Here is a 131,799-nt window from a genome sequence, read left to right on the forward strand (position 1 = left end):
TTGAGTAGATCACAACACTAGTCCAAAATGGTTATGATCCAAAAATACTAAAGATGCAACTCCATTGTACAAGTAGTAATTTACGTTAACTGCTATATTAACAGTGACGTCGCACCGTTGCTTAGTCAACTGTGTCTAGTTGATCAGCTCCTGATTCTCCTTCAGGTCCTGTAACAAGATCTACCATTCGGGAGGAATGGTAGTTGGGACTACCAAAGTAAGATTTGATTACAAATCTCACTAAGTTAATGATGCATGCATGACAGTAAAAGCATAAATGCATAATCAAATTCATAAGTAATTAAAGCATAACTTGACGTACAACATAGCATAATTGACATAACTTAAATTGAAACATGAACTGAACTTGACTTAACATGAACTTGATCTGAAACTTGACTTAACATGAAAAATACATACTCCACAGTTGTTGTGGCCCCATGTATTCTACGTGTAAATACATACTCTACAGTTGTTGTGGTCCCATGTATTCTACACAAACTTGACTTAACATGAAAAATACATACTCCACAGTTGTTGTGGCCCCATGTATTCTACGTGTAAATACATACTCCACAGTTGTTGTGGCCCCATGTATTCTACACAAACTTGACTTAACATGAAAAATACATACTCCACAGTTGTTGTGGCCCCATGTATTCTACGTGACACAATTGTTGTGTCTCACGTAGTGTATGCATCACAATTGCTGTGACCCCATACATAAGTAATCAAGATGAAACGTGACTGGAATACGAAATGACTGAAGCCCTGACGTAACATAACGTGACTTGAATATAACTTGAAATACATGACCAACTTAAAATAGAAACATTTTGTAACATGACATAACATATAATAGACAACATATTTAACATGACATACTTGTAATGTACAGTAATACATGACAGAATATATTATGTAACAGATAAAAATTGATGACAGAATAAATTCTGTATAATAGACAATTACGTGATAACTTGGCATAGCATGACATATATGATAACATACATACATACACTGTAGTTCCTTTACTTAGCACACATACACAGTAAACTGCTAGTAAGTTAAAAGCTCACTTACCTCGATCTCCGCGTTTCTTACAAAACTTCAAGTGCGATCACGAGGAACTGTAATTAGTGATTCTAAAAGTTAGAACTAAATCACTAAATATTTGAAATATAGAAAATCACTAAATATTTCATTTTACTCTCTACATGTGGGAAAATGACCGTTTTACCCATAACTTAAGGATTTTGCATACTAACTCCAAAAGTTTCTAAAATTTACATTCCTCATGTAAATTTTGTCCTAAACTTAAATATCAACTCAGAAAAATTTAAAACAAAACACAACTATGAAGAACACATTATGGCCAAAACATCCATAAGCCATTTCTCTTGATTTTTGTTGCAATTCCTTCCAACTTCAAAACTCATGCTTAAACCAAAATTTTGCAACAAACATCTTCCAATCCTAAGTTCAAAACCATACTTAAAACATCCATTTAGAAAAAACTAATAATCAACACCAAACTTTTTTGTAAAAAGATCCAAGCACTTGAATAACAAGTTTTGACCTTAAATCAAAACATTTCCAAGAATTTCAAAAATCAAATCTTACTTCTAACATATTCATAATATCATCCTAACATCAACCATGCTTTAAATCATCAAACTAAAGTCACCAAAATCACAAAATAACATTTGGAGTTTTTGGTTTTACACTTAGTCCAAAAACAGAAACTTTTTCCTCAACTAGTTTTGATAAATCTCTTGATCTATGACTTAAAAATATTTGATCTTCAAACCAAACCATTACATGGTTTAAAAAGATGTCCTAAAACATATATAAGCTTCTAATTCAAGATCACATGGTTAGAAATTAACCAAAACATAAATTTAGCCAAGAATATCCACACTTTGGCTTATCTGAATATCTCTTTGCATAAAATTTCATATCTTTGAAACTAACATCAATTATCTTCAAAATAATAATATAACATGTATATAAGATGTTTAGGATCCTCCAATAAAATTATCAAAGTCATTAGAATAGGTTTAGACCACCAAAGAATTAAACTTTCCCAAAACAGAAACTGTTTTTCCTCTTCCAGTTTCTAAGTTTCTAAATCTAAGAAACTTTTTCATCAAAACCTTTAATCATGCAAAAATCCTCAACCAATAGTCATATATACATATTAAAAATACTCCATAAAAATTTCGGACCAATATCTATCCATTAGCTTGGTCAAAAACTCCAAACTATAACATATTCTTCAGTTTATCTCCCAGAATGACCTTTCTATAGTTTACACAATATTTGACTGACCAAATGATCTTCAAATGGGGCAAATAAGATATCCATGTAAACTAGACTCAAAAAGGAATAACTTATGAAGGAGACTTTATGATAAAACACTTACAACAGCTTCGAAATGGGCGTGCAAAAGACCTTTTAAAAGCTGTCCGAGAGAGAGTGTTTGATATTCTTTCAATGAAAAGTGTAAATGAAGATAATTTCGTGGGGAGAGGTGGCTGGAGATACTTATGGATGAGATATAGAAGAGATGAGGCTGGAGTTGAGAGTTGAGTGTAGTTTTCTCCTACCCAAAATATGTATAAAAGATTATCTCATAATATTCTATCCAATAGTATCTACAAAAAATCAACTTAAGATATTTTTATCTAATAATATCTATAAAAATCAACTCAAAATATTTTTACCCAATAATATTCATGAAAATTACCTCAAGATATTTCTTTTTATCCAATAATATCTACAGTTTTGAACAGACGTTTTGTCCGAAAATATGATAAAATGTTATTGCGCCATAAGACTTTAAATAACTCTCCGAGTCTAATGGCACAAACCATAATACATTTTGATACTTCTAACTATCTCCAATAATCAAAAACACACTTCTGATACCATAGTAAATAATAACACTAACTATGTAGTTAGACAAAAACCTATACGATTAATGGATTCGTGAAAACTTATGGGGTTTTCACGAGGTTCATAAAGTTAATAGAAATTTCACAATTGAATTTCTAGCGGGCTGTTACAACTTCCAACAGTTGCAATAGCAATAGGTAAACGTCCACATTCATCTTCAACCATTTTGGTTTTTTTTTTTGTAGACTAGGGGTGACAGTACATGAATTACCTGCTATCTCTCTAAAAAACTTCCATGCTTCTTCTTTAGATAAGACTTCGATTGAAAAAATCTTCTAAGTCTCCATTTAACTGCAAGTTAGTTCATTTCTTGAGGTAAGCAAGATTTTCCAATTATTATCTTTATCTCTATGGCGAATTCCAATAGTCTCGAGATCAAGTGGTTCCCAAACATCATCCAATATTATAAGGACCTTCCTACTCTTCACCAGTCTTGAATGTAGTTGAGCTGCTCTTCCCGATTAAGACTCTTCATTAAGTTTCGGGCCTAGGCGCTCTGCAATTTCGGCTTGAATCTCCTTCAAGTTTGGATTTTGAGACACCACTGCAATTGCAACTTTATCAAATAAATTATCACCTTTCACTCTTTTGGCTATCTCTTTGGCCATTTCTGTCTTCCCGATACCTCCCATACCACATATCGCAATCATGTCCATCTTGTCATCCTTTAGAGCCTCCAAAACTTGGTTAATCTTTGTCTTTCTTGAGTCGAAATTCTTAAAGTGTCCATTGGATGTTGATCCTATTTCCAACGGAGGAGCACGAATGAACACACGATCATATTTTTCACCTTCTTGTAGTAGCACAATTATGGCTCGAGTATTCTTTTGAGCTTTCTTACCTAAGGAGTAACGAAACTTTAGGTTTGGAAACCACCCGTTCAAGCACATCGTATTAGCTTTAACATCTTCTTCAAGGAATTTTCCAAGCTCTTCAATTCTTATGTCCACATTTGTTTTCCAGTCCGAACTTCACGTGTGATTACTTCTTGATTCCATTCAGCTGTTTAAACAGATTGTTGCACAGCCTCCTTCTTTAAAAGTAGCTTTTGATAATGCTCTTTTACTGTCGTGATGTTACTCTTGTAGGAAATCAGATAGCCAACATGTTCTCCGAAAGGAGGAACCAAGTATTCTCCAATTTTTCCGACAATTGACACCACAATCTCCATTTATTTTTCTTCTTTCTTTTGTTCGTTCTCTACTTTTGCAATTTTTTATTTTCCTTTTTCACTCTTGATTTTTTGGTAAATACATGAAATGAGAAATGAGATGGAGAACGATAAGTTCACAACTAAATTGAAAAATAAGAATAAAAATATTTCGAAACCAATATCAATGAAAAACACTAACTAGACACAATATAGTAAAAATTAATTTGCCTCCTATTGCCCATTTATAGATCAAAGAAACATAAAATAGAAAGGAAAACAAAAACAAAAAGCTTGATATATAGTAAAATATTGTGACAAAAAGATATGAAGAAATACCAAAATGATCAAGGAAATATATCACTAAGTAGACATAAATGAAAGAAATACAATTCTTTACTTTGCATGTATACAAGGAATTCCTTCTATGCAAAGCAAAGAATTTTGGTGAAAACTTGCTTTAAACCAATAATGATTTGAACATAAATGCCTTGTGGCTAACTATGTGAACAAAAATGATCATATGTATCAGGTAAAATGGGTGCAATCTCTAATGTTGGTGTTAGGTCCTTACTACCATACTAGAGGGTAGAAATTTAGAAATTCAATACATTTTTGGACACTCAAAACAGTATCAAATAAAATGGTGTATTAATAATACTCAAATTTCTATATCACTTAACTTGGTCATAGTTCATTTATCTAGTTGTATACAGTGATTATATAAATATAGACTCAACAAAAATAGACTAAAATGATCTATGTTGCATTAACTTTAATATCATTGTTTGCCTTTTGGACAAACATTTATGTCTAATTTATTGTTGAGAAACTTTTCGAATCCAAAGATCATAATGATAAAACTGGAAATCAAGGTAGCAAAATAGATAAGAGGATAAAACCAAAGTACTAGTTAAGAACTTAACCCAAAATGAAATAATATAAGGAAATGCTACAACTCCAATATATCTAAGTAGTAAGGAGATGGGCCCTTGGAACCTAGCCTACTTGCCCATTCCGCTAGAGGATTATGACCCATGGTCGCAGTTGTGAATCTGTAAGTTTTACATGGTTGTGGGTCACGGCAATGCCCCAATGAAATGCCAAAACCACATATTCTATACTCCAAAATGACTAGTAAATAATAGAATTACAACCTCATTGGAGCAAGACTTCTCATTTTCAAGTAATGTAGGAGCCTATACATCACTTAGCTTTATCACTTATCAGGATGTTGTATCACAATATCTCCCTTATATTCCTTATGACCTTGTCAGGCTAGTTTGTTGTAGGTGGCACGACACAAATTCCACATTTCTGGTTGGGTTAGGATAGAGAAGTTTTAATTGGATACTTTACAAGATCTTAGCCACACTTATTAAATATTTTTGGACACTTGGCACCAAGAGGAATCATGAAAGAAAAATAGTAAAGGAAATCAAGCTTTGTAACTATGCCACATAAGCAAAATACTATTTCATTCAGCCATCTAATCTGTGCCAAACGAAATAGGGTTTCAACCGTAGTGAAACTCCAAATACATGAAATCTAATTGAAACCCCAAAATTTTGGTTGAAACCGAAACCATAAACGGTTTTCCCAAACCCCAAAGTTTGCCTCCCAACCAAAGTTTTGAATACCATTTCAATGACCATTTCGGTTAAGGCACTGGAATGAAATATTTCGGTATTGGTATGTTTCGAAGTACCATTTTGGAATTAATTATATATTATATATAAATATTTATATGTATATATAAACTAACAATTATTAAAATAAATACATACATATATATATATATATATGTAAGTGTGTATCATGTATGTGTATATATATAGAAGAATTAAAAATTTATAAAATAAACATATGTTGGAAAAAATCACAAACTTGAGTTAAAACACACACACACACAAAAAAAAAAAAAAAGATAAATTGTTAAATAATGATATTTAACAAAATGGAGAATGAGGGGACATATTTAAAGTTATAAAAAAAATTAAATTTATATAAATATATTTTATATTTTAGAATTAATTAAATAGCATTTGGATTTAAAATTTATAAAAATGCTATCTAAGTATAAAAAAATTACAAAAATAGCCCGAAACGGAATGGGAACCGAAACACTCAATTCCAACCAAAATGGTCAGAATTTTACTAGAATGGCCGAAATGGGACCGGAATGACCGGAATTGAAACGAAATGGAATAGGGCGGTCGAGTGTACCGAATACTATACCGGAACGTCAAATTCCTGTCATTCTGACCAGAATGAAACGGAATTCAAAACCATGCTCCAAACCCTAAACCTGGTTTTTACTTAGTATTTAATCACTTGATTAAATCACTTTCACATGCTATTAACCACTCAAATTCATTTTATGATATCATTATTTATTCTTTTAAAGTTTGAAAATTTATTGGGCCAAAAAAATTAGATTTTGGTTTGATAGCAACTCAAACCCCAAAAAAACCCTATTGAAACCCTAAATAGAAGCCCATTTAGTTGATGCTCATAAATTAAGCCACCTTGGCAATCAAACCCCAGCAAAACCCTATTGAAACCCTAAATAGAAGCCCATTCAGTTGATGCTCATAAATTAAGCCACCTTGACAAGGCTTGCAGAGGAAGTTTTCCCCCTGCCGTAGCTAACCAAAAACTTTCCAAAACAACCACAAATAGTACACGTTGTGAAGGCAAAAGGCCACCTCACTCTTCCCTCTCACAAGGTAGTCCAAGGCAAAAAACCATGTGCTAGTTTTGCCCCTTGTTTCGGCTGACAAAACCATCATACCAAGTGACATTCATAGCCTACCATCACCCTTCACAAGTTTACAAGGTGTCCAAGTTCCTTCCCACCTTATTTCATCATTATTAAACTCTTTTCTCAAAGAGCAAACCAGGAAGACTCTCGGGCTGAGTTTCTAGCTCAATTTGTGCAACATTTTTGAAGTAAGTGTAAGTATTTTATCACAAAGTCTCCTTCACAAGAGTTTTTTCTATTTGAGTCTAGTTTCTGGGAATATATTTTATGTTAATTTTAGTGGTCATGTGATTGGTCAAAATTTGGTTTAAGCATGAAAATGTCAGTATGCTCGATAAACTAGACAGCATATGATATTTTGATAACTTTGACCAAGTTATTGGCAAGATCTTAGCCTGATCCTATTATGGAGTACTATAGTTAACATGCTTATATGAAATTGTGATGAGTATTAGTTGCATGTTATAAGCTTTTGAGAAACTTGTTACTTAAATCTAAGAAGTTGAAAACTGGAATGAGTAAAACAGTTTCTGTTTTATGTAAGCTTGAATCTTTTGATACAAAAACATAATCCAATAGCTTTGATATTTTTATATGATGATCCTAAGACATTTTTTTTTTTTTACATGTTAGGATGTAATTTTAAGGGTCTTTTGTGTTGGTTTTGAAGATATGATTTTTTATACATGAAAATGTTTGACTAAGTTAGAAATTTGAAGTTTCTAGATAGATCTATGTTTTGGTTTAATTTCGGCCATGTAATCTTGAGATTGATATTTGGATCTACTCTAGGACATGACTTTTAACAATATAATGTCGTAGGTGTATGATTATTTTCATGAAATGTTTTAGATCAAGTAGTTTGATCAAAACCAAACATCAAGGAAATCGGTTTTGGTGAAAGTATTGAGGTTGAGTACTTCAAAATGGATTTTTGTAATTTTTGTGGTCTTTGCTTGATGATTCAAAGCATGATATTTCTTATGAGTATGTTATAAGTATATTGGAAGTAAGTTTTTGAACTTTTGGAATTCTTGGAAATGTTTTAAAAATGGACAAAACCTTGAGAATCAAGGGTTGTGTTTTTTGTTAAAAAGCTTGAAGCTTTTTATTAAAACAATTTGTGATTTTGTGAAGGGGATTTTTGTTGGTTGTTTTAGTATGCAATTTCGGCATAGGATACGATTTTCTAGGTTGAAATATTTTGGTTTAAGCATGAGAAATGTGGTTTTATAGCATTGCATCAAAAATAAGAAAAATGGCCTATGTGTGGTTCGACTTTGATGAGTTTGTTATAGTTGTGATGAGTTTTAAATTTTTCTAATTAGATATTTATACTTGGGACAAATGTTATATGAGAAATGTAAATTTTGGTGAGTTTTGAAATTAAGATGTAAAATCCTTAAGTTATGAATAAAATAGACATTTGCTCATATGTAGAAGGATAAAATTGTAGTTTTACTCTGAGATAGTATTTTTCTTGTTTCTAAACTATTAGTGATGAAGTTCCTAATGTTTAGAAATTCCTACTTACAATTTTATTCTGTGACGCGACAGTCAATATAAGTTAGCTTCTAACTTACTATCAGATTACTATGTATATATGTTGGTATGGAAACTATTGTTTTTGTACTTATGTTATCATACAATCCACGCTATGCCATGTCACTTTATATATGTCTGTTATATAATATTATGTCATAAAATATTTATTTGTTATATGATATATTCTATCACATAATATTTATTTATTACACATTATACTCTATCACATAATGTTTATCAGTTACATGTTATGTCATGTCTAGAAATGATTGTGTATTTTATGTTACTTCATGCCATTCGTCTTACGTACATGTCACATTACGTTGCCTCGGGTCATTTGTCCTTTCATTTCATTTCGTTTCATGTCACGTTATGTCTCACATATAGTTTGTGTATTTCAAAACCAGTATTTCTACATCAAGTCAAATCTATTTATGTTTATCATGACTCTAAGTGTTATGATGGAGTAATATCCTAATGAAACTCATTTGTTCACACTAGAGTATCTAAACTAGTGTGAAATTTCCCAGGTTTACAAGGTAAAGATCAACAAATTTCAAACGGGTCCTAAATAACTTGTTACTAGAATGAAGTCAGGAAATTTTTCAAGAAATAAAATTATCCAAACAAATATTGTATATTGCTATATGTATGCTAGGTGTATAGTGATTTTAATTGTCATGAAAGGGGGCAAGTAATATTGTGTTGCATGTCCCAACCCTTTAGATGTTCGTTCGATCCCAAGTAGAATGTAAAGGCATCACAGGAAGGCCTAAACCACATAACCTATAGGCTTCCAAAATGATCAATCAATAAGACAATTGGAACTTCATTAGAATAATAAAAAAAAGCAAGAACTTCTCATTCCCAAGTAATATGAAATCCCATAGATTATCTACCTTTATCTCTTATCATAATAGGGTATCACAGTCACGGCCATGAAGATTTGTGTTTCTATAAACAAATATGGGGTTTTCTTTTGGTTTTTTGTGATTTTTTTGATGTATTTGTGATGTTGTGCTATTTTTTGTGAACAATACATTGTTGGAAAGGGTGGTCGGATGATGATGGTGCCAATCCACCTGCTGCCAAGCAGATGTGGATGAGGACAAGCTGTGGGGGTGATGTTTAGCCATCAGTCCAAGTGAGACTGGCTGCAGGAGGGGTAGCCACCTGCCTGAATAGGACGGGTAGCACCCATACTAAGTACAAACAATTTAATATCATCTTGTTTTAATTTTTTTTAAACCTTTCAATTATTTAATTGGTGTTATAGAAGGAAATAGATTTAGGTTAATTTTGAAATCAAGCCTAATTGTGATAGGGCAAAAAAATATGTGTGTAAACATAGAGTAAACAAAGAATATTAGAAATATATACCTTATGATTTATAAATTTATATTAAGATATGATAAGATATTGATGAAATATTTATTTTATATTTAGTTTACAAAAGAAAATGAAAACCGGGGTGGCCCCCTTACTCCATCTTGACTAACATAATAGTTTTCCTCTTTCTTGTTTTTATTCATTTTCTGAACCCGTTTCTATTTTTTTTAATTTTTGGTTCTTCTATTTTTTATTCTTGTTTTATTTCTCTCTCTCTCTCTCTCTCTCTCTCTCTCTCTCTCTCTCTCTCTCTCTCTCTCTCTCTCTCTCTCTCCAACTAGGTTATGGTAATTGACCTCTTGTTCCTAATTTTGTTCGTTGATTTGAGAATATAGTTACAATTGGAGATGTAGAAAAACAACCCTGCAACCAATGACTAGGACAAGAGAATAATAGGTTTATGAAACCAATATGCCAAGTAAAAACACAAGTTTATGAGACATTACGTCTCATGCATATATTTTCAAATCAAAGAATTATTCAATAAAAAAAAAAATTAATAGCAAATTGAGACAAAGAATCATCATGTTGCAGAAACATCTAAAGGAAGAAACAAAGTATTTGAAGTTTGTGTGACTTACCTCGAATTCCTTCTCTAGAAAGCAGATTAGAATTAATAACAAAGAAATTAAGCAATGGATTGGAACAAAGTGATGTTGACAAACAATATCGGAGCACCAGAGCGATATTGAGCAAATGTAGTTGAGATAGTCAACAAGTATGTACTTATATGAGTCTAAACTCCTTGGGCAAGAAAATGTAGATGCCAAGATGATCTAATTCTTTCTTGGCCATTTTGTCAATGATGTTCTTTTCTTTATAGGCACTCCTACCTTTCTTTCTTGGAAACCAATCTCAAGAATATGTTAAGAAAGGCATATTTGCTCTCTAGGATATGTAAGTTATGTTTTAAGAAATAAAAAAATAAGAGTAAACAAAAGACAAAGTAACTAAAGAGGAATAAAAGGAAAATGGAGAAAAGAATGTGATTGTTAATAGGCCATAGCTAGCCAAGAATGTTCTCTCTCTTGATCAACATTTGGATCTTCCTTTAAAACCAACTCAAGGATATAGAAGAAATGTCCAATTTAGGTTCTAGAATGAGAATTGAACCTCATTCAAGAAATTGAATAGCCGTCGAAAAACGTTATTCTTAAGTAGTTCTTCAATGACTTTTATTTGTAGATAATAGATAGTATTGATGCCAAGACACCTGGTATGGGAACATCCAATTACCACCACAATTAGCTAGCGTTGAGGCTTGCTTAAATTGGCCACACGAATGATGATTTCGACTTATGTCCCAAAGAAAAGGATCGTCGTAGTGAGTCTTCAACACTAACACTAGGGGTTCGATTTGGCACTATAAAATTTTCATCTCAAACTCAAGATTCTCATCTCATTATTACAATTTTTCCAAGTTTCCATATAAAATATAATAAATAATTCAATTTTTTCTTAACTTTTTCATTCTAAAATAATATTATTATTAAAATATAATATTTTAATATTTCATCTTAAAACTCAAAATTCTCATCTCACTTACCAAACCGAACCTAGATCTCTCTCTTTTTTCCACCATCTTCTCAACCTAACAATGCTTACAGTTTCTTTGCTACCTTGGAAGTTGTTGGCACTGTTGATCTCAACCAACTCTCAGATCCCGTGTGGTGTTCCCTCCTTTCGTTAAGCCTTTGCCACATGACCTCTCGTTATTCGGAGTAAAGCTCTGCTGCTCTCATTAGTTGGAATTCTTTCCAAATTTTTATCTTTCAAAAACGAACATACAGACTTGATATTATTGCCAAGAATTCTATGTCTGCTTGCCTATAGAAGAATTGTTCCATTTATCCCATTGTCGTGTAGCTCCATCTAGGGCTGTAAATCGATCTTGTCTAGTGATGGACCATCATTTTCTTTAGACCAAACCGGGCTGAACATTTATAGGGATTGGACTGGACCAGTAACTATCGGTCTGGTTGGTCCTAATTATTTTATTATTTTTTCATTTTTTAAATAAATTAATAAAAAATTATTTAAATTACTAAATTAAAATTACGTGAATTATTAATGTGAATTATGTAACTACCTCATTAAAAAAATATTTTACTATAATCATATTTATGATATTAATAGTTACTGCTTACTAACTACGATTTTATTCTTTAGTATATATAATTGTTAATAATTCATACATTTTATATATGGTTAATGAATATCAAATAATTTCATTGTACATAGATTATTTATGTTTGCTTGCAACTTAGGTATTTAAAAGAAATTATCCAATTATTTTAATTAAGTGTAAAGTAGAGTATGTATGAATGTATGATGTATTAACTACTTACATATAATAACATAAATTATCACATGATTTTATTATTAATTGATAGCATATATTATTTTATATTTTATATGGTCAATGATAATAAATTAGATAAAAATTACATCAATAACTTATATAATTACTATATAAAAATAGTATATTAAATTTTTAAAAATATTTTTAAAATATATATATAGTGGTTCAGTCTGATCCGGTCCAAAATTTGTAAACCTCGGGACTGGACCGAATTTCATCGGTCCACATATTTTGGAACTAAGACCGACCGGTCCAAAATTTGGTCCGATCCAGCCCTTCCGGACTAAATTCTTTACAGCCCTAACCTCCTTTCGTAAAGCTTTTTTAAAGAGTTATTTTATTAACTACTTTATGACCCTTTCTTTCTCTCCACTGAATGTTTGTTGTAAAGTAGATGCTTTAATTCTAAGTAAAACCATAATTTATTTCAATCATGTCCAAGATGGAGTATATTCTCTCTGTGTTAGTCTCATGCATACAACGCATACGTGTCTTTACATACATGCTTATTCAAAGTTCTATGCTGAGCAAACAAATTTGCTAAATAATATTGGGTAGTCATTTGCTAGTCCTTTTTCAAATACATTCAATTCTAATTAGTAGAATCATACTAATTTTTTTTAGAGGCAAAATCAACCTCCCTTGAAATTAGGTTGACCACAGATGCAAGAACAAATTCAATTTTGTCCACCTAACCCAATCTATCCTCATGTTCCTCAATCTACTCCTTCATTTGGGACACCACCACTATAGCAATCATCCTTAAAGGAGTCTCTTAAGGCATCAATGCAATAACCAGGCCATTCAAGGCCCTCGAGCCAGACCCAGAAAGGGGAAGACAATGAAGACCCAATGGGAATAGTTTAGTTCCAACAAGATAGACGTGTCAGAGATCCAATTTAGCTCTAAGTAGAACCATGAATTTTTTTCAATTAAGTCCAAGATGGAGCATGCTCTCTTTATGCTTGTCTCATGCATACAACGCGTACGTGTCCTTCTACACAGGATTATTCAAAGTGCTATATCGAGCAAGCAAATGCACCAAATAATCATGGAAAGCTGTTTGCTAGTCCTTTTTTAGATACATTCAATTCTAATTGGCGGAATCATACTAATTTTTTATAGAGGCAGAATCAACCTCTCATGAATTTAGGTGGACCAAAGATACAGTAACAAATTCAGTTCTATCCACCTAACCCAATCTACTCCTCCATTTAGGACACCACATCAACAATAATCATCGGGAGAAGAGTTTCTTAAGACATCCATGCGATAACTAGGCCATTCAAGGCCCTCGAGCCCAACCCAGAAAGGGGAAGACAATTAAGACCCAGTAGGAATAGTTTAGTTCCAACAAGATAGGAGCATTAGAGATGCAGTTCAACATAGGAATTTGCGGCAGCACACCAACGGACATGTCCTTGCCAAGGAAGCCTGCAAGGAGCCCTGTTGCATTAAATGGCCAGATCCAAGGTCAATGCAATGCAAAATCATGGCAGGTGTGTCCCTGATTGGAGCGACTGCGAAGAACCCCAACCACATTAAATAACCCGATATCGGGAATCAAGGACAGGATAACCCGGCAAAAGGACCTATCACGGCGAAAGGACCTATCCCTAACAGGATGTCAACAGAGGAGCCAGACCTGACAAAGGCCCCAAGGGGAAAGATCGAGGAGATGAGCAGAAGCTGCCAAATTAAATACGACAGCATGGCACCGTATACAGAGGTTAGACACCCCAGACACTTGGAAGAAGCGACAACTCAATCTCAAAAGGAAGATATATAAGACACGATAGGTGTAAGAAACAAGGGAATGGGAAAAAAATTTAAATTCCTCTAAAAACGAACTGACTTAAACATCAGATGCTCCAATTAGCCAAACAAGTGGCCAATTGCTTCCTAACCTCTTTCTTGACAGGTACCATCCGAGGAACGAGGAAGCCGAGTCCAGGCTTATGAGACACGTCCGCAACACTCCCTTTTACCTCTCAACTTGAAGGTATAAAAAGAAGATTTGAAGTGTTTCCGATTGTGTTTTTTCTCCTGCTGCAAATCTACTACATAATTTTTCGCCATCTCCAAGTAGCACATTTTACATCACGTGATTTCTAGACCGCCGGTCTACAAAGTCAAAGAAGTCATGACTTATTCCGATTGGCACGCGTCTCATGAGTCATGTGGCACTCAAGAGTAGCATGTGAACCCCAGATACTGCCTATTTCTAGTATTTTCAGTGCCATACTCACCACTTCATCAACTCCCTTTGCTTAGATTTTCAAGATCCAACTGCCCTCTACTTCTAGGATGTAAATCCCAGGTGTCGATATAGTTTTCCGTACTTTTAAACACCAGCAAAACTAGGATCGGTCCAATCTTCCATATGTTTGCTTATGTTATTAGTTACCCTAAATTCAAGTCATGTTAGACACATTATTATTTTTTTTTTTTTATAAAAGTTAAAAGTTTGACTTAGTAACGCTCCCAAATCACTGCCACCCCGTGACCATTTTTTTATAATTTATCCCGCACGCGTATTATTAGACTGTTGAAGTTTTGTAACATAGCATTGCGCGATGAATCAATGCCCTCCAACTAGTTATCCCCTACAAGATTCATGTACGTACAACATCTGTTAATCTTGCATCTACCACACCTATCACTTATAATTATAGCAGAAACCCTCGCAAAACTGCCAACTCAAACCACCCTTTGGGTTATCTCTTTCTTGGTTTATGTAGTAATCTATTGGCCAAGACACGGAACATGGGATTGATTACTAGCTTAGTTCCAACCTCCCCTTTCTGTTCTTTTCCTTTTACATTTATTGTTAAGCACGTTATTGCGAGGTCTAGTTTGAATACTATAAATATTTCTGAATATATTAGGAAATAGTTTTAGTTAAAAGATGCTTTATTGAATTTTAAGAAATGAGAAAAAAAAAATTGAATAAAAATATTATAAAATTAAAATATTGTTTAATTATAATTTTATTAAAATTATTTTTATTCAGAAATTTTGAAAAGTTATATACAATTTTCTGGTTCGATTGGAGGTTTGGTAAAATTGTAATGATTAAACGAAAAAGTTAAAAATTAAAAATTAAAAAATATTTAACTTGTATTTGAGTGGTGTTTAGAAAAGAAATATTAAAAAATACATGAGAACAATCGTGTTCCCAAACAGGCCCTAAATGTTTCAAAGGTGCTTATATATCTTAATTTGATAGTCCCATATCTATTTTTTGGGTCTCTATTTTTCTTATTATATATATATATATATATTATATCTAGTGTTTGTTGCATGGACACACTAATTGAGGGGATATATATATACATATATTTTTTTAATGAAAAAAGCTGGATGCAATCGATGGGGGTAAGCGTCGCGTAAGCGGCTCGCTGATGTGGATCAATTCCTAACGCACCGTTTCGTTTGCCGTCTTTCCGGTTTTGCTTTCCTATCTTCTCAGATCCTTCCTCTTTATGCTTCTCTCTCGATTCCACGCCATTCTCCTCAAAAGAGTCAGAACTAGTTCTTCCATTTCCCTACTCTCTCTGCTTCTCTCGAGTCCACGCCCACCATTCTCCTCAAATCCTATTTCCTCCATTTCACTAGATAATTCTACAGTGGGTTCAACGGGAAAACAGAGGAAGGCATACGATCAACAAAAAAAATACGTGCACAAAGAAAGCTTTGAGTTGCCAGAGAACGGAAAATAAAAAATTCAATATTTAAATGTTGATTGAATTAATCATTTGTAAGAACATATTTTCCATTCAAGCGATCGCAAAATAGCTGTCCAACTTAGTTGAGCTGAGCCCTATATCTTTCAAAACAAAAACTTTGAGTTAATTTTCTTTTCTTTCCTCGGTTTCCACAACAACCAAAGAGAAATTATAACTCTGTTTAGTTGCAGAGAAAGAAGTAAAATCAACAATACAATAGAAAAAGAGAAAATCAGGTCCGTGTACCTTTTGGGTGGCCCAGGATGGTCCACTTCCATGATTATAAAAAAGAGAAAATTATTTTAAATAAATAAATAAAATCACATGAACTTTCTCCCCAGGAATTTGAGTTAATTTTAGCGTTAATTTTAGCCGGGGGAAGATTAAAAAGAGTCGCGTTGAGATTTTGATCTCTCGCACCCTCAGAAGTGGGAAACCATAGAAATGGGTTTCAGTCTGCGTTTCTTCCCCTTCTCGCGTTCGTCTTCGTCATGTTATTTTTTTTATTTTTTTAATATCAACTGGTGCAGGCCACGTCAGCCGACTGCACGGCGTCTACATTGTGAAAAAAAAAAGCTGTTTTTTAATATAGGGGGGTGAGGGTTTTCGAATTCAAACTTTCTATTTAGAGAACCAGGTTATATGTTATCAGGTCATTAGGCTCTTAGCAAGGATAATCTTTATATCAATAGAAAATAGAGAAAAAAAAAATTGAAAATAGTGTGTATTGAAGTAAGTTCCCTATGAAACCCATAAGCATGGTTCAGATCTAGACACTGTGAACATGGCGCACTTGCCAAGTTTATGCCTCGCATGGTGCAGAGCATGCCATAAAATTAAGCCTCTACTAGCTTTATTAATTAATAATTACTTCATTTTGCCATGTGATTTAGGATCGATAAACAAATCTAAATCACCCAAAACAAAACTAAATGCCTTACTGACAGCTACAATAATTGCACTCCCCTCATTAACATTATATAATAGTACTAATTAAGCAGTAGATCACTGCATTCATTATCCTTCTATCCACACAACTCATGACTACTCTTCCCATACATTTTTAATGATCCTATCCATGACATTAAACAATGATAATATGCCAGCAGTCTCACTGAATTCAGGCCCTCGGTATCTTTAAAAAAGAAAGGAAGTTGCTTCGCTCTGGGTGCAACTGACAGCTATGAAATGTGGAGGATAAGGCAGACGTTAACATTAGGGATAAGCATCTGATGGTCATTTCAATTACCAATAAGAAACTGCCACTTGGGGCCAAAACATTGAGAAGCTTCAAAGTTGAAAGAAAGTTCCCAACTTTTTAGTTCAAGGGAGTCCCATTTTCCCATTGGTATATATATATATATATATATATCTATGATCCCCATTTCTTCATCCCTTCATCTATGCATCTTAATCTTTTGGCCCACAATTTAGCACATCATGCTTTATGAGATGATAGGGAAACCCCATAATGCTCTACTCTCATCCAACTCCACTATTCCTTTTTTGAACAAGACTTTTTTTTCTTTTTCAATTTGCTAATTTCTAGAAACTTTTGATCTTTGTTTGGATCAAAATAATTTACAAGACATTAGAGAACAATGTCACTATACAAATCAGCTGGAAGTTGGAAACTGATTTTGCGTGGACGATAAGTCATAAGAAAAGAAAAGCAAGCATGAATTTTTTTATAGAAATAAAAACTTTATGTGCAGTCACTTTTGTGTACTTCTTATACATTCCGCTAATATGATTGGTTATATCACTTTTTTTAATATAAAATAACTATTTTAGACAATCACATTAATGAAATATATAAATAATACATAAAAGTAATTGTATATAATAAAAACTATATTAAATGTTTATAAATAATGATTATAACATGTCTATCTTTTTTCAAAATTGAATTCATTACGATTTATCAGTTGAAAAAAATCTAGTTATAAGCATAATTATGTATTAATATATATATCAATTTAATATAATTGATTAAAAAATATATTTTATTAAAAATAATGTTAATTTAAATTTTAAATATAAAAAAATTAATATTAATATATAAATTAATACGCAATTTTATTTATAAAAAATAAAATTCTTATTAGCCTACCTGTCGACTATTATCTCCCCAAAAGACAGATACTTTTTGCTTTGGAAATTTTTCCACTAAAATCTTTTATTATTTTTCCCCTTTCCGAATGCGAATTTGCTTTATGGAGATATACCGAATTTTCTATGGGCAGTAAGCAATTCCCACTGGCCAAAAGCTGCATTATTGCTGGCATTGAGACCTAATAAATGAGCAGTACACATTTTGAATTGTGAAAGATTCCCGTAATTAAAAAAATACAAACCCAAAATTATACGTTAGTCCTAATAAGGATAGGTCGAATCTAGGCATCCTTTAATCCCACAACCAAACTTGATTAGACATTTACGCGGAAAAGCGACTAAGATAAGCCCCTAATACTTTATACATATAGTAAATTACTAATTTGTACACCTTTTCTTTTAATCAACCACCAACTCTTATTTAATATTCTATTTTTGATATCTATAATTGGGTTGCTTTTCTAGAAATTAAATTTGCAATCTTAACGTGTGTAAATTTTATATATTATTTTTCAAATAATAAATAAATTTAGAATTCAGATAAAAATATTATTTTTTAATAATAAATTTTATTTTTAAAAATATGATTTTTTTAAGATAAATTTTATTTTTTTAAATAATTAGATAACATTTATACACTCTAAAACTGTATCTAATATTATTCATAATTATAAAAAATATATGTCCAAAAATAACTTCAATTTTAGACTTATTTCACGTATTTATTTATTTTATTCTAAGCCTTAAAGTTTTATCAGAATTTTTTTAAAAAAAATAAATAAATCCCACTTGCTAAAAAAAAAAAAAAAAGGGTGAAAATGGAGTTTACCTTTTTTCCGGCAAAAGGTCCCTACAAGCGATCACATGCAAGAACATGGTGTAATAAGTTGTTGCTAAGAAACCTTAAAACATTGTTGTTAGTAAAGAACCATAGAGCGAGGATAGCTGATTATAATTAAGCCATGCACACGTCATCAAGTTCCTTCTATTTTAAAATTTAAATCTCCTTAATTCAATATATTATTTCCAGCATAACATGATTTGATTTAGAAGTCAGTAACATAATTATTAGATCGTCTCAAAGTATAAATACATAATTTTTTGATATCATTATATTAAAATTTAGGATAGTGTTATTATTCCCTCTCAATTTGTTCACTTGGTATGCCTCAGTGCAAATTGTTCTTTCCTCTTTTTTTTCTTTTTTCCTTTTTTTTGCTTTCTATTTCAAACATTTTTTAAATATGTTTAAACATTTTTAAAAATATAAAAAAATATTAATACACTAATAGTCACTTTTTTAGTCAGCAGATAAAAAAAAATTATAAAAAAAATTAAATACATGAACAGTTAAAATGAGAAAGCATAGTAGCATTATTCTAGAAGACGATTTTAATGATATGAAATCTTGTACGTGCTCGATCAAGTGCGAGCGAGTAGTATTCTATATATTTATATTCTAAAATTACTTGTTCTTTTTTTATATAGGGCATGAAGGTTTCGAATTCAAATTTTTCATCTGAAGAACCAGGATATACGTTATGAGGCCATTAGGCTTTTGGCTTATTCTCAAATTACATAATACAATACATTTTTGTATGCCATATTAATATTCTTTATTCTTCGCACACTTTGATCCAATTTGGATGAGAGAATTGGAGATTTCTTTTTTTTCTTTTTTTTTTTGAAAAAATAAAAACACTTATTTCATTTGAAGAAGGAAGAATATTAAGAGGAATATTATCAAGAAAGAAGGTGGAAAATGTGGTAGTAGAATTTAAATCAATTGGACCGCATTAGGCACCAACTATATAAATATACATATATTCTTTACGCAAGACAGCAATAAGTCATTATCTTTCGAATTTGATCAAAATCATCGACTCATTTTCTGGAATCAAGATCTTCATGAGTTCACCTTTTCTTTTTCTAATCATTCACTACTTTTATCAACTTTATCACTGGCACTGAAAATTAAGATTTGACCATATTTTAGTAATTATTAAAATCATCATCATGTTTATATAGAGTGCATCGACTTTACTAAAGTAAAAAGTTGAAATAATAAAGAAAAAGCTAGGGAAATAAAAACATAGAGTGGACTCAACAAAATCACTGGTTTTTCTCTTTTTGTTTTTTGTTTTTTTTTTTTTTTTTTCCCTTTAAAAAACAAACAATATAATTGCTTTCCTATGCAAAAGGATCATGAAAGAGAGATATATATTTAAATTTTTTAAAAAAAACTATTTATACTCACTTCTAGATATTACTTACGCACTCTACTAATGTGATTGATTACGTCATTTTTTTAATATAAAATAACTGTTTTAGCCAATCATATCAATAGAATATTACGCAACGAGTGTATAAAAATAACTGTATATTTCAAAACTCATATTTTTTATTATCAAATTATCAAGTTATTATTATCAAGTTTTGGCTAATCATATCAATAAAGTATATAAAGAGTACAAAAAAATAACTGTAAATAGCAGAATTCTTATTTTTTATTCTCAAATTATCAAGTTTTTATTTTCAAGTTAAAACTAGTCAAACTAACATGTATTGTTATATATTGTCTATCAAAGTGTTATGTAATTTGCACATTGCATTAAATTTTGATTATCAAGATTACTTCACATCACAGATTCTCATCAACTTTCTCGATTGGATTTAGACACTGCAATTTGAGCCACTATGCCATGATGAGATAGAAGTCAAGCTAATGAATGGTCTTGTTTGGATTTAGAGAGTAAATGATTTTATATAAAAGATAAAAATTAAATAAAATATTATTATTATTATTTTAAGATTTAAAAAAATTGAATTAAGATTTCAAAATTTTGAATTGTTTATTATATTTTGTATAAAATTTTGATAAAATTATAATGATAAGATAATATGAAATGAGTTGAAATAAGCTGGGATCACTTCCAATACTGAATTCTAAGTTATGGCTCAAGTGTATCTCGAGGGAACATCTACAATTCACACGTTAGATTCATTTATGCTTAGTCTTCTCTTAAAACCCCCTAACACTACACTAATAATTAAATAGAAATATAGTAATATACCCCTTAAATTTATTATTTAAAAAAATATAAATTAATTTATTAAAAAATTAATATTAAATATAATCATAAATTGCATAAGCGGCTATATTTTAAAAAAATAAAATAAAATTTATTATTAAAAAATTAAAATTTTTATGTAAGTTATATATTTATAATTTATGCAATATTTTCAAATTATATCATTATAAATATTATTTAAAAAAATAAAAATAGAAATTTTAATTCGAGAGGTTAATTTTGGAACCAGCTAAAACGCTTTTTGGGTGAGATTTATCTCGAGTGTTAAGTATGAGAGGACAAGAACAGCTGGCTGGGTGAAGCGCTCGATCCGAGTAGCGCTAGGGCCTACTTCACGTGCTGCCATGGGTCATGGCCCACCTAGGCTACGTTAAACATTGAGAGGCCACGTGGAGCACTTACTTTTCATAGTTACACGTGTCGAAATCCTCGAACGTCTAAACAGGGGACCACTTTGTCCTCATTTCTAGGAACAGGTCAGGTTAACCCCCCTCTCCCTCTCCCTCATGTCCCGACAAAACTCCCCTCAACCGGTAGCGGTAAGAGACAAATACCCTCCTCCCCAAAATGCCCCCTTTTTGTCGGCTAGCAAAACCTCTACGTTACTCTACATACCACACGTGGCCTTCATCTGTAGCTGTGAGGGAAAACACGCGTCCTCATCGACACCATTGGAAAATGTCGGAGAATATTATACCTTTTCAGTTATTATGGATAAAGTAGCTGTCTGGTAATTTTATAGGAAAAATTTATTTTAATTTTTTTAATTTTTTTATAATAAATATGTAGTGTGTGGATGATAAATAAAATAATTTAATTAGTTTAATAAGAATAAAATAAAATAAAAAAAATAAAAAATAATATTTTAATATATAAAATATATGATGTAGGATGATGTGTAGCATTTTCCAATTTTATAGTCTACGCTGCTGTGTGATTCTGCTTTCCCGGTTAGGTACACTCCTTTTTTTTCTTTTTCTTTTTCTTTTTTTTTTAATTCTGATTTATTTATTCTTTTTTTTTTAATCTGTTTTATTTATTCTGTCATAAAAAACGTGTTTTCTCCATTTAACGGGTGTTTAGAATTAGGCCCAAAATAATATTTAGTTAACTTCTTTTTAATTATTGTGTTTTCATAATGAGTTTAATTAGGTATTCTTTATTTATTTTATTAATGTGATTAATCAAAATAGTTATTTTATATTTAAAAAGTTATACAGACAATCACAATAGTAAAATATATAAAGAATACATAAAATAACTATATATAAAATTTTTATTTCATTATTTATGATGTAATACTAACTAATTGATATATACATAAAAAAAAATTAAATTTTAGTCACATCAAGAATGAAAATTAAAATTAAATGAATAATATTTTATTTAGACCCAAACATTCCCATATGGATAGTTTTTATGGCATAAAGTATAATCTAAATAAGATAAATTCCAAAGCAAAAATAGGGGCCCTTACAGGTTTAAAAAGAAAATGGGAATTTTGAGTGGATATATTAGAAAACTGAGATGGGATTGCCACAAAAAGCGGAGGGCGTGCTAGTAATTTCAGTAGAATGAAGTTGCGAGAGAGGGCCTTATCCATTAAGCCACTCGTCCGAAGTTCCGAACCTTTATAAAAGCAGATCAAAACCCACATTTCCAACACCCAAAGCCAACTCAGGGACAGGGACAGAGACACAGAGAGAACGTCGAAACTCCCTGCCTCGTGTATACAATCTTCAAATACGCATCCATGGCGGCCAGTAAAAGTTACTACGCTCGACCGAGCTACCGCTTCCTTCCCAATGAACGAGACCACCACTCTCCCAATATCGCTCACGAGTCTGCATTCGAACTCGATGAGTCAGACATCTACAACTCCGTACGCTCCAACTCTCCCGAACAGTTCCGCAAGCCTGTTTCGGGCTCCCGCCTTTCAAAGAAGTCCTCCGCCAAGCCTTCGCTTACAGACTCGTCCGACCACCTGGCCGGAGCGAATCCGTCCTCGCTGCCTGTGAGCATTCCGGACTGGTCGAAGATCCTGAGGAACGAGTACCGGGAGAATCGCCATGGGGATGGCGTTAACGACGTCGACTTGAACGGCGACGACGAGTGTGAGAACGGGGTGAGGGTCCCGCCGCACGAGTTTTTGGCTAGGCAGATGGCGAGGACGAGGATTGCCTCCTTCTCGGTGCACGAAGGCGCAGGGAGAACCCTGAAAGGTAGGGATCTCAGTCGGGTCCGAAACGCAATTTGGGAAAAAACCGGCTTCCAAGATTAGTAAATTTGAAGAACAGAAACGAAAAAAAGAACGAAAAAAATCACAGAACATCAGCGACAAATTACGGAATATTCAGTAGAATATCTTTTTTTGTTTTTCCGACGTAGTCCGATAGACATGTTCGTCTTCTTTTTGTTTTGTCATTAATTTTTTTTTTTTTTTTTCCTAGTTTTGGGTTTTAATTTTACGTCGTACGATGACTTAACTCTAAGAAGAGGAACATCTTGGACGATTGGCGAATGTAATTCTGACTCTCCAGACTGTTTTGGAATTTTGCAGATCGGGGATTTCGATCTTCATAATTTCCTTGAATTCTTCTCGTATAATGTCGTACACGTACGTAGTTTTTTTCTTTTTTCCGGTGTGCTGAGGTGGTTTGGTCCTTTTTCTTAAAAAAAAAGAAAAAAAGAAATTAAAGCGGTAATAGAAGTGGTTGAAGAGGGAGGTGGATGTTGGGGGCAAGTTGTCAATATAAATGGGATGTAGGTCCGGTGGTTCAATGATTGGTAGGTTTTGTGTACCCATGATCTAAGCACTGTATGGTGGGGTTGGTACGAAAAAACAAAATTAGTGAGTTGTGTTTCAATTTTTCGTCCAGAAATGGATGAACTACGGAGATATTTTTTTAAAAGGTTTCGAAGAATATTACCCCTTGAGACAATGCATGGAATTAATGGCTCACAAGGATGTCCACATGAACGTCCTTGCATGTCCACCGTGTCTGCAATTTGTGGACTTCATCTTGGTATAGGCAGTATATAATACGTACGGCATGGCGGAGTCAATGGCGTGCATTTGTTAGCTTGATGAATTCGGGGTTTTGTTGTTTGGGGGGGGGGGGGGGGGGGGGGGAGATAAGGGTGATCTGGTGGCATAAGGAAGGGTTAGGCAGGACCACTTGTTAGTGTTCGGTGGTTAGTCGTAATTCATTTAAGACGGCCCACGTACTTAGGACTTTAAAACGTACATCGGATTATTAACTTTTTATAATCCATCCCGGTTTGTCCAAACTGTTAAACAAGCACGCAAGAAGGTATTTTTATGTATTTTTTATATATTTTATTGATGTGATTAATTAAAATAATTATTTTATATTAAAAATAATGTAATTAATTATATTAATAGAGCATATAAAAAATATATAAAAATGGCTATATATAGAGTTTTTGTTACAAATAATCTATGCAAGACTAATATATTTGGAACTTTAAAATAGTTATTTTATATTAAAAAATAATACAAACTAATTATATTAGAGGAATGTATAAGAAGTATGTAAAAGTTATTATACATAGAGTTTTTGTTACAAATAATCTATGCAAGATTAATATATTTGGAACTTGAATAATGTTAAATACAACATAAATTTTACATATTTTTTTTAAAACAAGTGGAGTTTATAATTATAAAAATAATTTTTTTATATAAATCTCAACTTTATCTATTATTTTAAAAGAAATATGAGTTATATATTTTAAAATTATAAATATTATTTCTCTTAAAATTTATAAATAACATTATTTGTATTAATAATTTTTAAATTTTATTTAATTGCATAGATGAGATAAAGATGTGATTTTTTGTTAAAAATTAAATAAAATAATACTATAATATAATTTTTTGATATTAATTTTATTTTGATATTTGATAAATTTAAATTATTTATTATATTTTATGTAGAGATTTAAAAAATATATAATTATAAAATGAAATAAAATAGTGTAAATTTAGATAAACAAACGAGGTGTTTATTATAAAATAGCATAAGAAAAAAATTGCATGAAGTTGAAATTGTTCTCAAAATGGGTAATTGGATCATAACGAAATTAAAACTTTTATACGAAAATGACATGCAAACATGAGCGGTTGTAAATAAAACCAAAAGAAACTGCTGAACGTCATTAATAGAATTTAATGCAAGATTAGGCGACCAGAGCCACAAGAAAGAAAGAAAGAAAACGCGGAGATTTGAATAGTTGTCGTGTTGTAAAGGACAGTAGTAAGTAACTAACGCCAGAGTGCCGGACTCGACAGATGTTTTAAAGAGCCGAAGAATGAGAATATTGTGGACCGTTAGATTTTGGGGGTGGTTCGGTGGGAGCCACAGATAGTTGACCATTATTATATTGACAAGATATGATCCATCTGTCATCACTATATTACCCAGGTCCACTTTAGCGTTTTGTTCAAGCCCGCCTGTCGTTTTCTGTCTTTATTGTAGACATGGGAATTATGGAACTGTTCGCGGGCGGTGACAGACATGGCGTCACCCTAGACAATGTAGACATCATGGAATTTTTGTGAAACCGGCTTAGGATGCATGCATGGAAATTGTGATTATTTTATTATTTATTCTTTCCTCTTTCACTCTTTTTCAACCTTCACGTTTCACGTGCTTTAAATAAATACAGAAACCGTGAGGCTTGCTTGGTTTGAGTCGAAGGAAATCCGAAACAAAAGCTCACGCTTGTCTAGTTTACTTTTCTAGGGGTAATAATTCCTTTAAAGTGAAACTCTCGTGACTCGTGAATTGCTTTTATGAGAACATATAAAAATAAAAAATAAAAAACGAAAATGACCGATTCTATTTTAATTTTAGATAAATTTACGAGGGGTAGCACTAGTAATATAGCAACAATTATTTTATAATAATGAAATATAATTTCATATAACTATCTTTTATTTTAAATAATATTGTCAAAGTGTTGCCGGTTAGAGCCGCTGATGAGGGCTAAGAAATCCTACTCCCCAACTGCGACGGGACTCCTCTCACAAGAATCAAAATCGGATGATTGTAAATATATGTAAAATTGTTTGTTTAGGTTTTTAGAATATTTTTTTTTTTTTTTAATTTGAAGAAAAAGAAGAAGAAATATTGTATATATCTGTAAAATTGTTTGTTTTTTAGATTTTTAATGTAGACGATGATAAGAAGAAAGAAGAAGGAAAGAAATACAAAGAAAGATTGTATATGTATTTTTTAGATTTTAGATCTATTGTTTAGTTTTTTATGATTTTTTTAGGTATCTTTTTTTTGGAATTTTTAGGTTTTTTAATCAGAGTTTTTAGACATATGTTGATATTTATTTTAGTACTTTCAGTGTACTATTTTTCTTTTCATTAAAATTTTAGTGCGTATGAAATATTGCAGAAATTTTTTAAAAAAAAATTAAAAAACTAAAATCGGATTCCCAATTACAACCTGTGTATAAACCAAATACCTTCCCAAGTTGTAACAAGTTTGAGCCAATGCATATCAGCTGATTTTAATAATTCTTATGCGAATTTGGAGATTGCCATGCATCCGGTTTCGTATCCAGATGCATAACCCTACCTAGTTCTCTTATATATAATTTTGAACTATAAGTTCTACGTATAGAAATTCGTATGTGCACATGTTTTTTAATTTTCAACAATTTTAAATGAAGTTATAAGGTGATAAATCAGGAAGGAATGACCACCTCGATGTTGCAACAATGACATGATGCTTTGGATGATAAAGGTGTAGCTATGAATTTGATGAAAGTGTGGTGCATTAATTATAGGTAGATGATTTATTGAATTATCTTGGTTGTCTATGCAATTTGAATTGCCTTTTTGTATATCGCAAAATCTGAGGATGTGACTTTCTTTTCTTTATTTAATCTATGAAGATCTTGACAAGAAAATCTTTGAAGAAGAACAAGTATTGTATGTGCAAAAGGTTATAAAGTCAATAGGAAGAAGAAGAAGAAAAAGAAGAAGAGGAGGAGGAGGAGGAGAATGATTGTATATGTCTGTAAAATTGTTTGCTTTTCAATTTTTTAATCTAGAAGAAGAAGAAAAATAAGAAGATAAGAAAATTAGAGAATGATTGTATTTGTCTGCAAAATTGTTTGTTTTTTAGGTTTTTAATCTTTACTTACACTTTTACTTTTTTAAAATTTTTTCAGATCTGAAGAAAAAGAAGAAGAAGAGGAGGAGGATGAAAATAATTGTATGCATCCGTAAAATTATTTATTTATTTTTTTTAGATTTTTAGTCTAGAATAAGAATAATAAAAAGAAGAAGAAAAGAAAAACAAAGAATGATTGCATTCGTCTGTAAAAAATTTTGTTTTTTAGGTTTTTAATATTTACACTTTTACTTTTTTAGATTTTAGAACTATTTTTAAGTTTTATTTTAGATTTTTTTGGTATTTCTTTTTTTCTTGATTGTTTTGTTAGATTATTTAGGTATATGTTCATACTTATTTTAGTACTTTTAAAGTACTATTTTCTTCTTATTAAAATTTTGTTGCATATGAAATATTGCAGATTTTTTTAAAAAAATAAAAATAAAAAACTAAATGGGATACTTGGTTACAACCCGTGTATAAACCAAATAGCTGCCCAGGTTGTAGCTGGTTCTAGCCAGCAGGTATCTACCGACTTTTAAAATTCAGATGCGATTCCAGAGATTTTCGAGTATTGGGATTCGTATCCGTATCTACAACCCTAATTAGTTTTGTTTTACTATACTGCGAAATTGTACTTTCGAGTTAAAGAAAAAAAACATTTCTCATTCTTTTCTTTGTTTTCTCTAAAATGTCATAAACATTTTAGAGCAAAACAATTTGGCAATTAAAGGAAAAGATTGTTGCTACCCTCATTCATATATGCCCTTTATTTTCATGTTGCGTTGAACATATTCCTTCACATATATATGCAGATGTAAGCATGGGGTACTTCCATGTGGTGAACATTGACTACACTTATTGGGTATGCAATTGGAGGGAGTGCACACCCTTTTATATGTAGCCAAGGGAACAGATTTGTTGCACAAGATGATAAATTCAGCAAAGAGGAAAATTTCAAACCCCTCTTTCATAATAGGAAGGGTATCTCTGATACGTTTTCCTCTATTTTAACATAAATGTGATGTGTCTCTTTTTATGCATTGTGAATTTTTAAGTACAACTCAATTTATCCTCCTCTTGTGTTAGTCATATGAATAATAATTAGTATCAGAGCAATTACTCTTTTATGAGATTTATTATTTTTTGAGTTAAGATCTTATGACTAACATTGTAGCTACATTTAGTGAACGTCAATCTAGCAGTTGGCCTCCACTATTTTGCGAAGATAATTACACACTCTGAAAAGTTAGAATGAGAATTTTTCTTCAGACTCAAGGTCGAAAAATTTAGAGATGTATTGTAAAAAGACCTTATATCTCAACAAAAGTTATTGACGGAGTAAAGGTAAGAAGAAAACCAGTGACCTTTTCCCTAACCCTTTGCTAGCAGAAACATATGCAGCACTTGAAGCCTCCCTTTTCTATAAATCACTAGGCTAGCCTGATCTAGTACTGGAGGGAGACTCCCTACAAGTTGTTAACTACTTAAAAGCTAGCTCAGCTATTGATTCCTATGTGGGGACACTGATTAGGGACATAAAGACAATCTTAGATTCCTTTACCTCTTGGTCTGTAAGGCACCTTGTGAGAGCTAGTAACAATGTAGCTCATGCCTTAAGTAAAGATGCACTAGGCATCATTAGAAGTATCTCTTCTCTGGACACCATCCCCTTTTGTATTAGAACCTTGTTATAATTCAAATCCTTTTAAGGTTTTATTCTAAAATAAAAAATAAATAAATAAAAAAAGCAAGAAGAAAAGTTGGATCGTGAAGATGAGAGAATTCTGACGTTGAATTTAGCAGCTATGAATCTACTATATAATGTTCTCAACGAGAATGAGTTCAATAGAATAATGATTTGCAAAATAGCGAAGAAAGTTTGAAATAATTTGGAAGTTATTTATAAAGGAACTTTGCAAGTTAGAGAATTAAAAATTTATATTTTTACTCATAAATATAAAATATTTAAGATAAATTATGATGAATCTATTTTTAATATGTACACTCGTTTTACTAGCATCATAAATGTAACAGCCCGCTAGAAATTCAATTTAAGGAATTTCTATTGACTTTAGGAACCTCGTGAAAACTCTGTAAGTTTACACGAATCGACTAATCGCATAAATTTTAGCCTGTCAACATAGTTAGTGTTATCACTCACTATGGTGCCAGAAATGCGATTTTAATTATTTGAGATAGTTAAAAGTGTTAGAATACATTATAGTCTACACCACTAGGCTTAATTGAATATTTAGAATTTTTCAGTACTAAGTTTATTACGTTTATTTTTGGAGTGAATAGTAACCTCGGTAAATGTATTGAGCGCAGTGTTTTCAAAATCATAGTGTGAAATGTCCAAATTAGGATAGCGATATTTTATTTGGACACTTGGCAAGATCTTAACCACACATAATGAATAGTATTAGATACTTGGCACAAAGAGAAACCATTAGATGGAATTGTGAAGGAAATCAAGGTGTGAGATCATGACACCTAAGCAAAATACACATTTGAAAAATATCTTAAGAATAGAGATTTAAAATACACATAGAAAGATTTTAGCCACCTTACTCTTCCAAGTCTACTCCACATTTGGAAAATATATTGAGCTGATTTTTATAGATATTATTGGATAGAATATTTTGAGATAATATTTTAGAGATATTTTGGGTAGGAGAAAACCACACTCAACTCTCAACTCCAGCCTTATCATCTCCCTTATCTCTTCCATAAGCATCTCCAGCCATCACCCACAAACTTATCTTCATTTACACATTTCTTTAAAAGAATATCAAACATTCTCTCTCGGACAGCTTTTAGGAGTTCTTTTGCATGCCCATTTCGAAGCTGTTGTAAGTGTTTTATCATAAAATCTCCTTCATATAAGTTGTTCCTTTTTGAGTCTAGTTTACATGGATATCTTATTTGCCCCATTTGAAGATCATTTGGTCAGTCAAATATTGTGTAAACTATAGAAAGGTCATTCTGGGAGATAAACTGGAGAATATGTTATAGTTTGGAGTTTTTGACCAAGCTAATGGATAGATATTGGTCCGAAATTTTTATGGAGTATTGTTAACATGTATATATGACTATTGGTTGAGGATTTTTGCATGATTGAAGGTTTTGATGAAATATTTGCTTAGATTTAGAAACTTAGAAACTGGAAGAAGAAAAACAGTTTCTATTTTGAGAAAGTTTAACTCTTTGGTGGTCTAAACCTATTCTAATGACTTTGATAATTTTATTGGAGGATCCTAAGCATCTTATATACATGTTATAGTATTATTTTGAAGATATTTGATATTAGTTTCAAAGATATGAAATTTTATGCAAAGAGATATTCAGATAAGCCAAAGTGTGGATGTTTTTGGCTAAATTTATGTTTTGGTTAATTTTTAACCATGTGATCTTGAATTAGAAGCTTATATATGTTTTAGGACATCTTTTTAAACCATGTGATGGTTTGGTTTGAAGATCACATATTTATAAGTCATAGATCAAAAGGTTGATCAAAACAAGTTGGAAACAAAAATCAATAGAAATAGCATATGAGAATTTCGGCCCTATGGAGTTTTAATAGTTGTGATTAGTTTTAAATTTTTCTAAATTGATATTTGAGTTGAGGATAAAATTTACATGAGGCATGTAAATTTTGGTGACTTTTGGAGTTAGTATGCAAAATCCTTAAGTTATGGGTAAAACGGTCATTTTCCTACATGTAGAAAGTAAAATGGAAATTTTACTCTTTAAGTTAGTATTTTTCCATATTTCAAATTATTAGTGATTTAGTACTAACTTTTAGAATCACTAGTTACAGTTCCTCGTGATCGCGCTTGAGGTTTTATAAGAAACGCGGAGATCGAGATAAGTTAGCTTTTAACTTACTAGCAGTCTACTGTGTATGTGTGCTAAGTAAAAGAACTACAGTGTATGTATGTGTGTTATCATATATGTCATGCCACGCCAAGTTATCACGTAATTGTTTATTATACAGAATTTATTCTGTCATCAATTTTTATCTGTTACATAATATATTCTGTTATGTATTACTGTACATTACAAGTACGTCATGCTAAGTATGCCATCTATTACATGTATGTCAAGTCATGTAATATTCACTGTTGCAAGTATGTCATGTTAAATATGTTGTCTATTATATGTTATGCCATGTTACGAAATGTTTCTATCTCAAGTTAGTCATGTATTTCAAGTTATGTTCAAGTCACGTTTCATCTTGAGTACATTATGTTTGTGTAGAATACATGGGGCCACAACAACTGTGGAGTATGTATTTTACTATAATTGTGATGCGTAGAATACATGTGGCCACAACAACTGTGGAGTATGTATTTACACGTAGAATACATGGGGCCACAACAACTGTGGAGTATATATTTTTCATGTTAAGTCAAGTTTGTGTAGAATACATGGAGCCACAACAACTGTGGAGTATGTATTTATACGTATAATACATGGGGCCACAACAACTGTGGAGTATGTATTTACACGTAAAATACATGGGGCCACAACAACTGTGGAGTATGTATTTTTCATGTTAATTCAAGTTTCAAAGCAAGTTCATGCTAAATCAAGTTTCAGATCAAGTTCATGTCAAGTCAAGTTCAGTTCATGTTTCAATTTAAGTTAGGTGAATTATGCTATGTTGTACTCCAAGTTATGCTTTAATTACTTATAAATTTGATTATGCATTTATGCTTTTACTGTCATCCATGCATCATTAGCTTGTGTGGAAGTTTTTTTGTTAACTTACTGAGATTTGTAATCAAATCTCACTTTGGTAGTCCCAACTACCATTCCCCCCGAATGGTAGATCTTGTTACAGGACCTGAAGGAGAATCAGGAGCTGATCAACTAGACACAGTTGACTAAGTGACGGTGCGACATAAATGTTGATATAGTAATTAACGTAAATTACTACTTATACGATTGAGTTGCATCTCTACTACTTTTTGGATCATAACCATTTTGGACTAGTGTTGTGATCTTAGTTGTTCAATGGATTTTTATGTATGAAGTATGTTTTAAGCATTTGGGATATTTTCAATTTGGTGCATAGTATTGCTAAAGAAAAAATTTATCCGCTGCGAATATTGCATATTGTTAGATGCATGTTAGGAATATTGCATCTTATATGTCATGAACGGGGGCAGGTAACCTTGTGTTGCATGTCTCGACGCTTCAAATGTCCGTCCGATCCCAAACGGAATTTGGGGGCGTCACAATAAACAACTTAACAACTCTCGGCAAAGTTTATTCAAACATGCAAATAGTAAGAAAAAATCTCAACTCTTTGCCAAAACGTTGAGAATCAAAAGTGACAGTGATTCTTGAAACTATAGACTTCAAGAAACTCTAAATAAATGAACTTATCGAATCACTTACCACCATAAGTACACATTAAAAGAGGAAAAGAAGAAAGAAAATCAAAGAAGAGATTGGCACTTAAAACTGTTTCTCATGAAAGCAAAAGTAATGAAGATGAGGAAAGTGATGACAAAATGGAGAAATTATGATGATAACAAGAAGAATTAAGAGATTCTTAAATAGAAATGAAACTTCTTCAAAGAAATCCTTCAAAAAAATTTTCAAAAAAAAAAATACAAGTAAAAATAACTCTTTAACTTATTATAAATGTAATAATTCTGGATATATTAAGGTAGATTGTCCTCTACTAAAAAAAAAATCAAAACAAGGGCAAGAAAGTAATTGAAGCTATATGGAATGATAACTCAAGTAGTTCAGATAGCGAAATAAACAATGTAGAATAAGCAAATCTTTATCTTATGGCTAAAGATGACCTTGAGGTAATAAATTTTGATAATATTGAAAATCTTTCATATGAGAAATTGTAAAATATTTTGGAAGAGTTATATAAGGAACTTGAAAATTTGGGTCTCGACTATACTATGTTAAAAAAAAAAATTCTTTAACAAACGAAATCGATATTTTAAGTAAAGAATACATTGTTTTGAAATATAAAAATCATAAGTTAAAGAAGAAAGTGACTGATGAAGGATTTTCAATATTATCAATATGTGTTACCTCAATGTCATCTTTAACCATAAGACAAAAATTTGCTGATTCTTTATTGTCTGCTTCGATATTTAAGCTACCTGAATCATCATCCCATGTAACTTTCATTACATTATAACCCTTGTTTCAATCTTTGTTTAGCAGAGGACAATCTGCATTGATATGTCTAGGCTTATTGCATGTATAACGAGTTTAAAAGTCATTTTTACTTTATTTTTCTTGAAAAACTTTTTAAAGGATTTCTTTGAATGAGTTTTATATTTTTTTTAAGAATCTCTTAATTCTCCTTATCATCGAAATTTTTTCATCTTTGTCATCACTTTTCTTATCTTCATCATTTTCGCTTTAATAAGGAATAGTTTTAAGTGTCAAGCTCTTTTTTGACTTTTCTTCGTTTTTTCTTCTTTTCAATGTGTACTCATGGGTAGTAAGTGACCCTATGAGTTCATTTATTTCGAGTTTCTTGAGGTTTATAACCTCAAGATTCGCCGTCACTTTTTATTTCCAGCATTTTGGCAGAAAGTTATGAATTTGTTTTACTATCTCCATGTTGGAATAGATTTTGCCTAAAGTTGTCAAGCTGTTTATAATATTAGTAAAATGAGTGTACATACTAGAAATAGATTCATCATCATTCATCTTAAATATTTTATATTTATGAGTAAAAATATAAATTTTTAATTTCTTGACTTGTGAAATTCTTTCATAAATAACTTCCAAGTTATTCCAAATTTCATTTGCCGTCTTGCAAGCCATTATTCTATTGAATTCATTTCTGTTGATAGTATTATATAGGAGACTCATAGCCGCTGAATTCAATGTTATAATTCTCTCATTTTCACGATCCAACTCTTCTTTTTCCTTTTTAAGTCTTTACTCCATCAACAACTTTTGTTGGGATATAAGGTTCGTTTACAACACATCTCCAAGTTTCTCGACCTTGAGTTTGAAGAAGAATTCACGTTCTAACTTTTCAGAATGTGTAATTATTTCTGCAAAATAGTAGAAACTGACTACTAGATTGATTTTTATCAAATATAACTAGAATATTAGTAATAAGATCTTAACTTAAAAGATAGCTAATATTACAAAAGAGCCCTTACTCTGATACCAATTATTGCCTAGATGACTAACACAAGAGGGATAGTGAATTGAGTTGAATTCAAAAATTAACAATTATAAATCAGATACACAATATAAAATATGAAAAAAAAAATATGAAGCAACAATAAATATAAATGGTAAGGGTAAGAGAGAAACAAACTCAGTATTTTAACAAGGTTCGGCCCCACTACCTACGTACTCGCCTCAAGCTACCCCTTGAAGATTTTCAAATTTACTATTCAACCTTTTTCATTTAGAGATAGAAACCTAGCTATTACATTTTTTAGCACACAACTACAAAGAATCCGCGTAGAATACCCTTTGCACTTAAAATCACATTACACGTGGTAATTCAACTATTACATGTATAGAATATCTTCTACACTCATAAGGGTTATACACATCCTTTTAATGATATAAGAGCGGATAATGGGTAGGTTATCAGAAAACACTTATCTATGAGTGAAATAAGAATAATACAACGTAAACTATATATCTCTCAAAATGAATAAGGGTTAAGGCTTAATGCTTAGAGAAAAGAGATTGAAAATTTTTAATGAATGTTATATACTCTTATTGTTATTAATTTGAATATCTCAATTGAGCTATTTATAGGCATATGAGATTTCATATTCAAATTTAAAAAGTTTCACATGTCAAAAATAACAAATCTCATTCACTTTCCAAAAAATTCAAATAAAAGTTTCTCCTTTTTGCAATTATCAAAGACAAGATCTTTCACTTTTCAAAATATTCAAATCTAATCTTTTTACTTTTCGCATATGACAAAATGAGCATTATTTACTTTTCAAAATTTTCAAATAAAATCATATGCCTTTTGTAGAAGTAAAAAAAAGTATCAATCACTTTTGAAAATATTCAAACAAAACATACACATATAAAAGATAAGAATCAATTATTTTTCAAATTTTTAAAATTCAAACTTTTAATCATGTTATGCACATGTAAAGGATGACAATTAATCATTTTTCAAAAATTCAAATTTAATTTTAAAAAATATCATGCACATGTGAAAAATATAATTTAATGCTTTATGAGAAAATATTAATTTTGAGATTTAATCCAAATTTTGAATTTTTCAAAAGATGTACAAAATCACTCTAAAAGATTTATTTGTGAGTTTATTTCTTTTCTTGCTCATACTTGGTTTATTGATATGCTTGACTCCACTGTGTAGACAACTTGAGTTTGAAACTCTTTTATGTTTGAATTCATTTGTTATTATCAAAATTCATATGTAAACATATAATTATATGAAATTTGATACATTGGGTTCATCATGCATGTAATCTCATTTTGCTTATATTTTGTTATTAAATATTACAGTTATGAATGTGATGGGATAAGTGAAAGATATCATTGCCTCTCATATTGATAGCTTAGGTGCTACCACTTCACTATCATAATTTTTGTTATTTGTTGAAGGAGGAGTATGATGATCTCGATTGTAACATGTTGTTTTCATATATTTGTGGATTTTGTCTTATTGACCCATATGAGAGCTTCAAACTTAATAAGTAGTTCTTAGATAATTGGTCCTAATCAACATGCTTTTTTCCTACTCGCAGTTCAATGCTTCTTGATCTGATATGGAAACTTGACTTATCTCCTTTCATGTCTAAAATTGAGGAAGCAGTCTTGGCTCTAATGTTCACAAGAGAAACTAAAAGATAATAATTTTCACGTTAGAAATTGAGTGAATTTCTTTTGGATAAGTTCCTATTGATTGGATTTGCTTTGTTTGAAGTATTTTGTATCTAAGTTAATTAATTCTGAACTGTAAGTTCTATAGTTAGAAATTCCTATATGCACATGTTTCTTAATTTCCAACAATTCCAAATGAAGTTACAAGTTGACAAAACTGGAAGGAGTGGTCACCTCGCTATTACAACAATGACATGATGCTTTGGATGATAAAGGTTGGAGCTATGAACTTGATGAAGGTGAGGGTGCAATTACAAGTAGATGATTTATTGGATTATTTTGGTTGTCTATGTAATTTGAATTGCCCTTTTGTATATTGCATAACCTGAGGATGTGACTGTCTTTTCTTTGTTTAATCTTTGAAGATCTTGACATGAAAATCTTTGTCATACATCATGAAGATCTTCTATCCTCTTAAAATGTAACATTATTAGGACATACCTTTTATATCTAGGGAGAAGAGGAGATCTACTCTTTATTTTTATAATTCAAATTGCATAAAATATGTCATATTTTAAATGATTTCATCTCTCAGCCACTTAAATAGATAACCAGTTGAAACATGACATATAGTAAGTGTGACTGGAAAATAATGAAAATCTCGATGAAGACTAATATTTCTTCTATAATCTTTGTAACAGAAAATTATGACTTTCACATTAGAGAAATATTTTGGTCACAAAGAAATTTTACAAAAGTTAACTTACAAACTTACGTAGTTTGACTTTGTGTGTCAGTTCGTAAAGTTGTTTTATTATAAAGTAGATCTAATATATTATATAAAATTATATCAATTTGTATAAGTTCATTTTTATAAAATCACTGTAGTGCTTCTCTTCATATTAAAGCCATATACTCTTATTACATATTTTTATCTCAATGGCCTTGGCGTCCACCAAGATTCGTTAATGGGCCTAACAAAATATCATTCCAGATAAATTGGGTTTGGAGTCCGGCCCTAATTGACATTGCCCAACCCAATCCCTTGGGCTTTGGGTGTGGTCAGAAACTGATGATATTAGCAGCTAGCTGCGGATTTAAGGATCCATTCGTCGTGTTTGGGATGTACAAGTTTGTCAATGTCATAGGAGCAACCTAATTATTAGAAAAGAATAGACAAACAAAGAGACAGAAGGAAAGCAAAAAGCCATTGTCTGTTTGTGCAATAGGCCCAAAAGTGACAGATAATATGCTGTTTCCTCCGGAAATTTCTGAGAAGATAAATGCTACTGCCAAGTTGAGTCGTTTACTATATCATAATAATTAGGCTTCGAACGGGCCCAAGCCAGTCAGTGTACTATGAGCATGAATGCCCTTTTTTTTTTTTTTTTTTTTTTTTTTTTTTTTTTTTTTTTTTTTTTAAATAATAATCGTTACATCTTTGTCTAGTGGGTTTTATTGATGGAAATATTATTTTAATTTTATTTTTTAGCTGAAATATAACATTTCGTAAAACTAAATCTATAAATTTATATAATTTTATATGATGTATTATTATATCTATTTTATAATAAAATTAATTTTACAATCTAATATATCACATCAACAAATCATATTAGTTTATAAATTTATTTTTATAATAAAAGTTTTTGTAGTTAAAATATTTTTTTGTACAGATTTCTTTTTTTTAATTTAATAATTATAATAATAATTTTTTAAAACAGATTGTTGAAATTTTATTAAATTTATTTCTAGTTTTTTAAGAAAAAATAAATATAATAGAAAATTTAATAAAAAATAAATTTGATCCAAAATGCAAATAAGAGAAGTGCTATAATGTACTATTCTTTTTAAAGTGATAATTTTTGCAAATTTTATGCAGTTCTTTTATTAAAAAAAGTGAATCCCATCTTAAAAAATATAAAAAAAAAAACCGATTTTTAACAAAGAATCTGTAAAGGATTTATACATGGCATTATTATTTTTTTTATTATCTTTATATTTTTTTAAATATGATATTCAGTTTATTAATTTAATTTTATAAAATTTCTATTAAACTGTTTTTCTTAAAAAAAAAAAAAAAAAGCCTTGTCAGAAGTGATGTACAGAGTCAGAATGTAGAGAATGTAAACAGACGGCATCAACCCGGCCCGTACTAGACTTCGAACGAGACGTGCATTCGGATCAGCTACACGTTTCCACCAACCGGTCAGGCTCTGCCTTCAAGTCGTAGCCTTAGCGCTGCGTTTCACGTACGGATTGCACCGGCCAACGACTGGTAGGTGACGCACCACAAATTCTCCCCCCGCACCCCTCTCTTCTCTCTCTCTCTCCAACCAACCAAAAGCTAAAGAAGAAACCCGAACTATAGTCTCTTGAGGATTCCACCGTAACGGGAAAACCTCTTAAGCCTTTCTCGCGTCAATGTCCTCCGATTCTAGCTCCTCACTCTCCGGCGAAGAATCCACCGGTCCGGACCCTAACCTTACCCCCAAACCGCTCGAAGATCAATTTGCATCGGTCGCTTTGACTGAGCCTGACAACGAAGCCCATGCGATTCAGGATGGGTCCCTAAACGGCGTCGCGAATGGGTCTCTGACGGAAAGCCATCACCGAACGGAAATCCAAAGAAGCTATGAAGGAGAAGGAAGCGTCAGTGGTGTTGAGGAACGAATTGAGAGCAGTTTTGAGGTCCAGGAGGTGAGGGAGAGTGTGGAGCGAAGCGTGGTGTGGAGGAGGACGAACTCAGAGCTGGAAGTGGATGGGCAGTCGAGCCCTAGTAGTAGTGGGTATGCCGGTGAAAGGGGTAGTACCAGTGCCAGCAGTGGTGGGTCGGGAATTGATGGGATAGGCGATGATGAGATACGAGAAGTGAGGAATGATGATTTGGTCGATGGGGTTTCGGATTTGCCAGCCTCATGGGTACCTGGCAAGCGGCACCTCGATGAGGTACTGCATTTGGGGATCCTTGTTGTTCAATTGTATATATTTTTATCAGGCTTCACGCATAAATACACATTGGACTGATTTTTTTTTTTTTTTACCAAGTAATTAAGGATTTTATTGATGAAGTCAGTAGGCATGGTTCATGTACACACGACACACCTACGTAGGATTGGCAACTGATAAAAAAAATCATGGACAGCTAGTCCATTAAAATCTATCGCAAGTGCCCAAAGGAACGAAGTCTTGAAGAAGAAAGCTTTTAGATCATCCATTGTGCACTCATGTTCAAAACTTCTTTCATTGATTTCTTTCTGAAGGCACTGTAACAGTCATATTGGAGCCATTTTCCATATTGTTGCAATTTGTAGATTGTCGTGTAACCCCTTCAAATTACTAGAAGGTCAACCAACCTTCCAGGCATAACCCATGCTAATCCACTGTCCAAGCATTCATTCCATTGGACCTGGTTACCTCGCAATGTAGTAGTAGATGGTTTGAAATTTTTTCCATTCTTTTTACATCTACAATGCTAGTCCACCACTACGATTCCATGTTTTCTTAGGTTATCAATGGTAAGAATTTTCTCTAAGGAAGTTGTCCCGACAAAAAGCTACTTTGAGAGGTGCCTTAGTATTCCAAATATTTCTCCAAGGAATGGGCTAGTATCTTGAGTAGTGAGGACCTGATAGAAAGAACTGACGGTGAACTTCCCTTTTTTAAAGTGGCACTAGAGGGCGTTTTCTACTTCTCCAAAACAAACTCATGTAGAGTACATTAGATTGAATAGTTATGTTAAAGCATCAACTTCATAATCTTGTGTTGCTTTGGAAAAACTGACATTCCATTGAGGAGAGCCACTGAAAAATTCCAAAAGATTAGATATTGAGGCTTCTTGCACCAGCTCAACCCCATACACTTCTGGAAATGCTTCATTGAGGATCCTATCACCACACCTTAGGTCATGCCAAAATTTAATCATGGATCCATCACCCACCTCAAGTCAAGTATGCATACAAAAAAGACTCATCCTCTTCTTATATGCTTCCATGGCCCCACCTCATGTAACTCATTTTAGCACTATCAACCCCAAGCTCTACCAAACTTTGAGTCTATTATAACCTTCCACAAAGCTTGTTTTTCTTGTTGATATTGCCGCAATCATTTCCCCATTAGGGCTCAATTGAAAACAAAGAACCTTTGTCTTGAATGAGGCACCCAACAAAAGGCCAACATATTTCATAGGTAGGAATGATTCCTTTTTCCCCAATGTGCTAGCCAGTTTCTCCACATTAGGAACTTTACCCATTGGAATCAATTATAACTTAGCTAGATTTACACTCAAACTAGTGACATCAAAACAAAAGAATAGTGCCTCAAAGATTTGATGTGGCCTTGGTTAGCCCCACAATATAAGGGTGTTGTATACAAATAAGAGATGAAAAATGTCAAGTGTGCCTAAGAGGGTGCCTAAAGTGGCGATCAACGGATCATCTTCTTTTCCACTGTGACATGGCAAAGGCTTTATGGGATGAGATCTTTATAAGGCTGGACATTGCTTGGGTGATGCCTAAGAGGGTGGTGCATCTTTTGGCTTGTTGGAATGGAATAAGAGGAAATCATCAAGAAGCGGTTGTTTGGACGATGGTGCCTTTATATCTTATGTGGTGCATATCGAATGAGAGGAATGGACAATTTTTTTTAGAAAACACTCATTTTTTGGGGGGGGGGGGGGGGGGGGATTAGAGACTTATTTCTCCAGTCTTTGTCACTTTGGGCTAAGGCCATTGTTTCTTTTTTTCTTTTCTTTTTTTTTTCTTTTTTTTTATTTTTTTATTTTTTATGTCGGGGAACCTTTCCAAGGCAGGGCCCTTCGGACCTACCCCTGCAAAGTAAACCCCGGTCTCGTGCAATGCACCTTCGGAAGTTTCCCTACACGGAATTGGTCAAATTGCCGGTTTTCACCAAACAAAAGGGTGTAGCCCCAAAGGATTGTTTGCACCCATGAGGTATTGAACTTTGGACCTTGAAGGGAGTGATACCCCAAGACCAAGGCTTTCACGACTTGGGCTAAGGCCATTGTTTTAGTGGGGATCAATTTTAATGACTTTTATGCCTCTTTTTCTAGCTTGTAGGCTGTAATTAGTTATTTCACTCTTGTATACTACCTGTGTACTTGGGCTTTGCCTAATTACGAGGATCAATAAATTTTCTTACTTATCAAACAAACAATGTCAAGTGTGCCAAGGTTACTATCCTCCACTGAGAATTTAGAGAGGAAGCAGTCGTCCACAATACCTGAAATCATCATATTGAGAGCTTCAATAGTTCCATGACAATAACGGAAATTACTCAAGATAATGATTCATCCCATCTCAAACCATGAGAGCTATTGAAGAAGCTCACCTGTGAACCATTAGCTAATATAGAGAAGTAGACTACACAAATAGAATGCACTATTGATGGACATCATTTTTTCCCAAAATGAATGCAAGCAAGTAAAGCAGGAATTTCCAATTAACATGATCATAGGTTTTTGCAATGTCTAATTTGAAAAGTATCCCTCCTGATGTAAATATACTATCTAAAAATTCATTTACCATAGGCACCAGGTCTAGGATTTGTCTGCCTCTTACAGACGCATTTTGGGGTTCCAATATAATCTTGTCCATGGGTGTACACTTGGACGGATTAATATCAAAATATTTGGGAAATTTTTAGTTTTAGTGCAATGTTGCTGGATATTAGAATTCATACTCTTGTTGAGTAGTTCTTAGTAGCAAGTTGTGGCTCCAGCTGCCTGTTATTCAACATAAGATTCAAATTTAACTTGCCAAAACAAGGGAAGGGCGTGTTTGATAACCAAAGAACTCTTTATTTATTATAGTTCTCATTTCTATTGAGTTATTAGTTTAATATATTAGATATCACCAAAAGTGAAGTAGCTCCACAAAAGCATCTGCCTTTTTTGGGAAGGGGAGGTTTGGAAGAGAAAAGCTGGTGTGAGCTCTGAGGTCAACAGTAATATGTCACCTTGTTTAAGGATTGTACTTTCAATTAGGAGTCTCCCCCAGTCGAGCCAGGCTACTAAACAACTAATATGGGATAAATGTAAGAACCAGTAATGAAGGATATAAATAAAGTATAAAATTCACATAGCAATGGCATTTATTTTTCAGACTAGATCAATTCTAAATATGAATGTTCATAGGGTGGGTTGTGTTTTGATGAGGTCCAAAGGCCTCATGGGGTGGGAATATAGAAGAACATAAGAAACGTTTGGAGGAATTTTCTAACCATATTAGATTTGAGGTGGAAGACAGGTCTTAGGTTAGCTTCTGTCATTATTTGTGGTGTGGAGATAGGGTTCTATAGGAAGCTTACTGGGTGTTTACAATACTGCTCATGCTAAAGGCAGTTATATGGCAGACCATTTTGAATGTAAGTTTTATTAGGGTGGCTCATCATTTCGAGGTAGATACTTTTTAATGCATTATTTAATTTTTGTATTCCACTAGTTTGAGACGAGGAGGTGAAGGCAAACTTCTTTGGGTTCCTTCGAAAAGGGATGCTCAATGTTCATTCATTCTGTGATATCACTGTTCCACATGATAAAAACTCCCTTCCTCAGAAGAGTGTTTGGCTGACTAAGGTCCCTTCAATAGCTGTGTGTTTTGCTTGACAATGTTTCCAGAAAAAATCTCATCATAGATAATCCAAGGAAAATGCACATCATTGTGATGGATTGGTGATTCGTGTGTGTGAGGATGGGAAGCCTAGTGTTAATTTTTATCTGTTGCAAGATTGCTAGTGCTTGTGTGGTGAATTTTTCAATTGAGTTGGTTTGGCTTCAATCATGCTCAGAAGAGTGGTTGACCTTTTTAACTCTTGGGGAGGATTAGGTGGTAGACCACAAATTGCAGCATAGTAGAAGATGGTTCCTATTTGCCTCAATGGTATATTCAGAGGGAAATGAATGATACAAATTATATGTATCATGAAATGGATACTGGATGAGATCAAAACTTTCTTTCCCAATACTTCCTTTGGCCAGTTTTTTAGACTTTAATGAGTTTAGTTTTCATGGTTTTCTTGTATCTTTTGCTCCTTTTACATAGGTATCTTTCCTTTATAGATCATGTACTTGGGTTGCGCCTTGTAATGAAGTTTTATTACTTATCAAAAAAATAATTAGTCTGATTCCAGAGCTCAGTGTTTTGTCTGATGAAATAGCCTCAAACTATATGGCCATTTTATGTTTTTTTTTTTTTTTTTTTTTTTTTTTAAATGGTGCTGTTATTTTTAGAAAAAAGTAGCAAATTCATGTATGCATATATTTTGGACTGCTTGATTAATACTGAAGTGCAGGATGATACTTCCATATCATGGAGAAAAAGGAAGAAGCACTTTTTTATTTTAAGTAACTCAGGCAAACCAATATTTTCCAGGTTTGTATTTGGCTCCTGCAATTTCTTTAGCAGAAACTGCACCGTTTTCATGCCAATGCAAAAAAACATAGTCCAAGCTTTTAAATTCTTATCTGGGCCTTTTGTTGTTTATATCTTGTCTTGAATATTAACTGCCAGATACGGAGATGAACACAAGCTAGCAGGATTTTCAGCAACATTGCAGGCCATTATATCCTTTGTGGAGAATGGGTACCTGGATCTTTCTTCCATAGTTGTTTATTTTATGAATTTCTGTGTACCATTGTGCCCCTTTTCCTAGCTTAATTGTTTATTTGAGGCCAAATATATAAAGGCTTTCAATGGTTTGTTTATTAATCACTTTTCAGGGGGGATCGTGTCAAACTGGTCAGGGCAGGAAAGCACCAGGTATTTTTTACATTTTTTTGAAATTTTCATTCCTGCAGTTATCTTCTTGCTAGCCATATTTATTTCTTGGAGACATAAGATGAAGTGTTCTCTCAATCTCCTGAGAACTTACTTGTTCATGAAACAAATCAGAAGTTATTTTCATCATTCTTTTCTGATTCTCCTGAATACCTAAAACGCGTCAATTAGAGGCTGATAGTTATTATATTGACCCAAAATACTTTTCTTGCCAGTTGTATTACTTGTGTTTGTCTTTATTCCTGGTTTTTAGTTCTTAGAGTTGGAAAAAGCAGAAAGGCGAAAAAATGTCCTATCTGAGATCATGACACATTGTGGCTCTCTCTCTCTCTCACTTCTTTGTTGAGATCGATGTTGAATTATCATCCACTAGACTTGATGTTTTTCCAGAGTTGGGTAGGTGTAATCCCCCAGATGTGTGATTGTGTTTGGGAGGGAGAAGTTCAAGCCCTTTATAATGTTTTCAAGGGGCTTCAATTGTAACCTTGACTAGTCTTTTTGGAGTATGAGCTTGATGTGGCTTGGGCCTGACTTGGGTCATTATAGTAGGAGAGAATACTAGAGGAAATAGGAATTTAAGTTTGGAATTCTCTCAGTAGTAAAAGGAAGGAGAGCCCAATTAGGATTCCAGCTGAGACAACTAGTAAAAGGAGGATCAGAGCAGTTTATGTAAGTTCCTTGCCTAAAAATAAGGCATACCTACTACAAGAACCAAATCTGTGAAATGGGTCTTTCTTATATACATTGCGTGTACCTGGATTGTGCCTTTTGCACTTTTTATTGAAATTCTTGTTTCATATCAAAGAGAAAAGACATGTCATTTGTTGCTTGAGGAATAGAATGCCTAGAAATTGAAGCTTGTATACAATTACTTTTACAATTTAGAGAGTCTTCAAAGTCCTTTCTCTTCTTTTGGCAATCAGCTAAATAAATTGATTTGGATGTACAGGTGGTTTTTCTTGTGAAGGGACCCATTTACTTGGTTTGCATTAGCTGCACAGAGGAGCCTTACGAGTCGTTGAGGGGGCAACTGGAGTTAATTTATGGTCAGGTATCATTACCTGCACAGTTTTGCCCTCTGAATATATTAGCTACTTTAGTTATCTTTTTCTTCATACCAATCAGTGGACTTCCTCACATGATTGATTATAATATGGATGCAGATGCTTCTTATTTTAACAAAGTCAGTTAATAGGTGCTTCGAGAAGAATCCAAAGTTTGATATGACACCTTTGCTTGGAGGAACTGATGTTGTCTTCTCATCTTTAATCCATTCATTCAGTTGGTTTGTTTCTCTGTTCCCTTCTGCATATTGGAATGCATTTGTTGCAAAACAGATATATTTGCATTTTTTTCGTAGGTAAAAAGGATTGATTGACAGTCAACAGAGATGTGTATGAATGTACATTCATATTTTTGTTTGGCAGCCCTGCAAAGAGGGGGAGATTCATGAGCTCCTTTCTCTGGGGAAGAGAAAAGATAAAATATTCTGTAGAAAGCCAGGATCTTATTGGTAGATTAGAACAACCTTGGAGCTCACATTTGTAGATGCTCTAGTATTGCTTAGTAAATGCATATGAAAAAATATTTTCTAGCTTAAACCATTCATGAAACTACCTTGGATAAACAACAGTTTTCTAATTTAAACCATTCACAAAACTTTGAATGGGTTGGGTCTCCAGTTGAAAGTTTGAGCGTTTGACTGATTGGATGGATCCACTTAAAATGTCATATAATGGTAAGGAATTTAATCTCTACTTTTTTCTTCTTTTGCTAAGTATAGAGTCGCATATAATTTTTTCAACTATATTTTAAATTATTAACTATAAAAATAAAAATAAAAAAACTATAGTTTAAATTATAATTTTTCAAAATCCACTCTGGTTACTGCTCTGCAATGTTTCTATTTATAACGTTTCATGAACTCTTTTGTAGTCAATGAAGTTGAAATGCAAGTTGAAATGTCTGTCTTATTTTTGGTTGTTTCTCATATGGTTCACTTTACACCTGTTATCTATAAGCTGCTAATCATAATGCCCCTGCCCCTCCCTTTCCTCACTCCCCTCCCCACAAAAAATTTGTCATGCTATTTGATATCAGGCTTATAAGTTTTTTTGTTCATTTTTTTTATTTTAGGAATCCAGCTACTTTTCTCCATGCGTACACTTGTCTTCCCCTTGCTTATGTGACGAGGCAAGCTGCAGGTGCTGTACTACAAGATGTTTCTGATTCAGGTGTTCTATTTGCAATATTAATGTGCAAGCATAAGGTAACATCCCTATCCCATTGTTTCATCTACTTTTTCTTTTCTGAATTTATGCATCCTTAGGGGTACATCTATTGAGTCAGATATTTTTCTCTCTTTGTTTTCCCAGTTTATAAATATTTACTGGTTAGAGCAATTCAGAGCTTTGAAGCTTGATTGCAGGTTGTCAGTCTTGTTGGTGCTCAAAAAGCTTCTCTTCATCCTGATGATATGCTATTACTTGCCAACTTTGTTATGTCATCAGAATCATTTAGGCAAGTTATTTTGGCTTTGAGAAGTCTTATGTTATTTCTTGATGATCCTTCTGTCATGGACAACTGTACTCTGTAGCGTGACTATGAAGTACATTGAACCATCTCTTGGTATTGATTTGTTGGAAAACAAGAGTGCTGGCTCTTCTAAATTGCTTAACTGGTTTCCACTCAATGGGCTCTTTAGCGAATTTATATGTTTTGGTAAATGAAGTCTGCATTCCTATCTTGTCTTGATTTATGCATTCCTAAAAAATATCCTTATTATAAGTTTTAATTCAAAATAGAACTCTTTATACTACCTGCACGTAACGTTTCAAGAATCTGCGTGATCTAAATTTCTAATCACGCTTTTTTTTGTGCGCCACGCTCTCAATGTCCACATTTTGGCAAAAACTTTTTAAACATATTTTACCATTGATGTCTCACAAAACATTCCTATTTTCGTTTGTTTTTTCTTTAGCTGTGAACATTTTGTTTTGGAGAGGCACATGCTGATAGAATAACAACCCAGAGGAATATTTTTTTTAAGTACAACCTTCCAGAAGATAAGTCTTATTATATCTATAAATATCAATAGGACATAAAATAACCCATAAATGTCAAAGCTATATTTATTGTTAATACATTTTTATTTCTGAAAATATTTGAGGCTGCAAATTTATATATGCTTTTTTGCTTCATGCAGGACTTCCGAATCTTTTTCACCAATTTGCCTGCCAAGATATAATCCCATGGCATTTTTGTATGCCTATGTTCATTATTTTGATGTGAGTCTTGGGTTCACAATTCACACAGTTTAGTTGCTTAGTTTATAAGATCCTGGCTGGTGGTGGAATGAAAAAGCTGGCCTCTATATATATTTATGCAAATTGTACAGTTTTTATGTGCAGTAGACATTTTCTTGTAAACAAGTGGGATCAATGATGGAAGAAATGACTTTGACATGTTCTACTCATTGCAGGTTGACACATACTTGATGTTGCTTACTACAAGTTCAGATGCCTTTTATCATCTCAAGGATTGCAGGTAAACTATGGTTTTAAAATAATCCAGATGCATTTCTTTTTCCAAAGAAATGACACACGTTTTGGCCTAATATGACCAATGTGACCTTTAAAGAAAAGAATGGAAAAAAGGAATTTTACTAAGGCCTCATTTGGATGTTGAGATGAGATGCAAAATCTGTGAGTTAAGATATTTTACTAAGGCCTCTTTTGTTTGAGTTAAGATATTTTAGGGGTTTCGAGAAAGGAGAGAGAGAAAAAGTTGAATAAAATATTAGAAAGTTAAAATATTATTAGAATATAAGCCTAAAATCCTCTCTTGGAATTTAAGGGGGAATTAATGATGTCAACAAGTGTCTCTGTATTAGATCCTTACTTCATGGCTAGAAAATTGATATTGTTTGTCTTCAAGAAACTAAGTTGAGTTTCATTGATAGAAACATTATTAGTAGTTTGTGGGGATGTTCTTTGGTGGGCTAGAGTTATCTAGCTTCATTGGGTGCTTCAGGAGGTGTGTCGTTGATGTGGGATAAGAGGGTGGTGCAGTTAGTAGAGGAATGTATTGGGAATTATTCTGTGGCTGGTACTTTTAAAAATATGAGGATGGGTGGAGGTAGGCTTTTGCAAGAGTGTATGGGCCTAATGTGGATAGGGATAGAAGTTTTTTGTGGGAGGAGCTGGCAGTTCTGTATTACCTGTGGGATTTTCCTTGGTGTTTGTGTGGGGATTTTAATATTGTTCAGTTCCCTAGTGAGAGGGCAGGTGCATCTACTTCGTCTATGGCTATGGAAGATTTTTCGGAGTTGATTTTTTATCTAAATCTTTTGGATCTTCCATTGGTAGGGGGAGCTTATACATGATCTAACAGTAGAGGGCGGTCAAGGTTGGATAGATTTCTAATCTCTTCTCCATGGGAGACTCATTACTTGGATTTATGTCAGAAGAGGTTGCCCCATGTCAGTTTTCATTTTCCCATTTTGCTTGACTGTGGTGGCATACATGGGGGTAGGAGTTTTTTAAAAGTTTGAGAATATGTGGCTTGAAGCTGATGGATTTTTGGAAAAGGTAAGGAATTGGTGGGCTTCTTAACTGAAGTCCTAGTTTTATATTGGCAAGTAAACTCAAAGCTCTAAAGACTGATTTATAGAAGTGGAATCATGAAGTCTTTAGGCATACTGAAGTGCAGAAATATCTGCTTTGGGATGAGTTGCATGCTTTGGAGGATGGGGAGGAAAATGAGGAGTCCTTATTAAGGAAGAATGAGGTGGTTACCGAAATTAAGAAGGTGTGTTGATGGAAGAAATATCTTGGAGGCAAAAATCAATGGTGCTTTGGTTGAAAGAGGGGGACAGATGCATTAAGTTTTTTCTCAAGATGGCTAATTCACGTAGGCGCAATAACGCCATTGAGGTACTTCATTCCGGTATCAATGTGTTTCAATCCCCTGATAAGGTTCAAGATCACATTGTGCAGTATTATGAAGATCTTCGAACCGAGACAGCGTAGTGGCGTCCCAAGCTTGATGGTCTGAATTTTGACCAGCGGGATTTCTGTGCAGCAAGCTGGTTGGAGAGGCCGTTTGAAGAAATTGAGGTGTATCAGGTGGTAAGTGGAATGTGTAAAGATAAGGCTCTGGGCCCGGATGGTTTCTCTATGGATTTTTTTTTCAAGAGTGTTTGGATATAGTGAAAGAAGAATTGATGCAGGTTTTCCAAGAATTTTATTCTCTTCATAAGTTTCAGAAGTCCTACATTTATTGCCCTCATTCCGAGGATCACTGGTGCCATGAGTTGAAGGATTTCCGTCCTATTAGTTTGGTAGGTGGGATTTATAAAATTATTTCGAAGGTGTTAGCTAGTCGCATGAGTATGGTGATGGATAAAATCATTTCTAAACCTCAAAATGCTTTCATTTGGGGACGTCAAATATTGGACTCGATTTTGATTGTGAATGAGTGTTTGGGCAGCTAGATGAGGGAAGGTATTCTGGGAGTTCTTTGCAAGCTTGACATGGAAAAGGCATATGACCATGTGTGCTGAGATTTTCTTTTTTATATGCTAAGAAAATGTGGCTTTGGGGATAGGTGGTGTGGATGGGTTAGATACTGTGTTTCAACCACTCGGTTTTCTGTATTAGTAAATTGAAATTTGCAAATGATACTCTTATTTTTTGTGATGCTGACAGTGGACAAATTCAAGCTGTAAGGGCTGTATTATTGTGCTTTGAAGCTGTCTCGAGCCTTTTGTTGGGCTGCAAAGTTGCTTCTCTTCCAATCTTGGACTTCCGTTGGGGCCACCTTTTAAAGCAAAGAATATTTGGGATGGTGTTGTAGAGAAGGTTAAAGATTGTCGGGTTGGAAGCTGCTATATCTATCAAAAGGGGGAAGATTAACCCTTATTAAAAGCACCCTTTCCAATCTTCCTACTTATTATCTTTCTTTATTCCCATTACCAGTAGGTGTGGCAAACTGGATTGAGAAGTTGTTTAGAGCATTTTTGTGGGGTGGCATGGGAGAGGAGAATAAATTTCATCTTGTGAGTTGGCATAGGGTGTGCTGTCCGATTGTGAATGGAGGTTATGGGGTGCGAAATTGAAGTAATTTTAATAAGGCATTGTTAGGGAAGTGGTTGTGGAGGTATCAAGTGGAAGGGGATTCGTTGTGGAGAGAGGTTATTGATCAGAAGTATGGATGTGATTGGGGGGAATGGTGTTCTAAGGAGGGTAGGGGGTCTTATGATGTGTGCCCATGGAAATTTATTAGAAAGGGGTGGGACAGTTTTGAAAAACATATTAAGTTTGAGGTTGTAGAGGGTGCAAGAATTTGTTTTTGGTTTGATGAATGGTGTGGTGAGAGAACTCTTTATTCTGTTTTTCCGGTTGTTTTCAGCTTGGTTGGAAATCAGTAGGCTGCTGTTTCAGAGGTGTTCGTGCTAATGGGACTGTGCATTGGAATGTTATTTTCGCTAGAAATGTACAGGATTGGGAACTTGATGAGATTGCAAATTTTTTCAGCTTCTTGTATTCTCTGAATATAGGAGGAAATGAGAGGGATCAAATGCTGTGGAAACACACGGGGAGCAAAAAGTTTTCAGTTAAATCGTATTATAAGGTGTTGACTGTTCAGCAGCATATCTCTTTTCCATGGAAGTGTATTTGGAGGGCTTTTGTGCCGTCTAAAGTTGTCTTTTTTACTTGAACAGCTGCACTTGGGAAGATTTTGATGGCTGACAATTGAGGAAACGTTTTATGATTGTTATGGAGTGGTGCTTCATGTGTAAGAAAAATGGTGAATCGATTGATCATTTACTCTTTACATTTTGAGGTGGCTAGGGCGCAATGGGTTGGTGTTCTCATTAGAGTTGGGTTATGCGGAAGAGAGTGGTGGATCTACTAGCATGTTGGAATAGGCATCATAGTAGCTATCAATTGGCAGCAGCATGGAGGATGATTCCTTTGTGCATAATGTGGTGTATATGGATGGAAAGGAACGAGAGGTGCTTCAACAAGGAGCAAGCTGTTGAGGATGTCTGGAAATTTTGTGTGTTTTCTCTGCTTCAGTGGTTTTCTGCTAATGTTCTTAAGGGAGGGAATGTTCATGAGTTTTTGTTTTTGATTTTTTTTTTTATCAGGTTTCTAGAATGTAATTAGGTGTTTCTTTTGTATATATCCTGTGTACATGGGCTTTGCGTAGTTTCATTCGATCAATAAAGTTTCTTACTTATCAAAAAAATATATATGTATAATTTTTTAATATTATTTTTGTTTTGAGATTTGAAAAAATTGAATTGTTTTTTGTGTTTTGTTTGGAAAAGTTATAATGATTTGGTAATGATTAGATTAAAACGTTGAAGATTTGAAATTGAAAAGTGTTTGTGTTTAAGTGATGTTTGGGAAGGAAATTAAATGAGATGAGATGGGTTGAGATAGCTATCCAAATGAGGCCCAAATGTTGCTGACCCTATGCACGCAAACCAAATAAACATAAGCTTACTGTGTAATTTATAGGGTGTTTTCTTTTGGTTAATTTTATATCGAGAACTTTTGCTGCAATTTCATAGGATTCGTATTGAAGGGGTCCTTTTGAAGTCAAATGTTCTCAGTGAAGTTCAGAGATCCATGCTAGATGGTGGGATGCATGTCGAGGATTTGCCTATTGAGCCCTTACCTCGTTCTGGATCTTTATCTCCACATTTAGGCCAACCTAAAGATTCTCCTGAGAGATTCAGAGAACCATATGTGGGCATTGGTGGTCCTGCTGGACTTTGGCATTTCATGTACCGTAGTATATTTCTAGATCAATATGTATCTTCGGAGTTCTCACCACCAATTAATAGCCCACAACAGCAGAAAAGGTAACACGTTGAATCTTGCTGCAACTTTGCTAGACAAGCTTTGAATGGGAGTGTATGGTTAGGTTTTTGCTTTGCTTTGTTGTTTTTGGTAAGGTAACTAATTTATTGTTTTGCAGATTATATAGAGCTTACCAGAAACTTTATGCGTCCATGCATGATGGAGGAACCGGTCCCCACAAAACTCAGTTTAGAAGAGATGAACATTATGGTATTTAATCTTAGTCCATTCTACAACTACTTTGGAAATGTTGAATAAACTCAACATGAGTTTGATTCACTTAACAAATGAACCAAGTTTGAGCAAAATTTAGGCTAGTTTATTAAATGATTCAAATTTATATTCTCAATGTATATAAACTGTTCTAAACTAACTTCGTATTTATTATTTTTTGTAGTATTATTTTTAATTTTATAATGAGAGCCTATTAAATATTTTAAAAGATAAAGAATTTATGTCTCAAGGCAGTATATATAATTTAAATTACTTATAAATACGAGTCTTGATATAGATACAAAAAAATGTGTATATAACCTGTATAAAGATATTCATACAAACTCAAAATTTGTTTGTTGAAATTTATGGATAAAGTCATAAGATATGGTATAAATCATTAATTTTGTGCTAGAAACTATATTCCATATATTACAAATACAAGATTTTTCAAGTTCATACATATAGTTCACTTCTTGAACACGATGATATGATCATTTTTTAATCAGTAATAAAAGTGTTGAACATGATGATATAATCTTAACATAATTAAATAACTAAATGTTTATACAATTTTATGAAAATGTATAAGATTGCAGTAACGGAACTTATTTCCTTTAAGAAACTAAGAAATTAATCAATTAACTGGTGAATAAGCTCAAATTCATTGGAAAAATAATTGAATTGTTCATGGACAGAAAATCTCATGATAAGCTTGAGCAAGACCTGTTTTCAAATAAAAAGAAATGTACGGAGCTTGAAAATTCAATACTTGGCTTGACTTAGTTTGATTACAACCTCTAACCACTGCCAAAACATGCAACTTGTGTTGATAGATTTGCTTGAAAATTTGTATTCGGCAGCTCTTTCTCTTTTGGCGTATGTGCTTTATTCTATCCTACTTCATTTCATAATCTGAATTTGGCTTCTTGTTGGTTGTACCCCTTTTCGTAACTGGAAATCATTTTCATTGACAAGCTTGTTTCAGTGGCATAAGATTAGATGTTCATATCCCTGTTTACTTGCTTCATTTGAAAGGCTTTCCTGGTGAAATTTCATGATCTTTTTAACATGGCAGTTCTACTCTGTTGGGTCACCCCGGATTTTGAACTATATGCGGCATTTGATCCACTGGCAGACAAGGTCTTATTTAAGCTTATGTATCTGAGATTCATTTTGTTTGTTTGCTTTGTGCTAATTATCATACTTGTCGACCTTTGTTATCTTCCAATTATACTTTACTGTTTAGTTAGGACAAAATGGAATGAAAATACGTTTGGAGAGACCGGGAAAATAGTTGACTTATTCCTGCCTAGGTATATGGGATATTTTAAGTGAACATCTTTCTTTGTAGCAGGGTTTGGAAAAAGAAAGAAAGGAAAAGGTGACTTTGCTATGGTTCAAACCAGCAGCAGGACCTGTCACTAGAAAATTTTTATAGTTACTGCAATAGTTTGAAATAATAGATTGTCTATCATTTCTTTAAAGTCAGTGATAAAAAGAATTGAAGTTTTTATTGTGCCCTTAAGTTATAGGACTTCTTGGATCTGAGCCTCAAGAATAGCAAGTTCTTCATTAGGTAGAATAGGTAACCACTTGGAATAATGGAACGGATTATATTTTTCCAGAGTTTCAAAATCGAATGGATACAATCCTCACTGTGTGTTTTTGACTAATTGGTTGATCATTTTTTGTTGATACCAGTACAAAGCTTTTATACATGTATTTTCGGGTATGCCTTTATCATTTCATTCAAGAGGAAGAGTTCCTCTTGTCGAATTTTACATATTCTATCTTTTCTTTTTGGTCAAATAGATAGATTGACCTTCTTACTACCTTTACTCATTACAGTCTAGGTGGGCTGTTGAGGCTTACAAGTCTAGTTGAGCTGTTGAAGTTTCGAGTGTCTTTCACTCAGTTTCATCATATGAATCTATTTTGCCAAATTTAATAAGCTTTTGTTTTGCATATATTATAATCCAGAAAGATAATACTGACCAGGTGAAATACACTTTGAAAGCATGCAGTCAATCGAGCTATTATCCATCATTTGCACCTATTGTATCTGCATATTTATGTTGGGTGCATTCTGAGTTTTGATTGCTATGGTCTTGTATTTGCAGGCATTGGCAATAAAGACTTGCAACCGGGTTTCCCAATGGGTGAAAGATGTGGAAAACGAGATTTTTTTGCTTGGCGCAAGCCCCTTTTCATGGTGATATATAAATTTTTCTGTAATGCAGAGTGTACTATAGTTTTGTTTTATCTCTAATGAAATCCCACAGTTTTTTTCTTTTCCACGCGCTTTCATTAAAATGGTGCTGATTGCTGACGGTAGTCTACCAATTTGTCAAGTTACCTGTTGGAGGATTTATTGCATCCTCAGTTTATTTATCAATTTGTAAGAGCAGTTTTATATGAAATACTAATAAATGGAAATATATAGATCAAAAGCATAATACCTGTTGCAACAGAAAATTTTCAGGATGGACTTTCGAATACCAGATATAACGGTTGGGGTTATTATGTTTAGAAAAATACTTTAGACACAAGGGGATTATATAAAAATAAACTTATAAATTGATGTAGCTTGATGTGATTTGTCAAATTATAAAATTAATTTTAGTGTAAAGTAGATTTAATGTATGTCATAAAATCATATCAGTTTTTGAATTTATTTTATGAGTTTTGTTACATACAAACAAAACTTGCGTATCAATATTGAGGGTTTCATATTCAAAATTTAAATTGGTACTGTTTTCAATAAAATTTATTTTCTGACCAATTACATTGAATGGGTATACGTATTGTAGAATCGCTTATAATTAGATTTTTTTCTTATTTTTGTGTAGTATCTTTTTAGGTTGCGGCTACTATGCCGTTTAGCTCTTACCGCCAGGCATGCTGTCCAGCTGGTTTTTTTTTTTTTTTTTTTTGTCTTTTCACATTTTTTTAATTATTTTCTTAATCACTAAGTAAAAAAAAAGTATACTAATAATACTTAAAATCACTTTCTTAATCACTAAAAGAAAAAGAAAAAAAGAAACAAAAACCAGTGGTAAAGTGGAGCGGTATGCTCCAAGAGGCATACTAGTGTTTCTCATCTCTTTATATGTAGCACTTCTGGTCAGGGAGGTATAAGATCTACAGCAAAGTAACTGAGCTGTGCTGTGTAGTTTTGAAGGCAAGTTTTTATTTTCATGAAGGATAGATTCGAAGGAACTGCTAAATTTGTTTATAATACTTTCTGCAAATGCTTATGCTCATCTTTAAAAACTGTAATATAGAAAGAGCATCTTTGGGTGAATGGAATGCGTAGCAGCAGCCAGCTTATAGAAGAAGAGAGAAAAGGGTGTGCTTTCATTAAAAAAAAAAAAAAAAAAACGGAGAGAGAGAAGGATGTGGAATGGTTTGGTCAAGACAAGCTCTCAAATCAATGGCCTTAGACTGATGAGAGTTGGGTGCTCTGTAATGATTATTGGGGGTCCCGTGAGAATGAGATCATTTGTCACCTTTCACTTCACTTTACTAGGTTTTCCTGCTTTTTCTGCACGTTGACTTCACTTCGGACCTTAAGCTGTTCGTTCACCCTAGTTATTAAGGGAGTGACCTTTGTCACTGCTGTTATAGGTTTTACACGTGTAATTGGTGGAGGAGACAGAACCAATTACTGCTCACTCATTCCATAATCGCCTTGTGCTCGGTGTAGAAGAATCAATATTTTAAAATTCGTTCTGTTCTGGTTGGAATTTTTTATGTCGGAACAGTGATTAGAATGGATAGGTATCTATTCCATTTTTTATTAAATTCTAGCCGTTCCGGTCAATTCCGACCGGAATAATAATTCTGGTCGAAAAAAAAAAAAAAAAAAAAAAAAACTCTTGTGAATAAGTTGAAAAATAATAAATAAATTTATACTTTTAGAATTTAAATACCCATTTCCATGTACTAAAAATATTGTTATTTTTAATAATCTGTCTATTTTTTAATTTTTTTTCCTTTATTTTTGTGTCTTAATTCAAGTTTATGATTTTTTCAATATATATTCATTTTATAAATCTTTTATTCTTCTATATATATACACATATACATATCACACACTTACATATATATGTATTTATTTTATTAATTGTTAGTTTATATATACATATAAATATTTATATATAATATATAATTAATCCCGAAACGGTACATCGAAACGTACCGGTATCGAAATATTCCGTTCCAGTGCCTCAATCGGAATGGTATCCGGAACGGATTTCAAAACTTTGTGTATAATCGCCCAACCAGAGGACCAACCCAACCTTTGTTTATTGAATAATGATATTTGCTACAGAATGTGGACTCATTTTTTAAAAAATAATGAGTAATTATAAAATTATTATAAAATTTATTTTTTTAATAATAGATGTTATTTTTTTTTTTAAAAAATGTGACATTTATACAACATATAATTTTATTATTGCTTTTGGTATCAAAGAATGGTCCCATACATTGAATTGGCTACCATCACTCATCTCGTGTCTCTCTTTCTTTTTTTCCGTGAATATAAACATAAGAAAATGAGATAAATGAGAATGAGATGGGTTTTCTAACAAACACCTCATTATAATAATCACACCGCAAAAATGAAAAAAAAAAATCAAGTTTTAGGATAAAAAACTTGGTCTTCACCCATACTGCAAAGATAACGTCATCTTAAATTATGATTTTTTATAATTCATACAGTTGTGTGAATTGTGTTGCCACCGTTGGAGGTAGTGGATATTGAAGGTGTTCTACAATTTGTTGTCTTAAGATATTTTTTAAAGATATTCGTATTCCATGCCTCAAGATCAACGGTTAGGGAATAGTAGAAACATAATAGAAAGATTGGCATCGACTAGCCTAGACTGCGGCTGACCAAGTTTTTCTTGTGGCATCACATGGAGACCATGTGCCGGTAATTGTACGATGGGGTGGGTCAAATCTAAAAGACCTTGAGGTGATGAAACTATTGATATAATGCATGCAGTCGTCCAACGTATTTTGGTGCGGCAGCACGTGGCAGCCATGTGTGCAACAAGTCGTATATGAGGATCACACGTCGAGATTTTCGCTGCGATTCTACTTCATCCCAGTAAATCGACAACTGGGGGTTGCATGGTGGGGCACATATAGGCAATTGGTCATCGAAATGTGATAGATCTGACCAAAACCAAACTAAAGGAAATGTATGATTAAAAACACTAACAAGAAAATATATGAGCAGACAAGTACTAAAAAAGAACAAAAAAGAGAATGAGGATCTTTTCTAGAGAGAAGCAATAGTTTCTATTTCTAGAAAGGAAAGCAATCCTTGTTATCCTATTTGATAACTTGTGTCTCTCTTTTATTAAGTCTTAAGATTCTTAATTTATGTGTCAACTTGATATTAAAGATAAGGATAAGAGTAATACTATACACCACATTACCATCTCATTTGCACTCCACTATAAATGATATGGCATATTTATCATCATTTGATGATAAAGAAGTATGTAATAAATGATCATTTAATAGTGATAAATGTGTCACATCTTACTTAGTTGGATGTAAGTAGAATGGAAATATAGTATACAGAATTTTTCCTCATCTAATTATTAAAATTTTTACATAAAATACAATAAACAATTCAATTTTTTCAAATTTTAAAACAATAATAATATTAAAAATTAATATTCTAACAATATTTTATTCAATTTCATCTCAACTCACCATCCAATCCTGCCATATTGTATGCGGAGTTATTTTAAAAGTTTTTAGTTAAAAGTCTATTTTTAACAGATTAGAATCTAGTGCCTCGAGCAATTCAACTTCATCAAATAATTACAAGAATCTCATTTCTCATAGGGTTAATTGTTAAATCAATACTTAAATTTTTACCTTTTTTTCAATTTAAATCCTTAGTGTTCAACTCTCCTAAAATTGATATCTGAACAGTAAGAAACTTACAATTGAAAACATCTCTAAATCTCTTATAAACTTAACAAGAGTATAGATGCCACATGTAAGCCTTTGCTTGGCTAGTTATAGATGCCATATGTCAAACAATTAAAGACTGACACGTGATCTCGTTAATTTTCTAACATGATATACTCATTAAAATTTGGATATTAATTTTGCGAAAATTGCAATTAACTATTCCCCTTATTTTAAGATCCCAACAGATATACTCATTAAAAGACAAGCCTCTTTTTTCAAATTTTGATAATGTTATGACTACCAATCATTTCCATATTTTAGGAAGGAAAGGAAAAAAAAAAAAAAAAAGATCTATATTACTTACCAATTTTAGGGTAAGACCACTTGTACTGCTTACATAATCGAGCCAATTACTGCTCTAAACGTAAATACTAAGCAAGCAAGCAAAACAAGAATGAGAAAGAAGATGTGGGGCATGCTTTTATGTTACTGTCCATCAATAATTCAGTCATGGTAACAATATTTTCACAATCTATTGAAATTTGATATGAAAAAGGATTTTATGTAGATAGCAATGGATCGATGTAATGGCAGAAGGAAATGAAGGAGATCTTGAGAAGTTCTTTCTAATAGCTTGGGGCATGTGGTATAGAAGAAATCAAAAGATTTTTAAAGACAACAATTTGCAACCTGACCAGTTATTGGACAAGCTTTGATCATTGCTCAAGAATTCAAAGAAGTCATAGATCATAGGCAACACAAAAAGATTCCTATCTGCAGTTGGCAGCCTCCACTACTCGGGGTATTCAAGTTAAATGTTGATTGAGCAATTTTTTAAGACCAGAATAGAGCATAGAGCAGGGGTGGGAATGCTGCTAAGAAATGAATTAGGTGGGAAACTTTATCTACAAGCAAGAAAGAAAATGGTGTAAATGATCCAATGGAGGTGGAGTTGCTTGCTATATTGAGAGTGCTACAAATCTGCATTCCAATAGCCATATCTGAACTTGTTATTGAGAGTAACTCATTGCTCATGGTTGAAGAATTACTTGCTATTGGTGAGTATATGTCTGTATGGGGCAATTTAGTGTATACGATGAAAAATATGATGAAAATTATTTCAAGATGTTCTATTCAACATAAAGGACACATGGCAAATGTAGCAACTCACACTTTGGCAAAATATGTCACGCATCTAAATGATCTGATAATTTGGTGAGATTCATTATCTGAATATATTTTACAAATTATTTAATCTAAGTCTTTGATGTAATTGTGGTTGTTCATGAATTCAAAATTTATCATTTCTTATAAAAAAAAATATAATAATAATTCCGTAAGAAAACAGAAGATTTTACTTAAGAAATCTTTATTTTCTTTATTTATTTCTTGCGTATGATTAAAAAAATGATATAGATGATGAGGTTGAGAAAGCTGCATGTGGGCTCTAAAATGATTTTTCAATACATTAAATGTCCACTACCAATAAATTTGTTTTGGTGAGGGGTGTACTCATTAATTACATTTATTGAATTGGGGAAGAAGACCTTTGACACTTTTCATTGAAGTTTGGCCATTTTCCATTTGTGGACGACTCCTACACGTATAGTGCTTCAATTTGTCAAAAAGATCATTCTTGTTTATGGGGTGTTTAATTCGGAAAAATCTATAAATTTTTCAAAATACTGACCCTAAAAAATATGATGACAAGTAATACTATGCATAGTCGTAAAGTATATAAGAGTCGTGTAATCATTTTAAAAAAAAAAAGAATTTATTATCAAAAAATTAATTTTTTTATATGAATTTTATATTTATTCAATTTTTTTAAAGTAATTACAGCGCTTATACACTTATTACTGTAACTATCATTTTTCATTCAAATAACTAGAGATCTTCTAGCTCACCAGAATCTTCAAACCTATCCCATTTGAAATATGTAAAGTATATTGCATCTTACTTATGCCATGTTTCTTCCTTGGTAAAAGTAGGAATTTTTATCGCTCTCAAAATATCTCAATGTTTTTTCTCTTAGAATATATTAAGAGCTCAGAAAATTATAATTAGTACTGGATCATCTGAAACTTACCGCTCAAATGACCCTCTTAACGTAACACCACCAAGTGATGCCACATGGCTTATTAAAAAATATATTCAAAACAAGAGGACGTCTGATAACTAAAAAAGATGAAAATTGATAAATTTCAGATGACCAAGTAGCATCATTCTTAAAATATATTCTTTATTAAAAAGTGGTGGGGAGAAATCTAGATTTCCACTAACAAGATTAAGAAAAATCTTTAAAAGATTGCCCCATCTTCAAACCAAGATTTTGATTTTCGTTCTGTTCTGGCCGGAATGGCCAAAATTTGTTGTTTCGGTGTAGTGTCCAGTACACTCTACCATCCCATTCCGTTTCGCTTCAAATTTCAGTCATTCTTGTCCCGTTTCAACCATTCCGATCAAATTTCAGTCATTTTAGCCTGAATTGAGTGTTTTGGTTTCATTCCGTTTTGTAATGTTTTTGTAATTTTTTTGTATTTAGATGATATTTTTGTAAATTTTAAATCCAGATTATATTTAATTAATTCTAAAATATAAAATATATTAATATAATTTTTAATTTTTTTATAATTTTAAATATGTCACCTCATTCTTTTTTTTTAAATATCATTATTTTTAATAATTGATCTATTCTTTTATTTTATTTTATTTTATTTTATTGTTTTTGTGTCTCAACTCAAGTTTGTGATTTTTTCAATATATATTCATTTTATAAATTTTCAATTCTTCCATATATATACACATATACATGATATATACACTTACATATATATGTATTTATTCTATTAGTTGTTAGTTTATATATATATAAATATTTATATGTAATATATAATTAATTCTGAAACGATACCAGTATAGAAATATTTCATTCCGGTGCCTAACAGAAACGGTTACCGGAACGGTATTTAAAACTTTGCCTAAAACATCACATTTCTTAACGTTTAATTTGGTTCGAGACTCACAAGAATAATAATTAATAATATGACTCATTTTATGTATATATTTTTTAATCTAAATGCTAAATTTTGGATACAAAATCTAGCTGAACTTAAGTTTTCTTTGATTATACAAATTATATGAGATGAAAAATCTATAAATAGTAATGAGATAATTTGTTAATAATAATAAAATTGTTTGAGTTAAGATTTTTATACGATTTTGAGAAAGTCGAGAATAAAAAGTTGAATAAAAAAATTAATTATAAAATTAATAATAAAAAGTTGAATAAAAAAATTATAAAATTAAAAGAGGATAAAAATATAATTTTTGTTTTGAAATTTGAAAAAGTTAAATATTTTTATATTTTGTTTAGAAATTTAAAAAATTGTAATGATTAGATAGTCATTAGATGAAAAAATTTAAATTAAAATTTAAAATTGAAATATATTTATATTTAAATAGTATTTAAATATTAAAATAAGATGAAAGTTTGAGAAATTTGTGAAACTAAATGGAGCTTAATCTGTCAAAAAGGGATTAGAACTCTTTAGTGGCCTTTTGGCGATTTCAAACAGTCAAACTTTCACCAATTTCGGAGATTAAAAAAGCTTGTTCCCCACTTACCTTCTCCATGATAATGAAGTTGGGCACTTTTAATAATGTTTAATTACCATAAAAGTCATCCCGATAATAAAGACATCGTCATCTACCTCAACGGTATAGGGGGGTAGTTTCGTAAACGGCAATCCTTAGTGATCGAGATTCATGATCCTCTGACTTGAGCACTTATATGAAAAATTCTTTTTATCATCCTCTATATATATATATATATATATATTATTATGGGTTCATCAAAAGGGCTTGAAGGCTACCACGTGTCTATACCCATTAATATGTTTTTGAGACAAAGAGTGTTGTCTCTTTCATGTTAGAATATTAGTAATAATAAAAATCAAATTAATTATAAAAAAAATAGTATATTAGTAGAGTTTTAAACGTATAATTTTGATTTATGATATCATATTTGTTATGGAGATATTTTAGAATGTAGATGTAAATTTTTCAGATTATTAAATGATAAAAATTTTCTTTAAAAAAATTAATATTATTATATATATATTGGGGCACGTGAGCATTACTATTAAGATCACGTGATGAGTTGGAAAATATGACATTGTTTAGGTCATCATGAGGCAATCATTTTTATTGGTATTGGTGGGACAATTGATGGCCACCTTCACAAAGATCATTAACCACTTACCTTCAAATCTTTTGTTTAGGGTATTTTTTTTCTTTTTTTCTAATTGAATTGGGGTCATCTTTTATCTTATCTATCTTTTAATTTTAAGTTATGAGAAAATGCCTCTATTGGAGGTTATTATTCTTTTTTTTTTTTACTTATTTTTTTATTTTTCAACAATTTTTTTTTATCATAAGACTCATATAATATGTTTGCTTTTCTCCCCTAAAAAAATTATATTTATTTTTCTAATTCATTTTTTACTTATTGCTTAATTCTTTTGCTGATTAGTCAGTTCTCTATACAAAAAGAGAAGTTAATCAAGCTGCTCATATTTTTTATCGGGAAGCATTATCTCTTCAAGAGAATTTCATAAATTTGAAAGAAATTTCAACATCTATTTCATCAATTATTTTACTTGAGATGTTGTAACATTTGTTGAGCAATAAAATCTCGTGTTTTATCAAAAAAATATCTAGTGATACTATATCATCCAATTCGAACACAAGAGAATCTCTATACTCTATAATGTAAAATGTTATCTATTATACCTTCTTTTCACCTCTACTTGAGTACTTGGTATGATGAGGTAGCATTAACCATCAATCCTTGAATTTTTGTTTTATCTGAATAATTGATGCATGATGTTACATCAATACAATATAATTAAAATAAGAAAAATTCTACGTATCCTCTCTACCCAACACACTATACATGATTTTTTTTTTCTTTATCAAATGTGTGGTATATGATAATGAGTAGAAAAATTCATTTACTTAACAAGAATAAAATAAAAAAATAAGTATGATATGTAGTATATAAATGATAAATAGAAGAGCTATTAAAATAAATTTTCAGTATAATATATAACATAACCTAGAAGGGCGGGCAGTGCTTTCACAAGGGCCTTGCCCATCTTCTGGTCAAGATAAATGGGTGGAACGTCATCATTCAAGCTAAATATAATTTGAAAAATTTTATTCATTATTCTTACATCACACATAATTTTTTTTTTATATTTTATATTTTTTTCTTACCAAATATGTGTGTATGCAAGATGAGGAGTAAAAGAAATCAATTAATTTAAGAAGAATAAAACTTTAAAAAATTTTAAAAATAAAAATAAATATGATATATATAATATGTGGTGTATGAGAATAATGATAAATAGCAAGAGTCATATATTTTTGCAAGATGGCACCTCCACACCTCACCATTCGAGCTCGGTCCAAAAACATAAAGTCCAGAAAATTTAAAAAAACTAAGGTAAGAATAGGCATTTGGTCCATGTTGTACGTTCATTTTTTTACACAAATACTAAAACCAAGATTCTCAATAATTATATGTCATAACATTTTATATATAGACAGAATAGAGACGGACACAACATGTAGATTCTACCACTTCTAATAATAGATAAATGTTATTCATTATCTTTATTTTTTACACCACATATTAATATATAATTTATTATTTTTAGTCTTTTATTTAAACACACATATTTACGTAAAATTTTAATTTGTAATATGAGAAATGACAAGTAGAATTTTTATTAATAATAACGTCTACTTTATCAATAAAAAGTTTCAAATATTACGAAGTCAGCATAGCGTAAATATTACATAGCTCGTGTGGTTGCATGAAAATGTGGTGTAAGGCAAAGGCTGCCCTTGGTCTAAGAAGGAAATTATTGTGTCATACACCTGTTTAAAGTGGAAGATTATATATTAGAGTAATGCTACATACAGTCGTGAAGTATGTAAAAACTATGTAATCGTTTTGAAAAATAGTAGAGTTTAATTTTTTTTTTACGTAGATTTTGCATTTATTCATTTTTTTAATGTGATTGCATAAGGCTTGCTCGCTCACGATTACAGCCATCATTTTTCTATATATATATATATATATATATATTAACTAACTTTTTACTCCTAACGTTAGCCTTTTGAGCTGATAACAAATCCAATATCATCCAAAAATTGGAAAAAAAAAATCAATAAAGTTTTTAATTGTAATCAGTTACAAACAATATCGATTTGGCATTTGGAAAAAGTAATGTTAACAATCTAAATAAATTATTAATTATAAGTGTATAATAATACTCTATTGAAAAATATATTGGTTTTCACAAGAAACTCTAATGTATTTACAAGATAAGTAAAGTATTGATCTTAACTTGACAGGAAAATGTTAATAAAATTTGTTTTATTTTCTAATAAAAAATACTTCTCGAATGTAAATTACACTAACATGTACTGGTAATTGGATAAAAGTTTTTTTTTTAAAAAATCTATATGCAATAATTTTTATATATTTTTTATTTATTTTACTAATGTGATTCATTACGTTATTTTTTAAATATAAAATAATTATTTTGTTTAATAATATTAATGAAATATTAAAAAATAAATGTATAAAGTAGAATTCAAAAAATATATATATATATATATATATTTAACAGAAGCAGCAGAAAATGAAGGGGTTAGAGATGGCATCCATGCAGCCTAACGTTGGGTTGACCCGTGGGCAATAAAAGCATTTTAGTGGTGTAATAATGTAAATTCGCCCTTTCTTTTTTTTTTTTTTTTAATAAAACTAAACTCCACTCCACACCCTCCAAATTATCAAACACTCCCCTCTCAAATTACTCTCTCTCTCTCTCTCTCAACTTCACGTCCAGTTTCCCTCGCTCCCTCTAGCCGGAGACAACACTCTCCGGCGCCACAGTCCCGACCCAAAGTCCGTACCCATTTGTTTCGATTAGACCCTGGAACCCTCCCTCGGATCCGATCTGGGCTCCGAGTTAAGTCCACCCTGGGAAATAGTAGCGAGTTTAATTAGCAGTAGAGATAGGGGGAGAGGGTAGCATAGAGAAGCGAGAGTGAGAGCGATAAGAGAGCGAGAGAGAGAGCTGAAGAAATGTACAAGAACCAGCTTCAAGAGCTGGCCCAGCGGAGCTGCTTCAACCTCCCTTCGTACACGTGCATTCGGGAAGGTCCGGACCACGCGCCCAGGTTCAAGGCCACCGTCAACTTTAACGGGGAGATCTTCGAGAGCCCCCAATACTGCTCCACCCTTCGCCAGGCCGAGCACTCCGCCGCCGAGGTCGCTTTGAACTCCCTCTCCAACCGCGGCCCCTCTCACTCCCTCGCCGCCAGGATCCTGGTGAGTCCCCCCTACCCCCCTTCTCTTCGACGGCCGTTAGGGTTCCGTCCCTTCCTTAATTTAAGCCTTCGATTTGGTTTCACTGCTACCGATCAATCAGTGTCACGAAACGAGTTTTCTTCCATATATTGTTTGCTAACGCGCGCCGTTCTCTCTGTTTTGCGCTTTACTTTATTACTTCGTGCTATCATGCGCCATCTGTACTGCGCACACAGCCTTTTCTGTTTGTTCTTAATTTCCCGGCTGAGTTGAAGAATGGGCTTGTTCTATGAAATGAAGGAAACGCCCTTGCTCCGCTTTTGGCACTTGCTTATTGGCGGTGGGATTTTCCGACCTTAGCTGACGAACAGTGAATTCTAAATAAAATCATGTACTTTCTGAGTTTCATTGTTTTTTATTCAATTTTGGGAAGCTTCTGGGAGTTAAGTGTCTGCGTGTATGTGAGAGAGAGAGAGAGAGAGAGAGAGCCATCTGGTTCTTGTTTTGTCTTTTATGCCAGGGAACGAACTGTACTTCCTGGATTTTCCGGTACAATGAATTGCTCATTCAGGGGCATTTCGGTCATAAAGGTTGTGTTTGCTGTTAGTAGTGAGAGCGGTTGATGACCGGAACTTTGCAGACCCATTTTCTTCCGCGTATTGACCCTCTCATTGTTTACCAAGAAAATAGACGAAAGATAATGCCAAATAAATATTTCAGATCAATTTTTTGTTGTCACAACTTCCAGAAGATTTGACAACAACAATATATTAACAAATCAACTCAGATAACTGAAGTGGTTGTTTGAGCATCAATCAGTGGAGGTTTTTGCGTTTCTGGGTCCCAAATGATAGACACTTCTGGTATTGGGTTCCAGTTAATAAATATGAAGAGACGTGTCCTTTTTTATTAAAAAAAAAAAAAACACTACGCTTTTCTAGGAGGTTTTCAAGTAGCTTGATACCTTGGACTGTCACATAAACAATAAGGAAGTTAAAAGATGAAGCATAAGATGTAACTGCAGACGATATTTTTTTATCTTTTCTGTACTTATTTTTTCTATAAAAAAAACAAAAGAAAAGAGAAGTGAGGTGTTAGAGGAGGTTAGGCTCAGGCTAGCTAGTAAAATAACGTTAACATTAATTTTGCCTTTTTCTGTATGGATTGGTAAGTAGAGTAATGTCCATTGGAATATCTAAATGCTACATATAGCAATTTATGTTCTCAAGACATGGGATTTTAAGTACTCATCAAAAAAAGATATGGGATTTTAACTTGCATTTTGAAGTCTTAAATTTTAATAATGTAGAAATTAATGAGGATTTAACACATTCATTGATGGAAATAATTAATGGAAACAAATGTTTATATTCCTATGGATTGGAGAAAGTAGGTTTATCCTTTCAAAAAGGGCCTATTTTTTATTTTCCAAAATCCCAAAGGCTAAATTTATGACTTTTGTGACCCTCATTTAACTTGGGTATGCAAATATACACTTTTAAAAATAAAACGCTTTTTTTATATGTGGACTTTTATGGGTTGTCAAATTTTATGCCAGCTAAGGTACCATAAATTTATCTATTCATATAAGTTGCATAACTGTTGTCCAAGTTTGTTGGATTAGCTGCACTTATCTTGTTTGAAGTTTCCCCTCTGCTCGAAGCCATCAATTTTTTGGTCGGCGACTCTTCAATCTTTTCTAAATACTTCCTGAGATTAGAATTTTAATGCTTGATGATAGACTACAGGATGATAGATAAGAGAGGCCTGATTTCAACTGATGGACTATTAAGTTTATACCAGAAGGGATGCTGGTGAAATAATTCAATGCCATTTTCATTAAGGAAAGTCTACATTCAAGATATAATTGTATGGAACATAACTAAGCAAACACCATGTATAGCCTACCATTTTTACCCTGCTTTTTGAATTATATTGGGAATATCCATGCATTTCACAAAGTGGTTACACTTGTCAACATATGTTGTTATATTGGTTGTTCTGATACTGATTAGGCTTGATTTTGTTTAGGATGAGACGGGGGTTTACAAGAACCTCTTGCAGGAAATAGCACAAAGAGTTGGAGCCCCATTGCCGCAGTACACAACATTCAGGTCAGGCCTTGGACACCTACCTGTTTTCACAGGGACCGTAGAATTGGCTGGAATTACATTCACTGGGGAACCTGCTAAGAATAAGAAACAAGCTGAGAAGAATGCAGCTATGGCAGCTTGGTCATCTCTAAAACAACGTGAGTTTTTATCCAACTTTGTTTTGATGGTTGGTGTGATAGTGTAAAAAGTCGGAAGACAGGTCTCTTTCGCTAGTGGGGTAATGCTGTTGGGCATATTGGATTCATTTCCTTATTAAAACTTCTATATGGAATGGCATCACTAGAGGATGAATCTCTACCTATCTCTGGAGCTCCCATTAAAAGTACAAACAATAATTTTCAGAACATGTTTGCATATGAAGATATATAAATGTGACATAAAGTTGGCCTTGGTGTTCCAACTATCATTTTGGATTGAAACCTGATAGTTGTTGCTGAAGGTTAAAATCTATGGTGGACCAGTTATTGATTCAGTTAAGACTTTATCTTTTCCGTAATTTAAGGCTCAATATCATGAGATTAGTGACGCTCTCTCTCTTGAGCTGTCACCAATGCTCGTGGATGAAGCTTGTGAACTTAATACTGAATGGAAATAATTTGTTTTCTTTCTGGCCAGTCAAAAAAGAAGCTGTGGGTTCTTCATCTGAACCAGAAAACAATGATGAGCTGGAACAGATCACAATAGCACGGGCTTTGCTGAAATATCGTTTGAAGGAGAAGATGGCAATGGCTAACCCCAATGCTCCAATACCATTTCCTAAGAAGTTTCCAATTCAGAGCGCCAGACCAACCAGTCCACAAACTCCCCCTGCAACGACATCAAAGATCCTCCCATTAATCTGCCAGAGGACAGCTCCTCGAAACAGACTGCCATCACCAATAGCAAATGATGGCCAGGTGCTATCCTCACAGCATTATTCACTAGAAGGCCGTGGGAACCGTCCTCAGAAGTTCCCTGCAGCAGGAGCAGCTCCTTATGTTCCCATCCGACAATTTAGGACACCTTGCCATGGTATTGCACCACCAGTTACAATACGAACTGCAGTGCCCGTTTACTCTGCACCACCACTACCACCACCGTCCAAGCCAACCCCTCAGGTGATGCAGACCCCATCTGTCCGAGTTGCTCCTCCAGTATCCATTAGGCAGGCTGTTCCAGTATTTGCCACTCCACCGGCTTGCAAAGAAGATTCACCTGTTGTTCAAAAAGAAGATCCTCGTGCTTTTACTGCTTTTCCCCAACCAAGTCTATTACCAGCTCGAGTAGAAGAAACCAGGAACACAACTGCAAGCAGTCCACAAGAATCTGAGACGGTACAGAACCTGGAACAACTCAAAATCTAATGATGATTAACGTGGACTTGAATTCATGGAAAGCTATGTTATGGTTTTGCGGTGGTCTGAAGTTTGGCTTGCCTGTCTTTTATCATCTGTTATTTGAGTGTTCTCTAGCTCTTTTTTGGTTACTGTTACCATCTTTATTTTGTTAAAAGCTACAGCGCAGATTAAATTAGCATCAGTAGTCTAGAATCTTTGCATTCAACAACAGTTGCGTCTTCTCCTTCTTCTCTGCTCATCCTAGTATTGCTTGTGCATGTAGTTATATTATATGTGAGTGTACTTGCAAAGGTGATTAAATGCCTTTTTCTATGAGAACTTGGTTCAGAGCTCTTGATTAGTGGGCTTGCGATGATTGTGGAATTCAGGGAAGAAATGTTAGACGTGGTCGATGACATGAGTTTTATCTTCCACAATTTTGTAGTCAAACACTCGTCCAAATTTATACATCATTTTATAGGACCTTGTGTATCAAATTCACCTTTCATTCCAAATCAAGGAGACATTAGCTATCCCACGATGAGGGTCTGGCTCTTGTTGCTGTTTGTCTTAGCTTTTTCTTTCTCTCTTTCTTTTTGAGCAAATGAAATTGATAATAAACAATTATAGAGGATGAGAAAGTGTGGGTCTTTTCCACCGTGAAATCCAGGAGACAATAAAAGCCATGAGGAGAAGAGAATGCCTCTAATCAAGGGGAGAGGAGACGCCCATTTTATCAGATCGTGCACACTAAAATTTGCATTGCACAATGGGAGAAAAGTTCTAGTTATGATCAATACGGATCAAAGAGTCAATGATCTAGATATCTTGGTGTTAACATCTTGTAATGGGTTGCTTATCAATCTCACTACTTAGCCTGCGTTGCTCTAAATTAGATTTTCACCTAGAAGTTGGGTTTGGTCCTGAACTTGGTCTAGCTATTCAACCTTTGTATGTAAGCTAGCCAAAAAGATATAGGAAGCAAAACATATAGGAAGAGGGACTTAAGGTTTAAATGATCTGGCCATGGCACGTCTCAAGGGCGTGATTATCAGCATTATTATTGCCTGAAGGAAGGACACTGTCAATGGGGGAAGGAGTTCGGCTTGTTGCAGCAGTTAACCCCATCGGATCGGGCTACGTTTATGGGTTTATGGAGGGCAATTGTCACACGTCCTTTTTCCCCCACCCTTTTCAGAGGCCAAGATCGTACTCCTTTAAATGCTTATCGACACTCTTCTTGGTGCAATTGTAGATGGCAAGTTATGTACCACACGACTTTCACTTCTGATTTAAGGCTTAGGCTTAGGTTATTCTTCCTAAGCCTAAGCCTAAGCCATCTGAAAAGGCTATAAAAGTTACTCAGAGATGAATTATGTACCGTTTATTCTTCCTCAACAACCTTTAATTGTTACCTAAAAAACACTACATTTGATTGTTTATGGTAGTCGCATGAAAATTCGTATGTATGTGCTCATATGGTATATGAGAGAAATGAGAAATGCTGCTCATCTTAGATTTTGTCATCTCCCATCATACTTGTTTCTGTGTCACACTTTAAATAATGAACATATGTAACCACTTTAAATGTGCCACGTCAGCAATTGTGTAAGCGAAATGGTTGGTGGTTATTTTATTCTCACCCCTCTCCATCTTGCATATTTATTCTGCTTCGTTTGTAGACATATGCAATCCAAACTCTCTGTAAGGATTCGACTCTAATCATGAAGCAAGTCCTCTTTTCTACAAATAGCCAAACCAGAGCATGACAGAGTATTACATAATCAAGCCTTGTGAATGAATGCCCAAGATGTATCTTGTCATTCCCATTCATTTATTGCCCTTTTAACCATCTTCTGTCCTTTCCCTTGAGAATCAGCCAATCTTTTTTTTTTTCTTAGACCTCTGAACTTCATCTTAAAACTTGTGGGTCATAATTTTTCTTTTTTTGCTAGATTTCATTGCTTATATTCACAAACTGAATGATAAGAACAATGTATTTCTTATCTTACATTTTGCAATTCTCAATCACACATGTTGATGTGACATATCAAAGATGATTTCATATTTATGCACTTAAATGAACGGCCTATAATGCAAGACATCAATATGCATGACAGAATGAAAAAGCATTTTTTCAAATGACCATACCTTAAGATAAAACAAATCAAAACCATGCATCACTATGCCATTGTTATGATATGTCCCAAAGAATTAGAAAACTCAATATTATGCAAGGTAAATAGATTATTAAGGTGGGCCAAAACCAAAGAGATTTTTGGCCATACAGATCTCTGGTCTTCAACCCATTTCTAAATGCGGTTTTTTGTTTTTTGTTTTTTTTTTGGGGGGGGGGGTCCTCCACTCACTCTGTTACTGTTCATAACATTTTATAATTGACAACATCTAAATCACATTGATAATAACCAATGAATCTGCAGCACAAGTGAAGAACTGTTCCAAATCCAGCAATTGGGTGTCCATGTTCTTATTAAGCTCTCACAAGCTGGTGCATTCTCTTAGGATTTTTCTAGTATCATAGTAACACCTAATTATTCTGATCTTTATGACAGATTAGGAGTACCCATCAGGTGGTTATGCATAATCAATCAGTTTGAACAAAGAAATGCCACTTTTTTTTTCTCTCTCTTTTAAGGATTTTTGTCATATAGTGTGGTCTTGCATTCAATCAGGGTGACCACCCCTCCCTTCCAAAGTGACCAGTTTTTGCTCAGGCAACACACCTAACCACCAAGAACCAGCATTGGCATCTTTATCCATTTGTGGGTTTAAACCTTTATGGTGAAAATAACAGAGCATGGGATAGTGAAAATGATGTTAGAAAAATGGGTACTACTTCCACCACCACCACCACAACAATTATAAGTGTGCCAAAGAAGCAAAGGTAGAAAGAGAGAGTCTCAAAGAGTGACAAAGTGGCTGAGTTTTGTGTGGGGTCAAGTCTCCACTTCATAGACACCAACCACAAAGCAATGACACGTCAGCATTCTATTGATTTACGCAACAATAATTTCTTTTTACAATTTTATTTTATAATTTTGTTGAGGTGTTTTTGGAGTTGGCCTACTAGACAGGATGGGCCCACAAGATTGGACAGGAAATAGGACCCAAAAGGAAGGGGCGTTAGATGGGGGGAGCACTGGCATTATATTCCTTTCCTATGAGAAAAGCAATGGCTCAAGGCAAAAGATGGGAACCCTCCACCCATTAGGAAGAAGAACAATCACAAAAGGCAGAGAAAACAAAAGAGAAAACAAAAATGAAGAGGGGAATAGAGGGGACAAAGTGGAAGGATGTTGATCCCATCACATAAACTTTAGAAAAGAAAAAATTATACCCATTTGACTTTCTTATAGCTCATCATACACTATTGATTGTACTATTATATATATTTATATATATATATATATAACATGTAATATATATGTCATGCTCATAGACCCCTTACTTTCTCAAGTCTTGTTGCCTTCTTTTTTCTTTTCTCTATTAACAAGTACCAAATCCCAAATTAGACATGAACCTCTTAAACTTTTTATGATCTTAATTGATCATAGTACGTTTCTTCTTCTTTTTTCAATAAAATCATCCAACCCTCAAAGCAATATCTATATATATATATATATATATATATATATATATATTCTTGGTATTGAAAGAATATCTTAATTAGTCATATTGAATAGTCTAGATCAAGATTCTTTATTGTTCTTATCCGAGCTTTATAATCTAAAATAAGAAAAATAGGCACATAAAATAAATCTTTAATATTCAGTAAATATTTAAGAGAAATATTTGTAATAAAAATATGTTTATATTAGTTGTCTATTTGACTGATAAAAATATATTCACATAAATTATTATTATTTTAAAATAGGTGGGATTTGAACGTACCAAGACTGCAAAAATCTTTGTTCTTTCGATAACTTTGTGAGGAGGAGTATTCTTCACAGGAAGAATATACCGAGCTCTTGTGTTTCGTGTCCAAAAGAGAGAGATGTCTGAGCAGATAATGGCAGTGTCATGCCGACAGGACCATGCACATGTAAAAAGCATGCAAGGCTTTTCCACGTTTGAAAGTCAAATTCTTTTGCTTTTTTAAGATTTTCCTCCATTCATTTTCCGCATGCGATTTATACCCCTGGATTTTGGGGTTCCATATTTCACATTGCTTCTTTTTGAATTTTGAGTTCAAACCTTATATCCAAACAAAACTTTGCCGCAAAATCAAAAAAGGAAAAGAACAAATTCAAACCAAGATCTCTCTTGATGTCCCTTAATTTATGTGGTTCTAGTGACACCACCGTCAATCCAGATTTTCATAATTTACTATATATACATAGAAATAAATTTTTAAAAATATAATTTAATATATGTTTAAGATTTATGACGATAATGTCTCATACAATATAATATCTTATTTATCTATTATTATTTTTGTAATGAAATATTTAAAATTTATTTTCGTTATAAAAATTATCAAGTGGTCTTTTAGAATATCATCTTTTATTCTTATATGTAAGTTCATTTATGAAATTTTATATAAAATTTAGATATTTTTATATCACATTAAACATATAATATTATGACTGAGACCTTAAATATTTTAATTTATTTTTATAAATGAAGTCTAGAAAATAAAAAATCTTAATTATTTTTCATATAGACCACCAACTTTAAATAATTTTGAAAAAATTTAGTTGTAAGTATAACTGCTCACTAATATATGCATCAATCTAATGTAATTAGTCAAAAAGTAGATTTTATTGAACATAATACTAATTTAAATTTTAAATATAAAGTAATCAGTATTAATACGTAGATTAGTATGCGACTTTGTTTATATATAGTAAAATTTAATAATTTTTTTTATATTAATAAATTTATTATTTTTTTTAACTTAATTTTAATTTATTTTAGTGAGACCAAGTTATATAGTATCAATCCCAATATTTATAACTCCATATTAAAATACACAATCATTGTACCAAAAAGACTAATTTCGAACTTTTGCTGTTTGAATAATCTATACAAATTTTTTTTTTTTAATTTTATATATATATATATATATAAACTTCTTTTATTGCTTCTGTTTCAATATACCCTCTGATCACTGCTTCTTTTAACGTGGCATTTGTGGGAACCACGTGACCCACTTTTCACGCGTGCCAAAAGCGGGGTCCAGAATGGAAACGCACGCCATAAATAAATCGAAAATGATTTTTTTTTTAAATTTAATAAATCAAATCGAATAAATAATTTGTTATACATTGCAATAAATTACTGAAAAGTTATTGATCAGTTTAAGATACAAGAAATCTTGATCAGTTTAATGATGTTTGAAAATTAAGGAGAAATTAGAAATTTGTGAATAATAATGAGATTGTTTGTGTATAGTAGTAAAAAAGTTTGAGTTATAATGCTTTATAGAATTCTGAGAAAAGAAAAAGAAAACGTTAAATAAAAATGTTATAAAGTTAAAATATTGTTATAGTATAATTTTTTAATGAGTAATGCTATATATAATTTTAAGATACGCAAGTTCTGTAGACCTTTTTTAAAAAAACTAAGGTCTATTATTAAAAAAATAATTTTTTCATGTAAACATCATATTTACCTAATTTTTTTCAAAAAGAGTGTGCTAGGTTTGCACACTCTAGAACTGCAAATATTATTTTTATTTTTAATATAATTTTTATTTTGTGATTTAAAAAAATTGAATTATTTTTTGTATTTTGTTTAAAAGTTTGAAAAAATTATTAGGTAATTGTTAAATAAAAATGTTAAAGATTTGAAATTAAAAAGTGTTTACGTTTAAATAATATTTATAAAAGAAATTGGATAAGATGAAACTATTCTATCTTCCAAACAAGCCCTTAAGATAATATGCACAATAAAAAGACTTTGAAGAAGAATTGACGCCATTTTATACATGGTTGTACGCTTGAGAAATGTTTTAGCTATAAATAAATTTTATAAAAATAAATTTATAAATTGTCATAATTTGATATAGTAAATTAGATTGTAAAATTATTTTTATTGTAAAGTATTAATTTATTATAAAGTAGATTTAACATTTCATGTAAAGTCATGTCAATTTATGAATTTAATTTTATAAAATTTGTTTGTAATTGTAACACTTTTCTCTATATTCTATTCAAAGATAAATGTTAAACCCACAAATCGACCCGTTTAAGAACTAAGATTTCTTAATATGATAGGTAAAGTAAATTTAACCTCTTATGTTAAATCATAATTAATTCAATTAAAATACATAAAAAAAAAACTATTTAAGATTCTTTATACATCTTTGTCTAAATAATTTTCTTTAGTTTAAAGATAGATGAGATGGGAAATACTGTTTTATTTTTAGTTTTTTTCAAAAAATTAACTAATCTGCTCGATGATTAAGTTTTATAAATATATTTAAATTGCGTTTGGACGTCGAGATGATTTCAAATAATATGAATTATTTAACAAATAGTAATATTTTATAAATCTCGTTAATATATATTTAAATATAAATAAGTTGAAATACGTATTTAAATGTATAAAATAGGCTAAAGTGAATTTAATTTTTTTTTATAAAAAGTTAAAAAAATAATAAATTTCATCAAGAATTAATTTGAAATAAATTAAGGTCACTCTAACAACAGACACAATCATTTCTCACCTTAATGAAAAGACAGAGTCAGTTTTATCTCGTATCATCTTATCATTATAATTTTTTTAAATTCTACACAAAATATAATTAATAATTTAATTTTTTAAAATTTTTAAATAATAATAATATTAAAAAATAATATCTTAATACTATTTTATTCCACTTTAAACTATCATCTAAAATTATTTTACTTCATCTCACTGTCAAAACTATTCCTAAATCTTGATGTTTTCAGAAGCTCTCTTTTAACTGTGTTTTCTAGAAACTTTCTTTCTTTCGGCTTTGAATGGCTTCCAGCTTTTCCACCCAAAAAGCATCGAGGCAACACCGTTGAATAAACCCCGTTTTAATCAAATCGCTTGCATTTATGTCCTTACATAACAAAAAGTTAAATATCCATTTCATTGTACTCCTCCTAAAGTATAAAGGAAAAAGGAAATCAATCTTTTTCTGTTAAGAAGGGATATTTATAAGCACAAGTCTTATAAAAACAAATTATAAAATCATTAGTTTGATTTGATTTGATTTTTTTTTTTTTTTGGTCTATAGTAAAGCTTTTTCTCAACTTCTTCATAAAATATAAAAAACTAATCTCAACATCTTTTTTTCTTATACCTCATTTGTAGTGATTTATATCGCTACAAATACCGGACAAAATCATCACAATTGTACATCACAGTTTTGTCTGAAATCGTTGAAAAAAACTATTTATAGCGAGTTATTCACAAATAGCTAGAGTATCACTGAAAAGATGTTCTCATTTACAGCGTTAAATTGCGGCACCAACACAACTCCTCCTAAACTGAAATTTTGGATTTGTATGAATTATTTTCATATTTTCCACATCATGAATGTGGATTGATATGGCCTATAATTGTTGTCTGGCCTTCGGAGTTTAAAGGTGGGGCAGATATGCATATATCAAAGTTTGTCTTATAATAATTATTAATCACTTAAGCTGCATTTAGATATTAAGATGATCTCAAATCATGATCTGAGTTAATTTGTGAATAATAATATTTTATGAATCTCCTTAGATTTGTTTGAATGTATAAAATATATTGAAATATGTTTAACTTTTAATGAAAATTTAAAAAAGTAATAAATCTTATCAATAATTAGTTTGAGATATATTGAGATGGATTTGACACCCAAACATAGTCTTAATGTTATACAAGAAATTCACTTGGACACCAAACGTACTGTAAAAGGATACAATGAGCTGGAAATAAGAGGAATGTACATTTTTAATATATTACTATAAAATTATAAGTTATTGAGTTTTGTTACATACAAGCGAATCCGCGTACTAATGTTGATGTCTTCATATTAAAAATTTAAATTGATATTATTTTTAATAAATTCTAATTTCTGATCAATCATATTAGATGGATACACTTATTGGTGCGTAGAGTTGCTTACAATTAGATTTTTCTTTTGATAGAACGATAGAGTATTATTAAAGCAAGTTTGAGGTTATTTAGGATAATTTTATATGTAATCTTATATCTTATAATCACTTTATGATTTATCTTATAGATGATTTATATTTAATATTTTTATAATATTAAAAGTATAATTTTCTTTGTTTTTTCCTTTACATATTTTCATCATAACTTAAAAGATAATACTATACATCAACAGTTTAGGACATCTTCTATTCGTGTCCAAGCCACAACTCACACTTTAATCTTTTTTTCTTATAGTGAATTTTTCTCGCAAAAAAAAACAATAATAATAATAAATTCGAATATATACAAATATAATTGTGCTTTATATAAGTTGTATTATTTAATAATAGACCATAACGTTATGTTAATGAAAAACTCATTTAATTAATTAATTGAGACAATATTGAACTTACCGAAATAATTTCAAGCAGTTTGTCGAGTAATCTTTATTTATTTACAATCATATTAGTAATTCACTTCATATATCTATTTATATTCACTTTTAAGCTTTAGGTTTGGAAAAATATTTTAGGAGCTCATTATCCAATGAATATTGGAAAGGAAAATGCTGATCGGCCGAGGATGCAGTACTACTACAAAAGCTATCGATTCATATTTTATTTTAATTTTTTTATGTTAATTTTATTTATTTGTTAAGAAAATATTTTTAAATGAGTTTATTAATTTTTTAAAAATATTTTTAAAAAATAAAAATTAAAAAAAATACATTTTACACTTACCGGTAAGATTCCTCAATAAGAATCCTCGGTTTCCCTAGTAGGACCTGTTGGAAAATACTGGTGGGTATTTCAATTTGCCCTCATCCTCTTTTAACTGAAAAACGCAGTTAAAAATGAAAAAAAAATATATTCTCAAACCGAATATATTTAATAAAATATTTATATTATATAATTTGATTTAAAATATAAATTTTAAAATTTGAATCTTATAAATAAAATATTACCATTTAAATGATGTAGATAGATATGGTATATATCCTTTGACAATATAATAACTCTTTAAAAATAAATGAAAATAAAAGAATGTTTTCGAATGAATGTACACTGCCACCTTATTTCATAAAAAAACAACATCATTTAAAAACTTAAGAAAAAAAGAAGTGTTACTTCATTGGAAAAATATAGTTACAAGTATAATTGTGCACTAATATGATGTGATTAGTCAAAAAATAAATTTTATTGAAAACAGTATTAATTTAAATTTTAAGTATGAATGAATCAGTATTGGTACACAGATTAGTACGCGACTGTGTTTGTATATAGCAAAACTCTAGTTCATTTGATAAAGGAAAAGAGAACTGCTAGATACAGTCCTGTTGGAGGCCTGCATGCGGACGAATGAGACTTGATAGTAATTTACTCCTCAAATTGGGGTGAAATGTCAAAAAGTCTAGCTCAAATTATCAGATCCAAAGATCTTTCCTATCTGGTGATCCTTCTACCCTCCTGGGTGTTGGAATGTCAGCAATTCTTCTCTCTCTCACAATAGTTTCTTCTTCGTATTTTCTGTTGTGAAGACTGATTCCTGGGGTGAGCTTTGTGTGATTGGTTTATTTTTCTTTGTCGATATTGGATGTTGGCTCATTTTTATTATGAAGCACGCACCCAAGGTCTGCATATCGATTGTTCTAAATCATGCTGGACACCAGTCACTCGAAAATTATCGACCTCTTATATTCTTAAACCAACATTGGTAAACTGTAAACCATGGTGAACAAGAGAGCATAAATTATCAGAGGGCTGCGCAAAATGCACTTTGTCATTAGTTGTTTCACAGAGCACAGAAAAGAACTCTTTTTTTTAGAGAGAGAGAGAGGAAAGGGACGCCCGCTCAGTTATGGCGGTCTCGAGCTTGAAGGGCTTTGAATTTCAGTAATTCAGAGAAGTGTTTTATTTCAGCTATAAATTTTCCCAATTCACAATGAAATGACAGCATTTTTACAATTACTGAAACGATGTGTTTCGGTCGTACCCGGGTAGTCCTCTTTCAAGAACTACATATAGAATTTTTCTAAGAAAAAATTTAGTTACATGCATAACTGCGCACTAGTACGTGCACCAATCTAATGTGATTAGTCAAAAAGTAAATTTTATTAAAATCAGAGTTAATTTAAATTTTGAATATGAAAGAATTAGCATTGATATGTAAATTAATACGCAGATTAATACGCGATTTTGCTTGTATATACAAAACTCATAACTTTGATAAATAAGATTGTTAAAAGGATGTCTCGTAACATAACTATGCTGCATGGACAATTTTTCATATTTTTAGCATTATTTAAAAAAAACAAATTTAAAGTTTTAAGTGATATATATATATATATATAATATAGAGATTTTTTAGATTTCTTACCCGATTATTAAACATATAATTTTATTCAACAATTTACTAGAAAATAGATATATATTTTTTATTCAACAAGTATAAATGTTGAATAATATATATATATATATATATATTGAATGTTGAAATGTTAAATAATTACTCGTGACTTCATTTAATTTTGACACAATTTTATTTTCTAATAAAAAAGCGAATTTACACCCCTACTAGTAGTAATACGTGCCATACTAGTAGGTATACATGCCATGAAGTAGACTAAGGTGTCCTTTTACAAATTCCTTACTGATTGAAAATGCTCCTGCTATAGTTACTAATTCGGCTAGAATGTTCCTGCTGTTGGACTTTTTGCTTCTTTGGTTAGTCTTACATGGATGGAAAATGGGAAGGAGCAAACTCTCAAAACTTATAAATAAGAGGCTTAACCTCTTAGTTTAAGTGCACCAGTCAAATGTTTAGCTAGTAATTTTTGACTCTAGTTAAATTTCTCTGTTGTCCATTTTTATAAAATGGGAAGATGTGTGAGTTAAAGTTTTTCTAGTGGAGAAAGCTTTGTGGGTGTGTTTAGAGTGAGGAGAGAAATTATGTGATTGTAATAATTTTTCACATAGTGTATTTTCTTCTCTGGGTCTGGTGGTTTCTCTCCTGTTTAGGAGTTTCCACGTAAAATCTTGTGTTGTTATTATTTCTCTATTTTTCTTATTATGCTTGCAAAGGATAGATCCTAGGGGGTGAATTTGGAAGGTCCAAATTCCCAACAATTGGTATCAGAGCCACTAGGTTCTTTTTGTGGGGTAGTGTGGATACGTATAGTCTAAGGATGTTCTGTCTAGGAGATTGAAAATTTTAAGTGTGTCCATTGTGACCCTCCAATCTTTCCTGAAAACTTACTTAGTGAGGTACTATTTATTTTTACGGTAAAAATTCATCAAGACGATGTTAGGAATGAGGTGGAGAAATTGGTTTACACAAGGTGTGGAAGGGCAGATCAACCCCTGAAATCAGCAATGATTCTAGCGACTGGTGAAACGGCTAGTACAAGGAGCTGGTTCGGCAAGTGGCTCCAAGTCAGTAAATGGAAATACTGGTATTGATGCTAATGTTGTGTCTCTCTCCATGAAAAATGAGACATGTACATCCTTATGGCATGCTGCTAATTCCCAAAGTTGTTATGATAGAGGATGTGTTAATATTAGCAGGTCCACAAGTTTGCACACGGGCATTGGTTTGGCATTAATGTAGGGTGTGTGGTGGAAATTCATGTCGATGACTGATGAACTTCCAGGAGAGTCAAACATGGAAGTTACACCATAATTTTCAGCAAGGTTGTTTTTGACATGAGCCGAAGTGAAATTCTTGGAATTGGTTTATTCTAAATGGGTATGCTTTTATGGTGAAGCATGATAGCGGAAGCTATGGAGATCTTCATTGAGGTGGAGTTTGGCTGTGGGACCAGTCAAAGTCGCAAGGTGGAGATTGTTGGACTTTTTGCTTCTTTGGTTAGTCTCACATGGGTGGGAAATGGGAAGGAGCAAGCTCTCAAGGCTTATAAATAAGAGGCTTAGCCTCTTAGTTTAAGTGCACCAGTCAAATGTTTAGCTAGTAATTTTTTACTCTAATTAAATTCCTCTGTTGTCTATTTTTATAAAATGGGAAGAGGTGTGAGTTAAAGTTTTTCTAGTGGAGAAAACTTTGTGGATGTGTTTGGGGTGAGAAGAGAAATTATGTGATTGTAATAATTTTTCACATAGTGTATTTTCTTCTCTGGGTCTAGTGGTTTTTCTCTTGTTTAGGAGTTTCCACGTAAAATCTTGTGTTGATATTATTTCTCTATTTTTCTTGTTATGCCTGCAAAGGGTAGATACTAGGGGGTGAATTTGGAAGGTCCAAATTCCTAACACCTGCTACATTTTTTGGATTAGGCTAATATGTCTCTGTACATATCTAAATGGTCTAAAATATCTTTACAATAAATCAAATTCTACAAAAATATCCTAGATCCAAATTAAACCAGTCAATAAAAACAAAAACAAAAAATCTTCCAAACTATTACAACCAGAGATATCCAAAACCAACTTATCTTCATTTTTTCACGTAATCTTACTTTCCATCTACTATCTTCTACTTCATTTTTATATTCTTTTTCATTCGTCGACCATGGGGTGACCCATGGCAAAGACGGACATTTGTGTCTATGTGATTGAATCTAACCATGGCAACTTGCGGACATGATAGAGATGGACTGTGGGGTGACCCACCACTGAGATGGATGTGTTGATGTGACCCACGATAGAGATCGACCATGGAAGCTTCATCGTTTGAGAATAATCAAGACCAAACCGATAGTGATGTCGTGGGTATGAGAACTAGTGACCCGTGACTTTGCCACAGGTATCAATTGATCCAAGGATGGACCATGGCACAATCGTGCGTGATGCGAGCACTTTTGCCCACATGATACTCGCCCAGAGCAAGCACTTTCCTTCCTATTGTACTTGCATTAATGGTGAGCGTTGTTGTGTGGCCGGGGTTCGAGCTCGCATTACTATGCTCACAATGCAAGCTATTTGCTCGTCCTTCCTAGCCGTGCACTCTTGCTTGAATTTCCGGGTTTGGGCATAGTTTAGTCATCCTATGGTATGAATACTTTTTGTCGGCTCATTATGTGAACACGCTTTGGCCCTCTAGTGGAATGAGAGCTTTGCTTGACCTTTGGGGTGAGAGTGTGTTGCTCAACAAAGTGCTTGTCACCCTCACATAGTGCTTGCTCACGAGGGTGACAAGCACTTTTGATTAAAATAATAGTCATCCCGATCGAGCGCTCTTAGCTCACTCTAGGGATTGAATACTATTTGCTTAGTCCGAGTGCGACCTATTGTTGCTTACCATGACAATAGCATTGGGTACGAGCACCCTTTTTAATCGCCACGTTTTACTTGTCCTTGTGGTTCAATCACCCTTTACTTGCAACGCTGGTAAGCATAGTTGTCTGGCTCAGAGTTTGAGTACTTTAGATTGCCCTATGGGATGAAAGATTTGCTTACCCTCAAGGGGGTCGAGCACTCTTGATCAACATGGTGCTTGTTTGAGGACAAGGCAAACACCTTTGCTTGTCTCGAAGAATGGGTTCATTGCTTGTCTTGTGGGCCAACACGCAATTTTGCTTGCTTTGATCAATCAACTAGGGTTTTCAAGTCCTTCGCTCGTTCATGGGTTTTGAACACTTTTGTTCCGCCTTTCTCTAGACCTTGTGAGCACATTGCTCGACCAGAGATTGTAGAGCCTTTGTTTGAAATTTAGAATTATGAGCAATTTTTATTCTATATTTATTTTTCTATCCTACCAATATTTTAAATCAAATCTTCATTTTCCCACATACCTTAAATTTTTTGTCTTATCTTATTTCGGCCCTACCATTAATTTTTCATCCTACCTTCGTTGATGTTCACCCCAAGTTTCGAGCACTCTTATTTTATTTTGTTTTAATTCTAAATAATTTTTAGAAGGAGAGTCGGAAACGGGGCACGTGCCCTCCTACTATTAATATTATAAGCCAGAGTAGGATTTTGTGTTGGATTCTCATCCTTAAAAAGAAGCACAGAATTCACAATCTACCTATTTAAGGATATTTATTTACGTCGCTGTCATTTTATTCCCTGACTAATACACCATAAATAACTCTGTTAACCGTAAAAACAACTAGATGCGCATCTTACCAACATCATATTCTTTTGTCTTTTCCTTTAAACTGATGCAATGTTGTCAAAATTAATACAAAAAACAATCTTATGCAAATATATTTGTTTTGTTTGTTTCGTGTATGATCTGCAGCCATGTCGTTTTCTCTAAAGCACGACTTGAAGTATTGACAGCTTAATAAAAAAGAATACGTAGGAGAAAAGATGTGCAAAGTTGACTAAAACAGGCAAGTTTTTGAGACGAAATTCTACCATATTTAATAATAAATATGAAATTTATATAAAATAATTAATTTTTTAATTATAAATTTTACCTTTTTTTTTAGAAAAAATACGTGATACTTAAACAAATTGAACTTATAATTACTTTTTTTTAAAAAAATACGCGATACTTAAACAAATTGAACTTAAACAAATTTTTTTTTTAAAAAAATTACTTTTTTTTTGTAATATAGTTATCGTATTTATTTATTTTTTTAAAATGACTGCGTGGTATTTATGCATTTATTATTGTAACTATAATTTTTTTATATAAAATATAAAATTCATAAAAAATTAAATTTTTTTATATATTTTTTCATAATATAATTCACTTTTAAAAAAATAAAAAAAAGAACTTGTAAATTATGTGAATTTGAAAATGAGAAATGATATTTACAGTCGTAGTTGTGCAAGCGGCATGCAGTCACTTTGAAAAAAAAAATTAATATAGGACTCACATGAAAAAAATTTAACTTTTTAATTATAAACTTTACTTTTTTTCAAAACGATTACACAATATTTATAATTTCACAATTATATATAACATTGATCATTTGAAAATATATAATAATATGCTACTACAATAAATTTGTCCTGCCAATTAAAGATTTGGTTATCTGGGCCTAAAGGCGTCAATTCAAAGAAACCTTAGGGACAGCGACGTAAATGCGTTCAAAATTATAAAGAAACCATGGCTGCCATGTTTGTCGATTTGCGTGCAAATGAGCTTTCTCTCTCCCTCTCTCACAGCTCAGATCAGTGTCTTTCCCTCTGTCTCTCCTCCCCTCCTCGCAGAAACAGCCCCAAATTCTTCCCTAAAATTCGATTTTCACGTTAGCTTCTAGTCATGATTAGGGCTTCAAACTCTCTTCTTCTCGTTTGCATATTATTACTTTGTTCTTTCTGATGCTTCAGCCACTGGCTCTCTTACCAGGAGAGAGAGAGCCGTCGCTTTATTTCCCTGCCTCTGAAGCTGGCTCAAGAAAGTTCTCGGTGATTCTTCTTCTACCCGTGCCTCACTCTGTGTTCAAGCTGAATTAGTAGCTTTAACGAACTCAATTGGAGAATAATTGTTATTTTTCTTTGGGATTGAGATAAAAAACACGAAGATTGAGATCAGGGTTTTGGAGATACGAGTGTGTTTTCTTCATTTTTCCTCGTAACGCTTTTCGTTTGGGAGACAAAGTTTGAGGATATCTCTGTTCCAGTCAGTTCAAAACACCGAGAGATTTCGGTGAAACTCCCGGTTCTCTCTGTGGGAATGTGTTTCTTTACAGAAAATCGTTGTTACAGCTTCGCCAACCAATAACTGAGGCTTGAGAAAGATACAGGCTCTATCCGCGTCTGTATATATTGCTTTTAACATTTTGGCTTTTACCTTCGCCAACAAGCATAACAAGTGTTCCCACTCCAAACCAAGACGGACTTTACAAAGCCAAAGAATCTTTAACCTCTAACTCTTAAAGCCAAAGGCCACAAAAGAAGCACCTTTCAAACGGCGTTTTCTTGATTGGCGTTTAAGAAAAATGGCGATGGCTGTGGCTCAGCACCATAGAGAGAGCAGCAGCGGAAGCATCGACAGGCACCTTGATGCCGGGAAGTACGTAAGGTACACGGCTGAGCAGGTCGAGGCGCTCGAGCGCGTCTACGCGGAGTGTCCAAAACCCAGCTCGTTGCGCAGGCAGCAGTTGATCCGGGAGTGTCCCATTCTCTCCAACATCGACCCCAAGCAGATCAAAGTCTGGTTCCAGAATCGCAGGTATCAGAATGCTTTTGCCGCTCATTTAAATTTTCATTTTTGGTTTCGCATCTTTCAAACAAGCTTTTCCTTTTGAGTGCAGAATTTTGGATTTCCATGTATGCTGCTGTTGATGCCTTATAATCAATTTTTAATTTGTCATGAGACGGGATTTTGAGCATGGTTTTTTTTTTTTTTTAAATTTTCTTGTGTGGGTCTTGAACGATTCAAGCGGGTATTTATTTCATAAAAGGGAAGATAGTTTTGTTGGTTATGGTGTTTTGGGCTAGAGGAGTGTGGGGAGGCTGAAGGGTAATGGTGTTTGGCCATGCAGGTGCCGAGAGAAGCAGCGGAAAGAGGCTTCCCGGCTCCAGACTGTGAACAGGAAATTGTCAGCGATGAACAAGTTGTTAATGGAGGAGAATGATCGCCTGCAGAAACAGGTTTCACAGCTGGTATGCGAAAATGGGTATATGCGGCAACAACTGCAAACTGTAAGAAAATAGGCTTTTTGGCTTTTCAATTGCTTTCTCTACTTGTCTACTGGTAAGAAAAAAAAAAAGCTTTCTCTACTTGTCTTCTTCTACCGGATCTTTTTCTGTGTATTCGTCATTAAGCATTTCTAATTGCAGAATGTGTTTTAAAGAAAAGTTAATGCTCTCGATCTATTGATGGTTATGCTCTTTATTTCTTAAAAGAAACCCAAATGTAGGATGGAATTTGACAGGGAATTAGATGTAGGACCAAGTCTTTCTTTAGTTCTACATTTTTTTATTTGTTATAATTTTAACCTTAGTTTAATTGTTACCTATAAATAAATACCGTAGACCATTGCAAGCCAATTTTTTTCTTCATTTTTAACCCAATTTGTCTGCAAGTGTTTAATTTTTGTGGACTCTTTTACTATGCTTAAAAACGCCATGGCTAAAATGATTCAAGGATATTAATAGCGCTTGCAGCTTTCTTAGGCTTGAGCAGGTTTATGTACCTGGCCTTGCTGCTAGAGAATTTGGTGGTCCGATCCTGTTTTTAATGATTTGGTAAGATTTCTTAACATGTGTTGCTTCTTCTGTAGGCATCAGCGGCAACTACTGATGCAAGTTGCGACTCTGTGGTTACCACTCCTCAGCATTCTCTGAGAGATGCTAACAATCCTGCTGGGTAATCTCAAATACAAATGGTGAACTTGTTTCTGGCAATGCAGTTCTTTATTTTTGGTGCTGTTCTGATTGAGATTTTTAATTATTTTTTTTCAGACTTCTCTCCATTGCAGAGGAGACCTTGGCAGAGTTCCTTTCCAAGGCTACAGGAACTGCTGTTGATTGGGTCCAGATGCCTGGGATGAAGGTTTTTTTATTTCCTTAAAGGAAAATGCATGATGTTTTTGGGGCAAGACAATCTAGATTTGGTGCCTTCATTTTTTAGTTTTATGTTTACAAAAATAATTCTGCATTTTTTGTTGTCAAGGTGGAGGGTCCCCCCATTATAATTTTACCATTAAAAACCCCCCATTCATGGCAGAGAAATACAATAAAAAAGTACTGCATGTTTCTCCCATCACAAGGCTGTATTACCTGAGCCAGTTGTTTATTTTATGTCAGCCTGGTCCGGATTCGGTTGGGATCTTTGCCATTTCACAAAGTTGCAGTGGAGTGGCAGCTCGAGCCTGTGGTCTTGTGAGTTTAGAACCGACAAAGGTAAGCTTATAGCCTGTGGTCTAGTATCAGTGAAATAAGCTGTTTTCCTAATTGTATAGGTTTGTGAGTTTGAGTTTGATTTATTAATTTATGAAATTCTCAACAGATCGCAGAGATCCTTAAAGATCGTCCATCCTGGTTCCGGGACTGTCGGAGCCTTGAAGTTTTCACTATGTTTCCAGCTGGAAATGGAGGGACAATCGAACTAGTTTACACACAGGTGAACCTGACTATAAATTGTAGATTTCATCTGCTGTTATCTACAAATGAATCTTCTTAATCAGATGAATAACCTCACTATTACTTCAGACATATGCTCCAACCACACTGGCTCCTGCACGGGATTTTTGGACTTTAAGATACACTACAAGTTTAGAAAATGGCAGTCTTGTGGTAAGTATGTCTCTTACCATCTAACACATTATGTACTTGCACATTACCTGATTATGATTTGTGCAAGTTCGCACATCTTGTACACAACGTAATCTCTCCTTAGAAGCCGGGATACCTGATGTATTATGCTCTTTATGTGTTTGTTTTTGGTTTCTGTTGATATCTCAAGGTTTGCGAGAGATCTCTGTCTGGATCTGGTGCTGGCCCAAATGCAGCTGCTGCTGCTCAGTTTGTGAGAGCTGAAATGCTTCCTAGTGGCTATCTGATTCGGCCATGTGAGGGTGGAGGGTCAATAATCCATATTGTTGACCACCTGAATCTTGAGGTTTGTCTTTTGATGATTAGCTTCTTGAAATTCTCTAATTTGGCAGAAAAAATAAAAATAAAAATTAATTCCTTCAATCCTTTTCCAGGCATGGAATGTGCCAGAAGTGCTGCGACCACTTTATGAATCATCCAAAGTGGTGGCCCAAAAAATGACTATTGCGGTGAGTAGATTCTTTTTGGGTTAACAAGTAGGTTTTTCTTCTGCATGTGGACTTCAATTCCCTCGCCTCAGCAAAAAGAAAAAGGCTGGAAGGTACTGATTGGTATTTTCTGTGAAGGCACTGCGTTATATCAGGCAAATAGCTCAGGAGACAAGTGGTGAGGTTGTATATGGTTTAGGCCGGCAGCCAGCTGTTCTGCGAACTTTTAGCCAAAGATTGAGCAGGTAGCTGTTTGGCCATCTTTGTTTCCTGATTTCTCTGCAGCATTTGAGCAGATTGTTCTGAAAGACATGGGCGATGATTTGAGGGTATATGGCTGGTCGTTGTGTGTATTAATGTGTACATTGGGTTCTCTATATTCTTTTTCGTTGCAGAGGCTTCAATGATGCTGTAAATGGATTCAATGATGATGGCTGGTCGTTGATGAACTGTGATGGTGCTGAAGATGTGATTATTGCAGTTAATTCGACCAAGAACTTGAGCACCACTTCTAATCCTGCTAACTCCCTGACGTTGGTTGGAGGAATTCTCTGCGCAAAGGCTTCCATGCTACTCCAAGTAAGTATAGAAACTGCCTCTGATGGGGTATTAAATGGTAGTAGACCTTTTCCTTGGTATCGCAGCATGCAACTCTTCTTGACTAAATGCTGTCAGATCTCTTGCAAGCTGCTGAGCAAGGAAATGCGTATGATTGTACCAAATTGCTAGAAATTTACTGTATTTGTCGGAATCAGAACCTGCCTAAATTAGTTTGATTTTATACTCTGACCTATGAACTTGAGTGAAGCCTATTGTCCTCGATACTGACATAATCTTTTAGTACTTTGGACATTTTGGTGGTGAAACTTCAGCTTTTACTCAGTGATGATCTTTTGATAGGTTAAATGTTTTGCAAAACGTTCATCATGAATCTAGAAATTTTTTTACAAGTGAATCTGGGAAAAACATTAATTTGCGAATCTTTGAAGGATGTTTGTATCGCTGAACTAGCATGCTAAGGCAACACTCTTGTATATGTCCCGTATACTTGAGCTTTTGCCTATTCTTATGATCAGTAAAATTTTGTTTACCAATAAAAAAAATAAAATTAATGTGGCTGTGTATATTCCCTTTTTTCTGTTCAGAATGTCCCTCCTGCAGTGCTGGTTCGTTTCTTGAGGGAGCACCGTTCAGAGTGGGCTGATTTCAATGTTGATGCCTATTCTGCTGCATCGCTAAAAGCAGGCCCATATACTTACCCAGGGATGAGGCCGACAAGATTTACTGGGAGCCAAATTATCATGCCTCTCGGCCACACAATTGAACACGAAGAGGTATGTGTTCTAGTGACTTGTTATTTCCCCACCCTCTTCTTGTAATGAATAGGGTTTTATTTCACTTGGTCCTCATTTAACCAGTAGGATTCGATAGATTATTTATCCCATTTGGAGTAAGCACAGAATGCTACTGTCTTTGCTAGGAGATTTTTTTATTTTTTTTTGCCAGATTGTGTTAGAATGCGTATTACAGACATTAAATGTTGCTAACTTTTGGTTTGCATTCCAGGTTCTTGAGGTTATACGACTTGAAGGCCATTTACTTCCTCAAGAAGATGCTTTTGCATCAAGGGACATTCATCTCTTGCAGGTGCTTTCTGAACCTGATGCTTATTTTAAAGCTCTACCATTTACCGTTTATATTGCTAATCCCTGCTATAATGTAAGATTGAAATGTCCCCATTATTTTGCTCAAAGAATGGCAAAAGTGTTTGTTTCCTTCTATTAGGATTAGCACTAATATGAGAAATTCTGATATGGTTCTTTATCATTGTCTTGATATCTTGAACTGATTCCAAGTAGAGTTGTCAATGGTGTGGGTTCAGATTTGTTTCAAGGCCACCGGATGCGATCTTTTGATCTTCGCATAGATGTGAAAAATGTATAAGATATTTGTTTGGGTTAATGGAGTTTAGTTTCTGATCCAATTGAACTGGGTTATAAATGGATTGAGTTCAAAGTACTGATAAGTTGGCTATTTTCACGAGTCAGCCTACATTGAATTGTCTGCGAATGAATGTTTATGTTGGTGTGGGTGGGTGGGGGTGGAGTTAGGCAAATTGTTGGGATTGGAAATTAGGTCACATTCTGCATTCCTTGGATTAGACATACCTAATTTCGTTTTATTATTTTCTCTTTTCATTTCCAGAACATCCTCAAACCTTTTTTTATCCCATTTTCCAGTTTGATCTAGGTCTGGGGATCCTAATCTGCTTTTTGTCTGTGATCATACTAAAATTCCTTTATTGTTTTGCCAGATATGTAGTGGAGTTGATGAGCATGCTGTGGGAGCCTGTTCTGAACTTGTATTTGCTCCAATTGATGAGATGTTTCCGGATGATGCTCCTTTGCTGCCCTCTGGTTTCCGTATCATCCCATTGGATTCAAAAACAGTTGAGTTTATCTGTGCTATGATATGCATGAAAAATCCCTTCTTTTTCTTTCACATCTGTTAGAGCTGCTACTTGATACTTGAATCATTTTGCGCATGCTTATGCACAATGCCTGAGATGGTTTATATGAAGGGTGGTAACCAGTGCATCAAATTCAAGATGTTAGCCTTGGTGTGTTGTTGGAGTTTATATTTATATAGAACTTTTCCCCCTTTTAATAACTGATATCATTGTACAGTGTGATGCAAAGGATTCAGTGGCAACACATCGCACCCTAGATTTGACATCCAGTCTTGAAGTGGGTCCTGCAATAAACCATGCTGCAGGAGATGCACCGTTGGCTCATAACTCTCGATCAGTGTTGACTATTGCTTTCCAGTTTCCATTTGATAGCACTCTACAGGATAATGTTGCAAACATGGCACGCCAATATGTCCGAAGTGTTATTTCCTCTGTGCAGAGGGTTGCTATGGCAATATCACCTGCAGGATTGACCCCATCTGTGGGACCAAAGCTTTCTCCTGGCTCTCCAGAGGCTCTTACACTAGCGCACTGGATCTGTCAGAGCTATAGGTATGTTCTGCTTTTGGGATATATGACACGTGGTTGTTCGGCATCGACATTGAATACTTCAGTGCAGAAGTTAATAGAAGTTGCGATGAACTTATCTTCTACAAAGCATTTATGATGTGCTTTCATATGGATCGTTCCTACTTATCAAAAAAAAATATATGGATAATTTTTCCTATTACATTCGCTGAATAAAACTTCTTTTACTTAAATATATATATATATATATATATATATGGATCATTCCAACATTTGCAGTGCAAGCTAGTTTTTATTTTATTTTATTTTTGAAATTTTAAATAGGTGCAGTACAAGCTAGTTAATTATAATCTTGTATTTCTGACATTTAATGGAATTTGTTTCTCTTCTATCTTTCTCAGTTACCATTTACGGGCAGAATTGCTGCGATCTGATTCTCTAAGTGGTGATTCGGTGTTGAAAAATATATGGCATCACCAGGATGCCATTTTGTGCTGTTCATTAAAGGTACAGCTTAGTGCCTATTTTCTACTATGTATGGGAAATAATGTGAAATTTTGTGCAGGGAGTCGCATTGATACAACAATTCAGCTTATCATTCAAACTACTAATGTACATATGTCGGAGAAATTTTCACTAAATCCATATTATATTGGCCTTGCAGTCATTGCCAGTTTTCATATTTGCAAATCAGGCAGGCCTTGACATGTTGGAAACAACTCTAGTGGCTCTACAAGACATCACACTGGATAAAATTTTCGATGAGCCTGGGCGCAAGTCGTTATGCGCTGACTTTGCCAAGTTAATGCAACAGGTAACTTGTAATTGAATTCTTGAAATACTTACTGTTCATTTTTTAGTTCTTTCTTTCGAGCCTGGCTGTATGAATGTCATTACTCATCTGATGGGTCCTGTTTACTGTAGTTATTTATCTAAGCTATTATCTGAGTTTAGCTTTACTATCTTTTAGCCAGACAACTTCATGTTTGTTTTGTGGTTTCTTCCACTTATTAATTGTAATTCCTAAGTGCCTAATTCTTTTTGCTTATTTTGATATCAGGGTTTCACTTACTTGCCTGCTGGAATCTGCATGTCAACTATGGGGCGCCATGTTTCATATGAACAAGCAGTTGCGTGGAAAGTCCTTGCGGCGGACGAGAGCACTGTTCACTGCCTTGCATTTTCTTTTGTAAATTGGTCTTTTGTATGACGATTTTAGTTCATATATATCCATCACTCCTTCCCCCCCCCCTTGCGTATGAAATCTGAAAATGGAAAAAGAATTATGGGAGATACTTGAACAAGACGGGGAAAGGAAAATGGAAGTTTTATACAATCTAAATCCCAGCCTCAGGTTTGCATTACATTTATTTAATTCAATTTTTTTAATGCACCCATATTTATGTAGTTGTCCATGTAAACTTTTGGTAGTGAAGTTTTTCCATTAAATATTGGTATTGGAACTTGAAAGGGCAAATGGGGGCACAAGCATTTTTCTATCCAGTCTTAAAACGACGCTTCTGTCTGTACCTCATTTGTCAGATGCATTGCCTAGTGTTCCATAAAAAATATACATAAATTGGAAGATGAATGTATTTGCACAGCCACTCTACAAGTGCTTTAATTTTAAGTCTTAACAGTTATCTACCAAAGAGCACAAGATGTTTTGGTTATTTCAAAACACCCAATATTTTGAAGACATTGAAAAATGGTGTTTGTTTTTTTTTTTTTTTTTTTTTTTTAAAAAAGAAGTGTATAAAGTCCCTTAATAGTTTGCCATATCTTGCATTCCCTTCGGTATACATTCTTAGAAATGTGATATTTTTGAAATCTGGATTGCTGAGAATGTGACTAAACTCATGGTTGAAAAAGGATTGATTGAGAATATGATAGGATTCATAGCTAGACTTGAAAAATGGATCTAAATCAACCGCTTCAATTAAGCCAAGTGAGAAAAGATATTAAAGATTTTTTAAACAATACTATACTTTGAAGATCAAGTGGCTTAGGAGTCGTCAATTCTAAAGGATTGTGAATGGATCTAGCATGAGAACATGCCACAATATTGGAACATTTAAAGAAAAAATCCAATTGCAATTACTACAAAAACCAAATAAGCGAGATATTTTTATTAAAGTAACATATAGCTAAGTGCGAGGAAATGTTCAGCATGTAAAAAGTTTCTAGAAGACGCGCACACCTAAAGATGAAAGAAAATCTAATGAGTTTTTCTTTGGAATGGCAAAATTTTATCACTAGAATTTTTCAAAACATCTTTAGGATTAATATTAGTTTTCAAAACTCTATAATAATGATGATAAACAATAGCAAAAAGTTTGCTCCTTTAGGCATATCGTAACTAGATGTTAAAATATTGAAGTTAAAACTTTAAGAACGTTAAAATCATCTAAGACAAGAGTTAGATTAGGAAAACAATCATAATGTTAAAGACATGTTCCACTGCGAGCCAAAACTCGCTACCTGCAACTAGCAAAGATGGTGGTTTGGTGTGCCTGATGCATCTCCGATGCCTAAGTAAGTAATATGTGCAATGGGATACCACCAAGATAGTGTTCAAGAAGGATTATATTATTTGCATATGATGTCGGCTTATTGTATATATAGACGTAGGTAGTTAATGATAGATAGTACGGATGATCGTCTTCGGGTTGTGTTCGTATTGTTTCATAACCATAAAGGTCAACTTGAACCCAACCCTTTAAGTTAAACATGTCAAACTTCCAAACTTTAATCCAACCAATTTAGATAACGAGTCATGTCGTATCACCCATTTTAAACCGTTTAATAATTAATTAGAAATATGTTAATATGACACGACTCATTTAAACACTATTTGTTTCATGTAAATGGGTTGAACTAAAACGTATAACTCATTTGGCCTGATTAACATAATTTCACATAAAAGTTAAAATCTATATTTATTAATAACCACAATATCTTAAAAATATATAAATATTTTTAAAATTTTAACATATAATAAAACCAGTATTACAAATTATACAATAACAAATATGAGCATAAGTCTAAAATTACAATCACAACAATAAAAACATAAACATACTGAGAAATGCCAATATGACAACCTAGCAATAATAAAATTTTAATTTTTAAATTAATTCTGAACAAGTCAAAATGGTTAGATTTTGTGTCAAGCAGGTTGACTCGTTACTGACTTATTTATAAATCGTGTCTTAATGAGTCAATCTATTTTGACTCAAACCCGTTAACATCAAACCTAAACCCACTAATTTTATGTCGTGTTCGTGTTGGGTTCATGAATCGTGTCACATATTGCCACCCATACTTCCTAAATTAATTATCCATTCTAACTCCTGTGGTGATTATGAGATGGAGTCACGTAGGTCGTTAAGACTCCAAAAACCTGATCCTCACCACTCACTGGGTTGGGCCTTTATGTTTGGCCCACCTCTCTCAAAGGGCAACTTGAGTCCTTCCAGTTACCTTGTTAATTTCCTTGCGCCCAAATTCCCTTTGCATGAAAGCAAGAGAATTGAATTGATGACGATGCTACCCTGTTGGTAGATTGACCTTTCCCAATGTGAGCTATAACGGCTAAATCTTGACAAACATGACGATCATTTTGTAGGCACCTGACCGATACCCTCATGGGTGGAAGTCTAGTAAACACCCCACTTGGCGATTCATTTTCCCATGCATTGGACATTTCAAACGCCAGTGAATTTTCGTGACACGTGTCCCTCTCACTTAGTGCATATCTCCTTTCCGTTACATCACCAGATTATGCAATGATGATGCTGTCAGTCCCCTTTGATCTTCTTTATTCAATCGCGTAACTGTCACTCCATTACTCCTTCATATAGTCATCCTTCTGCCACCATAACTTTTCCACTCTTCACATTAGCTTATTCTTCCTCCTGCATCTCTTCTTCTTCCCTTGTCGTGAAAACCCTAGCCTCCTTTGCTAATGGCCCAACAAAGCTCTTGACATCTTCCCACTCAAGATGCCCCAGAATCGTCTATTCAGAGAGACGTTCCTTATTTTGATGGCACTGATTGGAGGTCTATTCTCACCACCAAGGATCTCACCAAGATGAGGAATTTTTATGGGATCCCATAGTTCTTGATTCTTGAACTCCCTGTCAGGGTGCTGTTGATGACAAAGGCTTCGCCAAGAAGGTAGCCTTGCCAACTTGCGCTTTTGTGCATGGCTTAAGACTTCCTTTCATCCACCTCATGCACAACATTCTTGATATCTTGAAGTTGGCACCAACTCAACTTCACTCTCATGCTTGGAGAGTTCTTTTGTGTAGCTGTATGGTTTGGCGGATGGCCTTGGGACTAGCTGGGAAAGAGTACCCCGATTTGACTGCTAGAGATTTCTTGACAGTTTATTCAATTAGAGGCTCAGTGGGCAATATTTCCAATTTCTGCACGCACTCAGGGCAGCCTGGCACGATTTGAGTCTCACCATTCCGATGCCAAACAATGGCAAAAGAAGTTCCTTTTCATCTCGGGTCGAGGTTGGCAATTTCCTAGCAGTGAAGCCCAAAAGGGCGAATTCCCTGTTAGCGCCAATTGTTGCAGGGTACCTGACAATAAAGCAATGCAAGTCACTCCATCAGAGTGAGAGAAAGCTCACATTGAGATGATCCTCACCTAGGTTTAGGAGAACGAGGACAACATCTGGATCAAAGCCCTCTTGACTCCCACCAACATTGACTACTTCCTAATCATGCCCGATCGCTTAGGTGTGAAAGGCCATTCATTTTTTGCTAAAATAGTGGCCCTTCCAAAAACAGCAGCACCTCCTAAGAAGAGGTCCGCCCTTTCGCCATCTAAGAAATCAAACAAACGCTCCCACAAGGAGCATGCTGCAACCCAAGAAAGGGAAGACGTCCTTTGTTGCAAGGACCTTTCTATGCCTAAGCAGCCTTTATCAATGCTTGAGACTTTTACCAATGTTGTTGAGCCGCCTTCGTCAATGCCTAAGACTTCTACCAATGCTACTGAGTTGCTTTCGTCAATGCCTTTTGCTATCGCAAGGTTATCACCACCACATGGTACTTCTCATGGCCTTGATAACCTTGACGACTTAATAGGCCAAGTACTTAGCAATTTGGCCATCGCCTTTGACTTTGACCTCCCTTCTTAGGGATTTGGTGACTTGGCCCACTCGCCTTCTTTCGAGCTCCCCACCATCTCTCCAACTGGCTTGGAGGGAGATGGGAGAGATGAAGAAACATACATTTTTACTGCCTTCTCATTAGGCCTTATCACCTTGTCGCCTCAGCACGCTCAGGTACCACCTCGCCGATGGTTGACGAGGAAATGAATGAAGATTAGGGTGGAGATTGGAGTGAGGATCGGGGATGGTCAGTCGCCCTTAGACCTTAAAAGGATCATGGTGGGGGAGAAAGCACCCCGAGCTCCCTACCTACTACAATCTCTGAGGGTGAGACCTCGCCCACAGAGTTGGATGCAAGTGGGGAACGAGTGTCTATCCTTTCCCCTTTTGACCCAACATATGGGGGCGAAGGGGAATCTATCCCTTGTGGGGGTGAAGATGAGTGCATTCCCCAACCTAAGGTAATGGAGCTTGTTCGTTCTATTGAGGGGACTAGTTATTCTCCTAGTGGTGGAGCCCATGCTAGCTTCACTTCCCTAAGATCTTATTTCCTTGGGCCTCGACATGGCCCAGTGCCAAGGTCTCAAGTGGAGGGGAGTGTAGGTCCTTCCTGCCTCTCTAAGAAGGGGTCCCTTGAGGACATGGTTAGTGAATTGTGAGGTTTTCTCTCTCCGGCATGACTTTTCATCTTCCTACCCCTCTCTGTCTTTTCTTTTTCTTTTTTACGTTTGTGCACTGATTGTTGTAGGGCATAGATGAGCTAGTTGCTTGGATCATGGTGGGTTGCATTAAGCTTGAAGAAGAGGTTTGGTTGGGATGCGTTTTTCATTCTAGAATAAAAAAGAGTTCAAATGGTGGGAAGTTGAGAGGGCTGAACTAGAGATCCTCCTTAAGCGAGCAGACAGTTATGCCCACTCACTAATGGGCGATGTGGAAATCCTTTGTGAGGAGGCGGCATCTAAACTCCATAGCGAGCTCATGTTGGCAAGGGAAGTCAATGTCTAGAATAGCTTTGAGCTAACAATTCTGAGGGCGAAGAGGGATTCTACCCAAGCTCAATCGTCTAGTCTCCAGGAGGAATTGAATTGAGGAATTGACGGCTGCTAAGCAGGGTTGCATCTAGCTTTCAGAGTTAGCGGTGAATGCTAAAGAATGTTGGTGGCATGCTGGACTTGAGCTCTCTGAAGTGCGGGGGGCTTTGAAGGAGCTTTCCTAAAGGCATGTTGCCATGAAAAAATACTGGGAGTGGGTGGATGCAAATCAGTAGGAGCAGGCGAACTCCTTTTTGCATGTCAAAAAGAAGGTTAAGAGGCAAGACCAACAAATATTGGAATTGAAATCAGCACTAGCAGCTTCTAAGGAAGAACTTGTGTGCCTATCACTGTAGATTGGGACAGTAGGTCTATCCATGATCGCGACTTTTGCTATGGCTATGGGGTTAGCGTGGTGAGGCTTAGATCTTTCCTACTGGCGAACCCTAGTGCCGATCTAAAGAAGCTGAGTCTTGAGTCATTCAAGCCTGATCTCGTTTCTCTCCAGTTCATTGATACACTAGGGCGGGACACCATGCCTGACGCCTTCATGGCCACCCCCTCCAAAGACGTTGGATCTGCCACTTCCCTGCCTTCTTAAAGGATTTTTGTGTCTGTTATCTTTTGTCCTACCCAAACTTTGTACCAGACAAAGTACAAATGCTTTTGTTATTTGTGTTTGCGCATATTTGATACAATGTATGAACACTTTTGTGATTTGCGTTTGCGTTTCTTTGTGTCTTGCTTAGTTTGTTGGGTGCTTGCTACTTGGGTTTTTTATCCGCCTCTATTGAGTTTGGCCATGGGGACTCGTTCCATGCGTGCCTTTTTTTCAACCTGAGCCTATGGGCTTGCTTAGGGTCTTTAGAGAGGTCGCAAGGTCGTCTATCCTCAGTGCCCTTTGGGGCACCACGAGTTTTTGCACTCGCATATGGTGTTTGGAGGGGTTGTGGGGTCATCTGACCTCCGCACCCTTTGGGGTACTGCATGTCCTTGCACTCGCATATGGCGTTTGTAGGGGTTGTGGGTTCGTCTAACCTCAAAGCCCTTTGGGGCACCGTGAGTCTTTGCGTGCATGTGGTGTTTGGATGGGTCGCGGGGTCGTCTGACCTTTGAGCCCTTTGAGGCACCACGAGACTTGACTTAGGCCTCGTTTAAATAGTAAAATTATTTTTATCTCATCTCATCATTAAAATTTTTTTAAATTCTCACACAAAATATAATAAAAATTTTAACTTTTTCAAATTCTAAAATAATAATAATATTAAAAAATAATATTTTAATAATATTTTTTTCAAAACTTTCGACTTTCATATAAAACCATCATATCTTATCTCACTATTAAAACCACACCTTACTGGCTTGCATATGGTGTTTGTAGATGTTGTAGGGTTGCCTGGCCTCTGTGCCCTTTGGGGCACCACGAATCTTTGCTCGTATATAGTGCTTGGAGGGTTTGAGGGTTGTCTGACCACCGCACCCTTTGAGGCACCACGAGACATAGTGCTCACATATGGTGTTTGTATGTGAGGAGGGAGACAATCGCCTTTATTCATTATTCTTCAAAAGCAAAAAAGAATCCAACAAACTACATAATCAAGGGTAAAACTTCCATAGATGCACTATGTTCCAGGGATGTTGCAGCTCTTTCCCTCAGTTGTCCCCTAGGTGATATGATCCTAGCTACTGGTTGGCTGGCAATCAAGACGTAGGGCCCTTCCCAACAAGGGCCAAGCTTTCCCTCCTCATTTTTCATTACCCCAGTTTTTCTCAGCACTAGGTCGCCTCTCTTGAAAGTCTTGGGCCTCTCTCTCCGACACGATGAAATGTAGAAACTTCCTCAAGTCCATGCCAAATGCACATTTTGCTAGATTCAGTTTCATTTGATACTAGCGGAACATTGCGAAAGATTCTCTTAGGTCTATCAGGTCTTGGGCGACCTCTTTACTCTTTACTAGCAAGTTGTTGACGTATACCTCCATAGACCACCTGATTTGCTTATTGAACTTCTGGTTTACCAGCTTTTGATAGGTCACCCTAGAGTTCTTTAAACCAAAAGGCATGACCTGGTAGCAATAAAGCCCCTTGTATGTGATGAATGACGTCTTCTCCTCATCTTCTGGGTTCATGCAAATCTAGTTGTACCCTGAGTAGGCATCCATGAAGCTAAGCACATGGTGTCCTGCGTGGAGTCGACAATAACATCAACCCATGGCAACAAAAAACTACCTTTCAGGCAGGTTTTGTTCAAGTCCGTGAAGTCCACATACATTCTCCACTTTCCACTCACTTTCTTGATTAAGACAACATTGGACAACCATTTAGGGTAATATGCTTCCCTGATAAAACCCACGGTGAGGAGATGATCTACTTCTTCAGCTATGGCTGCGTACTTCTCTGCACTAAATGATCTCCTCTTTTGTCAAACTTGCTTGCACACGAGGATCAGAATAAAAAGAAGTTTTAGTTTTTGGCTTGGCTCTTTCACTCAAAGGAAGCAACGACAGATTTTGATTTTTTTTTTCTTTCCATTTTGAGAGGAAGGACGCTGCGAGAAGGAATCTGCGACTACGAGTAGATATTTTTCAGTGTTTATTTTCTTCCATTCCTCTTAGAATAAATATGGTGAATTCATTTATGTTGAATTTAATTTTTAGTATGAATTAAATTTTCTTTATTCTAGAAAAACGATGTAATCTAGTTTCAAACTATGCTTGCTTTTCTATGCTAATTTGAAATAATTCTCTTCCATGTTTGTCTAATTTATTCTGAACTTATTGCTTCTAATTAACTGACCATTAATTAGATAATTTTATTCTTGTGATTTGCTATCAAAAGAGAGAATTATAGGATAGAATTTAGATATTTCAGCCTAGGTAAACATAGAGATCGAAAGACTTATATGAATTTATGTAGTCTTAAAATCGTTGATCTTAATGCTTTCTTACTTTATTAATTTGCTTACTTTTGTATAAAATGATGAATAAGAATATTTCCAATTGACTATCGAAAGAGATTTTTGGATGAGTTTGGAGATTTTGCTAACAAACAGAGAAAATTAAATTCAATTAGTTAGATGAGAAAAGCATAATCAGAGATTAGGTGAAATTGATTTCTTAGAAGTTTTTTTCTCATTAATTTGATCTTCAAACAACAGCTTTCTTTTTCTTTGAATTGATTTTATTTCAAGTTTTAATTTCAAAAATCTTAGTGACTTTTCTAAATAAAGTTGAGAGTAGTTTAATTTCGATATTTATCAAAAGTAAGTTATTAATCCCTGAGGACGATACTATTCTCATCACTTTACTACAAAATTACAATATTGTGCACTTGCAATTTTGCACTGATCAGATATGTCTTTAAGCTCTCATTCTCTTTTTGCTTGATGCTTAAGAGATACTCTGCGGGTCTTCACCGCCTACTGCTCGCCATGAATTGGGTTAGGAATTGCTTGGCCAATTCCTCTAAACTATTGATTGATCCAGTCTGCAATGCTCCAAACCAGCCTCTTGCCATGCCCTTTAATGTTAACGGGAAAGCTCTACAAGCTATCTCTTTTGGGAATCCATGGAGAGTCATGTGCGCTTTGAAGTTTTCCAGATGGTCAACTAGATCTCAGGACCCATTGTACATCTTGATTTGCAGCACCTTGAATTTTGGTGAGAGTGAAGCAGCCATCACCTTCGCACTGTAAAGAAAGTCTATGTGGTTCAGCAGCTGTTCGAGTGAGGAAGATCCTCCCATCTTCTTTTCCATTTCTTTGTATTTGTTGATTAGGCTACATAGTTCATCATGTATGCTTCTCCTTCCCTTGCTCTTTATGGCTTGGTAGTGTTTTGTCGCTGAGTTTGACGTTGTAGCATTTCAGCTCTTCATTCTCCCATTGTAAGCTCTCCATTATTTCCATTACCTTCAGTAGTTTCTCCTCGGATTCCGTGAGCCAAGCCTCCATGTCCGCAGTGTAGTGGTTGGCATGTGGAAATCGGTGTGGGGGGGCAATCCGTCCGCCTCCCCGCACCCCCCTTCTGGACCTTGGGCCCAGTAGCATTTTCTGGGCCGAAAATTTCTAGGCCATTTTGGGCCTAGAAACCTCAGCAATGGGTCAAAAATGGCCCACAAGGTTGTATTTTTTGCCCAAAAAAAGCTTGTAGGTCATTTTTATTTTTCAGCCCATAAAATTATAAGTAAAAAGAAAAAAAAAATTTAAAAACCAGTTAAAAAAAAGTGTTATGAATGGTAATTGATTTTATGGCTAATAAAAGTTACTAGTCTAAGAGTCTAATACGTAATAAACTAATAATAATAACTAAGCTATTACAAAATTGAAAGGCTAAACAATTACAAAATTACAAACATAAAAGTGTCCAAGAGACATTGTATCAATATTACAAATCATTGAATACAAAATTTGAACAAATAATTAAAAATTGAATATTCTAAATAGGCTTGTCAGCTGTGGCTTGTCTTTGATTCAAGGGGTGTGACAGTTGGAGCGGCCCAGGCTTGAGCACATTTTTATGTTGCAGAGGTGCTAGACGTCTCATGTGTTACTACAAAAATTAATATTAAAATTAATAACGATGAAATGGAAATGAATATAAATAAATTAAAATAATAAAATAAAAAACAATTACCGGATGGTCCAAATCCAGACTGATCACCACCCTCATCGGTTTCCTTAAAATCTAAAATATCCAGAACATGAATATCCTTTCCTATCGTCCAACTCTGTGCATATCAATGCCTCTACAGTTGTAGGAGACAATGAACTACGGAAAGGATCCAATATACGACCTCCGGTACTAAAGGTTGACTCTGAGGCAACGGTGCTAATAGGGATGACCAAAATACAGCGGGCAATTTAAAAAATGATGGGATATTTTTTTGAGGCATTCTTCCACCATCCTAATATATCGAAATGATCATCATCATCTTGGACCATATCCGCTGACAAATAGTTGTCTAACTCAGAAACGACCTCTGTAGATTGATGGACTAGTGTGGAATTCTGTGCGAGAGTCTTAGTCCATGGCATTCTGCGTTTCTTTGTAGGAGGCCCGGCCATGGTGTCTGTAGAAGGCGTTGCGGTCGGTGTATGTGTCTTCGATGTAGTACCACCCTTAATTGCATTAAACTCATCATACAATTTTTTCAGGGTATCTCAGGCCAATTCACCAATAAGTTCAGTCCATACCTGATCGTGAACAAGTTCCAACGCATATAACAAGCCTAAAACTTTCAGACGGGAATCAAGAATAACATCCACATATAAGAAAATATTCATTCTAGTCAAATCTCCCCAATACTTGTCATATTTTAGCATCATGGTCACTGTCATCCCCCTCATCTTTTCATTAGAACCCCTACGCATATCTTCTAATTCTTCTTTTACCCTACATATTTGTTGACAAAACCAAGGGGATGTAGGGTACAAAGAACTAGATATATTCAATGTGACATCATAAAATAATCCAAGAAAATCGACGAAAGTAGAAACTGCCATCCAATCATCATCATTAGGCTTTCGTGATCCCCCGTGCTCATCAAAGTATTTGACATATTGGATGTCTTCATCACCCAATAATTGAAAGGCTGTCTTATATTCTTGGGCTGCCTCCAACATCAAGAAGTTTGAGTTCCATCTGGTAGGAATATCAGTACAAAGACCCTTCTTCGATGTTATACCCGTAGCCTTTGCAGCAACTTTGAATTTCTCCAATTTAGAAGGAGAAGACCTCACCCATTTCATAGCCATTCTAACTCGTGCAACCGAGTCATCAACATCTTTCAACCTTCAGTCACAATTAAATTCAAAATATGTGCAGCACATCTAACATGCAAGTATTCACCACCCAAGAATGTCTTATTTGCATCTTTAAGATAATTCTTTAGATATCCCAATGCGACATCATTAGATGACGCATTATCAACTGACACAGACAAAACCTTTTCCAACCCCCACTCCTTTATTGCGGCCTCCAAGGCCTTCCCAATCGTCTCACCCTTATGATCAGTTATTTGACAAAATTTAATAATTTTTTTGTATAGAACCCAATCAATATCAACAAAATGCACAGTCAACGACATATAATTCATATTTTGGATAGAAATCCAAGTATCGGTAGTGAGGCAAACTACCAAACCTGCCAATTGGCCCTTCAAAACATCTTTATCACGGATGTACATCTTCTTAATATCATTTGCCATGATGTGACGAGAAGGAAGTACAAATCTCGGTTCCAACTCTTGGACAAATTCTTGGAACCCTTTACCCTCCACAAACTGAAAAAGCAGCTCGTCCATGACAATCATACGAGCTAACTTCCTTCTACACTCATCGGGGTTATACTTCGTATACCCCTTCAATGTTGGCCCCACGGCCCCACTACTCCCATCCGCCATTTTAAAATTTAGTCTAGATTGACCATTCTCTACTAAGGATTTTAAAACTGGACTCTTCTTGCATTGTTCCTCTAGATGGACCTTTAGCTGGGATGTACCATGTTTCCTATAGTGACATCCATACATTTTCCCACAGTGATTACATTTAACTTGTGGGTTATTGGGGTCACCACCCTTTAGCTTGGTAAAGTGTTGCCAAACTATGGATACAGGTTTTTTGCCCTGTGTGGGCTTCGGAGCAGGGCAAGGTGTACTCGTTATAGGCGTAGGAGTAGGATTAGGTTCTGGGGTAGGGGTGTTGGCTGGGGAAGGCGAGCTATCACTGAAATCCGAAGACATTCTTGATTCTCCAACACAAAAAAAAAAAAATATTTAAAGTACAATCCAACACAATCAGCAAAAACTGCATACATCAAAAAAATAATTGGGTTTCGGATTGGAACCCCAATTTGGGGTTCCAATCCGAAACCCTAAATCAATTTAGGGGTTTCATGGATTGAAACCCCTAATTCAATTTGGGGGTTTCATTGAATTTGGGGGTTTCAATCAATGAAACCCCAACCACCAAATTAGGGTTTCGGATTGGAACCCCAATTCCAATCCGAAACCGTAAATCAATTTAGGGGTTTCAATCAATGAAACCCCTAATTCAATTTGGAGGTTTCAATCAATGAAACTCCAAAAAAAAATTAGGGTTTCGGATTGGAACCCCAATTTAAATGGAGGTTCCAATCCGAAACCTCAAATTGAAATCCGAAACAATCACACAAGTCACGAATTCACAGCACACAATTCACAAATCCCATCCTCCATCTCCGATTCAACCCATCCTTCCTCCAACTTCCTCCAATTTCTGATCAAAACTAAGAAAAATAAAAATCAAAAGAGGAGGAGAACACGCTAACTTACCGTGTACCATGCGGCGTGCGTCCGGCGTCGTGCGTTGTGCGAGAGAGAGGGAGGAGAGAACATGGCGTGCGGCAGACAAACTGGTTGCGAGAGGGAGGAGGGAACATGGGGGCGACGGGAGGGAGAGAGATCTTTCGAGAAGATTGGGTTTCGCCGTTTCGGATGTGCAAAGGGACTCGGGAGGGGACCGGGGGGGGGGAGACTGGGGACTTAGGGTTAACCCATTAAATGAAACGGCACCGTTTTATGATGGACAAAACGGCGCTGTTTCATATAAGCAGACTTATTAATATATATAATATAATATATATTATATATTATATATATAATAACCGGGGCAGGGCGGGGGAAAAACATACCGGGGGGAGGCCGTTTCCGTCCCCCGCCTCCACTGGGACGCCACCATATGGGCGGGGGGCCCCGCCCCCCGCCCTTGCGGTGCAGATGCCCCGCCCCGCATATGCGGGTGAGGGTGCGGGGCGAACGGGGCGAGGCAGCGGGTTCCGGGGCCCTGCTGCCCACCCCTAATAGGTAGTTAATGTTAGATACTAAGGATCATCTTGTTGGGTTTTATGTCTATATTCTCTTGATTTGATGCTCATCCCGGGAATGTTGGATTCACCTCAACTTCCCGGATCAATTATCCATTCTAGCTCCTTTGGTGATTGATTACGAGATGGAGTTGTGTAGGTCATTAAGATTCCAACGACCCAGTCCTCACCACTTTTTGGGTAGGGCCTCTATGTTGGGCCCACCTCTCCGAAAGGGCAACTCGAGTCCCTCCACAAAATTTATAGGACCATTAAAAAAATATGATTGAATCATACCAAGTATACTAGTTCAAATATCACTCTTCCTGTTGATTAATGGTTATTGGAACATGAATCTCAGCATGCTAAGTTTGTTTATGATGAAATTAATCTTGATTATATCCAACAATATCTAGACCGTACTACTAATGCCTCCCAAGTAAGCACATCTTATTATACTACTAAAAATACAGATATGTCTAAAAAGGATAAACCTATTAAAGAAGAAGAAGAAGAAGATGAAGAGACCCCTTCCATGCCTTTTACTTCTTCGGATTTTGATTTTGCTACTCTTACTATTCATAATAGTTAACTGGGATAAATAGAACTTTTGAAATTGATTTGATTGATTTGTACAATGATTATAATTCTTCTTATAATAAAGAAAAAAGAAGATGGTAACATGATACTTTTAATGAAAATGAAAGATTGTTTGTTCAACAAAAATGGAAAGAAAAGATGCATGATCTACAAAAACATATCTTGTTTTTTGACTTTGTTGAAAATTACTATATTTCTAATACTATTTCAAAAAATAGTTTGAATGTGGTAAAAGAAACCAAATTTTGTTATAGAAAATAAATTTATTATTGTTGTTGATGTGATTCCTACTTGAAAACTATTATTATTGCACCCCGTGATTCCTGCTACATTTACCCTTGGTTTTGGTGAATTATTGTTGTTGGAGACTATTATTGATGTATTCCTTGTGGTGAATTATTATTATTTTTTTTGATAGAAAACCTGCTTTCATTGATTAACTTGCAATAGCAATAGATACATCACTCAAAACAAAGTTCATAACCTCCAAGGGTCCACTCTCAGCCCACACTCTCTCGTTGGACTCCCTAATAGCTAACCTTGCAGCATTGTGAGCTGCACCATTTGCTGACATGTGAACAAAAGACAGCTTCCAACCCGGATGAAGCCTCATCTCTTGCTGCAAATCATCTGTATCTTGGCCACCCCACGAAAAATCCTCTTTTCTTGAATTGACAGCCTCTATGATTGCCTTTGCATCTCCTTCGAAGACAACATGGGTCAAGTCCATGTCTATACACATATCCAATGCCCTCTGCAATGCAGCTTTTTCTGCTTGGGCAGCCGAGAAAACCTTGTTCCTTGATGTAGTTAGGCATGCTTTTAACTTTCCTTCACTATCTCTAACTACTATGCCTATTCCACCTCTATTCAAAGACTTATCAAAAGCAGCATCGAAATTCACCTTTACAGCAGGCCACTCAGGAACTTGCCATTGCCTACTGACCACTGCAGTTGATTCCCCTCCCTCCAGCCTGCTACTAACCTTGGAATTAACCTCCCTCAGCACTGAAACTTCAGCCTGAGCCATTGTTGTAATGGACTCAGGACTCATGAACTGATTCTTGAAGACAAAAGCATTTCTCCTGCTCCACAAGAGGTGACACAGCACTGCTGCCATTTGTAGCTCCTCATTGTCTAGTCTTGTTGACATTTCTTTCCATAGCTGCTGAAAGTCACAGAAGGAACTGTTCCACTTTTTGAGCTTGCTTCTGTCAACTCCCCACACATCTCGAGCTGCTGGACAGGACCATAGGGTATGTATTACAGTTTCAGGCTCTCTGATACAGATAGGACAAAGGTTATTCTCCACAATGCTCTTCCTGCACAGCATATCTTTGGTTGGAAGTACATTGGATAGGCTCCTCCATACAAACATTCTGATTTTCCCCGGGGCTTCTAACTTCCATAGGTCCTTCCACATCCCTGCACAATCCCCTCCTGAAGAGGGTTCTCCCCTACTTCTTTTTGAAAAACAAGTATCCATGTAATAAGCGCTTTTGACTGTGAAAGTTCCTTTTGTAGACCCTGCCCATATCCTTTTGTCACTGGCCCCTCTCTTGCTAATGGGGATTGAAAGAATCAAATTTGCTTCCTCTTTACAGAAAATGGCCTTGACTAAATCCTCCTTCCATGACTTTGTGCTTACATTGATTAAAGCACTCACCTTACAGTTTGAATCCAAAGTGTTGGGGAGGGGGTCTGTACTTGGTATGTTACTGGACGAGGCAGCCACTTTTCCTTCCATATTGATATGTCTCTTCCATTACCCACTCTCCATACTAACCCTTCTCTCACCAGATTCCTACTAGACCAGATGCTTCTCCATATATACGATGGAGAACCCTTCAGCTCAGCCTCCATCACCTCACAGTTCAGGAAATACTTCTCTTTGAAAACTCTTGAGACTAAAGACTGTGGCTCTTTAATCATTCTCCACAGTTGTTTTGCTAATAGAGCCCTATTGAAGCTATTAAAATCCCTGAAACCCAACCCACCTTGGTTTTTGACTGTTCCCATGCTGCTCCAAGATTTCCAGTGGATACCCCTTCCTGCCTCTGTTTGACACCACCAAAATTTGGCTATGATAGCTTTTATATCTTTTAAAAGCTTTCCAGGCATCTTGAAAACACTCATGGCATAGGTTGGGATAGCTTGCAACACACTTTTAATTAGAATTTCCTTTCCAGCAGTGGAAAGGAACCGATGCTTCCAGCTATTGACCCTCCTCCACACCTTTTCCTTAAGACTTTGGAAGGTGTTATATTTCGATCTGCCCACAATTGTTGGAAGTCCGAGATACTTGTTGTAGTTGTTACACCTTGAGCCATTTATCTGCTGCAAAATAAAATTCTTTGTTTCAACCCTTGTATTGGAGCTAAAAAACACACTTGTCTTCTCTTTATTCAGTGTTTGGCCCGATGCTTCCTCATATACTTTCAGAAGGCCCTTGATCTGGTACCATTCCACTAGTTGAGCTCTGCAAAAAATAGCACAGTCATCTGCAAAAAGCAGGTGGTTAATCCTAGTTCCCTTCCTTGATACTGCTACCCCCTTGATGAGACCTCTCTGTTCAGCACCATTCAAGAGAGAACTGAGAGCTTCAACACATAAAAGAAATAGATATGGTGACAAAGGGTCACCTTGTCTCAAGCCTCTTGTGGGTGTGATTACCTCTCCTGGTATGCCATTCAAAATTGTAGAATAAGTGACTGTTCTGACACAGTTCATTAGAAGGTTAGTCCACTTCAAGCCGAAACCCAACTTAATCAGGATAGCCTCTAAAAAATCCTACTCCACCCTATCATAGGCTTTTGACATGTCTAGCTTAATTGCCATAGAGCCCTCCCTTCCTTTCTTTTTTGAGTTCATAGTATGTAACATCTCAAAAGCCACCATTATATTGTCTGTGATGAGCCTATTGGGAAGAAAGGCACTTTGGTTCCACGATATAACCTTATCCAAGACCCCTATCATTCTATTTGCTAACACTTTGGAAACTAGCTTGTAGGCAACATTACAAAGGGATATAGGTCTAAAGTCTTGGACTGAAATAGGCTGGTTACCTTAGGAATAAGGACTAGATGGGTATGGTTCAATCTCCATGGCATTATTCCTGAACTTAGAAACTCCAAAACGGCACTGGACACATCCTTCCCCACAGTCTTCCAATGTTCTTGATAGAAGCCTGCACTATACCCATCGGGTCCAGGTGACTTGAAGGGAGACATATGCTTTAGAGCCACTTCTATTTCTTTTGCAGTGAAATTCCTTTCCAGCTTAGATCTCATTTCATTAGAAACCTTAAGATCTATTCCCTGCAGACACTTGTTGATGCATGTTGAATCCGGTTGAGTAGACTGATAAACTGAATTGAAAAAGGTCTTAAAACCTTCTGCTATAGCTTCTTTCTCTACTAGTTCAATCCCATTCAAGTCCTTCACTCTCCTGATGGCATTTTTCTTTCTTCTCTGGTTCACGCAGGCATGATAGAATTTGGTGTTTCTGTCTCCTTCTACCAACCAGTGTCTTTTAGCCATTTGTTTCCACTTTATGTATTCTTGGTTTAAAAGGAGATTAAGGTCCACTTGAAGCTTTTTCTGTTCTCTTGAGGTCTCTGACCCTGCATTCCTTTGTAAGGCATCTAGTTGGTTAGTCTTTTCTTTAATAGCCTCCAGCCTTTCTCTACTCAAATTCCTACTCCACTGACTGAGCTTCCTTTGGGTTGTTTCTAGCTTCCCCATCAAAACTTCCATCCTGCTCCTCTCTCCCATCTGTTTATTCCATGCTTCTGCTACTACCTCACTACAACCCTCCTCATAGTTCCAGCTGGCCTCATACTTGAAGAAATGATGCCATCTCCGAAATGAGCACCTCTCAATACTGAAATCTAACAATATTGGGCTGTGATCAGAACAGATGGCTGGGAGACTCTCAACTGTGTGCCCCGGATATAGATATTTCCACTCAACATTAGCTATGGCTCTATCCAATCTCTCTTTCGTAAAGGATTCATCTCATGGCAATTGCTCCAGGTGAATTTGTTTCCAACCCACCCCAGGTCGCATAAACTGCCTTCCTCCATCACCTCTCTGAATTGTCTCATCAGATACTCACTCCTAGGATTTCCTCCTACCTTCTCATCACTGTACAGAACCTCATTGAAATCACCTATGACGCCCCATCCCCCATCTGCAGGCTTAAAAGATGATAATAAACTCCAAGTCTTATTTCTTAAGCTTGTAACAGGGTGGCCATAGAAACAAGATAGCAGCCAACTGTTACTGCCTGATTCATCACTCATACGCACATTAATATGATGCTGAGAGTAATTGATGAGCTCTACCATACTCTCTTCCTTCCACATGAGCATAAGTCCCCCCCTCTTCCCACTGCCTCTACCACTACACAACCTTGAAACCTGAACCTCTTAGAGATCCTGCAGGCTTTTGTATACGATAACTTGGTCTCCATTAGAAAGACCAGCTCGGGCTTCTTTTCCTTGATCAACATACCAAGGTACTGAACTGTTTGGGGGTTCCCAAGCCCCCTACAGTTCCAACTTAGGATTTTCATAACCCCTGGTGGGGCTGCCTTGCAGCCTCCACCATGTCCACTGAGAGTGTTTCCTTTCCCAGTATGCCATTAACAGCAAATGACTTATGTTTTTTCAAGGGGCTATAGTTTGCTAGACTCACCATAGATGTGCGTTTTTCCCCTTGGGATCGGGTAACCATGGTTGAGGAGGATGGTTGCTTCATATTTCTTGCTAGCCTCTTCCATCTTCGATCAGTTCTTTTACTCTGTGTCTCCTGTACAGTACAGGCAACTCTGTCTATCTCATTGGCCAGAGAGCTAGCCGTTGAGGGTGTAAGCCTCTGGTTGAAGACTATTTCTTGTGGTGAATTATTGAAGACTATGGCCACACTCCTTTTGGTGAATTATTGAAGTTAAAATTACTATTTACCATTGTACTTCTACTTTTTGCCTTTAAAAGGCTTGCTTTGTTTCATTGGGAGGTAGAAACTTTTACAAAAAAGATTTTGGGAACTCTTTCCTAGTTCTCCCTACTACCCTAGTAAAACTCTCTTGATGTCATTATATCATTGCTTATCTACTTTGAAGTGAAACTTCAACTGTTTCAGTTAATAAATCGAAAGTTTACTTGCTTATTTACATTTGGCTGGTTTTATCGTTGCTTATTTTTCATATTTCCTACTGATTTTTTCTTATTTACACTTGGCTGGTTTTACTGCTTGTATTGTTGTTTTCCTGCATACTCCTTTATATCCTTGCTTCTGTCCTCTAGTAACAGGAATATTGATACTAATACTTGTTTAAATACTCTAATCCATACTAAGACCAAACATTTGAATTTTCTAAAATAGGAAATCAAATATAAAAAGGCTGCTTAGCAGTTATCTAATAATTTTCTACAATAAAGTTTTTTTAATTTCAACATAATACTTATTGATGATATTTGTTTTGACCTTTCAAATGCTCTTTGGCATGGGAAGAAACACATTGTTAATAAATTTACTCTATGTTAAAGATTTTTCTGAAAACAATATCCCTATTAAAGCCAGACCTATTTAGATGAATAGTGAGACTTTATAATTTTTTTAAAATGATATTGTAATGACCCGGCCCAATAATTCTAAGATTGAGATAATAATAATTTTTATTGGCCCTAAATTCTATTTAATGGGTCATATTGGATAAAGTCACGAGTGATAAATTATTGAGATTGATTAAAATTTTTAATTAATCTCAATAATTAGGTTAAATCTCATTTATTATTTATTAAATTAATTAGACTCATTTTAAAATTTAAAGATCAACTATTAGAAATTTATTTCAAATTAAAATTATCACTGATTAAAGTCTTCAATGCAATTTCAATTATTGCCAATCCTATATTAAATAAACTACTAAATCATGTTTTTAAATTCAAATTCTCTTCTTGAATGATCGTGATTGAGTCTAACTTGAACTCGAACTTGTCAGCATCCTATTCTAATAGGGATACAACTCTACAAGTCATCTTCATGAAAAAACTCTTTAACCGAGTCTAACTCAAACTGGTTGTCACCTCTCCCAAATCTCTCTATAAATATCTCCCTTTCACGTGTTATGTGAAAAAAAAAAGAAAAAAAAGAAAAAAAAAACACAAACCTCCCAGTTTAGCACTATGATCAATTTTGTATAAGAAATTTTATGAAGCAACACTACAAGGTAAGTAGCTTGATCATAAATTAGGATTAACATACGTTAGCTGGTTATATATATTATTATTAAAGCTAATTTTTTAGAAGCCAGTGTTAGCATACCACACATGTCGTGATGTTTGCAAACATGTCATTCATCATGTTTTATTCTACATATTATATTTATGTATATATTATGGATCTCATATTGCATAAGACACGTAAGTTTTCATAAGATCGTGTGTAAGATAAGTTTAGAACAGTTAATCAAATGGTCATTCAGACGCATGGTATCAATGCAAATTTATGGGTAGACGTGCAGGCTACGGACCAAAGCGTGGTCTACTAATAGAAGCTCCCTTTCCGGCAACGGGATGTGGGGTTGATGCATAACCTTACACATAGAGTTAAGTGTGTAGGGGCCATGATGATAAGTAAGATAAGTTAGATAATCCAAGATAAGTCATGCATGCATGTCACAACATACATATAAACAATTACGACTTCAAGTTCTCAGCATGAACTATTTTTGAAAAATCGTATGTTAAGTATGTTTACGTTATAATAAGTTTTTTATTGAATCATCGACTCATTTTAGTTTGTTTTATGTTTCTAAACCATCACAGGTCAAGATAATTATGATAATAGAGCTACATGATAAGACTTAGTCTAGGGAGGCATGACAGTGGCATAAATTCATGTATAGAGATTTTAAGTTATGATTTTATGGCATGCACTTTGAGAAATTTTAATAAATGCTTCAGCACACTCTCATAAATGGTTTCGGCATTTTAATTCAAAACGACTCTATTTATTATAAGGAATCCTTGTACTTGGCACTTTTTTTCAGAATAAAAGAAAATATTTTTAAGTTCAGATTCAGTAGTAGCACTCCGGCTCCTGAGAATTTTTAAAAGTGACTTTATTATTAACTATGGGGAGCGGGGTGTTACAAATATACATGATTTGATTTCTAAGAAGAATATTAAGAAGAAGTTATCTTGGTCATGTGCTGCTTTTTCTGTCCAAAATAATACCAAAATTGAGAGAGGAATGCCTTATTTATCAACTACAAACCTCTAAACAAGGTATTAGAATGCATTACATTAGGTATCCTATTCCCAATAAAAATGATTTAATCCGTAGAATAAGTAATGCTATAGTTTTCTCCAAGTTTGATATGAAGTTTGGTTTCTGGCAAGTCTAGATTAGTGAAAATGATAGATACAAAACTACTTTCACCACACCTTTTGGATATTATGAGTGAAATGTTATGTCCTTTGGTCTTAAGAATGCTTCTAGTGAATTTCAGAATATCAAGAATAATATTTTTAATTCATTTGGTCACTTTACCGTTGTTTATATTGATGATATTTTCATTTACTTCAAATTTTTTGAAAACCATTGGAAAAATTTATATTTGTTTCCCTATATCATCATATGAAATGGTTTTGTTATTTCTACCAAAAAGATCAAATTATTCCAAATTCAAATTCGTTTCCTTGGTTATGACATTTCTTAAAGAAAAATTCACCCTATCAATAAAGCTATCCAATTTGTTGATAAATTTCTTAATGCAAGCACTGATAAAACATAATTACAAAGATTTCTTAGTTCTTGGAACTACGTTATTGAATTCTATAAAGACCTAAGGAAACATTGTAAACCATTGTTTGAAAGTCACAAACTAGTCCACCGCCTTGGTCTGACATTCATACTTCTCTTGTTAAAAAAATTACAATTCATGTTAAGACTTTGTCTTGTCTTAGTATTTCTACTATTAATTCTTTTAAAATAGTTGAAATCGATGCATTCAACATTGGTTACGGTGGTATTTTGAAATAGATTGTTTCACCAGGATCATCTCAAAAAATTGTTCACTTCTATTTTGGAGTTTGGAATAGTGCACAAATAAATTATAGTACTATTAAGAAAGAAGTTTTATCTATATTATGTATTTTTAAATTTCAAAATGATTTATTAAATTAGGTATTTCTATTACATATTGATTGCAAGAGTGCTAAGTATGTATTATAAAAAAGATGTTGAAAACATTACTTCAAAACATAATTTTGCCCGATGACAAGTTATTTTAAGTATTTTTTTTTATTTTGATATTGAATATATTAAAAGTTTCCAAAATACTATTCCTGATTTTTTTACTATGAATTCCTGCAATGCCCTAATGGCAAGTAGGTAGGAAACCCAATAAATACAAACAAATTCCTCCTCATGTTCCTATCCCTGATAAACAGATAGTAAAACATGAACTTGCTTCTCCTATTGAGATCACCAACCAATTTACTTCCCTAGGTAGTATTGTTGTTGCAAAGCCTAGTTTCTCATCCGCTTTGGCCTCCCCTTATGATCCCTATGCTCATGTCATTGTTAAAACCAATCAACATATTAAACATTTTACTTTGGATAAGCATATTGCCCCAAGAACTGATTATGTTGAAAAACTATATTATCAAAACTTATTTTATATTGAATCCAACATGTAAAGATACATTGATCCCCTTAAAATTACCTTTGATTATTTTCCTCTTGGTTTCCATTGGGCCCCTGAGCATATCCAGAAAAGCCTACAATATTACTCCTCTATCCTTACACAAACACAATACATCTTGATTAAATCCGTTTTTTATAAAACTAACAAAACCAAACTAATATATCACAATGTTTACATATTAAATCTTATTACTAAAGAAAAATGGAGAACTCATCTTTATGTTACTAAAACGATCCATGATTCTTATGTCACTTATTGTTATTGTGATTACATTGATGAGTGGTTCAAATTTATGCTATTTCAAGATGATACGATGTCCCATTCCTAGTTCATCAATTTTGATAAGAAATTTAATTCCCAATTTCCTCTTTGCTTTTTGAGATGGTGGTCACAATATGGTCCTATTGCAGAAATTTTTCCTAATAAACTCAATAATGCTATCAAATATTTTTCTATTGTTTATAAGACTGATCGGCATGGTCAAAAATTCCTGGTTTCCCTTCACTTCTACAAAAGTATAAGGATCATTGGATCTTGAAGTAGTGTTATGTTAAAAAAAATTATATTCTTGTTTGCAACTGGTATGTCAAATGGTGGGATAGGTTTCCCCACACTTAGGATGTTATTGAAAATGTTACTAGGAATTTCCCTCTGGCTTCTCCAAATATATAAAGCATTGAAAAGCCCCCTTATGCTCAAACTATGATTCAAACGCCTGTATATCCTATTGCCCAGGAAGTACATCTACCTGCTTCTTTTGATAAATCCAGTAAGTTTGTTCTCCAAGGACTTAAAAAGAAATATTTGATTTACTTATCAAAGCAGTCACTCCAAGAAGGTGATGATAATTCTTACAATGAATCCAAGGCATCCTCTGAAACCTCTTTGTTGGTCATAGTAATCCCTATGAGGATGATGTGTTTAGACATGATCCATAAACCACCCCAAGGTTGTCTAGAGACTGATCCAAGCACTCCGTGATTCTTGCTACTTTGTCCCTACTATTAATGATTTATTATTGTTGAAAACTATTATTGCTGCACTCCGTGATTCCTGTTACTTTTACCCTATTTTTGGTGAATTATTGTTGCTAATGTGATTCATGCCTAAAAACTATTATTACTACACCTTATGAATCCTGCTACATTTACCCCTACTTTCGGTGAATTAAAGTTAGTAATGTGATTCCTGCCTAAAACCTATTCTTACCGCACCTCATGATTCTTGCTACATTTACCCATGCTTTTGGACAATTATTGCTATTGGATAACTAAATACTAACACGACATGAAATTAGCAGGTTTAGGTTTAATGTTAATGGGTTCAGGTCCAAACGGATTGACCCGTTAAGACACGATTTATAAACGGGTTAATACCGGGTCAACTCACTTAATCTGAAATCAATTCGTTTGAACCCGTTTTGATTTTATTTCAAAATTATAATTTTATTATTGTTGAGTTATAATATTGATATTTAGAGGTGAGTGAATGGATTCCTGCTTCCTCATTATGTGAGTCATGTAGGTCATAATTAATGACCTTAATTTATTTATGCCCTTAGGAGACCTTTGACCAGGTCACGAGGTTGATGTTTTAGTGTCTGCTACTTTGACATGTTATTTATGGCCATGAATGATGCGGTCTAAAGAGATATTGCTAAAAAAGTGACTGGACTGAAATGGAATGACATGAGAGCGAAATGAAGACTATTTGGTAACATATTGATAATGGTGCGTACTCGCTGCCGGCAAGTTATGTTACTTCTTGGGAGTTACGACATAGCTGTAAGTACACCATGTTTTATGGAGATTGAGCATTGCTCTAAGTTATTTACACTCGAGAGGGATTAGAGATGCTTAGTCTAATGTGACTAAATAAGTCGAGGCATAACAAGACACTTTAAGGAATGTTGCTATGCTAGTCTTCTCTTAGAGAGATTTGATATAGTGCTCATATTTTTCTTTTATAGCTGTGCTTGATGGTTGCACAGCCTATTTGCCAATATAAACAAGATTGAGAACATATTGAGAGATGCAAACTTGGAATCTTGCACACTATGTATGAGTGGGAGATGTAAGAAAGAAACACCCATAGTGGGCACCCCTTCTCATTCTCTTGGGGGTTATGAAGTGGTTCTTAATCCGCTTCATGAGCATTGATGGCTAGGGCCAATCAGGGGTTACACTTAGAGGGGCTATTCCCCCTCTCTCAATGAGTCAGTTCCCTTTAGTCACGGCATTTAGGTTGTGGAATATGTGTATGCTTTGGTCTTACCATATAGCACACTTCATTATCGATACGGGAGACTTCAAATAAACAACGACGATGATGAATAATCCGTGGAACAACTGCACTAGATTTATGATTTAACAATGATATAATATTGCTTCCGTTGTATACTTTGATATGGTATTTCTAACACAACATATAAGAAGATAAGATTTAATAGATAAAAAATATTCACTCCCATGTCACTAGGAGTGGCCCACTTTAGATGGGACCTTTGGGTGGCTGAGTGAGATTGGGTCCCCCTATTGATCTATTTTTAGTTTTTTTAATTTTAAAAGTTATTTCTTAGTTTTTGTAATTTGTAATTTTTATTTATTCTGACATGTGGTGAATTTTTATTAGTGGTGGTGATGTAGATTATGAGCCATATGGGATTTCATTAGTGGATCTAATGGATCCATAATGGAAGGATAAAAGGTATCGTTATTGAGAATTGAAAGATGAAAAAGTTCATTTTGAAAAGTTAACGAACAATCTATCTAAAGGCTAAACCACATAAGTATTTTAATATTAAACCTAAGATAAAGAGGGGTATTAACAATGCATCTAACGAAATCTCTTTGGAAAACAAATAAATTTGCCTATACAAATTGATCCAAGAGCTAGAGAGAAATCATGCAAGCTATAGGCTAATTTTGTTGTTGTGGACTCCATATTTTAAGAGTATGATAGATGAGACAAGAATGTATAGGCATCATGAGGACAAAAAATGCCTATAAGCAAATAAATTGTTGGGATAGTCCTAACTGAAGAAATTCATGGACTTAACTCATCTTATAAAACCAGTTCAACAAGATATGGTTGCTCATTCATTATAAAAATGCCTAGATTCTTGTCCACATGCAATGTGTGATACATTTCTCAACACGAACCAAGGGGATCAAAACAATAGCAAAATCTTTTGGAAGAATTGAGAGCATTTTTTAATATGACTAGATGCACTGATCTTATAGTAGATGATTAGAAAGATGGACACAATAGAATTTGGATATAGAAAAATGATATACAAGGAGATTTATTTTGTTAGATTCATTGATGCCTATATTATCTCAAAAACAAATGCATATCTATATAAATTATTCGATATAGTTATAGAAGATACACTCTTCCTATGAATTTGGTGGTAATCACGTCATTTTTCTATATATGTTTGATACCTAGGTTTGTGAACATTCTTGTGAATGTTTACCTTAAGGCCGCATAAATATATATGAGCATAGACTGTGATCAACTGCTCATTTTCTTCTTGATTGATTATGAGTCTTGCCTATACATTTTAAATCATGAATCCTTGTTTTTTAAATTGAACCAAGTGTTTTAAAGTTTTCTAAATATTTTTATGGATCGACAATTATTTTAATGGAAACCAAACCTAATTCTTAAAATAAGCCTCTTAAATTTTGAAGCCCAAAAATAAAATAGATTTTTAGTTGCTCATCTTATTTAAATGATTATATTTCCTTGATCAATATTTATTAAAGTTCATTATTTGAATTTATGATAAAAACTCTATTTAATTGGATCAATAATAAAAAGCTTGGTTTTTTCATTAACTCCCTTCCCATTTATTTTCTACTCTTCATTTCCTATTAGCTCTGTTTGTGTTTCCTATGATAATCTCAACCATTGGATTACAAACCAAGCCCCTGCTTGTTGCCATCTAAGCTTTTCTCTTCATCTCTATCCTCTCTTACTTTCCTTATTTCAAGCCATACAACAACCTCTCTCTCTCTCTCTCTCTCTCTCTCTCTCTCTCTTGCACATGTCTTGTTCTTCTTCTTCAAGGCAGCAACATCTCTTACATCTAAAGTAGATGGAAATAGTTGAAGTAGATGGCAGAAACTGGAACAAGTGGTGGTAATAGTATCAAGTTTTTAGCTGCAAAAACAGTTGATGTAGAAAACTAGTTTACTTCCCCTTAGTTCTACTGTTTCCTCCACTTTGTAGTATATATATTCCAGCTCCTTCCTATGGTTTCCCTTCTCATATTTCACGCCTTCTTCAGCTTTTGAAAAAAATTGCCATCAAATTGAGCACATAAATAGTAGCAAAAAACTGTAACAAACAATAGCAGAAACAGTTTCTCATTTCGTCTTTCATCTCCTTCTCATATGTAATCTCTTCTCAATTCAAGGCGCCTCATCTGTGCAATATATACTAGTTCAGTGGATGATATGAACCTACGGGAATAAAATCCCTTGAACCCAAAATCAATTTGAAGATTCACCTAAAAAAGCCAAACTCAAGCTAAATGGTAAATCTAGACCCATTAAGAAACTTGTTTAAAAAACCTAGATTATATGAAAATTTAAACCCATTGAAAAACCTGTCTCAAGAACCTAAATTATAAGGAGGAACGCCACAAAGGTTGTAATTTACCTTTGATAAGTTTAAAAATTTATTCAAGAATAAGAGGAGATAAACTCAACTCCTAATAAATATAATTCATCAAATTTCATAAGATGTCAATAGTGTTGCAGCTATAGTAACTTAAATATGTCTTCCCAAAATAAATCCTAACAAAATACATTTCCCAAAATACCCTTGGATGGTTGCCCCTTCTAATAAACCCTAGACCGAAAATCACATAGATAATTCCCTTATGGTTGGCGCCCCCTTAATCTTTACATAAAAAGTTCTCTTAAAGTTAATAAAATAATTTTTCCAATAAGCCATTGGCCGAAAATACAAGGTCTTCCTAAAAACCTAATTCATCAAAACAAAACATATGTAGGTTAAATATCCTTAAGTCCAATTATTCTAGACTAATTCTTATAACTAATAAAATAAGTCATTTTAATGAATTAAACAAGTTCAAAACCTTCAATAACAATAGGCCCAAGTCATGTCTTCCATAGCTTGTATCATATGGATGAAAACTGGATTTTCTTCTGTCAAACCCATATTGAATGTTGGGTTCTTACTAGACTCGTCTTAAGTGGAATGCACAATCCTTGCATTACTTTCTTGCTTTCTTAGCTTTCGATTTTGTGATTATCCCATCTTGAACTTACAAAGGATCTTTAAGACTTAGTCCACTTTGGTGCCCATTATTCCCTCTCCTCTTAAAAGGATTCGACCTCGAATCTCCACCTATATCAAAGGCGGGGGAATCAGTAACATTGAAAGTAGTAAAAACATGATACTTACTTAGAAGATTTACTTTATATGTATTATCATTAATTTTCTCAAGAATTTAGAAAAGTTCATCCTAGCTACTATTGTCATTAACAGGTAAAGACATTAAATCTAAATGAGTAAGTGGATTAAGGCCATAATGAATTTCACAAGGTGAAAAAACTAATAATAGATTGAGGATGATGCTAGAGCCACCGCCAGGCTTAATTTTTTTTTAAAATCATTTTTAATACTTTTAAATATTTTAAAAAAATATCAAAAATTTATAATAATATTAAATAATTTTTTCTTAATCATTAAGAAAAAGGAAAAAGAAAAAAGAAAAAAAAAAAGGTCAGCGGTAACCCCCAAAGCATTTCCCATAGATTGAACACTCTAGTTATATGCAACTTCAATGAATGACAAACAATATTCCCAAAAATGTTCATGCAACATGCCTAAAATCATCCTTACACTAGAATAATCCATCAAATGCCCTCTATGTACTTCACGCACAAGCAACTCACGCATAGAACTATTAGGTACAAAAAGTCTATTATCTCTAAACAAGTACCAATCTAGTCTATAAAACTTACCAAACAATGCTTTTTCACATACTCCATACACACTAGCAAAGTCATCATCATTAGTATATAATTCTTTATAATATTCAAATCTCAATAACCTTGCATTTAAAATGAAGACAATGACAGACCTTCTTGATAATGCATCAACCACAATATTTTTTTTTACCTTGTGTGTATTTGATTATATGAGAAAAAGTCTCAATACATTTCACCCACTTGACATGCATTCTAGTCAACTTATCTTGTCCCTTCAATTACTTCAAGGACTCATGTTTGGTATGTAGGACAAAATTCTTTTGGCCAAATGTAATGTTGTCTAATCTCCAGTGCTGGTGTCGCGCCTAAACTTTGACTCAAATTAATGAACCAAAAATTTAGTGCAGTTTTACTTGCAAGTATACAGGTGTTGTAGTATCTTACATGATCGAATCCACATGGATTGACTTTTGTGATAAAGAAAATAAATTCAAACAATGAAACGAAATTACTAAAAGAAACGTGCAATCGAATATAAAATAAAATTACTGAGATAAAGATTTGTAAAATAACTGAATCAAACTAAAATGATAAAATGAATTGATATGGAGAAAGACTAAGGTTTCGAGAATCCGTCTAATAAATTATAATATTGTTTCCGATCGATATACTTCAATTAAACTAGAATAATGATTCCGTTTAATTGGAAGATTTAGCATTTAAGGTCAAGAAAAAAAATGCTAATGATTGAGCATGAACGATTGATGATTAAAACATTCACAAATCTATTTGAATATCATAGGGATTCTTCAAGCATTCACTGTATTCGAAAATCACAATGAATCAAGATAAATATATAGATAATCAAAATATCCAATAATAAAATCTTTCAATCGATCACGCTCACAAAATAAATTTTACGTTGATTCGAAAATAATATTTAAATCATTAAACTTCACCTTTAACCTTAGTATGACAATTTAGCCACCCATATTCATCACAAGTGCTATAGAAATCAAAGAAATGTTCTCTATTACAAAATTAAAATAAAATATAAGAAATACTAGAAAATAGCTTAGAAGTAATGAAATCTGGAAACCTAGTTGAAAAGCCAACCAACCAATCTCAACAACCCAAAAAAATAAACTAAAAACTGAGAGATTGAGAAAGCCCCCGCCTGAATGAAAACCTCTACTTCAGCAAAAATAAAACTCCCTCCACCGACTTCTCTCCTTCAATGAACTGATTCTCTCTTCTATGAATCAACCCATTGACCGTTTTCTCAACTCCCCTGGAAAAGCATACACCGACTTCCTCAACTCCAGAAATTCCAAATGAGTTACATGCCATCTCCAAACGTCCGACCACGTAAATTCCTCCCAGCCTAAGTCTTTAAATCACCACCGACTTACCTCAACTCTCCCTTCTCTCAAATCCCTCCACGTCTCTCTCTTCATTAACTGACCTCTTCAACTCCACTAAAACCCAAGCACCGATTTCCTCACGTCCCTCTCTCCACCAAAATAAATCCCAGCCAATCAAATTAATCCAGCCGATTCCCTTCAACCCCAAAAAAATCAAGCACCGACTTCTTCAATCCTTCCTTCTCACCCCCACCGACTTTGCTTTCTTTCACTCACCCAATTCCCTTCCACATACAACTCCCTCCAATCCAAGTCAAGCACGGCACCTCTCCCCTCCAGCCAAATGACCAACTCACCAATTAATCCCCCCTCTCTACAGACTTACACTCCTCTTCTCAGCTCCCTCTCCCTCCAATCAAATTAATCCAGTCGAGTCTAACGTACGTCCCCCCTTCCCTCTCTCTCAAGCGAACAATATATATATATAGCCACCTCAAGCCAGACGTGAAGTCGGTTCCATACTGAATTCATTCTTTTATTCCAACTGACTCACCTTCTAATCCTAATAAAACAAATAATATCAAATTAAATAACTGAAGGGATCACCGACTTTCTCTACTTTATCAACGTAAAAAGCTAAACAATTAACAAGATGCCATTCCACCGAAATTCAACTAGAAAAAAGCCAGCTCTTTTACGTCTAAAGCTTTTCACCGCCAGACATCAAATCAGCCGAAAACCAGCCTCACATTTCTTCCTTTTCGTCCGCTTTCTTTTTCTTTTCTTTTTCAAACCTCCACCGTAATTCAGTCCTCTTATATTTGTTCAACCATAAAGATCACATGCATCTTGAATAATCAAAAGAAGAAAATAACCACCTAAAGTTATTTATCGTTCTTCATTTTGTATCCTTTTTAGTTATCCAAGTACATCGCTTACTTTCTTCTCTTCATTCCTCTCAATTAGTATGCGTTTTTTATCAAAAGTTCCAACTGGATCTTATTTGAATTTTATTTAAGTTGAAAATAAGAAGAAGAAAAATAACACTAAAAAATAAATTAAAAGAAAAATAGATTATCAAAAATAAACTATATGTGTAAGGAAATATTGTCCAATTAAATCATAGTTATAAAATTAAGCATAAACATGATATCAATCAATTAAAAATCACAACTCGTATTTATGCTTATTAACCATTTTTTCATCTAAAACCAATAATAGTGTCACAAAAAAAAAATAAAATACATTGATTTTAAATAGCTAAAATACGCAATATTTCAGCTCAATCAGTTGTCACAAAATCAATTTGATACTTTATTCCTCTAATAAGTGACAATCCATTAAGCACATCGCTAGGCAACACAACCTCATATCTCTGCAACAAAGAGACAACAACACTAGGTAAAGATTCGTTAAATGCGTTAGTATTAAAATTTGCCTTAATATAAAGACTCACTTTTCTCTTTATTTTTCTCTCACTTTTTTCACTCACTTTTTTCACTCTTGCTTTTCTTTTCTCTGTCATTTCTCTCTCTCTCCCACACACATTTTCGGTCTCACTATTTTTTTTTCCTCAATCTCATTCCTACTCTTTTACGCTCAACTTCATTTTTTTCTCTCTCTTTTTATCAATCTCATTTTCTCTCTTTATTTTTTTTTATCAACCTCAATTTCACTTTCTTTTTTATCAACCTTACTTTTCAGTTTCAGTTGGTCCTTATTGACCTATTTTGTGGTTAAATGAACAAATTTGATTGTTTTACCATCATTTACAAAGTTGTATATATTCTTGACCTCATCATGGATTACACTCCTATCATAATGCCATGGTCTTCCTAACAAAATATGACCAGTATGCATAAGCACTACATCACAAGGCACCTCATCCTTGTACTTCCTAATTGAAAAAGAAACTAACACTTGCTTATCTACCCTAACCTCCACATAATCATTTAGTCACTGCAACTTGTATGATCTAGAGTGTTTCAAGGTAGGTAAATTCAATTTCTTAATTAAAGTAGTGCTAAATACCTTAGTACAACTCCCACCCATCAATGATCATACTACATATCTTGTTATTAATATGACATCTAATATGAAAAATGTTCTCTCTTTACTGCTCTGTCTCACCCATCTTAATTTGTGTATTGGGAGCGCGCCTAGCAACAAGAGACTCACTTGTCACGAGATACTCCACCCCATCATCATCACTAGAATCAACCAACCCGGGCATCTCCTCACTATCACCCTCATTCTCAGCCATCACCTCTCCATTGTCATGCATAATCATCACCCGCATATTTGGACATTGAGATGCAATGTGCTCTGAATCCAAACACTTAAAAAGCATTTAATATCTCTATTTCTTGAAGGTTAGAATTCTACCTTAGATTTGTTGCTAGATCTTTCCCCTTGGGTGGTACGATCTTTCTCTTTGTTACAGCTTGATCATTTTTATCTCACTTTGGTTTTCAATGAATGCTAGAAACTGAAGTGTACCTTGTTGTCCCATTTCTTTTTAACTACCTCTCCACCTTCATAGCCATGTGCACCATGTCCTATATCTCCACATAATGCTACAACTCAACCACATTGGCTATCTCCATATTCAAACTACACAAAAATCTAGCTATAGTGGCCTCCATATCTTCCTTTATATTAATCCGAATCATAGCCACCTTTATCTCCTTATGGTAATCCTCCACACTCATAAACCACTATGTAAGATTTTGTAATTTCTGGTAGAAGTCTCTATAGTAGTAGTTAGATACAAATCTCCACCTCATAAGAGGTTTCAACTCACCCCATGTCTCTACGGGTCTCTCATGATTCCTCCTCCTATTAGTCACTAATTGATCCTACCAAATAATCACATAATTAGTGAACTCAATTACTACCAACTCCACATTCTTTTCCTCTGAGTAATTATGACAATCAAACGTCAACTCTGTTTTTTTCTCCCATTCTAAATATATTTCAGGATCATTTCTATATTGAAACGATGGTATTTTTATTTTGATGCTCCCGAGGTCCCTACTACTCCATCTCGATCCCTGTGATTTCTCCTAACTCCTCTTCCACACCTAACTCCTCTATGTTGACCCATCCCAACTTCAGATGTTAAATCTTCCTCATTCTCACAATCTCCTTCATTCTTACACTCATGTTCCATTTTAGGCTCTCGTCCCCCCTATCTCTTCCATCATGTAGATTTTTAATCAATTCATCTTATTGATCCATCCTACCCCTCACTTCACCCAACACCAAATTTAACTACTCAAGCTATTGTTGCTGGCTTGCAACACAAAACATGGATAATCTGACATCCCCTTTGTTGATGAGTCACTCTTATGAGACATTGTAATGCGCTGTACAAAAAGAATGCTAGTGATAAAAATCTCATACACTTTTTTACATGTTTACACTCAAATAATGGCACTCCACTTGTGTTTCATTCTTAATTGACTTTTTTCGATAATAGTCTCACATTCTCTTGCCTTTTACCTCAAGAGTTTTCTCACTTAAGTTCTTTAAGAATTAGTTGAACTAAATTAGGACAATACAATATTGTATTATTCCAATCAGCAATTAAGTCCAAGAAACAATAATAAGAAATAATAAAATAATAAAATGACATGAGACTCAAGAAATTTGAATGAAGACGGAGACTCAAGGAATTTGAATGAGAGAAAGAGTAATTGCAAAATAAGATACCAACTAGAATGATATTCAGCCTCTATTTCTTTCTTTCTTTTTTCAAAATTTTTTTCTTTTATTTTCTCACTAATTCAATCACAAACAGCAATATTCAATTGTGAAAATCAAAAAATTAAATTCAAACACACAAAAATTGATAAGAAAGTAAAAGAAAATTAATGAAACGGCATTTGCTTATTAAACCACTAGAAGATGTGAAGTTTAGTATGTGAGACCACAACCTTATACACAATCAGTTTATCTAGATCTTTTAGCAAACTACTATGCATATGGATCTTAGATAGAATATTGTTTAGGCAAATGTTTCACTTTCTTTTCCTTCATGCCTTGTTTCCATGATTCATATAGATAAGTGCTTTACGAAGGAATGGGAATTCTTATCAAAGGAAAAGACCTCAAACCACTAGCTTTCCTAGTAAGAAAATATTCCTAACTGAACTATTTTTTTGGTTTAGTTTCCTTGCTGCAAAATTTCTACAATAGTTGCCTTCCTAGTAGTTTTTATTGGGTAGAGTTTTTAAGGCATTCATATCCATCTTTATCACTTCCAAAATCTTTGCTTGTGTAATTAGGAATGTATTAGGATGAGGGAAGTTTTGAAAAGAAGAATTTACCACCAACCCACGTTAGTTTCCTCTCCCATAGACTCTTTGTTCCTGTCCCAAGCTCTCACCAAAATTGATGTCTTGGCATGAGAACCTACTTCAAACTCAATAGGAGCTACTACTTGTACTCCACCACTATTATTCAGCTATGCAACACTCGATAAACTTTTATAAAAACTCTCTGTATTCAACACTAAATTGTCTATTCAATATCTTTGAGTTGTTTCTTTAATGTTTCTAATCTATTGGTATAAAGTACATGTTTTGCATAGAGTGTGTAGTGGGGCTTGAATGGGATGCTGTGAAATACTTAGAAGTGTACGTTTGTACAATTGGCAATGTTACGAGAAAGTATGCAAGTAGATAGTTGAAGGAGGTTTAATATTTTATGAGGAATGAAAACTTTTTAATGAAAAACTCCTACCTTATAATGTTTTCAAAAGAAAAATAAATATTTTATGTAAAGTATGTGACGCCCCCAAATTCCGTTTGGGATTGGACGGACATTTGAAGCGTCGAGACATGCAACACAAGGTTACCTGCCCCCGTTCATGACATATAAGATGCAATAATCCTAACATGCATCTAACATTATGCAATATTCGCAGCGGATAATTTTTTTCTTTAGCAATACTATGCACCAAACTGAAAATATCCCAATACTTGAAACATACTTCATACATAAAGATCCATTGAATAACTAAGATCACAGCACTATTCCAAAATAGTTATGATCCAATAGTACTGGAGATGCAACTCCATCGTACAAGTAGTAATTTAACTACTATATTAACATTAACGACGCACCGTCGTTCAGTCGACTGTATCTAGTTGGTCAGCTCCTGATCTTCCTTCAGGTCCTGTAACAAGATCTACCATTCGAGGGGAATGGTAGTTGGGACTACCACAGTGAGATTTGATTACAAATCTCAGCAAGTTAACAAAAAACTTCCACACAGACTAATGATGCATGGATGACAGTAAAAGCATAAATGCATAATCAAATTCATAATTAATTAAAGCATAACTTGGCATACAATATAGCATAATTGACATAACTTAAATTGAAACATGAACTAAACTTGACTTGCAACTTGACTTAGCATGAACTTGCTCTGAAACTTGAATTAACATGGAAATACATACTCCACAGTTGTTGTGGCCCCATGTATTCTACACAAACTTGACTTAACATGAAAAATACATACTCCACAGTTGTTGTGGCCCCATGTATTCTATACAAACTTGACTTAACATGAAAAATACATACTCCACAGTTGTTGTGACCCCATGTATTCTATGTGTAAATACATACTCCACAGTTGTTGTGGCCCCATGCATTCTACACATCACAATGCAGTTAAATACATACTCCACAGTTGTTGTGGCCCCATGTATTCTACACATTACAATGCAGTTAAATACATACTCCACAGTTGTTGTGGCCCCATGTATTCTACATAAACTTGACTTAACATGAAAAATACATACTCCACAGTTGTTGTGGCCCCATGTATTCTATGTGTAAATACATACTCCACAGTTGTTGTGGCCCCATGCATTCTACACATCACAATGTAGTTAAATACATACTCCACAGTTGTTGTGGCCCCATGTATTCTACACATTACAATGCAGTTAAATACATACTCCACAGTTGTTGTGGCCCCATGTATTCTATGTGTAAATACATACTCCACAGTTGTTGTGGCCCCATGTATTCTACATAAACTTGACTTAACATTAAAAATACATACTCCACAGTTGTTGTGGCCCCATGTATTCTATGTGTAAATACATATTCCACAGTTGTTGTGGCCCCATGTATTCTACACATTACAATGCAGTTAAATACATACTCCACAGTTGTTGTGGCCCCATGTATTCTATGTGTAAATACATACTCCACAGTTGTTGTGGCCCCATGTATTCTACATAAACCTGACTTAACATTAAAAATACATACTCCACAGTTGTTGTGGCCCCATGTATTCTATGTATAAATACATATTCCACAGTTGTTGTGGCCCCATGTATTCTACATAAACTTGACTTAACATTAAAAATACATACTCCACAGTTGTTGTGGCCCCATGTATTCTATGTGTAAATACATATTCCACAGTTGTTGTGGCCCCATGTATTCTACACAAACTTGACTTAACATGAAAAAATACATATTCCACAGTTGTTGTGGCCCCATGTATTTTACGCATCACATTTGTAGTTAAATACATACTCCACAGTTGTTGTGGCCCCATGTATTTTACACATCATAATGTACTCAAGATGAAATGTGACTGGAATACGAAAGGACTGAAGTCCTGACGTAACATAACGTGACTTGAACATAATTTGAAATACATAACCAACTTGAGATAGTAACATTTCGTAACATGGCATAACATATAATAGACAACATATTTAGCATAACATATTTGTAATGTATAGTAATACATGACGGAATATATTGTGTAATAGATAAAAATTGATGACAGAATAAATTCTGTATAATAGACAATTACATGATAACTTGGCATGGCATGACATATATGATAACATACATACATACACTGTAATTCTTTTACTTAGCACACATACACAGTAGACTGCTAGTAAGTTAAAAGCTAACTTACCTCGATTTCCGCGTTTCTTATAAAACTTCAAGCGCGATCACGATGAACTGTAATTAGTGATTCTAAAAGTTAGAACTAAATCACTAATAATTTGAAATATGGAAAATACTAACTTAAAGAGTAAAATTTTCATTTTACTCTCTACATGTGGGAAAATAACCGTTTTACCCATAACTTAAGGATTTTGCATACTAACTCCAAAAGTTTCCAACCAATCAACTACTTTAAATGTTAATAACTATAGATAGAAGGTTATACCATCACGATGCACATCACACGGTGCATCGCCATACAACACGGAGTACACTCCACGTGTACTCCATTCCTTCTACGCCACACATCACTACAGCACACGTCACATGATGCGTCGCTGCACTACACAGAATACGCTCCACGCGTACTCTCTTCACACATCATGCCATATCACAACTACAACATCCCTCTCATATCCACACTTCATGGTATAATCCACAATACTATAATTTAAGCCCAACACTTCACAATTACATTTCGCTTCACAACTACGCAGCGAACTCCACAATTATTAATTACGCATTCTACGATCCAATCAATCAACTATTTTAAACGTAAATAATTAGAGATAGAGGGTTATACCATCGACGGGCTAACCCGTGCGTCGCTCGCTGCTTGTCACGGTTAAGCGTCGGAGGAACGTACGTGGCGGTAACACCGCGTACGGTGGCTGTCCACCACGTAAATTGGTAGTTTGGGCTTGAGAAAAGCTAGGCGTGGCCTTGGAAGGCTCATGGTGGCCTCGTGGTGGTCAAAGGTGGCGGAGCACGGCGGCATCATGCCGTGAACAGTAAATCCGAAAGCTAGGAGTTCGCTTGAGGTGGATGAAAGCCATAGAACTTCATGGGAAGCTAGGGAAAGGTAGAGGAACATGTGGTGAAGCTGTGGTGGCGAGGTGGTGGCCATACGGTGGCTGACGGCGGCGGATCGGCCATTTGAAGCCATTTTCGGCCTTGGAGAGTGAGGGAGAGTGAGAGCTCCACATAGCTTCGTTGGCCATGAAATTTCTTGGGGAAGTTCATGGTGATGAGAGGAACAAGGTGGTGGTGGTGAAACACCATGGGTGGCCGTGTACGGTGGTGCACGGCGGTGCAACCGAACGTGTGTGTGTGAAGACCCATCGGAGAAAAAGTGAGAGTTAGGGGAAAAGAAGGACATGGGGAGGAAGCCCTTGACATGGTGGTTCTAATGGTGGTGCTTGGTGGCCGTTTCAACCGTGTATGGTGGTCCAAAGAGGTGAAAAAAGGTTGAGGACCCATTTCTTTGAAGGAGGAAAGAGAGAGACTCGGTGGCCGGTAAAGCACACCACCGGTGCAGTGGAGGTCGCCGGTGAGGGAGGATCACGCCGGTGTGGGAGGTGAGGCACGGCGGCCGGAGGTGGCGCCGGTTGGAAGCTTGGACCGAATGGACATGGAGGAGCAAGTTCACGTCGGCCATGAAGAAGAAAGGGAGGAGAGAGAAAAGAGAAAAAGAAAGAAAAGAAAAATAGAAAAAATGAGGAAGAAAAGAAAGAGGCTTGGATAATTAATCTTAGTCCTACGTTTCGAAATCTTCAAAAGGATCTAACGATGAATTTAAACACTGATTTGAAAACGCGTAAGTGTTTTATTTTAATACAACACTTAAATAAAACACTAAGAGAAATTAAGATAGAATATTATTTTATAAACTAAGGTTTATAAAATAATATTTTCTTCATCATTATATAAAATGATAAAGTATCATTAATTAATCAAAGTGCATAAAACACTTAAACAAAACACTGAAAGGAATTAAGATAGAATATTATTTTATAAACTAAAGTTTATAAAATAATATTTCTTCATCATTATCTAAATTGATAATGTATCATTAATCACTCAAAGAGGATAAAACCATTTAATTTAAATAAGAGTTTTCAACGTAAAGTTAAACCTCTTAATATTTTAAAACAACTAAAATATTTAATATAAGATATTATCCACAATTATAATATTTTCAGAGCTCATTAAAATATTATAATTGTGCTACATTAAAACATACTGATCTAATAATACTGAAAATATATTCTATAGATATTTTCATAATATTTAAAATATTCGTAAGCATTAAAATATCTATCTTATTTTGAAATCCGCAAGATAGTTTTCAGAACACGCCATCGAGATACAGTACATAGAATAAGTTTCAATACGTAGATCGAGGCTCGTCAGATAGACTGACTCTCGACACGTAGAACGAGGCTCAGCACCTACACCGAACCCTGACACGTGGATCGAGGCTCATAAAGAAGAAGAAGAAAGGAGCGGATATTACAATAAGCTAACTTATAGAGTTTTCACGGGGTTTCCAATAGAAATTTCTTAAATTAAATTTCTAGCGAGTTGTTACAAAGTATGTAGATGAATTATAATTGCATAAATGAAAACCTATTTTAGTATATTTATACAATATGAAGTAATGCTTATTGAATATTCAACGCATTTTATTTTTATATATATCCCTTCCCCTCCCAGGAACAAAATGAGGGTCGAAGCATCAAAACAAACATGGTCCTAGGAAAAGTTAACAAAAGTTTAGGTACATTTTATGTAATGTATGGAAGTATATTTCGTAAAAGAACTTTGTAATTTAATTTAATGATTTCTGTTGCAAAATCCCTTTTAATTTGCAAAGCGTGTTTTATTTTTAAACATAGAATCTTTTATATCTTGGGAAGGAAATGAAAGTATCTTAAAAAGTTATAAGTAATTTCCATTTTATTTTCTAAAACTATTTATTAAAATCACACCACAAGAACGGACGTTACATAGACAATGCATGCACAACAAACCATATCTAAATAATGCAATTGGCTTTTTCTTTACTCTTTCCAACCTTTTTCACGACATCTTCAAGATCAATATGGCACAACTTCACAGCTATTTGTCATGCTCTCAAAATTCTATATCCATTTTACACCACACTAATAACACAACACCATCATTATATCCAAATTTATAGAGGGGAAAAACTCATCATACCAAGAAATATTATTTCACATAGTGACTCATGATCATTCTTCCAGCAAAAAAGCGACATGCCATTGTCTTATATATAAATATATATATATATATATATATGTTAGATACTGATAGAAGTAAAAGATGCCTTTTATAGACATCCAAGTCACATTATAATAACTTCCAGCTAGCACTCTTTCATCCCCATGATCATATATTCTAGACAAAGTATGAATTCATAATCTAAAAACACCCCAAATCAAGGATCCATGTGATAGACAAGACAAAACAGTGAATACAAAAGATAAAAACAATTAATAAAATTAATCATTAAAAAAGAAAAGAGTTCTATACATGATTAAGCAAAGCTGTCTATGTCCATATATAGGTAGTGATGATCATAGTATTCTACTGAAAGAGATCACAAGATACACATAGATTTTAGGATTTCAATTAAGTAAATACTAATTATGCCACTAGCTAGGGCTTCCAATCTATTTTTCATGAGTTGTTGTTGCAATTATTCACCCCAAAGAAATATAATATAAGTTAGGGCATAAAAATAACAATTATTTGATGATCATCATAGGAAGCCAATTCAGAACGCATGCACTACGTACTCTCCTTTTAGACAATATCCAACCCATAGCATGCAATCTCGTTTTTAAAAAAAGGCTTGCTACAAATTCCTAAGAGC

General features: G+C 34.1%; 6 protein-coding genes and 1 pseudogene across 7 annotated transcripts; 4 read left to right on the forward strand and 3 right to left on the reverse strand.

Annotated features, from left to right (window-relative positions):
• LOC122290975 overlaps positions 1-5,756 on the reverse strand; it is an 11,367-nt pseudogene extending 5,611 nt beyond the window's left edge.
• Positions 5,757-22,751: 16,995 nt separating this feature from the next.
• Positions 22,752-23,686, forward strand: LOC122290869. The gene has a single exon (XM_043098538.1). It carries the CDS (start codon positions 22,857-22,859, stop codon positions 23,382-23,384), a length of 528 nt encoding a protein of 175 aa, XP_042954472.1. The 5' UTR covers positions 22,752-22,856; the 3' UTR covers positions 23,385-23,686.
• Positions 23,687-38,246: 14,560 nt separating this feature from the next.
• Positions 38,247-54,429, forward strand: LOC122291796 (vacuolar fusion protein MON1 homolog). The gene is made up of 14 exons (XM_043099773.1): positions 38,247-39,036; positions 43,399-43,478; positions 43,617-43,688; positions 43,826-43,865; positions 44,833-44,934; positions 45,047-45,168; positions 46,020-46,152; positions 46,312-46,403; positions 47,089-47,170; positions 47,365-47,429; positions 51,466-51,759; positions 51,876-51,967; positions 53,049-53,113; positions 54,094-54,429. The coding sequence occupies exons 1-14, from the start codon at positions 38,512-38,514 to the stop codon at positions 54,187-54,189; spliced, it is 1,860 nt and encodes a 619-aa protein (XP_042955707.1). The 5' UTR covers positions 38,247-38,511; the 3' UTR covers positions 54,190-54,429.
• Positions 54,430-64,764: 10,335 nt separating this feature from the next.
• On the forward strand, positions 64,765-69,083 carry LOC122292481 (double-stranded RNA-binding protein 2). The gene is made up of 3 exons (XM_043100861.1): positions 64,765-65,321; positions 67,332-67,551; positions 68,030-69,083. Exons 1-3 carry the CDS (start codon positions 65,076-65,078, stop codon positions 68,755-68,757), a joined length of 1,194 nt encoding a protein of 397 aa, XP_042956795.1. The 5' UTR covers positions 64,765-65,075; the 3' UTR covers positions 68,758-69,083.
• Positions 69,084-83,888: 14,805 nt separating this feature from the next.
• On the forward strand, positions 83,889-91,956 carry LOC122291974 (homeobox-leucine zipper protein REVOLUTA-like). Of its 2 annotated transcripts, none has more exons than XM_043100050.1 (18): positions 83,889-84,945; positions 85,259-85,418; positions 86,000-86,085; positions 86,181-86,271; positions 86,526-86,621; positions 86,728-86,841; positions 86,931-87,014; positions 87,184-87,339; positions 87,428-87,502; positions 87,620-87,726; positions 87,877-88,060; positions 88,627-88,815; positions 89,048-89,128; positions 89,796-89,930; positions 90,169-90,503; positions 90,881-90,986; positions 91,144-91,293; positions 91,540-91,956. In XM_043100050.1, the coding sequence occupies exons 1-18, from the start codon at positions 84,713-84,715 to the stop codon at positions 91,687-91,689; spliced, it is 2,532 nt and encodes an 843-aa protein (XP_042955984.1). In that variant the 5' UTR covers positions 83,889-84,712; the 3' UTR covers positions 91,690-91,956. The 2 variants fall into 2 exon arrangements, with proteins under 2 accessions (XP_042955984.1, XP_042955985.1); XM_043100051.1 differs by having other exon boundaries at positions 85,259-85,379.
• A 13,559-nt stretch (positions 91,957-105,515) lies between these two features.
• On the reverse strand, positions 105,516-106,232 carry LOC122290976. Its single transcript, XM_043098633.1, has one exon. The coding sequence runs from the start codon at positions 106,230-106,232 to the stop codon at positions 105,516-105,518; it is 717 nt and encodes a 238-aa protein (XP_042954567.1).
• A 509-nt stretch (positions 106,233-106,741) lies between these two features.
• Positions 106,742-109,861, reverse strand: LOC122290977. The gene is made up of 6 exons (XM_043098634.1): positions 109,777-109,861; positions 109,492-109,707; positions 109,135-109,366; positions 108,145-108,982; positions 107,753-107,824; positions 106,742-107,647 (listed from the first exon to the last, which is right to left on the reverse strand). Exons 1-6 carry the CDS (start codon positions 109,859-109,861, stop codon positions 106,742-106,744), a joined length of 2,349 nt encoding a protein of 782 aa, XP_042954568.1.
• Between the last annotated feature and the right edge of the window lie 21,938 nt (positions 109,862-131,799).

The sequence above is a fragment of the Carya illinoinensis genome, chromosome 13, assembly GCF_018687715.1.
Source record: "Carya illinoinensis cultivar Pawnee chromosome 13, C.illinoinensisPawnee_v1, whole genome shotgun sequence".
Taxonomy (NCBI): domain Eukaryota; kingdom Viridiplantae; phylum Streptophyta; class Magnoliopsida; order Fagales; family Juglandaceae; genus Carya; species Carya illinoinensis.

Bases quoted from the DNA above. Each gene is read 5' to 3' on its own strand.
- LOC122290869 (XM_043098538.1), top strand. From the start codon at position 22,857: ATGGCGGCCAGTAAAAGTTACTACGCTCGACCGAGCTACCGCTTCCTT.
- LOC122291796 (XM_043099773.1), top strand. From the start codon at position 38,512: ATGTCCTCCGATTCTAGCTCCTCACTCTCCGGCGAAGAATCCACCGGT. The intron at 46,153-46,311 runs GTAACATCCCTA...GCTTGATTGCAG, and splicing joins TATTAATGTGCAAGCATAAG to GTTGTCAGTCTTGTTGGTGC. The intron at 51,968-53,048 runs GTATTTAATCTT...TTAACATGGCAG, and splicing joins TAGAAGAGATGAACATTATG to TTCTACTCTGTTGGGTCACC.
- LOC122292481 (XM_043100861.1), top strand. From the start codon at position 65,076: ATGTACAAGAACCAGCTTCAAGAGCTGGCCCAGCGGAGCTGCTTCAAC. The intron at 65,322-67,331 runs GTGAGTCCCCCC...GATTTTGTTTAG, and splicing joins CCCTCGCCGCCAGGATCCTG to GATGAGACGGGGGTTTACAA. The intron at 67,552-68,029 runs GTGAGTTTTTAT...CTTTCTGGCCAG, and splicing joins TTGGTCATCTCTAAAACAAC to TCAAAAAAGAAGCTGTGGGT.
- LOC122291974 (XM_043100050.1), top strand. From the start codon at position 84,713: ATGGCGATGGCTGTGGCTCAGCACCATAGAGAGAGCAGCAGCGGAAGC. The intron at 86,622-86,727 runs GTAAGCTTATAG...AATTCTCAACAG, and splicing joins TGAGTTTAGAACCGACAAAG to ATCGCAGAGATCCTTAAAGA. The intron at 87,015-87,183 runs GTAAGTATGTCT...TGATATCTCAAG, and splicing joins TAGAAAATGGCAGTCTTGTG to GTTTGCGAGAGATCTCTGTC.
- LOC122290976 (XM_043098633.1), bottom strand. From the start codon at position 106,232: ATGTCAACAAGACTAGACAATGAGGAGCTACAAATGGCAGCAGTGCTG.
- LOC122290977 (XM_043098634.1), bottom strand. From the start codon at position 109,861: ATGGAAGAGGCTAGCAAGAAATATGAAGCAACCATCCTCCTCAACCAT. The intron at 109,708-109,776 runs GTGAGTCTAGCA...ATACTGGGAAAG, and splicing joins GGGAAAAACGCACATCTATG to GAAACACTCTCAGTGGACAT. The intron at 108,983-109,134 runs GTGGGTTGGAAA...TTCTGATCACAG, and splicing joins GGCAGTTTATGCGACCTGGG to CCCAATATTGTTAGATTTCA.